This window comes from Bidens hawaiensis, unplaced genomic scaffold (assembly GCF_021521415.1).
Source record: "Bidens hawaiensis isolate Kalapana, Puna unplaced genomic scaffold, B.hawaiensis_p1.1 tig00008041_1, whole genome shotgun sequence".
Lineage (NCBI taxonomy): Eukaryota > Viridiplantae > Streptophyta > Magnoliopsida > Asterales > Asteraceae > Bidens > Bidens hawaiensis.
The window spans coordinates 331,773-473,408 of NW_027491565.1; the positions used below are offsets into that span (position 1 = coordinate 331,773).

The 141,636-nt window shown below is 34.2% G+C and overlaps 15 protein-coding genes across 19 annotated transcripts; 8 read left to right on the plus strand and 7 right to left on the minus strand.

Annotated features, from left to right (window-relative positions):
• The first annotated feature begins 218 nt into the window (after positions 1–218).
• Positions 219–9,027, plus strand: LOC143636737 (pre-mRNA-processing factor 39-2-like). The gene is made up of 12 exons (XM_077104252.1): positions 219–336; positions 1,389–1,486; positions 2,056–2,285; positions 2,400–2,567; positions 2,652–3,009; positions 3,102–3,245; positions 5,053–5,205; positions 5,279–5,395; positions 6,824–6,904; positions 7,238–7,387; positions 7,468–8,532; positions 8,647–9,027. The coding sequence occupies exons 1-12, from the start codon at positions 273–275 to the stop codon at positions 8,794–8,796; spliced, it is 2,778 nt and encodes a 925-aa protein (XP_076960367.1). The 5' UTR covers positions 219–272; the 3' UTR covers positions 8,797–9,027.
• A 7,305-nt stretch (positions 9,028–16,332) lies between these two features.
• On the plus strand, positions 16,333–19,605 carry LOC143636734 (uncharacterized). Its single transcript, XM_077104248.1, has 7 exons — positions 16,333–16,443; positions 17,512–17,757; positions 17,864–17,949; positions 18,036–18,138; positions 18,262–18,744; positions 18,820–19,157; positions 19,243–19,605. Exons 2-7 carry the CDS (start codon positions 17,589–17,591, stop codon positions 19,399–19,401), a joined length of 1,338 nt encoding a protein of 445 aa, XP_076960363.1. The 5' UTR covers positions 16,333–16,443; positions 17,512–17,588; the 3' UTR covers positions 19,402–19,605.
• A 3,981-nt stretch (positions 19,606–23,586) lies between these two features.
• LOC143636735 (phytochrome E-like) lies at positions 23,587–28,261 on the plus strand. The gene is made up of 5 exons (XM_077104249.1): positions 23,587–25,642; positions 26,317–27,091; positions 27,507–27,800; positions 27,865–28,132; positions 28,181–28,261. The coding sequence occupies exons 1-4, from the start codon at positions 23,587–23,589 to the stop codon at positions 28,064–28,066; spliced, it is 3,327 nt and encodes a 1,108-aa protein (XP_076960364.1). The 3' UTR covers positions 28,067–28,132; positions 28,181–28,261.
• A 1,816-nt stretch (positions 28,262–30,077) lies between these two features.
• On the minus strand, positions 30,078–36,120 carry LOC143636736 (protein MEI2-like 5). 2 transcript variants are annotated; one of them, XM_077104251.1, is made up of 13 exons: positions 35,861–36,120; positions 35,124–35,165; positions 34,891–35,037; positions 34,402–34,805; positions 33,628–33,786; positions 33,415–33,531; positions 33,158–33,309; positions 32,644–32,735; positions 31,636–32,539; positions 31,159–31,243; positions 30,995–31,063; positions 30,730–30,909; positions 30,078–30,659 (listed from the first exon to the last, which is right to left on the minus strand). In XM_077104251.1, the coding sequence occupies exons 2-13, from the start codon at positions 35,152–35,154 to the stop codon at positions 30,537–30,539; spliced, it is 2,463 nt and encodes an 820-aa protein (XP_076960366.1). In that variant the 5' UTR covers positions 35,155–35,165; positions 35,861–36,120; the 3' UTR covers positions 30,078–30,536. The 2 variants fall into 2 exon arrangements, with proteins under 2 accessions (XP_076960366.1, XP_076960365.1); XM_077104250.1 differs by having other exon boundaries at positions 35,124–35,168.
• A 5,738-nt stretch (positions 36,121–41,858) lies between these two features.
• On the plus strand, positions 41,859–46,534 carry LOC143636738 (uncharacterized). The gene is made up of 10 exons (XM_077104253.1): positions 41,859–42,053; positions 43,176–43,312; positions 43,656–43,790; positions 43,902–44,012; positions 44,100–44,369; positions 44,586–44,785; positions 44,911–45,148; positions 45,628–45,738; positions 45,892–46,083; positions 46,170–46,534. The coding sequence occupies exons 1-10, from the start codon at positions 41,894–41,896 to the stop codon at positions 46,506–46,508; spliced, it is 1,893 nt and encodes a 630-aa protein (XP_076960368.1). The 5' UTR covers positions 41,859–41,893; the 3' UTR covers positions 46,509–46,534.
• Positions 46,535–46,546: 12 nt separating this feature from the next.
• Positions 46,547–50,272, minus strand: LOC143636739 (putative ADP-ribosylation factor GTPase-activating protein AGD11). 2 transcript variants are annotated; one of them, XM_077104254.1, is made up of 10 exons: positions 50,225–50,254; positions 49,858–49,968; positions 49,490–49,570; positions 49,021–49,105; positions 48,846–48,921; positions 48,523–48,686; positions 48,000–48,216; positions 47,279–47,395; positions 47,103–47,198; positions 46,547–47,032 (listed from the first exon to the last, which is right to left on the minus strand). In XM_077104254.1, the coding sequence occupies exons 2-10, from the start codon at positions 49,898–49,900 to the stop codon at positions 46,745–46,747; spliced, it is 1,167 nt and encodes a 388-aa protein (XP_076960369.1). In that variant the 5' UTR covers positions 49,901–49,968; positions 50,225–50,254; the 3' UTR covers positions 46,547–46,744. The 2 variants fall into 2 exon arrangements, with proteins under 2 accessions (XP_076960369.1, XP_076960370.1); XM_077104255.1 differs by lacking the exon at positions 49,490–49,570 and having other exon boundaries at positions 46,549–47,032; positions 50,225–50,272.
• Positions 50,273–54,470: 4,198 nt separating this feature from the next.
• Positions 54,471–68,461, minus strand: LOC143636741 (protein unc-13 homolog). The gene is made up of 27 exons (XM_077104256.1): positions 68,381–68,461; positions 68,085–68,260; positions 64,383–64,447; positions 63,414–63,753; positions 62,294–62,360; positions 61,903–62,056; positions 61,632–61,799; positions 61,381–61,491; positions 60,662–60,871; positions 60,419–60,520; positions 60,057–60,287; positions 59,728–59,802; positions 59,427–59,501; positions 59,154–59,339; positions 58,921–59,070; positions 58,721–58,813; positions 58,500–58,571; positions 58,232–58,349; positions 57,946–58,124; positions 57,665–57,746; positions 57,074–57,154; positions 56,887–56,993; positions 56,721–56,798; positions 56,549–56,644; positions 55,814–55,909; positions 55,288–55,743; positions 54,471–54,600 (listed from the first exon to the last, which is right to left on the minus strand). The coding sequence occupies exons 1-26, from the start codon at positions 68,386–68,388 to the stop codon at positions 55,582–55,584; spliced, it is 3,282 nt and encodes a 1,093-aa protein (XP_076960371.1). The 5' UTR covers positions 68,389–68,461; the 3' UTR covers positions 54,471–54,600; positions 55,288–55,581.
• Positions 68,462–74,710: 6,249 nt separating this feature from the next.
• On the minus strand, positions 74,711–79,111 carry LOC143636694 (gamma-soluble NSF attachment protein-like). The gene is made up of 9 exons (XM_077104220.1): positions 78,989–79,111; positions 76,687–76,754; positions 76,494–76,579; positions 76,256–76,413; positions 75,859–75,996; positions 75,543–75,621; positions 75,349–75,428; positions 75,009–75,138; positions 74,711–74,915 (listed from the first exon to the last, which is right to left on the minus strand). The coding sequence occupies exons 1-9, from the start codon at positions 79,033–79,035 to the stop codon at positions 74,814–74,816; spliced, it is 888 nt and encodes a 295-aa protein (XP_076960335.1). The 5' UTR covers positions 79,036–79,111; the 3' UTR covers positions 74,711–74,813.
• A 4,670-nt stretch (positions 79,112–83,781) lies between these two features.
• Positions 83,782–89,477, plus strand: LOC143636742 (putative UDP-arabinose 4-epimerase 2). Of its 2 annotated transcripts, none has more exons than XM_077104257.1 (9): positions 83,782–83,855; positions 86,290–86,414; positions 87,288–87,401; positions 87,476–87,583; positions 87,685–87,776; positions 87,860–88,001; positions 88,090–88,184; positions 88,576–88,705; positions 88,820–89,477. In XM_077104257.1, exons 1-9 carry the CDS (start codon positions 83,795–83,797, stop codon positions 89,201–89,203), a joined length of 1,251 nt encoding a protein of 416 aa, XP_076960372.1. In that variant the 5' UTR covers positions 83,782–83,794; the 3' UTR covers positions 89,204–89,477. The 2 variants fall into 2 exon arrangements, with proteins under 2 accessions (XP_076960372.1, XP_076960373.1); XM_077104258.1 differs by having other exon boundaries at positions 83,782–83,849.
• A 447-nt stretch (positions 89,478–89,924) lies between these two features.
• On the minus strand, positions 89,925–92,476 carry LOC143636695 (cysteine proteinase inhibitor 6-like). 2 transcript variants are annotated; one of them, XM_077104221.1, is made up of 4 exons: positions 92,255–92,476; positions 90,543–90,756; positions 90,321–90,466; positions 89,925–90,246 (listed from the first exon to the last, which is right to left on the minus strand). In XM_077104221.1, exons 1-4 carry the CDS (start codon positions 92,456–92,458, stop codon positions 90,109–90,111), a joined length of 702 nt encoding a protein of 233 aa, XP_076960336.1. In that variant the 5' UTR covers positions 92,459–92,476; the 3' UTR covers positions 89,925–90,108. The 2 variants fall into 2 exon arrangements, with proteins under 2 accessions (XP_076960336.1, XP_076960338.1); XM_077104223.1 differs by having other exon boundaries at positions 90,321–90,451; positions 92,255–92,466.
• A 3,127-nt stretch (positions 92,477–95,603) lies between these two features.
• On the plus strand, positions 95,604–100,016 carry LOC143636743 (BTB/POZ domain-containing protein At1g30440-like). The gene is made up of 4 exons (XM_077104260.1): positions 95,604–95,954; positions 97,221–97,290; positions 97,519–98,730; positions 99,284–100,016. Exons 1-4 carry the CDS (start codon positions 95,896–95,898, stop codon positions 99,857–99,859), a joined length of 1,917 nt encoding a protein of 638 aa, XP_076960375.1. The 5' UTR covers positions 95,604–95,895; the 3' UTR covers positions 99,860–100,016.
• A 6,321-nt stretch (positions 100,017–106,337) lies between these two features.
• LOC143636696 (coatomer subunit epsilon-1-like) lies at positions 106,338–109,876 on the plus strand. Its single transcript, XM_077104224.1, has 7 exons — positions 106,338–106,570; positions 106,652–106,741; positions 108,123–108,274; positions 108,398–108,533; positions 108,624–108,779; positions 109,005–109,084; positions 109,579–109,876. The coding sequence occupies exons 1-7, from the start codon at positions 106,403–106,405 to the stop codon at positions 109,670–109,672; spliced, it is 876 nt and encodes a 291-aa protein (XP_076960339.1). The 5' UTR covers positions 106,338–106,402; the 3' UTR covers positions 109,673–109,876.
• A 1,502-nt stretch (positions 109,877–111,378) lies between these two features.
• Positions 111,379–118,764, minus strand: LOC143636697 (putative WRKY transcription factor 14). Its single transcript, XM_077104225.1, has 3 exons — positions 118,189–118,764; positions 115,359–115,499; positions 111,379–112,046 (listed from the first exon to the last, which is right to left on the minus strand). The coding sequence occupies exons 1-3, from the start codon at positions 118,743–118,745 to the stop codon at positions 111,551–111,553; spliced, it is 1,194 nt and encodes a 397-aa protein (XP_076960340.1). The 5' UTR covers positions 118,746–118,764; the 3' UTR covers positions 111,379–111,550.
• A 5,303-nt stretch (positions 118,765–124,067) lies between these two features.
• On the minus strand, positions 124,068–131,302 carry LOC143636744 (uncharacterized). Its single transcript, XM_077104261.1, has 19 exons — positions 131,082–131,302; positions 129,072–129,175; positions 128,801–128,887; positions 128,649–128,724; positions 128,484–128,558; positions 128,268–128,321; positions 128,107–128,166; positions 127,920–128,036; positions 127,581–127,675; positions 127,292–127,494; positions 127,003–127,100; positions 126,404–126,507; positions 126,143–126,308; positions 125,916–126,038; positions 125,752–125,834; positions 125,512–125,653; positions 125,319–125,348; positions 125,157–125,227; positions 124,068–124,939 (listed from the first exon to the last, which is right to left on the minus strand). The coding sequence occupies exons 1-19, from the start codon at positions 131,118–131,120 to the stop codon at positions 124,408–124,410; spliced, it is 2,259 nt and encodes a 752-aa protein (XP_076960376.1). The 5' UTR covers positions 131,121–131,302; the 3' UTR covers positions 124,068–124,407.
• A 2,858-nt stretch (positions 131,303–134,160) lies between these two features.
• LOC143636698 (uncharacterized) lies at positions 134,161–136,446 on the plus strand. The gene is made up of 3 exons (XM_077104226.1): positions 134,161–134,242; positions 135,777–136,152; positions 136,259–136,446. Exons 2-3 carry the CDS (start codon positions 135,796–135,798, stop codon positions 136,286–136,288), a joined length of 387 nt encoding a protein of 128 aa, XP_076960341.1. The 5' UTR covers positions 134,161–134,242; positions 135,777–135,795; the 3' UTR covers positions 136,289–136,446.
• The last annotated feature ends 5,190 nt before the right edge of the window (positions 136,447–141,636 follow it).

A 141,636-nucleotide genomic window follows, 5' to 3' on the forward strand; every position in this document is an offset into this window, starting at 1 on the left:
CTCAAAACAATCAGACTCTATGAATTTGAAATACAAATCGTTTCAAAACGTAACTTTGGATATTACTAATACAAAACTTTCAAAAATATATATATATATATGTATATTATTTTAGATTAGCCCTCTTTTTTGTTTTGTTTTGTTTTGACCTAGGTTTGTAATACAGTAATAGTAGGCTAAAATGGAGTGGTGAGGTTGCTTGCTAATGCTAATGCTAATGCTAATGCTAATGCTAATGCTATTACTATTACATTTACAGAAGAAGCATATTAATGGATCTGCTGATACTGGCCAACGCTGCCGACGATGTTTCCGCCATGGAAACCGTACCGGAAAGTCAGTTCACTCTACTTTACTTCTCTATAATAATAATATTATTATTATTTAGTTACATGCTGCTGTTAGTATCATATTATTCCATAGCGATCGTAGACTACAGTAGCAATGGCCTGTGACAGTACCTTTAGTGCCTTAGGGTTTACACTCGCAGCATACGATTGTTTGGAAGGTGATTATTGCTGAGCTGATTTAAATTGGCAAAAGTTAGGGTTCAGGATCGACATCAGGATCGGTTTCCATCTACGATGTACACTAAACACTGATTTGGAATATTTTATCCTAAATGAGTTTAATTTTAGAATTCGAATCATTTTTATTCAGCGTCATAGAACTCGCTAGGCACTAGTCGGCATTGGCGAAGTTTAATTGAGGCTCGGGGTGGCCCCGGCCCCCTGTTTTTATGCGCAGCAGTGTAAATTTACCCGTTTTGGCCAAAAAATTTTATACGTAGTGTAAGTTTAGCCTTTTTCGGCCGAAAATTCCCCCCCCCCCCCTCGTTTGTGAAATTTTGTATACATTTTGAGCTCGGCCCCCCCGGTGCGTCAGTTCAAGCTTCGCCACTGCTAGTCGGGCGGTGGGGTACCGACTAGCGATAGTCGGATTGGATTATTTATATGGAACTTTTCAAAACTACACACACACAGAGTTTTATATTTAATTTTTTTAAAATGAGTGTAATTTTTCAAGTACTTCAAAGATCTTGACCTTTTTCTACTGGTACTGATTTTAGGGGCTGATTAGGTGAAGTTGGAATATGTGACCCTAGATGATTTGAAAGTTAGAATTAGAATCAGTTTTATCAAACTTCAAGCACTTTGATTGATTTACTGAGACTTTAAAGAATTACAAAGTATAGATTACATTTGATGCACACCAAAACACTGTGGTTCATCATTCATGCAAGGAAAACATGCTGCGAGCATCCTTCTTTGCAATGAATATAAATTTTCTGAATCTCTTTCATCATGAACTATAACTGAATCTACCGTGTTTATGCTTCAACGGCTGCTTTTCATTTATCCAACTCTAATTCTTTAGTTGATTACCAGTTGGTTCTCCTGAAGATGCTTATGAAGTTGTTGCTGGTGACTCCTTGGACTTCGATTCTTGGACTGCACTCATTTCAGAGATTGAGAAAACTTACCCGGTTAGCTCCTTTGCATTATTGCAAACCGATAGATATTTTGTATACACTTTTAAACTTCCTTGGTTGCTGGTTCATATTAAGTGTTGTCTTTTTTATAAAAAAGACAGCTTGTTATGTGATAGAACAATTTGGATATAGAGTCTCATTATCATAAAGTTATTAAAGGCAGTAGAGAGAGCAATGATAATATATGGATTAGCTTACTGAGATAAACATTGGTACGGAAAGTAGGCCAAATCAAGTTATATTTTATTGCTGAAGGGTCAAACTACTGAACTAGCAAGTTATATTATCTAGCTCTGTATATGTGTTAATAGTGGACGTGTAAGTGTTAACAGCCTCTTAAGTTGCCCCAGTAAAATAATTTGGATTTCTCCTGTGATTACAGCTTTGTAATAACGTATAATATATTAAGTACTCCTGAAATTACAAAAAAAAGGTAAGATAAAATAAGCGTCAAGTTTGCTGACGGGTCAACACAACCCGCTATGTTATCAATTCGAACTAACTAGAATACAATAGTTTATCTGGTTGATCTGACAAAATAATATTATGTAAAATTACTGCAGGACAACATAAAAGCAGTATCATCAGTTTACGAGTCGTTTCTTTCCTGGTTTCCATTGTGTCATGGATATTGGAAGAAGTATGCAGATCACATGGCCCGGCTTTGCAATGTGGAGAAGGCTGTTGAAGTATATGAACAGGCAGTGCAATCTGCAACATATTCTGTTGCATTGTGGGTTGACTATTGCAGCTTCAGTATACATGCTTTTGCTGACCCATTTGATGTTCGTCGGTAACTTCTACATTCATTATTTTGTTCATTAATTGATGACGTTTGAGCCATTCTTGTTTTCTCTTGTTGTATGAAGGTAAAGTTGATTTAATTTATTCTTTTTTTTTAATACAGAATATTTGAAAGAGGGCTGTCTTTTGTTGGAAAAGATTTCTTGTGTCATAAATTATGGGATCTGTACATTCGATTTGAGTTATCTCAGCAGCAATGGAGTGTTCTTGCACACTTACTTATCCGTGCCCTAAAGTTTCCAACAAAAAGTTTACACAAGTATTATGACAAGTATGTCTGCCTTACTTTTTATGTACCTTATCACAGCCCTGTCTTTGTTATAGTGTTCATAGTTATTTCATCTTTATATTTCAGTTTTAAAGAGTTGGCTGCTTTTGTGGAAGAGGATATGTCATTTTCAAAAAGTTTCAATCTTGAACCATATGTAGCTGATTCATACATAGAGGCTGCTGCATCTAATGATGAAATCTATAATGCCATTAAGGAACTGCAAGATTCCTCCAGTGTTGACCTGAGGTCAAAAGCTCTAAAGAAGTTAAATGTCATTGCTGAGCTGTATTATTACAAATCATGCCGACTACATGAACAAATAGATTACTTTGAGAACTATATGGAGAGGGACCTTTTCAATGTAAAACCACTTGATGACGAGGATCTACAAAACTGGCATAATTATTTGGATTTCATTGAAAAGCAAGAGGACTTTGTCTGGGTATGCTTGAATATTGTGCAGTGTGCAGATGGATACATGAGTTACTGAATAAGATTAAGTATTATATCCAATATTTACTATTTTACTTACAGGCTGTAAAAGTCTATGAAAGATGCTTAATTCCATGTGCTAATTACCCCGAGTTTTGGATGCGGTATGTGGAGTTTATGGAATCCAATGGGGGGCGAGAACTAGCAAACTTCGCTCTGGAGAGGGCAACACAAGTATTTTTAAAGGTATGCTTTTAACACTGTATGCACCTTTGTGTCATTTTTTTTGAACGACATCTATTGTCATTGTGAGGCTTGAGAAGTGGCGAACAACCTTAGAGACAAAAGGTTTAAAGATTATTTTCTTGATTTTAGTTATGATTTAGATTGTTTTAGATATTTTTTTATTTGTTATAATTCATTTTTTGTTGGCCCCATCAGTCAAATAAAATAGATCGTTCCTTTGGGAAGAATCCATCAAAGAATTTCTTTATATCCCTTCTAAGCGTTCTATTTCGTATGGTATTTTGTAGGACTAAAGGATACATGGAGAGCTTACAAAATATATTTTTTCTTGTCGTTCTTTTTTTCTATAAAAAAAGACTATTAAAACTAATCAAAAAGGCTTCGAATCACTGTGAATATATCAAAATTTCTTAGTAATAGCTAATGTCTGCTCGCGTAGCCGATCTAAGACGGAGTACCTCCACTGTGATTTTGGTGGGATAAACGACAATGAAGACGCACAGATCACAATTGAAGGGCAGGTGGTCCCGCAGGTAATGAAGTTCAAGTATTTAGGATCATTTGTACAGAGCGATGGGGAATTAGACAGTGATGTGACCCACCGAGTTCAGGTAGGATGGTGTAGATGGAAAGCAGCCACAGGTATATTGTGCGACAAGAGTTTCCCGACTAAACTAAAGGGAAAATTCTATAGGGTGGCAGTTAGACCTGCAATGCTATATGGAACAGATTGTTGGGCCATCAAGAAGGCACGAGTGCGGAAGATGGAGGTAGCAGAAATGAGAATGCTACGTTGGATGTGTGGGCACACAAGGCTAGACCGAATAAGAAACGTTGTGTTTCGCGAGAGATTAGGGGTGGCGAACATAGCAGACAAGATAAGAGAGTGGAGATTGAGATGGTTTGGACATGTAAAGAGAAGACAGACGACGAATCCTGTTAGATCCGTAGAAAACATTACTATAGAGGGGAGGAGGGGTAGAGGACGACCGAAATTGACTTGGGATGAGAGGATTAGGCATGATTTGATAGACCTAAACCTCTCCGAGGACATGGTTGAGGATAGGAATTCGTGGAGAAGTAGAATTAAAGTTAAGGATTTTTAGAGAGAATTGAATACCTTAGGGCTTAGACTTAACTTATTTAGGTCACATACCATAATGGTATTTCCCTTACATATATTATTATTATTATTATTATAATTATTATTAGCTTTTATATAGCTGTTAAACTGTGATCTTATTATTAATATTATTATAATTAGTAGTAGTTTTTATATAACTGTTAAACTTTGATTTCCTTTATTTTGCTTCATACACATGTACTTAGAGCCGAGGGTCTCTCTGGAAGCCACCTCTTTATTCCTTTGGATAGAGGTACGGTGTGCCTACATCCCACCCTCCCCAGACCCTACTTATAGCTTTGCTGTCGGTGGGATTTTACTGGGCATGATTGATTGATTGATTGATTGATCTATTGTCATTTCTTTTTAGCTATTTTTACTTGTTAGAGATAATTTATAATCAAAATCAAACCAATCATAAGTAAATGAGTTGAAGATATGAAGCTGCCAGCTCTAGCATGTTCACAAACTTTTCTTTTAGTACACTATTAGAAATCACTTACAATATGAAGAGAATCACTTCATCGTTAACACTGTCAGTAGATAATTTGGAAGGTATTTTTGTAAAAACTTGAAACATTTCAAACATATCATTTATAGTATTGCAATATTGCAAAAGAGTTTCCAAGCTAGCCTGAGAGGTGATAGATCGATCATTTCACGTTTCTTATATATTTTGTGCAGAATGTGTCAGAAGTGCACATTTTCAATGCAAGATTCAGAGAGAAAATAGGAGATATTGAGGGAGCTCGTGCTGCATTTAATCTTTGTGATACCGAGTCTGATTCGTCTTTTGTTGATACTGCAATATATGAGGCTAATATGGAAGCACGTCTGGTATGCAATCGTGAGAATTGTCTGAATTTATAGTTCTTGCTTGTGACTGAAACTGACCGTTGATAATAAACAGGGAAATAAGAATGCGGCTTTGGGAATTTACGATAAAGCACTCAAAATAGCAGCAAAGAAGCAGAAAATTAGCACGATCCCTATCCTGTATATTCACTTTTTCCGCCTTAAATTTCTGGTATTTAAACTTATTATTCTAGCTTTTAAATTTTCTTTAGTTATTTTTTTTTCAATTGATTGTACTTCTTACTACCAATGGATGAAACTGTGGGCCTTAGTAATAACATATATACAATGCAATTCTTAATGTTCAATGTACATGCACATAGTTCTGTTTTGAAATTGTTACTGTTTAAACTCTTCAAGCTTGCATTATTTAATGTTTTGAGGTAAAGGTTAAATCGTTTTGAACATCTGTTGAATCCCACTGTTTAGGTAAAAACATTAGTTTTCATTGATAGTTCTTTAAGTGGTCCATGAAGTATTTAGTTAGTTAAATGGGGAAATGATAGATATTACTAGCAGCACCTATCATGGGTGATGCCAAGAAGGAATAAATTAAAATGAGAGTGTAATTAATGCTGTATATACATTATTGGGGTGTCTGATGCAAAATGTTCAACTGGTCTTTCTTTAAAGTTGGAGATAACGGAGATGAGGATGCTAAGGTGGATGTGTGGGCACACAAGGTTAGATTGAATAAGAAACAGGGTTTTTCAGGAGAGATTAGGGGTGGCTAGTATATCAGATTAGATAAGAGAGGCTGATTGAGATGGTTTGGACATGTGACACGGAGTAAGACAACGGCTCCCGTCAGATCAGTGGAAACTCTCATTATAGAGGGGAGGAGGGGTAGAGTCAGCCCAAAATTGACTTGGGATGAGAGGATTAGACGTGATTTGCTAGACTTGCACCTCTCTGGGGACATGGTTGAAGATAGGACCTGTTGGAGACGTAGAATCAAGGTTAAGGACTTTTAGGAGTAGACTGGATCATTTCTTGTATAACTCTTGTATCTTATTATTATTATTGTTATTATTATTATTATTATTGCTTTGCTGTTTTATATATATATATATATAGGGTTTGGATCAAATACAAATAAAAGTAATGTGCTAAACGTGAGAATCAAGTAGAGTAATTATGTGATTACATGATTACTCTACTTGTATATATAATTACTCTACTTGATTCTCACGTTTAGCACGTTAATTTCATTTGTACGTTAACTTTCCCATATATATATATTGACTTAATTTTACCTTAGTTTTGTTTCATCGATCTATGATAAAATGTTGTTAATGTTACTAGTATTATATTGCTTCTAGTATATTATCTCTACTACTATTCTATTTTTTTTTCTATTTTATAAACTTTTATATATTTTTCATTATTTTTGGACCCGGGGGTCTCACTAACCTCTCTTTCTTTAGGGAGAGGTAAGGTTTGTCTACATTCCACCCTCCCCAAACCCTATTGATAGTTTTGGCTATTTGTGTGATTTACTGGGTATGATTGTTGTTGTACCATTATTGTTACTATTATTGTTGTTGTGCTTTTGGATTGTGAATATTCTTTCTAATTGGGTAGTGCTTTCTGTTTGTAGATCACTGGTAGTGCAGATGATGCTTTTGACTTGCTAATATCCGGTATTCAGCAAGTGCCTTTTTCTAGATTACTTATAGAGGTATATTGTCCTTTTTATTTAAAACAACTATGAATTTATAAATAATTAATGTACTAATACAGCAATAGTTAATATGTTTACTAAAACATTTCAATAATAATTCTTACTATTAAAACCAATTGTAATGGTCATATATTTAAATATGTTTTGGATGCCGTTAAACCCATTTGACCCGCTCGATTGTTTTAAGGTCTTCCTTTTCAGACAAATCTTTTAGCTTAATCCAAACATAATCCAAATTGACCCATTTGTATACAAACGAATTATAATTGCCAACATTAGTTATAGTGAATCAGATAAAGGAGGATGGACTAATTATTCTACTATTTATAGGAATTGATAAATTTTGCAATGCTGCACGAAGGATCAAAACATTTAGATGCTGTTGATCACATTGTTGACACTGCTTTAACTTCTGGATCGGACAGTTCCCAAGGTTTAAGCTCCAAAGATCGTGAGGATTTGTCAAATTTGTATTTGAAGGTTAGATCTTTTAATTTGAAATTTGAATCAATTTATTTATAGTTTGATCGTTAATTATGGTCATCTTAATTTGATTGTAGTTTGTTGACTATTGTGGAACAACCCATGATATAAGAAAGGCATGGAACCATCACATTAAACATTTCCCGCGTCTCATAAGGAGTACCTTTTTACAAAAATACCCTTCTAGTCACCTTTCAAATGACCCCAAAAAACCAAGAAAAAAGACGCCTCGTATTGTCGCTAAGCAGCCATCTAGGGTTCATAGTACCAGGCGTGAAGAACACAAGTCATTGACTTCCAAAAGTCAACCCATTGACCTTAACAAGCCTGCAGCCTACCAGAATAGAGAAATGGATGATATCATTTCCGAGAAGGAAAATACTCACTTTCAACAATCTGACGATAACGCGGCTGGAGAATTAGAAGGATTATCACAAAAGGATGATCAAGACCCCGTTCCAGCCACAGAGAAAGACCAAGAACAAGAAGATACCATGAACCCTACTGCTGCCAATCAAAACCCCGTTCCAGCCACCGAATCTGCTAAGAAACAAAACAAAACCGATGAACATGAACACGACGAACATGAACATGATCGTGAACCTAAAACCGGCCCACAGCAAATTGCTTCACAAAATATAGAAACCAGCATAATTAATCACATGCTCACTACTCCTGAGCATGTGCCAAATGTGCAGCAGCCACAGAACCCTGCTTCTGCATCCCAATTACATATGTTGACTCAAAATAGTCAACCAATGGTTCAGTATCCCGTGCAAAGTAGTGAACAACAACCTGGGGTGATTCAGAACCCACAAACTTACAATCAAATGTGGCAATATCAATACCAGAATCAGCAACAATGGATGCAAATGCAACAGTACATCCAACAACAACGACAACAACAATTTCAAACACAACCTCAAACACAGCATCAGTATCACCAGTTTTATCAACAACAGGAACAGTACCAGCAGTATTGGTTACAGGTGTACCAGCAGCAGCAGCAAATGCAAGAGTATAATATGCAGATGCAACAATACCAGCAGATACAACAATTGCCAAAAGATTTACATCAGAATCATCTACAACAGATTCCCGTGGTGTCAAATCTGATGCGGAATATTAGCCATGATCAACAGGTATAAAAAGGCGACTAACTTAGGAAATTCACGTGTTACCTACCAAAATTTGTATAACTATTTAATGCTTTTTCAACTCTCTAATTTTTCTTTATTTTTTGCTCATGTATGCAGAGTCAAGGGATGATGCCACCAAATACAACAATGCCATACACACAACTAAACCTTTCAAATGCGGCTGTTCAGCCAATGGCTGCATCCACGACCGCACCAACAAACATCGTGACTCCAAGTAATCAACAACCACCTTCAGATTCCATATAGATCGTCCATCTTTTCGTCAAACCCTGAAACTTTGATGACCAGTTGACGTTATTTTAGTTATAAAAGTGTGTGCATATGAGGTTATAATTACTTGTCATGAACCCTTTAAAGTTTAAACATATACATGAATGATGAATCTGCTAACTGAATCAAATTGACTGACCATTATAGGGGTACTTAGCTTTTTAATTTCGAGATGATCCTGCAGTGTTGGAACTCGTTTTCTAATAAAGTGACATGACCGCTTCTGAATTTCTCGTCTTGCATGATAACAAAATGTGCGTATGTACATATGATCTTAATCTTTTAATATTTTCTCATCGAAGAACAGCGGGTATGTTTGATCATCGTCTTTAATCTTTGTAAGATTCAGTTGAAGATATCTTGGAATTTTCACATTGTTTACTACAGGAAAATATAGTTAATATAACATTTGGTTAAATGGATTGACCCGGGCATGGCCTGTTAGTTAAACGAAAGAAACCCGAGCATGATCCGTCTTAATTCAAACACGGTGGATCTTAATAAATAAATGGCTGTCCTCTGTTTTAAATCTAACGGTTTTATAAAACGTTTCTATTTAGATTTACATGAAGTAGAGAGAAACACGTATAAAGTTCGTGAGAGGTAAAGGAGAGAGGGAGGGACGCATTCATGGAACAAACCCGAGATAAATGTAATGTGGTTGTATTCTTGAGACCTCTCATTAGAGAAACTCATAGTCTTCATAACATCAAACGGGAAAAAACATGCCAAAATAGAAAGTGTTGGGTTTATTCCTGGCGAGATTAGCAAGCCTATGAAGGGACTCCTGGGGGGAGTGGTTAGTCGGGATGCAGGGTTTATTCGGTATTTGGCAACTAAAAGAGCTTTGAGGGCGGTTGAACTTATGAAACGTCTGTCGGACCTGAGGGACCCCCAAAGTGAGTTTCTTTTGTTGCGCTCGTGCATGAGGGTTGCTAAGTTAGTGTTTGGGCTTCGGACTTGTCAACCTGAACATGTCAAAGAGGCTGTGTTCATCTTTGATGCGGGTCTGCGGGGGTCAATTGAAGATATTGTTGTGTGTGGATGACCGCATTTTGGGGACCTCCAGTGGAGGTTGGCTTCCTTCCCTATGCGTTGCGGAGGCTTAGGAATTTTCTCGGCTGAGGATGTCTCCGCATATGCCTTTATGGCTTCCAGGTTCCAGTAGTAGAAATTGCTGGACCACATCCTGTGAAACGCTGGTGTTATGGGGGTAGATCCTGACTACTCTTTTGCACTTGGTAATATTGGAACAACTCTCCCGGACATTGATTTAGACGGTTTTACTGATAAGGAGACCGCCCCCAAGAAACCTCAACAAACCTTGGCGAGTGCTCTTTATGGTAAACACGTACATGATTTGGAGGAGTGATTCGATATGACCCTGAGACAAAATGCAGTTTTAGATGTCGGCAGTTGAATACACAACCATACTTAAATACCGGTTTATGATTCCTCTTTTCCTTCCAGATGAATCATGCACCATTTGTAAAAAAAGCTTGTTTAGATAGATTTGGTGAGCATGCCCTCCAATGTAAGAAATTGCCGGGATTCAAGTATCGTCATGACTGGGTTAGAGATGTCTTATGGGATGTGCTTAGGCGTGCCGGGATCTTGACTCATACTCAGTTTTTTATCCGGCTCAGTGAACATACCCCATTGGCAATACTGACAAAATTTCGAACGAGCCACGTGGTGGTGTCAGGTCATAATTATTGATCCGATTCTTTCTTAGGATAATAAAATATTGTATGGAGGTCACCTATACCGAATGTCTGATCCGATTCAGTGGTTTGACCCATACTCAGTTTTTTCTCCGGCGCAGTGACATACCCCTTTGGAAATGCTGGCAAATTTCGAACGGGCCGCGGGGTGGCGTCAGGGCATAATTATTGATCCGATTCTTTCGTAGGGTCATAGAATATTGTATAGAGGTCACCAAAACCGAATCTCTGATCCGATTCAGTGTTCGAACCATACTCAGTTTTTTCTCCGGCTCAGTGAACATACACCTTTGGCAATACTGGCAAAATTTCGAACGGGTCACAAGGTGGCGTCAGCGCATAATTATTGATCCGATTCTTTCGTAGGGTCATAAATTATTGTATGGGGGTCACCAATACTGAATTTCTGATTCGATTCAGTAGGTCGACCCATACTTAGTTTTTTCTCCGGCTCAATGAACATACCCCTTTGGCAATACTGGAAAAATTTCGAACGGGCGCGTTGTGGCGTTAGGGCATATTTATTTATCCGAATCTTTCATAGGATCATAAAATATTGTATGGAGGTCACCAAGACCGAATTTCTTATCCGATTCAGCGGTTCGACCCATAATCAGTTTTTTCTCCGGATCAGTGAACATACCCCTTTGACAATAATGGCAAAATTTCGAACGGGCCGCATGGTGGCGTCAGGGCATAATTATTGATCCGATTATTTCGTAGGGTTATAAAATATTGTATGGAGGTCACCAAAACCGAATTTCTGATCCGATTTAGTGGTTCGACCCGTAATCAGTTTTTTCTCCGGATCAGTGAACATACCCCTTTGGCAATACAGGCAAAATTTGAATGGGCCGCGAGGTGGCGTCAGGTTATAATTATTGATCCAATTCTTTCGTAGGGTCATAAAATATTGAATGGTGGTCACCAAGACTGAATTTCTGATCCGATTCAGTGGTTCGACCCGTACTCAGTTTTTTCTCTGGCACAATGAACATACTCCTCTGGCAATACTAGCAAAATTTCGAACGGGCCGTGAGGTGGCGTCAGGGCGTAATTATTGATCCGATTCTTTTGTAGGGTCATAAAATATTGTATGGAGGTTACCAAGACCGAATTTCTGATCCAATTTAGTGGTTCGACCCGTACTCAGATTTTTCTCCGGCTCAGTGAACATACTCATTTGGCAATACGGCCAAAATTTCGAACGGGCCGCGAGGTGGCGTCAGTGCATATTTATTGGTCCAATTCTTTCGTAGGGTTATAAATTATTGTATAGAGGTCACCATGACCGAATTTCTGATTCTATTCAGTGGTTCGACCCATACTCAGTTTTTTCTCCGGCTCAGTGAGCTTACACCTTTGGCAATACTCGTAAAATTTCGAACGGGCCGCGAGGTTGCGTCAGGGCATATTTTATTATTCGATTCTTTCGTAGGGTCATAAAATATTGTATGGAGGTCACAATGACAGAATTTCTGACCCGATTCAGTGGTTCGACCGATACTCAGTTTTTTCTCCGGCTCAGTGAACATACCCCTTTAGCAATACTGGCAAAATTTCGAACTGGCCGCGAGGTGCCGTCAGGTCATAATTATTGATCCGATTCTTTCCTAGGGTCTTAAAATATTGAATGGAGGTCACCAAGACCGAATTTCTGATTCGATTCAGTGGTTCGACCCGTACTCAGATTTTTCTCCGGCTCAGTAAACATACCCCTTTGGCAATACTAACAAAATTTAGAACGGGCCGCAAGGTGGCGTCAGGTCATAATTATTGATCTGATTCTTTCGTAGGGTCGTAAAATATTGAATGGAGGTCACCAAGACTGAATTTCTGATCCGATTCAGTGGTTCGGCCGATACTCAGTTTTTTCTCCGGCTCAGTGAACATACCCCTTTGACAATACTGGCAAAATTTTGAACTGGCCGCGAGGTGGCGTAAGGGCATAATTAATAATCCGATTCTTTAGTAGGGTCATAAAATATTGAATGGAGGTCACCAAGACCGAATTTCTGATCCGATTCAATGGTTCGACCCTTACTCAAGTTTTTCTCCGGCTCAGTGAACATAACCCTTTAGAAATAATGGCAAAATTTCGAAATGGCCGCGAGGTGGCGTCAGGTCATATTTATTGATCCTTTTTCTTTCGTAGGGTCATAAAATATAGAATTGAGGTCACCAAGACCGAATTTCTGATCCGATTCAGTGGGTCGACCCATACTCAGATTTTTCTCCGACTCAATGAACATATCCCTTTGGCAATACTGGCAAAATTTCGAACTTGTCGCGGGGTGGCGTCAGGGTATACTTATTGATCCGATTCTTTCGTAGGGTCATAAAATATTATATGGATGTCACCAAGACCGAATTTTTGATCCGATTCAGTGGTTCGACCCATACTAGTTTTTTCTCCGGCCCAGTGTACATACCCCTTTGGCAATACTGGCAAAATTTCGAACCGACCGCGAGGTGGCCTCAGGTCATAATTATTGATCCGATTCTTTCGTAGGGTCATAAAACATTGTATGGAGGTTAACAAGACCGAATTTCTGATCCGATTCAGTTGTTCGACCCATACTCAGCTTTTTCTCCGGATTAGTGAACATACCCCTTTGGTAATACTAGCAAAATTTCGAACGGGCCGCGAGGTGGCGTAAGGGCATAATTATTGGTCTGATTCTTTCGTAGGGTCATAAAATATTGTATGGAGGTCACCATCACTGAATTTCTTATTCGATTCAGTGGTTCGACCAACACTCAGATTTTTCTCCGGCTTAGTGAGCATACCCATTTGGCAATACTGGCAAAATTTTTTATAGGGCCGCGAGGTAGCGTCAGGGCATAATTATTGATCCGATTCTTTCGTAGGGTTATAAAATATTGTCTGGGGGTCACCATGACCGAATTTCTGATCTGATTTAGTGGTCGGACCCATACTCAGTTTTTTCTCCGGCTCAGTGAACATACCCTTATGTCAATACTGGCAAAATTTCGAACTGGCCGCGAGGTAGCGTCAGGTCATAATTATTGGTCCGATTCTTTCGTAGGGTTATAAAATATTGAATGGAGGTCACCAAGACCGAATTTCTGATCTGATTTAGTGGTTCGACCCGTACTCAGATTTTTCTCCGGCTTAGTGAACATACCCCTTTGGCAATACTGGCAAAATTTCGAACGGGCCACGGGGTGGCGTCAGGGCATACTTATTGATCCGATTTTTTCGTAGGGTAATAAAATATTGTATGGAGATCACCAAGACCGAATTTCTGATCCGATTCAGTGGTTCGACCCATACTCAGCTTTTTCTCCGGCTTAGTGAACATACCTTTTTGGCAATACTGGCAAAATTTCGAACGGGCCGCGAGGTGGCTTCAGGGCATAATTATTGCTCCGATTCTTTCGTAGAGTCATAAAATATTGTATGGAGGTAACCATGACCGAATTTCTGTTCCGATTCATTGGTTCGATCCATACTCAGTTTTTTCTCCAGCTAAGTGAACATACACCTTTGGTAATACTGGCAAAATTTCGAACCGGCCTCGAGGTAGCGTCAGGTCATAATTGTTGATCTGATTCTTTCGTAGGGTTATAAAATATTGTATGGAGGTCACCAAGACCGAATTTATAAGTGGTTTGACCCATACTCAGTTTTTTCTCCGGTTCAGTGAACATACCCTTTTGGCAATACTGGCAAAATTTCGAATGGGCCGCGAAGTGGCGTTAAGGCATAATTATTGATCCAATTGTTTCGTAGGGTAATAAAATATTGTATGGAGGTCATCAAGACCGAATTTTTGATCTGATTCAGTGGTTCGACCCATACTCAGTTTTTTCTCCGGCTTAGTGAACATACTACTTTGGCAATACTGGCAAAATTTCGAACGGGTTTCGGGGTGGCGTTAGGGCATATTTATTGATCCGATTCTTTCGTAGAGTTATAAAATATTGTATGGAGGTCACGAAAACTGAATTTCTGATCCGATTCTGTGTTCGACACATACTCTGATTTTTTCCGGCTCAGTGAACATACATATACACATAAACCATCAACTAGACTCTAAAAGTATATTCACATTTTCCTTACAACTAAACGAAATCTATTATATACTATACTCAAACGTGCGTGATTCATGTTAGGTTCGTGTTATACCGTAAATATATTTCCTAACATCTGTACACATTTGACAAAATGCTAAAATCATGAGTCTTTATAAATATAAACAAAAGTATTTGTTTTTTATATAACATGTTAACATGTATATATCATCATTTTGTTAATAATAATAATAACATAAATATTAAATTAAATACAAATACTTAGAAGAAGACTTGAGCTGGTGTTTTATTGCTGCCGAATGAGACTCAAGTCAACTATCGGTCAGGGTAGGAGAGTGTAAGCACGCGCTTAAATGTGATGGTTGATAAGCACCACCGTCATGTATACGTGTCATTTTTCTATCGGTTGTTAAGTTAGTAGTGCATTTACATTTGTCAACCCCTTTTAGTTTTTCCAATTGTCATATCAAACCCCTTAACTTTTAAATTGACAATTGTTTCCCACAATTTTTTCTCACCTAGTTATCAATCATTACTCACAAATTATGATGCAATACAATAATAAAAAAATAAGTATTTTATTTTTTTATAAAAATGAATAGTAGATTGTATCAAAAAGTATAGCACTAGGTTGTTTCATTAAAAGATAAAGTATGAAAAAAAGTGACTTCATGATGAAATGGGAAGGTAGCATGGGACTATAACTACACACTACTTCTTCGGGTGTGCTTTCGCTTGTATAGCGTAAGTTATATCTACATGAAACCGAGAGAACTGACGTATGTGTGAACATTTATTATGGTCTTTGAGGTCGATTTTCAATGACGTGTTTGTTTTGGAAACTTAATACATACGTTAAGAATATTCAGCTAACAGTTATTGAGCATTTCATGTGATGTAAAGGAAGTGAGAATGAATATGTAACGATAAAAGCTCACCATGACAGGAAGAATGTTGATTTCTTAAAACGCTAATGTAACGTGATCTATCTTTCATATCGTGCAAAGCGAACGTGATAGATAAGGTGAACTATAAAATGTTATCGGTATGGTATTTGTTAAGAAACACTTTGATATTGAATTACTACGTCTTGAATTTTAAGATATAAAAGACTTTGATAAATGAGATTAATGATACGACTTATATTTTTCTTAAAGAAAAGCAAATCTAAACTACTAAAATATATACCTTATTTTCAATAAGAAAACATAACCATTCAATATTATTGGTTAAAAATAAGTATACAACATATAACCATTTAATAAATAACTTATTTTATTTACCGGTAAATATTATGGTTGTGTGAGACTATTATGTTAAGTCGGATGCAAACGAGCCTAGTTGCTCTCGACCTACTTAAGCTCGAATTGAAAAAAAAAGGTAAAACAAGCCAAACATTTTTTTAGCCCGAGCCTTAAATAAAGCTCATTTAGTTACCGAGTATGAGCTCGGACGTTACATATCTTAAAGTTTTACCTCGTTGGACTTCCATGTAACAATTTTACGCCTCACGACCCAAACTAATAAATAATATACGGCCCAAACCCAAACTCAAACCCGAGCTTGAAAACACAACTCGTATGCCAAACTCAAGCTTTAGAAAAAGAAGAGATTGAAACGAGTCGTAAGTCGTATATAAAGTTGTAACCTCCAGATAATACAAGGGTCTATACATATATTATATATATAGATAGAGAGAAACAGCATATAAGCGCGTCAACTAGAAACTAGAGAGAGAGAGAGAGAAAGAGTTGAGTTCTTGGGGCTGGGGTTTGATATTGATATATTCATATATACATACATATATAGTTATATATATACACACACACAGCAACAGCAGGTAATCAATTCAAACACATAACTGTAGCTAATGAATCATCTATCTGTTTCTGATGATTATTATTATATGATCCTCAGTCATCGTTTCATTATTCAATCATTATCTAATTTTGAATGAAGTTTTTAACTCAATCGCTGACGATTATTCGAATTGATAAAAACTACGTCGTTTTGATTAGGTTTGTTGATTGATTTTGTGGAATTGGTGTTTGAATTATAATGATAAAATTGTTTATCTGTGTGTGTTGACTTTGACTTTGATTGAAGTTTAGTTGAATTTTGGTTAAACTTATTATGATTTTGTGATTGAGTTTGTGAAAATGATGGATTGAGATTGAAATATTTGTTAAGTTTGTTTGATTTGATTTGATTTGATTTGATTCTAAAGTTGTGTTTTATTGAAATTGTTGATGATCAAACCCTAGATTTAATCTATAAATGGTAGGGGTGTGCATCGGTTGGGTCGGTTTGGTTTGGTTCGGTTTTGGGATTTAACCGAACCAAAAACCGAAATTTTGGTTTTTGAGTTGTTAAAAGCCGTTCGGTTTTGGGCTAAAATCGAATCAAAAACCCAAAGTTTGGATTTTTAGTTTTTAAAAGCCGTTTGATTTTGAGCTAAAACCGAACCAAAAACCCAAATTTTGGTTTTTAAGTTTTTAAAAACTGTTTGGTTTCAGTTTTTTCGGTTTTCAGTTGGGTTTGGTTTCGGTTTTGCCATTTGAGCTTGAAAGTTTTGAGCTGAAAAATAAGTTGGCCATAAACAATGAATTTAGGCCTAGGTTTTTTTGGTAGTCACTAATACATTTGATTATTATACATTTGGACTAAAATATTTGGGTTAAAATATATATTAAATTATTATAAATGACTTAAAATTCAAAATAAGAATTGAAATTTTACAAGTTTGCTTCGGTTTTCTCGGTTAATTACTCGCAAAACGGAACCGAAAGTTTGCTTTTTCCAAAAACATATAACCAAACTGTCGGTTTTTGTCTCGGTTTGGTTATTTCGGTTTCAGGCACACCTCTACTAAATGGTCTAATGTATTCGTTCTTTCGGCTATTCGCAGATATTTGGAGGATCTTATTTTGCTACTGATGTTTTTAAGTCAGTATTGTTGTAATACACATTAAAGATACAGAACAAATGCCATCACCAAAGATGAAAACGAAGTCAAGCATGGGCTGCTTGAGAGAAAAGAATGGCCTTCATGTTTGCCAAAAATCAAGCAAGATATTCAAGAATAGTTTGTCACAGTCTAAAAGTTTTCAACAAGAAGCTCAACTCGAGACGCTTATTTCTGATAAAAAGGACGGTAATAACATTAACATAGTATTTCCTGTTTTAAGTTTTTGTTTATTTGAATATTATTATTTACTAACCGCGTCAATCTTTTTTTCGATTTTGTTTTTTTTTTGCAGATTCTGTTTGTAATGAAGTAACTGTGCAGGATCTTAGAACCGAGGAAACTAACCGTTGTGAATTTCTTGATGAAGAAAGTATCCAGGTTCAGAAATTAAACTATTACTTTCAAATTATGTACCCAAAGTTATAAGCTTTATATTAATATATGGAAGTTTTATTTTATTGCAGGATCATACTAAAGTCAACTGCTCTTCAACAGTAGAAACTATTTTTTCACCTGTACCGCAATCTATGGACAATAACAGTGAAGCAACTCTTTCTTGCGATGAAGGTAAAACAATAAAGATTTCCAAAACTGATTCTTGATTTATTTTGACTTGTAATTGTATATTTTTTAGTGTTTCGACAAAGTGATTATGATTACATAAGTTTTTATTTGTTGCCTTTTATTTAGAAAGCGAAAAGGATCTTGAAGTGCCGTCACTGGAAGATAAAGATACCGACACTATAAATAAAACCTCATGTGAATATCAAAGTTGTAACGTGTCAGATTTCTTCATATCAGACATGATTGTTTCCAGCTCACCTACTGAAGAAGCGACGGGCTTACAAGATTATGAATGCGACGAATCAAGCTTATTTTTAGACGATGAATACATGTTACTAACGTTTCTTGAAGATAGCAATGGTTGTGATGACAGAATACAAAACTGTTCAGAACCTGTAATGTCTTCAGAAGAATCAAACTTGTATTTTGCAATACATCAGCTGACATCATGCAATCAGGAGCTCGATGCGAACAGTTATCCCGAATGGGACCCGTCAGAATGTTTGGATCCACAAATGTTTATCAAACATCTGCCCGATCTTTCTGAAGTGGAAACGAATTTATCTTCCTCTAAACGAAAAACTGTCACATTAGTACTCGATTTAGATGGTATGCAACTTTTTTTTTTGTTTATTTTTGAGCTGAAATTTTTTGCTATAATATTGTTGATGTTGGCATATACAGAAACACTTGTCCACTCGACGTTGGAACCCTGTGATGACTCAGACTTCAGTTTTACAGTATTTGTTGATTTCAAAGAGCATGCGGTCCATGTGAAGCGGAGGCCTTATCTTAAAGAGTTCTTGGAAAGAGTTTCGGAAATGTTTGAAGTTATGGTGTTTACAGCGAGTCAAAGCATTTACGCAAATCAACTATTGGATATATTGGATCCAGATGGAAAATTCATCTCTAGCCGAGCTTATAGAGAATCATGCGTTTTTGCAGATGGAACTTATACTAAAGATCTAACTGTTTTAGGTCTTGATCTTGCGAAAGTTGCCATAATTGATAATTGTCCACAGGTAGCTTTAAGGTTACATTTTTCTATACTGGTTTTGTTTTTTTTTGGGATATTTTTCGGGTCTCGTTAACTTTTGGTGGTTTCAGGTTTTTCGGTTTCAAGTAAATAATGGAATTCCAATAAAGAGTTGGTTCAATGATCCGTCAGATTGTGCATTAATTACATTACTACCCTTTTTGGAGACACTAGCGAATGCAGAAGATGTCCGTCCGCTAATTGCCAAAAGATTCGGTAACAAGGAATAAGTGCCCTTGTTTTACATTATTTTACTCCAATCTTAAATGCTTCTCACTCCTTGTGCTTCTAATATAATAATCTATATAAATAAGACATTGTTTTTTTCTGTTCTAGACATCTTACTTGGTTTTCTTTCTGATTTCTGATTTCCGGTGTACAGTTATAGTTTTTTAGAAACTGCAATTTAAGTGTGATTTGATTTTACCTGATGAATATCTTTCTCTTTTGGTGATTTATCTTACTTTTATTATATGCATGACAGCATTAAAGTTTATTATAAGACCTTTGATTAGTTGTCAAAACACTTGAAAGATTAGGTGGATGTTTTGTTAAAAGGGTAAAGGGTTACTAGAACTAGGTTCTAACTGAGCGTATGATTCAACGGGATACATTTTATTTAGCAATGCGAGTTACATTTTTTATGATTTTTATTAGACGCCTGTGTGCATGTGAAATGATTATATTTAATGGATTGATAGCCAAACGCCATTTTAATATGCAAAATTCCTTTGCCTGCAATATATCTATATTTTTTTGGTTTTTGACACACACAGTGGGTAGAGTTTTGTTTACTTTTCATTGATATTGATGCTACTTCTAACAACTTAGCTGACATGTTATGGTTTTCGTAGCGCTAATCTTTTAGGTTAACTACCAACAGTTTTGAGCACCCTTAATTTTTTTAAGGTAGGTTTGTGTCGACTTCGAGCCTGTAAACTTGATGTTTAAAATTTTTTAAGAGCTTGATCTGTGTCTTATTGTATGTTGACTTTTAACAGGTAGATTTGTGTTGACTTCTGATAGATTTCAAAGTCCCTAAACCATTCTGATAATTTTTTATTTTTATTTTTTTTAGATTTTTAATCTTCCTCAAATAGAAGATGTTGCAAGTTTGACTCTTTATTTTCTTTTTAAGAGCTAGATATTTTATTCATTTATATATGTAATTTTTAAGGTAGATTGATTAGGATGTTACTAACATGTGTTATAACTTATGTCATAAGTCTGATTTTGATGTACATTATTTAGGTACAATATATACCAAGACACATTTGTATCAGGAGCCAAAAATTTTCTTGTTTTGTAGAATTTTATTACAATATGCGCTTCGTATGTGCTATATATACGTGTAAACGCATTGTAAGTAAAATTTACATATAAGTTGAGATTTGCATCCGCAATTGTACATAAATTTTAAATGGTTGTTCCTTAAACATCCCGACCAACATTTATTTTTGGCTACATGCATGTGTATCTGACGTTTATACAAATCCCGGTCAATTTTATTGATTGTGTGTAAACATCATAAACTTATAATCATCTCTTCTAAATACAAGCCTTTACATAAGGTCAAGTTTCATTGCAGAAGTTGGGTGTATAAATTAATAACCAAACATGATTTGAGATTTACTTGTTAAAACTAACATATACTTACATCATCCACGCTTGTCTCAACAACAATCATACCAAGTAGAATCCCGACCGTAGCAAAGTTATTGGCAGGGTTTGAGACTCTAGAGAGAGTGAGATGTAGGCAAACTATACATCTATTCCCGAGGATAGAGTGACTACTTTTAGATATAGATTTGTTATAATATCCTTTGTCAAATCACGTCTGATGTGTGGTTCGTTTTATAAACTCTGTGCACTCGCCTTAGGCTTTCTTAACACTCATCGGTACAAGACTACAAGTCAACACCCAACGTTTTTTTTAAATAAAAACACAAAAGTCTAAACCAACGTCGGGTTCGAACTAGCTAGCCTTGTCGGCTTCATAATTACCATGTTGTATTCATGTTCATGGCAACGGTTCGAGACCAATATAGATCACCAAAAGAGAAACAGGGAAGGGAGGCGGGGGCCGTCGGTACGACTGCGATATGGTGTTAGGTTTCTTACATTAATCATATTAAAATAATAGATAGAATACTTATACAAAATTATCTTATATAAGGTATTAATGTCCATAACCTATTAATAACTCTACATCACTACATGAAGCATGCAACCCAACATCAGATCTAGGTGTGCAAGTGAACCGAGCTACTCGAGCTCCAATCGATAAAAAAAACTCGAAACAAGCCCGAGGCTCAAATGTAGCTAGTTTATTATCGAGCCTGAGCTCGAGCCTTGTATGTGAAGCTCGTTTAGGCTCGTCGAGTAAGTTATATCTTATCTGGACTTCACTCGAGCTCGAGCCAAGCATAGGCTCGTTAAGTGTTTTCCCAAATATAAAAAAAATAGTGAAAATTTTTAATAATAAATTATAAACGAGCCGGACCCGAGCTTAAGAAAACACTCACGGGCCGAGCTCAAACTTTTGAATAAGAGCTTGAAACAAGCCGAGCTCAAACTCAAGCTCAAGCCCCATACGTGTAGCTTTTTAGTATAAAGAAATCATATTTATTTATTTATTTATACAAAGAGTAGACTCGTGAGCTGCTGCAGTGCACACCAGGTGTTTGATTATGTGGCTGGCGGCAATTAAATCTGGCATTATCTCCACCACATTCCAAAGTATTGACGTATGGTGGTTCCAAATTACCCATTTCATTTTCCAATGTCTCTTCTAAACCAAGTCTTTCAACTCCCGATCCATAATCAAACACGAAGTAAACGAATACTCTCGTTTATATTAATAAGAAAATCTAACTTTAAAAACTTATCACAATCTCTCAAACCCTAAGTCGGTTACATCTCGTGTGTGTGTTTTTATAATGTCTAACCATGGCGTGGTTTATATAAACTAACGCAACTTACTGGCCAAGACATTATCAGTTATAATTACATTACTATTAGGAAACATAATCAACTATGACCGACTTATCTGTATTGGTCTCTCAAGTTCACTGACTTGTGACTTGGAGTCTGAAATTACGTCCAATAGTCTTTTAGTTTTAATTTTCTTTTCCTCAAGTTCGCCGACATTATCAAGTTTTACCGTGTTGGCCTTTTTATGTTTATTTCTTTTAAAGAGTGGACATTAGTATTTCAATCAGAAGTTGCCGCATAAGCTAAGTAGGCTAAGCCATAGCCAACCCTTTTTGGTACCCTTAGTCGTCTGTCTTATAGGCTAAAATTAGCCTACTTGTGCCTTGTGTCAACTCGTGGTTGCTCTGAATGTGGGACCCATCTTACTTATGATTATTCGTGCCAAAAAGAACCAGTAGATAGCTTGTTTCGCTTGGCAGAATATGATAGTTCTAGAAGATGATATGTTAATTAGAAAGTTGTGGGCTAAAAGTCAATGTCTATTTTGGTATCAAGTATGAAATAATCTTTTTCTTGGTCTACATTGTCTCGAAAAGTTCCAATCTTTAATCACGTTTGCTACAAAATTACACTCTCTTTGTTTATGCTAAGACTGATGTTGTGGAAGCGACAAAAGCCACATCAGCGCCAAACTCCTCGCCAAACCACACCACCACCATTACCCATACATGCTTCATCTCCTTTTAGCCCTCCATCGCCATTTCGTTGACCCCCCCCCCCCCCACTTTTTTTTCTTCTTTCCCATTTGGTTTGGTTGGTGGGGTTCACTTCTCCCCACCAATCATATGCAAACACACACACGCGTCTAATTTTTTTCCTTTTCTTTTTTCATTTGAATATTAGTTAAACACAATGCGCTAGTTAAAACTCTATTGCCTACGTGGCAGTGACTTATTACTTAAACTAGCCGTTGCTAGTTAAACCACACCACACAACCTAACGAAGAAGTCAAGTGAAATAAAAAACTACGCATGAAGTTAGTTGCAAGTAAAGTTAATAATATGTGGGGACATCAAGTTCAAACTCAATCATATATATATATATATATATATTTATATAGAGGAGAGTTATTCTAAAAATAAGTAGTTTCCTAGGAAGACCAGAATAAATCATAGCCATTGGATTATGTTAATCAATGGTTGAGATTTAAAATTACCAATAACCGACATAGTTTCCTAGAATTACTATTTCATCATTATAACCGACATAGTTTCTTAGAATTGTTCTTTCAACATAATTTGTAATGCCAAATGTCAAAAATTTGTTGGTTCTTACCATTCCTAAGAAACTTCTTATTCTTATTTGAACTTTTATATATATATATATACACACACACAACAGTGCTGCTGCAGCTTCTATAAACATTCTTCATATTTTCAAACAAACCATAACAGAATATCCATACAAACTCCTTTCAAGTAATGAAAATGGAGTTAGAACTAACTGCAAAGGAACCAACCATCAACAAGAATAAACATAAAACTGCCACCTCATCATCCTCATCAGGTGGAAGCAACATGAACCCAGCCTATAAAATCCAAACCAAAACCTTAGCTCAATATAGTGCTGATGCTAGACTGTTATCAGAGTTTGAACAGTCAGTTGAATCTGGTAAATCTTTCAACTACACAAATATGCTGACACATGCACCAGAAGATGTAGCTGAACAAGAAGTAACTGCTTATTTATCCAAAATCCAAAGAGGTGGTCTTGTTCAGCCTTTTGGTTGCATGATTGCAGTCGAAGAGCCCGGTTTTAGCATAATAAGTTATAGCGAAAACTGTTGTAATATGTTGGATATTAATATAAACACTCATAACAAAACTCTGCTTGGAGTTGATGCTAGAACACTTTTCACCTCTAGTTCAAGGGCTTCTTTAGAAAGAGCTATAGCTGCTAGAGAGATTAAGCTGTTAAACCCTATTTGGGTTCACTCGAAAACGACTCGTAAACCGTTTTATGCGATTCTTCATAGGATTGATGTTGGAGTTGTGATTGATTTAGAGCCTGCTAGTTCTAGTGATCCCACGGTGTTGTTTTCTAGTGCGGTTCAATCGCAGAAACTTGTCGTTAGAGCGATTTCTAGGCTGCAGAGTCTTCCCGGTGGAGATATCGGTGTTATGTGTGATACCATTGTTGAGGAAATACAAAAGCTTACCGGTTATGATCGGGTTATGGTTTATAAGTTTCATGATGATGAACACGGTGAAGTTGTTTCGGAAGTTAAAAGACATGATTTGGAACCGTATTTAGGATTACACTATCCTGCAACCGATATCCCACAAGCTGCTCGGTTCTTGTTTAAACAAAACCGTGTGAGAATAATCGTTGATTGTCGTGCAAAGTCGGTTCCTGTGATTCAAAGTCAAGAACTAAAGCAACCGGTTTGTTTGGTCAACTCTACGCTCCGGGCCCCACACGGGTGTCACGTGGTTTACATGAATAACATGAATTCGACTGCTTCTTTGGTGATGGCAATTCTTATAAACAACAATGAGTCTTTAAAGTTATGGGGTTTGGTGGCGTGTCATCACACGACGCAGCGTTACATCCCGTTCCCACTTCGTTATGCGTGTGAGTTTTTTATGCAGTCGGTTGGTTTGCAGCTCTACATGGAGATACAATTAGCCGAACAAAAGGCGGAGAAAAATATCCTCCGTATGCAGACCACGTTATGTGACATGCTCCTGCGAGACGATCCGTTCAGGATGATAACCAATTCTCCAATCATCATGGATTTGATCAAATGTGATGGTGCAGCTTTATACTATGATAACAAAGTTTGGTTAACTGGTGTAACTCCAAATGAAACACAAGTTAAAGATATTATTAAATGGTTGTGTGATGAACATAAGGATTCTACAGGTTTTAGTACAGAAAGTTTGTTGCTTTCTGGTTATTCTGGTGCGGTTTTGCTTGGCGATGCGATATGTGGTATGGCTGCTGCAAGAATTAACTCAAAAGATTTCATGTTTTGGTTCAGATCACAAACAGAACGAGAGATTAAATGGGCGGGTGCTAAACATCATCCTGAAGAGAAAGATGATGGTGATAAAATGCATCCAAGATCTTCGTTTAAAGCGTTTCTTGAAGTTGTAAGAAGCAAAAGCTTGCCTTGGGAAGATTCTGAGATCAATGTGATACATTCGTTGCAGTTGATAATGCGAACGTCTGCTCAAGATTTTGTGGATAATAGTACTCAAAGAATGATGAAATATAGTCAACTAAGTGAGAGTGATGGTCAACGGGTGGATGAATTCAGTTCGGTTGCGTGTGAAATGATGAGGTTGATTGAAACAGCTTCTGTTCCTATTTTTGGTGTTGATGTGAACGGTTTGGTTAACGGGTGGAATGGGAAAGTTGCAGAGTTGACTGGAGTCAAAGCTAGTGAAGCTATGGGGAAGTCTTTGATTGGTGAGTTTGTTCATGAAACGTCACGTGGAATTGTTGAAGATCTTCTCCGTATAGCTTTGCACGGTAAATCGTTTATTTTTGGTTTTCAAGTATAACAACAGTTATTAGTTAGAAAGTATCAAAGGTGACAACTTTGACCCGTTTACTTATGGATAGGTCTATTTGCCTATTTGGTTTTGTTTATATCTCAAACGCGTCAACTATAAAGTTACATGCTTAAAGGGAATGGGTTAAACGGGTTTATAGTCGCCAAATGTCTATTGTTAAAGCATACAACTTTCTTAATTGTTTTTAATATATTCATATTTTATTTGGCTTTTTAATGAAACAAAATAGCGTGGGAGGTTTTGTGCGCTAAAAACATATTGGGCAACTTTCGACCGATATGATCGATTTCTTCATAGCTAAAGTTCTTTAATTTACCCTTTAAAAGCAAATCATGAGCATATGGTAAAAGATTGATGATAAATCAACATTTTTTTGTAAAACTTTCATTATTTTTGTAAATTTGCAGAATTTATTTTGTGTGATTTGTGTTTTTCTTTATTTATGTAATTTTGGATTTATTTATTGAGAATAAAAGTGGAACAACAAAAAAGACAGCCTTTTTTTTCAACAGGAACTTTATATATTGTTATAAAAAAATACAACTTTTATTTTACATAAGTTTATTAAGTTGCATATATAATATTATGGGTATTTACTATGATCACTGTCACATGCTTTATTTGATGCAGGTACAGAAGAAAAAAACATTGAACTGAAATTACAGAAAGTTAGCAATGACCAGCAAAACAAACCCATTATATACATTATGGCGAATACATGCATAAGCCGAGACTACATGAACAACATTGTTGGTGTATGTTTTGTCGGTCAAGATATCACAGACAACAAAATTATCATGGACCAGTTTATACGTATGGAAGGAGATTATAACTCTATCATACAAACTCTGAATCCATTAATCCCCCCTTTATTTGCTTCAAATGAAAACGCGTGTTGTTCCGAATGGAATGCAGCCATGGAAGCGCTTACGGGTCGTATGAAACATGAAGTTGTTGGAAAAGTTCTTCCTGGTGAAGTTTTTGGAGGTTTATGTCCACTTAAAGATGAAGACACACTGACCAAGTTCAGGATCTTGTTATATAATTCAATCAACGGTCAAGATTCGTCGGATGCACCGTTCGGGTTTTTTGGGAAAGATGGGAATCTTGTAGAGTGTTATTTGACAACAAACAAGAGAGTTGGTGAAAGTGGAAAAATGGTTGGGTGTTTTTGTTTCTTGAACACTAAAATGTCTTTAAACGAGAGTAAAAATGACCAAGATTTGGCGTATATTAAGCAAGAAGTTAAGAACCCGTTAAACGGGCTTCTTTTTACCCGCAAGCTTCTTGAAAACTCGGGTATTTCAGATCGTCAAAAGCAGTATCTTGAGACAAGTGGCGCTTGTGAAAGACAAATTGCATCGGTTGTTGAGAATATAGACATGTTAAAAAGTATTGAAGAAGGGTAAGTGTTAACTTTAAAGGCGCAAAGTGGGTGGGTCGCGTAACGGGTCAAATGGGTGATTTTATAGTGTAGAGGTACGCTTGGGTTGACCCGAGAACATTTTTTGTCTATAAATGATAAAAGCATTGAATATGATTACAAAAATGATATTTGATTATTTTAGTAGTAATAGTAAAATCTTGACACCATTTCCATTTTAGCTAGAATAAATCATTCACCAATTTGGCCCGTTCGAGATTAAAAATAACCCAAATGAACCCATTCATAACCGAACGGGTCTATATCGTCGTGTTACTGAAAGAATCCATTAAGTTTCACAGAAGCAAACTTGTGTTTTGACCTCAAAAGTCAAACTTTATCTGTTATTATGTGTGGTACTATTTATGAAGTTTTTTTTTTTTTTTTGGTTTTGCAGCAATGTGGAGCTGAAGTCGGACGAATTTGTCATGGAGAATTTGTTAGATGCTGTTGTGAGCCAAGTAATGATGGTTATGAATGAAAAGAATATTCCACTGATTCATGAAATACCAAATCAAGTCAAAACGCTTGGTCTTATCGGTGATCAAATTAGGCTGCAAATAATCTTATCAGATTTCTTGATCAGCATTGTGAACCATGCACCTTCAGTAAATGGTTGGGTGGAAATCAAAGTGTCCCCCGGGCTCAGGATGAAACAAGATGGACACGAGTACATTCATCTACAGTTCAGGTACATATATTCATTTTGATCCGTTATTTCATATTTGGCCCGCATGAACTTGTTGTTCCTGCAGAATAAGTCATCCGGGCCCGGGGCTGCCTGCAAACATTATCAAAGAAATGTATGAAGAAAGAGAGAATGAAGGTAGTCAAGAGGGGCTTGCTCTTAATCTTTCGAGAAAGCTTCTTCGTGTCATGAAAGGCAATGTGCATTATGTTAGAGATGATAGCAGGTGCTGTTTTCTCATTGACATTGAACTTAAAACCAGGATTTGAAAAAAAAAAGAAACAATGTTAATGAGTTCAACTGCTTCATGTGAAATTTTGGGTGTTTGAATGTATGTATATATATATATATATATATATATATATATATATATATGTAGAGAGAGAGAGAGAGAGAGGCTTGTAATTTTTCGTTCCGGTTTCATCATGTTGATAGATCAGTTTGGTTAATCTTGGCATGTAAATTAGCTCATGTTGAATTTAATAATAAAATACATATTTATCTTTAAAACATCTTTTTCTAGTTTACTTTTTGAATTTTTTATGACACTATCTGAATTAGTTAGCAATGCAACCGATTAATAACTTATCCGGTGGGAGGCTGACTCTTCAAAGTCCTTATTGGTCAAATCTGTTAAGATTTAAAGCAGACATGGACGGCTGCTAGTTCTCTTTTATGCCCGCTTTGTGGCGATGATAGAGAAACATCTGCAATTTTGAGACTATGTTAGTGCATGGTGCAAAATCAATCTTTTCTTTGCCTTTTCTTTCGGGATTTGTTTTTATATATACCAGCAGGTAGAGGTGCACAAATCGGGTTCACCTTGAAAACCCGAACCGGTTCGGAACCGGTTTTTTTCACACCGGGTAGAAAATGAAACCGGTTCCAGTCAGGAACCGGTTCGGTTCCCGACCCGAACCGATGCCCAGAAATGCAATCTTTTAGGAACCGGGTAGGTTGGAACCGGAACCGGTTTTTACGTAAAAACCGGTTCCACCGGTTTTTTTTGAAATTTAAACATTATAGCCGTTAGGAACTGGTTCCAACGGCTATATAACCGTTTTAGACCGTTGGAACCGGTTTTTTAACTATAAATAGGTTATCTTCTTTCTATAAATAGCAAGGTTTGTTTGTGTACTTGTTAAACCACTCCCAAAACTATAAAACACACTCCAAACCACAATTAACCTTAAACCGACAACAAATGGCAACCAATGATGACGTTATGGTGATCGAAACAACAAGATGCCCCGATGTTTGGGTTCATTACGATTTGTGTCTCATGACCGACTCACATGAGTTGGCACGTTGCAAATATTGCTCGAAGTTTCTTAAAGCAGCGTCCAACTCGACATTACGAAAACATACGAATAAGTATTGTCGAGAGAAAAGAAGAATGGAAGCTAAAAAAACGGAAGTGGGAGAGTCGTCCGGCTCTACAACCCAAAAATAAGTATTCCCGGGTTAAAACGACGGACTTTGTTTTTTATGTTTTAGTTGTTATGTTTAGTATCGTTTATGTTTTAATAATGTTTGTAATAGTTATTTTTTAGAAACGGGTTTGCTAAAGGAGTAGTATTGTAGTTTGTTTTTGAGTTTGGTGGTGAAACAAGTAATGGAAACAACTTATATATAGGTTTGGCCCAAAAACCGGTTCCAACGGCTATATTACCGTTGGAACCGGTTCCAACGGCTAATTGGTGTCTAAAAAAACCGGTTCCAACGGCTATATTACCGTTGGAACCGGTTCCAACGGCTAGTTTGACTTTTGTTTGACCCTTCAAAAAACCCGTCGGAACCGGTTATTCCGGGTACGAACCAAACCGGTTCCAATTAAGAACCGGGTAGGAACCGGTTTGGGACCGGTACTGACATATAAATATTAGAACCGGGTACGATTTTCGGGTACAAAAATACCAAAACCGGGTATTGTTCCAACCGGGTTGGAACTGGAACCGGTTCCGGTTCGGTTCCACTGGTTAGGTTCCGGAACCGGTTTTTTTGTGCACGTCTACCAGCAGGTCCCGAAAGAAGGTATTTTGATCGTCATGCCGTCACGGTGCATTTGAAAGGCTCGGTAAGCGTTGAAGCAAATCCTTATTATCCAATAAAATTTATCTTCAGAAAAAAAAAAAAAAAAAAAAAAAAAAAAAAAAAAAAAAAAAAAAAAAAACTGATCTGGCTGTATGAAAACATTGCTACTTTCTACAAGAGAATCACAATCACAATCACAATTATTATTATCTAATAAAGTAAAGGACAGTTGGAATTTATAACACATAATTTAATACACCAGGTCATTACATTACAACATGATAATGACATTTGACCTGCAAAGGGCCTTTCTACAACAAACAAAGGCTCCTCTAAAACATGAAAACCTGCTCTCATTACAACTGAAAACATTGGAGCAAAACACAAAACAAAAACTAAACAAATAAATAAAAAAAGTTCCCATCAGTTTTAGTCAACAACTAAAGATTCAAAACACATTCACAGTCAGATCTACCCCCTCTAACAAAGACTATTCGACTTCCGATCATACGATTTCTTTTTTTTTTTCTTTTCTTAACAACTCTTTTATCTTTTCAAAAGTAGAGAAAATTCGCCTACACTCACGCCGCCCTTTTAATGTGATTCTCATAATTCTATACACCATATGTACCGATGAAAGTCAGCAGTCTTGGGTAAATATTATTATTTTGGACAGTTTAGCAAGACTGCTGGCTTCACCTGATGTCAGCTCTGCTCGGTTGCACCAGGACCCGCCCCGTCTTTTGGAGGGCTACCTGACGAATCACCTGAGTCTGAACCATTTGACTTGTGTATTTGAATATTCAACATACTTGATGACAAAGGTTCCTGTAAGACAGTAAGGATAGATAAGTAAATTAACATTTTCATATAACTATTTTAAGATAAACATGTTTACCTGATCAACAACTTCTGAACCCTCTGAATGGAAAAGAATAGGGCGGCAACGTTTATCTTCGTTCATCAAACTTGAGTTCTGGAAATGAGTCACCAGTGCCATCTTTCCTTGGATTCGAGCATAAGCTAAAGATGCAACTTTTTCACTGTTGAACTTCTCCCATTTTTTCCCATTAAATGCCTACAAACAAATGTATAGATCATCAGTTAAGTCCATGTTGAATTTAAAAGATCAAAGATAGTTGACCGTAAGATAGAAATTAAACCTGGTAAAATGGGATTATGTGAGTTGGAGAAAGCATGTTTATAAACGCATAGCCGACATTGCATTTGTTCTGCAGTTAATGGCGAGGAATCAATCATAAATGAAGCAAGATGGAAAAGAGAAGGAAGGGGTTAGATAGCAATAAATATTTAACAAAAATTATACCTTAAAATCGATTGGCAAGTACAGAAAATCATAAGTACCACTATGATTTTCATCAATAGCAGCAAGCAGCATCTTTGAAGTATACCTGGAGTATCAGGTATACAATCAAGTTAAAATCTTTTAGTGATAAAAGTAATCAAGTTGGTTGATATCTTTTCGTGCCAAAACTAATAAAGCTGAAATCTTTTTTGTGCCAAATATAAGAAAGTTGAAATCTTTTTGTGGCAAAAATAATGAAGTTGAAATCTTTGTGTTTTGTGCCAACAATTAAATGTTGAAATCTTTTTGTGCCAAAAATAATCAGGTTGGAATCTTTTTGTGCCAAAAAATAATAAAGTTGTAATCTTTTTGTGCCAAAATAATATAGAAATCTTTTTGTACCGAAAATAATCAAGTTGTAATCTTTTAGCACCAAAAATAATCAAGTTTAAAATCGTTTTGTGCCAAACATAATCAACAATTCAATCTTCAACTTACTTGTTAGGAATGTTTTTGATCATCAAAGTAGTTCGAGTATCTTCTCCGCTTGTGATTTTATCAAGATCAAGCTGAAATTGTTTCTTGCTATCAGTTTGACCACCATTTTGGTCAGCACGGCGGTTCCTGCCTCGCTCACTCATATTTTCAGCCATTGTGGCCCCAAACCCCGCATAAGGCCCACCACCAAGAAACATAGGACTAACCCTAGGAGAAGACATGGTACTAAAGCTTGGAGAACCGTTTCCAACCGACCCACGAGAACCTAAAAAACCTCTATCCATATGACCTAAACCTACACCCCCATAAGCAGGTGAACCCACAAACAACGTTTCAGGAGACTCGCGATAATGACCAAAATGTCCTTCAAACGGTATCCCAGATGGCGCGGATCCAACATGATGATGTTGATGAAGTAAAGATCCATGGCGCCCTGTGATTGGAAACCCGTGGGTAATACCAGGTGGGCCCTTGGATGTGGCAAAGGGATGACCCATGGTTTGTGATCTAAAACCATGGTTAGGTCCTTTGGGCTGATCAGTTAATATGCTAGGACTAGGGTTGGGACTACCCCACAGAAATTGTGGACCAGAAAGTGTTTCGATTCCTGAACCGGTTGAGCTTGAACCACCAAAAGAGGACTTGGGTTCATTAAACTGACTCAATATGGAGTCTGGAAGCGAATGAGATTGTTGAAATGTGTTGTTTTGGTCAAGATGGTTGTGGTTAGACCTTTCATTGTCCTTACCAATTGGTGCAATTCTGGCTGGTTGAGGGTGCAAGATTGAAGCCAGACCAGATAAACCATTGCCAAAATTAGGGCTCACTGACCCGAGGACCGGTGACTTGCTTACACTTTGTAGAGGACTGTGTTCAATTGGGCTGCCAAATTGTGGCCAGACACCTGCTATGTCAATTACATTGAATAATTTGTAGAATAGTCAGATAAAGACAACTCAAAACATATATTTTTTCTCAAGAACACAATGTAACAACAAAAGTTCTTACCTGGAGGAGAGTTGGCAATCGAGGGACCCACTTGAAGTCGAAAACTTCGAGTGTCGTCTTGGTCAAAGTCTTGAGTCAATTGTAACATTAAGCTAAAGAAGGAAAAGAAAACTTTTTGATTAATAATCATCACACACAACAATAATTGCAAGAAACAGACAAATAAGGACACATTATATGCATGATTCAACAATTTGGACTACTTAATCAACAATCAAATCAAAATCGAGATTTCTTTCTTCCAATTTTACAAGAACTTTTATTCCAAGACATGTGATGTGATCTTTGATTTATCTGTTTTAGTGTGAACAACACAAGTCTTTCTTAAAAGAAGGTAGCGCTATTCATAACACAAATGAGCAATTTTGAATCAATTTTTGAAATTTAACAAAAACTAACCAGCAAGATTTTTGTTAGCTAAAAAAGTGCAGAACATGTATAAAAGAAGGTTATAAAACATAATCTATGGCATATCTGTTCTTTTTTTTTTAGCGATAAAAATAAGTATACTTACTTTCGGCGGGCTCCACCAGGGCGACTAGGTTCAAGCTTTATGCGCTTCCCAGCTATGTCACTCCGGTTTAGAGATCTAAGGGCCGCTTCAGCAGCTCTGACATCATAATACTCAATAAACTTATGGTGTCGTTTATGCGGTGTCTCCCTAATCTGTTATTGTGAGAAAAAATTACACAAAGTTAAGTTTCTTTAAATGATAAAGCCAGATGTTTGAAACAAATAATCACCAGTTTTGCAATGGAGAGAAGGAATTACCTCTTTAACCTCACCATATGCCCCAAAGATTTGAAGAAGATCTTCACATGAAACTGAAGGATCCAGATTAAAAACCACCAAAGTTCCCTGATTTATATCTTTGTCTGACGGGTTATCCTAATACACATGAAAAACAGATGAAAAGACGGATTACATTAACTTCAATGATGAAGATAAAGGGCAAAAACAAAAGGAATAAATTCAAATATGAACCTTTGGAATCGAGTAGTGAATGTCTAGCTTCCTCCTTCGCAGTGGCTTATTCTGTAACGAGCGCATAGCAGTCCGCGCAGCACGGATATTATAATAGGATATCATCACAAAGCCCCTATGTTTACATGCTGTGTATAGTGTTCTAATATCACCGTATTGCTACAAGGTAACACAATAATATGTTAGTAACTAATCACAAGAAATGCAAAAACAAAGAAAGAAGATCTTAGAAAACCACTTGGCATTTCAGGAACTGAAAATAGTTCTTAAAATTCTTGGAAAACAGAGAATTTTCACTTTTCAAAAATCCCAATTAGAGTAACCACTTCTATCATTTGGCTTTTCGTTGCAGACAAAATTATAATATTATAAAATGCATAAATGAATGCTATAAATTGAAAGATTGCGCAATGTTTCCACGTTTATTCTATAATCATTCACAAAATAATGTAATAGGCTAGCGGTTGACTTTTCAAACCAACCAGCCCTAGCTTTTTGTCCGCAATCATAAATTTAAGCAAATTTTGGTCTTTGCTAACGTTTTCACAAGAACAATAAATTAGGCCACACAAAAAGCCAAACCCAACAGTCCAAAAATTTAGGGCTTTAATATCTAGGGTATGACAGAATGTGTCAAGATCTACACGGGAGTAACGTGTTTTCTATATTCTTGTCTAATAAGCACAAAAGACAACTTTTTTGCCAATCATTGAACAGCAAAAACTACTATATATAATTATATATTGGCAAATTCAACAGGATGGGTAGAATTACCTCAAACAAAGTTCTGAGTTCTGAATCCTCAACGTTGCTATTAATATTGCGTACAAATAAAGTTCTTGAAGGATGCTCTCCATATGGGTGTTCTCCAGCAACCGTCCCCACACCATTTGCAATACTGTAATGGGACAACCCGTTACCAACCACCTTTGAAATACCCAAATTCAAGTTATCCATATCAGATTCAAGTTCCATACCCCCTCCACTTCCAAAAAGATCATACTCTTCCAACTCATCTGCACGGTTAGTGAAAGCAGTGAGGTCAAAACCATCAATTACACCAGCTAATAGCTCATCTTCATCAGGTAACAAGTTCCCAATTGCATGATCTGCAATATCTTCTAGCAAATCACTCCCATCTAAGGTCTGAAAATTGTTCTCTGCGTTATTCGGTATCACTGCATTTTAAATTTTTTTAAAAAAAATTAAACTTTAGCGACGATTAGGTTAGAAAATTTTCATTAAAAGAGGGTAAAAACATACACTTCTCATGGGGCAAAACTGGTAACGAACTTGAGAAAAGGGCGGTATCACTTGAGGCATCAATATAATTATCAGATCTGGTTAACATGTCCTTTGTCCCACCTTCAACTGCTTTTGAATAATTCATTGGTGTCAATTTTGACGGACCTACCATAAAAAACATATCTTTTTCAATAACTTTCTAGTTACTGCAATGTATGTAAACCAAAAACCAATGGAAAAATCAATCTTACCAAAAGGAAAATGCTGCGAAGAATGTTGCATTGTGAATCACACTTCTGTCATAAAAAAAATCAGGTCAAAAATCAAACGTATCAGTATTTGCCACAAATCAACCTTTGTTATAAGCATAAAAGAATACAGATGATCTAATTATATCGAATTCTGATTTCAATTTTTCTGATTATTTTGTATATGATTGCCTGATTCTGATCAACTATGCAAGCAGCAAAAATCACTTTCGAATAACACACAGAAACATATTTACATCAAATCAAAATTAGTCAACCAGATTGCTTACAAACACAATTACCTACAAAATCAATGCATTAACATAAGAAAATAATAAAAAATAAAAAAAGATAAAAACTTAATCATAAAAAATAAAAAATATAAAAAGATAAAAACTTTATCACAAATTACGATAAACTAGTGCAAAACAATCAAAAAAATCCCAATTAAAACCAACAATCACACAAACTGACAACTAATTGCATGATCCAGTAATCCACACCACCAATTAACCCTAAACCACCAATCCACACACCGATCACAACATGCAAAGCAAGTAAACCTCATAACAATCAATCAATTTCACAATCCCAACTAAACCCTAACTTTCCCCCAAAATCCGAAACCATAGAAACACAGTATCAATTAAACAATAATAATAATAATAATAATAATGACACTATAAACATGTAATTCATGTGTGTGTGTGAGAGAGAGAGAGAAGCGAAATAAAAGGTACCTGAAAAAGGTCAGACTAAAAAGACAAGCGTTGAAGACAGTAACAATATTATTATTATTATTATTAATATTATTATTATTATGAAGAATGGAATGGATTCAAAATCGTGTGTGAATCTGCAAGAGATTCGACGAAGACATGATGATCGGATGAGAGAGAAAGAAGAACAAGTTTAGAGAGAGAAACAGTGGAGACGTGAGAGAAGAGAGAACAACTGTGTGTGTGTTAATTAGAAAAACAAAAGGCGTACGGAATCTATAGATACATGATGCGTGTATGTATATGTATTTGTATTTGTATTATTATATTATTGTGATTGGATGAACAAACACAAGTGAAGAAAAAGAAAAAAGAAGAATGATTGATGAGAGAAGAGAAAGATATAAAAGATAAGATTGTTTTGTTTAAACACTACACTCTCTATTTAAATCTGTGTTTGGTGTCCGTATCTTCACTTTTAACATCACCCAAATGACGCTTTTGCCCTTGAAACAATAATAATAATAATAATAATAAGGGTAGAGATACCATAAACAAATGTCTTAACGTACGAGAGGTACGCGAGACGTTCAAAGGTAAAAACCCAAAACGCTCACAAAAACTTAAACGTTCAGTCAAAAACCTAAAACGCTCAAAAAACGGACTTCATGAAAAAAGTAAAAAATTGTTCGATTAAATATCCAAAACTGTTTTTCGGTTAACCAATGATTAATTGGATATGTATTGACGATTCCAAGATGTTGGGATGTGATTTTATGGATCGATTCGTGAAAAACGGGATTCGCATACGTTAACGTACGTTAAGAATTAATGTATTGGATCTTTTCAATAATAATAATAATAATAATAATAATAATAATAATAATAATTTTTCGGAATTACTAAGGAGGAGATATTAAATTATTGGTAATCTTTTTGATATTAAAAATCGAAGGCATTTAATTTAATGGGAGATGCTCTTTCTTTGTTCCAATAAGGAAGGTTTGATTTTAGTAAATGAATAGTAAAATTTGGATAAAGGCTTTTAAAGAAATGACGGTTTTACCCTTTGTCATGTTATTTTTGGAATTATTAACGAGTGACTAATTTAACGTTGATCTTGATATTAAATGTTAGAGGTAAGGCTTGATTCTAGTAGATAAGTTTGAATTAAAGCTTCTAGAAGAATTAAATAATTAAACATTTTTTTTGTACAAACTCAAAATGTAATTAACTAATTAATTAATTAATGCATAATACATAATTCATATTTGGTTACGGACCGTGTAATTATACTTGTACAATGTATATGGTAGTCTTTACTTGAAGTCAGATAAGATAAGCAGTTTAATCATATTTTATATATATATTATGGTTAAAACCGGGAAAAATTGCTTATACAACAATTTTGTAAGATTGTTATTGGAAAAATTGTTTTTTTTAAGTGACTAAGTTATATACTAAGACAGCTCACAAAAACTATTTATGTTAATTATTGATTTTGTTATATATTTATATTTTGTGTAATCCCATTTAGAACATATCTTACAGTTGGCAACTATAAAATTGTAAGAAAGATAAATACAAATCTGAATATTGTTTATTTGTATTATATATGTTATTATTATATTAACATATATAAAACGCGTGTAACTTGAAATCTTTTTAGTAACTTTAAAATCAAAAGATAATGATGTGATTTAAATATATATATATATATATATATATGTAATCATGAACATATTGTGTATACCCATCTCTTGTATTATGTATGCATTAAAAAACTAACATGTGTTCAAAACTTCAAATCAATATGCCTTTTTATATATATCTGTAAATTAAATTTTACTATTTTTTAAAGTTATATTTATTCTTTTTTACCGATGGAATATTCTTTGTTTAAATGGATGGCAAACGAATTTAAACCTGACATGTGACCTTAAAAACTTTTAGTAGGATATTCGGGTGTTAGATTAGTATTTTAAAAAAATTGTCGATATAGTATCAGGTGATACGCCGCTCGATCACTTGAAACGTACATACCCATTTGGCCAAGCCATACTCGTAAATATTTTTTTTCTCTGTCAAAGTAATTCACTAATATACTGACTTTCTAGTCTTATACGTTTTAGTTTTTTTCTTTTTTCTTTGTGTTAATACATGTTAAAATAGCGAGAAGTGTACTTGTGAATTTTAATATGTAATTTTTTAAAAAATTAATTGGTAGACGTGATACCGATATTGAATAATCAAATACCCACGAATTTGGACGTGAGTGGGGTGTGGTGATCATCCTCATAGACACAACACAAATTCACCCTTCAATCTTTCATCATAGGATGTTGATGAATTAGACTCATGAATAGAATTGTTTGTTTTGACATGTTAATATATAGCAGGATCTTCATCCAAATTAATTAGAGCATGTTTGTCACTCTAAATTGTACACGGCCTCATCAAGTGACTTTATCATCTACATCAATGCTAGTGATCAACTGACTGACACAAGTATGCACACACGAAACATATGTCACTATTGGTTATTGATTATGTTAGGTGAATTCGACACACTTCTCTCATGAAGATATGCTAATGTGTTCAAAACATGCATATATTAGATCTTCTAATAAAGTCAGACATGATAAGCCAATCCATGATACTCACAGGTTTCTCAAAGATTAACAGTAGAAACAAAAATTGTATGAAAAAAGTGCTATAAAACTATTGTATTTATGAATTTATATCAACAAAAACTATATTATTATAAGTGACAATGATGAAAGCTTAATGACCATGTGTACACAAAACTACTATAGTGTATTTATGTTTTTATTTGGTTATAAACACAAACCAAGTATCTATTAATACTCAAAATTGTATCTTCATGTATCATGAATATGTTTAAGTAGCATCTTTTTACGAAAGATCAAATATACTAAACTAAAATCAGAAAACTCCAAGTAAGAAGCGAGAAGCCCAAGTACAAACAAATATGAAATGGGGGCAAAACCGCTAGCATATGTAACGAGTATTGTGAAAAGAAAATATCAACATCTCAATTATACAAGAAGAAAACAATATAGCGTATACGGTTATGACATAAACACGTGAGATCTATTTTTGTCCTTTCGAGCATCTAGTCACTGTGAACGTACAACGTACCCAATTTGTAAGTGTAGATAGTTAATGTTAGTTGAAATAAGCGTTATAATTGTTATCACATGATCTATGCCAAAATCTTTCTAACTCTTTTCACAAGACATTTTGAGCATATTATTGTCCATATATGTATAACGATATAACTCATTCGATAATGGTTGTAGAAGTTTACACTCCTTAATATTTGTAAAAGCTAACTTGTAACACATCAAAATGTATCCAATTTAAAGTGAAAGCTACATCTTTAATCAAGAACGTGAATTGAATGAAAAGGCTAAGCTACCAAATAAAGTGGCTTGCAATCTTCATTGATTAATGACCAAAGCTTTAAGTTCCATATTTAGCAAAACGGTAGAAGAATAAACAAATTTAAACAAGCACTAATATGATTAAAACTGAAAATAATAAAAATAAAAAAAATTGAAGTCAAATTGGATTTTAGTAATCCTAAATAATTATTATTGACCGATAATAATCTTAAATTCGTTTGTTACCACTGAGTGGTCCCAAATTTAAAAAATTGGCTCTCAATGGTCTCCAGTTATAAAAAACTTGACGGCGTTAAGTTTTTTCCGAATTTAAAATTGATTTTTTATGTCTTTTGATTGGAATGAGGATACAAGTCGATTAATGTAAAACGTAGCTTGAAAAGATGCTCCAAACAGCTTTATTTTTTGTTAATTTGAAATTCAAACACCTGATTTGAAGCAATAATTAAGCCGTTTGGAAGATCATTTATAGCTAAGTTTTACACAAATCGTCTCGTATCAATATTTTTATATGATTGATATTGTGTGCTAAGTTCAACATACACAAATAAAAAGTGCAACAAAATTTTATTCATCAAATCTTTTTTAAGAGTAAATATATGTTATAAAAACGTTGATAACCACAATCAATTATGTATGCATTTAAAAAAATGTCTTGTTTTTTATAACGGGGTGTGTATAAGAATGTGTATTGTGGTAGGTTATTGAGGGCCACTAGCTCCATGCTCATTATCACATCACTCGCACACACCACAACACGTTCAAGGTAGCAGGGCACTATCGATGAGGCTTCAGCCAGCTCATAGTCGCTAATGTGCAATTATGGGAATGATGTAAATGCTTTGACTTGTGATATTGGCCCACCCACAACAACAGGGTCAAGTGACTAAGTAGCATCTTTATCTAGTACTTAGTCAACGTCTAGTCAACATCAGGTGATGCAATATAGTAGTTCACCCTTTGTGGTGGCTTTAATCACAAGACACGGCCTATTTTACGACCATTTACATTTTAACATTTACGTATACATACATAACAGTACGTTATTTATAAATCATTAAATTACGGTTCTTAAAAGATTAATAATTTTTCAATCTTATGATTCTATAATGTAGTTTTTTCACGCTTTTAATTGGACCTACAAACAAATGCAAATTAAATTGCATATAAGCATTAAATTTTGATGTATGTTAACCCATACTGTCATACTCGGTATAAGGTAACATGACATGTCAAATTTGTTTACTAACGCATAAAAATTTCAAAGTTTATTTGATGTCATTGTTTACCTTAACCTATTAGGTATTGACAAAGCGTCTGACACATAACTAAATTTTAGTAAGCCTTCGATAATATATAAACACTTGGTCGTAATATATTAAAGATAATCGTACATAATGAGAGAGAGAGAGAGAGAAAATAAGCTTGAACAGTCTTTTTAGAATAGATGCCATTGGTGTAATTAAAAATAGTTTAATCCGACTCTTTAAAACTTGAAACAATTCATATAAACCAAAATCAACCGTTTAACCATTGATAAAACTTTAGCTTTGCAACATTCACTTTCATTAATCTCTTAACACAATAACAATCATACTCTTTAACCATATTTGCCACTTTCAAAATCCAACAAAAATAATCATTATAAAAGAAAAAAAATGCTACTCCGACTAACAAAATCGCAATCAATTTGGTTTGTAATCTATTGGAATCACATGCCAGCAAATTTGAATAACCGGCACCCCTACCTAGCTAGATGATCATGACCAATTTTGCTACATATTCTAATACCTAATTGACATTAGGCAAACGTTTAGTGTTCATAAATAATATCTTTTAAGTAATACATTTGGTTTTCTAGCTTCGGTTGTTGTGAAATTTATGAACAGAGTCTCACGGGTTGCACATGGTAATTCTTTGGCCCCTAAATGCTTTGTGTTTAGTAGTATGGTTTTGCTATCCAGAAGGAGTTGGTACACACTTGTTGCTCGTTTATGTGCCACTAACTGATTTCATTAGCTTTGTAAACGAACCGAAGAACACAAACAAGTGCATGTTCGTGTTAGTTCATTTAGCTTAAAAAACACTTTATTAAACGCATATTTTGTGTTTGTGTTTGTTTATTTAAAAAATGAACATTTTCTTGTTTGTTTGTTTAAACTCTAAACGAACAGTTCACGAACATAAACAAACATAATTGAACAAGATAAACAAATATCAATGAACAAATGTAAATAAACCAAAACAAACATAAATGAACACATATGAACAAAAATAAAACAATTAAGTAGATTGATTTTCATGATAATATTTAATTATATTTTTTTAGCATGTAAATGAACATAAATAAATGAACGTTCACGAATATAAATGAGTGAACGAAACATTTGTTAATATGTCCGTTCGATAATTAAATAAACGAATATAAACAAACTTTCCGTTGAACAGTTAACCGAACGTTCAGTTCGTTTACATGCCTAGATTTTATAATATCGGATTTTCTTTTAATAATAATAATAATAATAATAATATCTTAGGCTAAAGTAACACACACCACACCAAAGTCACTGTGTTGTGGTTATTATCAGTCAGCGAAGACTGAAGAAGCATCTATCGTCCGCCATTAATGGAGGCTTTTAGTCTTCTACGAGCTTCAACCTCATTTCCGTTATTCAATTCACCTCTCAAACTCTTATCTCCGTTCAGAAATTCAAAATGTTTCAATCGGATCACGTTAAGTTCCATGAAGCTTCGTTCAATTCGCATGTCTTCTCTGCACGCTACTGGTAAGTTATATGTTTATGTGATTCTATTGATGTTATGATGTTAAGAGGTTTAATTAGATTGTTTGTTCATGTTATAGTGTGTAATTTGATTGGAATTTGAATGTTTTGGATTAGGTTTAGATATGTAGGGTTGTTATGATGTTAGGAGGTTTAGTTTGATGCTTTGTTCTGTTTTTATGTTTAATTTGATTGGATTTTGAGATGTTTTGGATTAGGTTTAGATATTTAGGGGGTTTGAGTCCCAGGGATGCAAGTAGTATGATTTAAGTATGTTGTTTAGTGATTATAGTAGGTGTAATTTTGGATTGAAGGAATGGATTTAAGTATGTTGCTTAGGAATTAGGATGCACAGTTTGGTTTGGGTCGGTTTTGGGCTAAAATCGAACCAAAAACCGAAATTTAAAACTGTTTGGTTTCAGTTTTTTGGTTTTGCCATTTGAGCTTGAAAATTTTGGGCCAACGACTTTTTTTGGCCAAAATAATGAATTTGGGCCTAAATCATTTTTTTAAATAAAAAACTAATTGATTATTGTACATTTGGGCTAAAATATACGAGTTGCATATTTGTTAAAATCTTATTGATTACAAAGAAATAAAAGTGAAAATCTTTATATTCGGTTGAAAATTTCCGGTTGCTATTACATGCAAAACCATGTTCGGTTTTACAAAAACATAAAACCAAACCGTCGGTTTTTGTTTTACTTTGTTTTTTTCGGTTTCATGCATACCCCTAGATTTTAGTTACTTTTAAGTGTTTTATATCTCCATTGAAAACCTACAGAACTGAATTAGTTGAAATCAAAGGATCATGCTATTGAAAATTAATATCACAAACAGTTCTATGATTATGAACAATAAAAGTTTAAATAAGCTTCTACAAAATGATTAAAAAGAAGATCTATACAGAAGACCTTCAAAATTCAACATTAAAAGATGAGAATGATTTGATAATGTACAAAAGACCAAACAATTATATGATGAACTATTCATTTACTTGTTATATCGAATCCATAGCCAGCAGTTAGAAGTGCTGCAGATCAAGTTATTTTTGCACAATGCTAAATGAATATTAGTTTGAATTTAGAAAGTCTTGAAATGAATACCTGGAATGAATTCTTTCAGCTACTCAAGAGACTGTTGAAGTTAGCGAGATTGACTCCCAATTTGTTGAGATTGGGTACATATCTAGTGTTCATGGACTACAGGGAGAGGTTCGAGTGAAGCCTAGCACGGATTTTCCAGAACTGAGATTTTCAGAGGTACGAGTCTGAAATACTTCTATTTCCACTTTCCAGTGTTCCATAACTAGAATAATTTTTATTATTATTTTTCATAATTTATAGATATTTCAAATTCAGTGTCCATGTTGCAAGTCACTAAGTGTGAATTGTGTATAAACACCATTGCAATTGGCATTTTAGTTTAAAATTACTCATGCTTTTTTTTTCAAAAATGATGAAACTAAATTCCAAGTATAGTGATTCAACATGTTAATTACTCAATATGATACTTGTTTCACACTAAGAAGTTTTAAAAGTGGACTTAAATTTTGGGATAAAGGTGTACTCTTACGTTTCTTAGTAGATTTTATGTTGTATTTAGCCAGGAAGAAGATGGTTGAAGCAACAACTGTTAGGGAGAGAAACAATCAAAGAAGTTGAATTGGTTGAGGGAAGAGGAAACCATGGACAAAAGAGTTGGATAGTTAAATTCAACAATATTGACAAAGTAGAACAGGTATGCTTACTATATTTTAAAGAAAATGTAAAGTTAATATCTTACTAGAGTCATGATAAGTAGTGCTTGATCAAAACCACTATGTATCTTATAAATTCTGCATTTTTGTAGGCTCAACAGCTTGTCGGGTCAACTATACTTGTATTGGATGAAGATAGACCAGAGTTGGAGGAAGGCGATTTCTATGCTCGTGATCTTGTTGGCTTGAGAGTTACACTTAAGGTAGTTATTTTTATGATTCTGTATGTTACTGTAATCCCATTGTTTAATATTCATTTTTGTAGAAGTATCTGATAACTTTCATTTCAGGAAACTGGTGAACCAGTGGGAACCGTTGTGAATGTTTATGATGTTGGAGGACGCGATCTCTTACAAGTTAAGCTTGATTCATCTTTGGAGATGATAGACAAAAATGGGAACTTGAAATCGGAAGCACCCCTTGTGTGGGTCCCATTTGTTGAAGCGATTGTTCCTCATGTAGATTTAAATAAAAGAGACATGATAATTACACCTCCTAAAGGGCTTCTTGAGTTAAATGTACGCTCTGATGAGCGGTCAAAGAAAGAATGCCGACAGCTTGTGAGTTAAACTTATGGCATGCCACTTTTCTATCTTTCTTTTGCTTTTCATGTGTGTATTCGATTTCTGAAAATGTATATAGTATCAACTTAGGGGTTCCTCTTATTAATTGCATATAGTTGCGAGAAACGTGTAAATTTCGTTCACTTGTACGCTTTCAAAGAAACTTTAATTTGGAATTACTGCTTTAAACACATGTAAATGTAATTGTTTCAGGAATGGAAAGAGAGGAAAAAGTTTCAAAAACAGCTTATAGCGGCAAAAAAGAAACTGTCTGAATTGGAGCAAAAGCATGTTTTTAACGGGCTTAGATACGGAGAGAAAGCCCAAAGGAGCCTGCTAGCAGATCAGATTGTAGATGTTAACTCCCAACTGCTTCAAGTAGCATTACAGACTATCGAGACACCTTCTGACAGGTGCTCGTTTCTTCCTTTTCAATTTCAAAGCATTCAATGATTACATGGTAAAAACTAAAAAGTTTTGGGGGAAGTAATTATTTAACACGGTAACTTCTTTAATTTATGTGTCCTTTTGATGCCAGATGGCAGTTGTCCAAGTTCTTAGCAGCTTATGATACAGAAAAAACAAGAGATGTTTTTAAGGTATCAAAAGGGTGTCTTGTTGGTGAAGATGTGGAGCCCACAAGTTCCAAGATAGGAGAGAGGCGCAGTGCTCTGATATCTGGTGGCAAAGTTGCAAATATTTTGGTTGTTGAGGGTACTAATACGCAGAATTCCGACTCTGAAGAAACTGATAGTCTCATCCAAAGATTAGTTGAGGTAATACACAAACGTAGCTATTGTAGTCTGTTACTCTGAATAAAAGGCTTTTAAGCCTATCTTAAGTTGGACTTTGGGAGTTGACTTTTGAAGTCAAACACATTTTTTTCAGCTTGAGAATTGACATCAATTCGTTAAAATATAAGAAGTCGACAAACATACTTGAAGTTATAACAGCTAGCCTAGAAATATTCTGGCTTCATGCTTCTGGGAAAGTTCACATAGTTGACCTTGAAAGTCAAAAGGTCCTTTGTTTTACTTCATTTTGAAACTGCAGATGAAATTGTTTTTATTGCACATATGCTTTGGTTTGTACTTGTGTATAAGAATCCACAAGAAATCATGTACACGGAAACCAACTGTTCGACTTTAAGATGTCCATGTGTATCTGCATTTTCGGAACAAAGGGCAATTACTTTTTACATCTTTTGTAAAAACATACTCCGCAGTATCTAATGACCAAAATTTGGTGTTTGCAGATGGAAAACAGTCAAACCACGCCTTTGATTCTGATTTGTCCTGATAACACCGTAGACACTTTTCAAAGCTTGATGTCGGACAATGACTACTTTGGCTTTGACCCTGAAAAGGTTTCATAATTCTCTATTAATTTTTTTCAACAGTTAATTTGTTGAAACATAGTTGCAAGTCTGTTTAATAATCTTGTTGCAAATTTATCCAACTGACATCAACCTATATGGTACACGTTTTTAAAGAGTAAATTCATTCATCACGTTTTACAGGTTTGGATTTTGGAAGAAGAAAAATTACCAGTTGTAAATTCTTCATCCGGAGAAAATAAAAAACACAAAATCTTGATGAAATCGCCATGGGAAATACTTCAAACACCCGTTGGATCTGGTGGCGTAATCAGCTTACTTTCATCCCACAACATTTTAGAGTCTCTTGCTGCTTTGGGCGTTGAGTATATCGAGGTAACGCACATAAGAACAGTTAACGTAGAATCACATAATCACTTTAAATCACACATCACAACGCTCGAAATTTCATTGTCTTGCAGATATCTAGTGTTGATCAGAGGCATGTAGGCAGGGAGAATCTGCTTGGTTTGGTGGATGCAAGTGAAGCTCACGTCGGAATAAAAACGTTTAATGGCATAGATGGTGTTGATAACGATTTCTGCCTGGTTTTCTCTATATATTTTGCGACACAGCTGACTAAGCAGGTCCTGACGTTTGACGCTGTGTTGAGGTCAAACCAGTACGTGGAGTTGGTCGACAAAGGGTGGGTTGACATAATACCACCGTCTTATAACTCGTATGAGTTCCGGTCTTCTATTTATACTTGTTTAGAAGGTTGTTCTTTTGACAAGGTTTGTGTAATGGAGGTTGTTGATTAAATAAACAGACATCATATAGAACAGTTAGGTTATAAGTGGTCTATACCTCAAATATATGTGTTTCTGAAACCGTTAAGTTCGTGTTTTAAGTCTATATAAGAAAAACAATATATCAGTCGCATTTGATTCACAGTTGACCTTTTCTTAAAACGTCCTACGTACACACGAAGATCACAAACACGAGAACAATAATCACTTAACAGCCACGGTCTTGAATATCATAAACTGCTTTCATGCTATTGGGTTAGAGCCACACATTCAATCTCTATCTGTAGCACACCGCTCTCAACGTTTTGCAGTATTAGAGCAATGGTTTGCTTTGCCTTCCCTTCCGTCACCGTGATCGTGCCATTTTCAACAAGGGTATTTTTGTCTTTTCCTTTGTCCATCTTTTCAACTTGTTTTGATGGCCCGTTGGTATTACCGTTGTCCAAAGCTTTGGCAGCAGAAACCAAGGGTCGGATATCAATCTCAGCCCCACCCATAAAATCATCGGTTGAAAACTTATCCTTGTCAAAAACATTCTGCATAACTTAAATAACTTCTTAACCAGATTATTGTAATATCGGTTTCTGTAATTTTATTTTGACTTACCAATATCAAAGGTGGAATGTCGCTGGGAATCGATAACATTAACTTTTCATTCCAGATGGGATTGAGGTTGCTCTTTATAACTCGTGTCTTCATTGACTGCAGCCAAAAGACAAGATCTTGTAACTTTTACAACACGGTGACGCGCAACAATTAATAAATAATATTTCTAGGCTTACTTGGTTCCCTAATGAGAGCATAACATAAGGATCACTACTCCTCATATCTCTGACAGCAAGGTTGGTGCCGCTGACCACATTGACTTTTATCATACCAACAAATTCCACCATACCTGCCTATAACCAATATATATAGGCATCAGACAAATAAGTTAAAAGATAAAATTTTAATACAGAATGTAATAGTACATAATAAAATTTATTGCGATCAGAATTGTCGATTTCAGGAGCCAAAATGGCAAACTTGACTCTTCGTTCAAGATTTTATTTAGAAATCACAAAGGTTGTTGAATTACTAGAGATGGCGATTTCGACCTATTACTTGTTAATGGGTGTTCAGGTTATGCTTTATCTCTAACGCTCAAACGGGTCAAAGTAAATAAAAACAGCTAAAAGGGAAACAAGCAAAACAAGTGGAAAGTAAAGTTACCTAAAAAGAATACGGGTCAAATAGGTCTGGTCAAACAAAGGGGATTGTCTCACTAAGTGCATATTTAATCCTTATTAATTTATTTTTATTCATAATATCAAATTCTTAATAAAATAATATCAAATTCTTAATAAAATAGTATCAAATTCTTAATTAAATAGTATCATAAAATAACTCGTGTGATTTAAAACACTAACTATTTATAGTAAATTAAAAATTATAGAACAAAGACGTGTCCAGTCAACCAACCAGGTCACTGGCCTCTATAGTTAAGATAATAAAAGTAATTACCGTTGAACTACTTTTCTTTGCAGACTTCTGTTCAGCATCTTTTCTTTTTCTAGTGTTGAGAAATGCTTGACCGAAATTATGTAACCGCATACTGTTTAAATATTTCTTTTCCACTACAGAATTCAACCCGGTTGAACTGCAGTGGATGACTTCTGGAGTGAAGGGGCAAGACAGCTGCTCATCGGTGTTTAAAAATTGTTGCATTACATACTTTCTCCTGAATATTATTAAAAAAAAGCCCAAGAGATGCTACAACTTTTATCATCATAATTGTAGTTAAACGTGACAAATTTGACCCATTTACATGAGCTTTAAATGGGTCAATTTGAGTAATTTTTTGTTGCCTAACGAGTCAAATGGGTTGAAAGTTAAATAAAACATTAATATAGTTTTTCTCACCATATTAAACACATTAATAATATTTTTGAAAAATTGGCAAAAAAGTGACGGAGGTCAACTCGACCTGTACTAAAAAATTAGTCGTTTTGACCCATTATCCAACATGCCCATTTTGCCATCTTACTTGATAAAATCGGTACGGTCTTCTATCGGAGAATCTGGTTGCGGTTTTCTACAGCTGTTTGGAATGCTGTCTTCATATTTCAAATTTACTGAGGTGTTTCCACCAAGTTTTATCAAATTATCAACATCTTCCTCTGTCCATTCGTCTAGATTCACTGATAATATCTGCACCAACAAGGTTAAATATATTAGAGGTACTGACTTCAACACGTTAACTTATGACTTTATGAGTGAGTTATGTTTTATCTAATTGTTGCAGACTTCATCTAATAGTATATATTTATGAATCAATATTGTATATGAGGAAGTTAGTGTTTACTACACCTTTGATATATGGACTCCAAGGCTTCTATGTGCTCCAGAACACTTGATGCAAACACATGCTCCAAGATTTACAGATCTAGTAACACACAGAAGGTAAAAATCTTATTAATTCAAGAAAAATACAAAAATAGATTATGCAGCGCGGTGTGTAATCAGAAAATGTGAATACACTTACACCCATTTTGGATCAGGTGCTCCACAGTCTGCACATAACTCATTACCAGATTCAGATAAAAAACTTGCCAGCTTCCGTTGTGCACCTGATGAGAAAGATGACATTGCAATCAAACTCACTTATACATCCGATAAGTAGCGTTTGACACTTTGTTCTAAAGCAGAAGATGTGCCATTTACGGAAAAAAAGGCATAAATGTCATTTGTATGGACCTAATTAATAAGTTACATAAGTCACATGTTTGAGGGCATGTTGAGTAGCCGCTCAAAACAAGTCTATATTACTAATGTGTTCTGTATAATTACAAAAGCAATATTGTTACAAGGTCAAGAGGTTACAAGCAGTAAACATAGATTTCGTGCATAATCCACCTAACAAATTGTTGCCTGTTACCATCAGGCTTTAATGCAAAGTCAAGTTCTAAGCAGGTCATAACCTAGAGAATATCCAACAGGTGCAGAAAACCTACTTGCAGGAGGTGTCTCTTCATTTAACTCACCACTACAATTATCTTCATCATCTAAACTTAAGAGGTCAAACAGAGAAACTCCTGCAACACGCAGTAAGTGCATTTATAGCCGGGACTGTGGTAAAATTTAGAACTGAACAAAGCTGGATCTGCTTAAAAAATTTGCAAGCAGCATAATCAAAACGACATATACTTTAAATGCTCACTTTTAGTTTGATCAATTGTCAAAACACGGAGTTACATCAAACAGTTTGATCTATTCAACTAATGCATACATGAATTATATTCTCAATAACTTAAAGAACAAACAAACAAGCATTGGTTCATACACAATATAAACTGCAGAGCAGACGAAAACGACTCACTACCTGATGAATGATCGGTATCCGTCCTTTCTTTCCTCGCAGACATTCTATTCGTCCTCAGCAATCGAAACACGGAAACAGACGCGTAAGCATACGATTTCTCCGCATTTCTATCTGCATTATCAATAATAACAAAATTGATAAGACACGAAACGAAATAGGTATCGATATATTTAGAAGAAATATATAACTCAAAAGGCTCTGTTACACATAACGCGACTAAACACTAACTCGGTTCAACTATATATAGGCTAACAAATCTTAGCTAATAATAATAATAAGTAATAAATCCTCCTAATAAACAACAGCACATTATGCATGTAAATTATTGATAAATTAATAATCATATAATTCGTGCAAAAACCTTTACCGTTCCAGATGACTGCACATCAGCAGCAACAACATTAATTAACAGCAATATGATTGAGAAATTGAATTTTGAGGAGATAAAAACGATTCGCGAATTAAATTATCAAACAATTATAGATATTTGGCAGTTGTGAGAAATAATAATAATAATAATAAGTGTCGGTGAATGTTTACAAATTACAAACCCTAAATATTTATATAATTATCGTTAGTTAATGGTTGCACGTCGTTGCAACATTTCGTGGTGATTCAGCCGTTAGGCTGTCTTTATCATGGCAACTTATAAATAATGCTTCGGGTGTGGGTGACGCGGTTCGATACCCTACTTTCGTGTTGGATTTACTCATAAACGCAGTTCTAAATATCAGAGTTAATTAAAACATTCGCGGAATATAAAAGCTTTCATAAAACATTTCATAACAAAACACGTATTGTCTTAAAACATCATTTTGTCTTTCAAAATAAACGAAACATTAAACTTAAACGTCTTGAGTCTTCCGATGCCAGCCTCTTATTCAGTGCCACGTGTCTCCTCAAGCGAGCTGCCTCATCCTACTCACCTGCGTGCATACTAAAAGTCAGCTACGCTGAGTGAGTTTTAGTTAATCATACACTATACAATACACATAAACTTATATTCTTTCATTCATACTTTCATACTTTCATACTTTCTTTTGTATTAACTTACTTTCATATCTTACGTTATAAAGAGCATTACGCCCTACATTCCTCGAGTATTATTAGGGCTCGGTACCCTCATTCCTCGAGTATTATTAGGGCTTGGTACCCTCTTTCCTCGAATATTAGTAGGGTTCGGTTCCCTGGTTCTCGAATATTAGTAGGGTTCGATTCCCTCTTCGTTACCATACAACCATACATCATACCTCGAGTATTATTAGGGCCCGGTACCCTCTTCGTAACCATACAACCATCATTTCCTTCTTTTATTAACTTTATCACATTCATACACATAAGCATACATATCATACTTACCTTATACTTAGCGTTACAACCTGACAGTACGTGCAATATCCGAAGATCGTTCACGTACCGTCAAGCCATCATTCATACATATCACATCATTCACATAAGGCATACACTTATCTCTTAGGATAAGCGTATTAACAAACATATCGAGTATGCACACAGCCCCGAAAACATAACACATAATTGGGGCTATAAACTCACCTGAACACGATTACGTTCACCGTTAATCGTAATCCCTTTCTTCAGTTGTGCACGGCTGACTGTATAACAAGTATACGTATCAATTAACTATCACTACTCATATCATCTTTCTAGTCTTAACTACTACCCACAACGAACGGGGGTCCGGGGGCAGCGCCCCTGGCAGCGGGGTCTAGGGGCGGCAGCCCCTAGCAGGGTCCAAGGGGCAGAGCCCCTGGCTGGGGTCGAGCTGCCAGGTCACATTTTCCATTAGGTTTTTAATTTATTTTCTAAGCGAACTTAACTTTAGGTGAAGTTAAACCTTAAGCGAACTTAGCTTTAGGCGAAGTTATCAGTTAGGCGAACTTGGCCTTAGGCGAAATTATCAGTTAGGCGAACTTGGCCGTAGACGAAGTTATCAGTTAGGCGAACTTGGCCTTAGGCGAAGTTATCAATTAGGCGAATTTGGCCTTAGGCGAAGTTACCAGTTAGGCGAACTTGGCCGTAGGCGAAGTTAAGCTTTGAAGGCGAAGTTATGCTTTGAAGGCGAAGTTAAGCTTTTGCAGGCGAAGTTGTTCAGGTCAGCTATGGGTTTGGTTTTTATCAAGCATTTTGGCGATTTTAATACCCTTGTTATGGTTCGACATCACCCCCTACGTTCCTTAACCGTTTTCGTTCGTATATATATCCCGTATATACTATAAAGCTTGGACCTTTAAGGTAAAAACGTTCAATACTACGTAAACTTTAAAGGTCAAGAACATACCTTTTATACGTTCGGTGTGGTCGCGGTTTGCTTGGTTATCTCGTATATTGAAGATCTAATAATGGTCGGCTTGATTCTTGGTCTCGGATGTCTCTCTCTCTCTCGGCCGAATATGGTGTAGTGTATGTGTGTGTTTTTTAGTGTGTAGAGATTATGATGGGAATGAAATGAGGGTTTAGGGTTTTAGGTTGGTTTAGGGGATATTTATATCCCTTAAAGCCCATGGACCTAAGGCCCATTCTCATTTAACCCATCTTAATTAATCTAAGTCCATGATCCGTTCTTTACTCAACATTAATTAATTAATAACGCGAAATCACTAAACATAACTTTCTTTATTTAACATTATAAATTTTAGGATGTTACAGGTGCGGTTTTTTGGAGTTTTTGAAATCGTTTGGTTTTGGTTTTCATTTGGTTCGGTTTCGGGTTTTTCGGTTTTTGTCATTTGAGCTTGAAAAATTTAGGCCGAAAAAAAGTTGGCAAAAAATAGTGAATTTAGATATAAATGATTTTGTTTATTGTAAAATAAAAGACTAATATACATTTGATCAAAAATATTAAAGTTACATATTTATTAAATTCTAATAAATTAGTTAATACTAAAGGGTGCCCGCGCGATGCAGCGGGGTGCGTGCACAAACACAATCGAACGCGTAACCGGTTGCCTTACGCTCGTTATGTGGCACAATACACGCATTGATCAGTCGTGGCACGTGTAAACAATGTCATCCGCGTAACTAATGTCTGAATGCACGTAACCAGTGCCGAAAATCAAGAAGCAAAACTGAAATATACAAAAATTTCAATTAGATCATTTCTTAAACAAAACTAATTTAAGCTGAATCCCGTTCCGACATGACATTGTTCACACCCGAATTGGTTATGAGTTGACCACTATCAACCTGAAACCTGTACACCGACCTGAACCATATTAACTTTTTTTTGTATCGACTCATTATGACCCTAATCCGGTCTGACACATGATCCGAGCTCACATGACCCGATCTATTGTTGGTCATTACTGATATCACGTAATATGTTAACATTTTTAAATAAAAAAGTACAACAATACCATACTCAAATTAAAGAGAATAAAATGCTCGTTTTTATGGTATATTTTTTTTATAAAAAATATTACTATGTGAAAAAGTTACGGCCGCTAAAAAATCATGGGGGTAGTTGGTTTAGAAGATGGGGTAAATTTGTAACATTACAATAAGTTTACACAAATTGATTAAGGTTAAAGGACTATTATTGTAAGTATCTTTTGAAACTAAATTGTTTAACCGTATCTTATGTTTGTAAAGACTATAATACCCTTATTTAAAGTTGTACTACATGCTTTATGAGTTGTAAAACTCTTAAAATGATACTCTTAATTTTGCCCATGACTCATGCTTTATATATATTTATATATAGTATAGATAAAATATAAAAAAAAAACAAAAACTTAGAAATTCGGTTCGGTTCGTTTTTTTCCGTTTTTACATGCAAAACCAAAACCGAACCGTTAGTGCGGTTTTTACAAATACGTAAAACCAAACCGTCGGTTTTTGTTTCGGGTCGGTTTTTTCGGTTTCTTGCACACCCCTACGCTTCAAGGTTTCACTGTATTCCAAAAGATATCCCTTCATGTTTTATTAAAGGAAATGCCATGATGTATATTTTTATTATATTTACGGCATACAGTCAGCACGTACGTAACGAATAGTGCGGAGTCGGACACAACTATGTCGTCTGGTATGGACCAGTGCTTCCAACCCAACGAACAACTACACAATACATTCAACTCGCAGTCTGACATGGTAATATGGTAAGGCTTATAATGTGGCCTAGAACATTCAACAACCACATTTACATTCATTCACCTCTCATTTATTACTCTTAGCACATGTTACATAAGAGCTTAGTCATAGAATAAACTCTTATCATATGACAAGACCAACGGTGATTTTTTGTCTTAGAAGGTTCAGATCTGAAGGCTCTCCCGTATTGATTCAGTTGTTTTTAGACCCCATTTCAACATGATACGTAGACTTTTTCTCTATTCGCATTTTTAAATATTAACCTTTTCATGATTTAACTCACTTGCAATGATTTTGTTGATGTATTTTATTTTTCTAGTACTCATTTGTCGAATACCTTGAAATATAATATGTTTACATTTTTATCACGTTTGATTCAAGAGTCTCATCATTAACATTTAACCCAATATGAAATTTCCAACCCCACTAACATTAACATGTGCTACCGTATTAAAATAACGTTACTTTGATAACTTTGTTATAATACTTGGATGACTTTAAAAATTATTTAAAAATTAAGGTAACTTTATATAAACATAATTAAACTTTTTTGTCTCCACAACAATTATTTTCAGTTTGCACGCCATAACTTTTATCAACATTAGTTTTAAAACATAGAAAATACTCATAAACGACCTAGGGTTGTCACTTTTACCTGAAACCCGGAACTCAACCCGAAAAACTCGTACCCGAACTAACCCGAACTGAAAAACACGAACCCGGGAAAAGACTAACCCGAGCCCGAACCGAAGTAATTCGGGTTGGTTTTCGGGTTTGAATTATAAGTTCCAGGTCAACTCGAAAAATCCGAATAAACTTTTAGTTTTGAAATTAAATATATTTTTAGGCATAATTGGCTTAGTCTTAGCCACTAAAGTTATTAGTTGCTGACCCTAATCGATTGTTGTCATTCCAACTATTATGGATCGATTGTTTATTTTTAATTCATGTTTTTCGTTTATTACTAATAGCAACCTTAATCGAACAACTAAATTACGTCCGACTGAAGAAGATTATGGTTCGAGTTAGTTACTTAATTTTATTCTTCTTTTGAATTGTTTTATCAAGTTATGTTGGTTAATTATTTGATTATTTGCGTTATGAGCAAAGAATATGTTGTTTTAATTTTAGCATTTAAGTTTTTTAATTTTCTTTTGTTTTTTGTTTTCTTTTCTAAATATTCAAAACCCGATTAACCCAACCCGAAAAAACCCGAACCCAAAAAACCCATGAGAGATTTGGGTTGGGTTTCGGTTTAAGATTGAAAACTTTGAAACCCGAAGAACCGGACCCAAAAAACCCGAAGAACACCCCTAAAGCGACCACATCCTATTCCTGTTACTTTCCAAACACTTTTAGACGCGAACCCAACCCAACTCGACCAACCCAACCAGACATGTACTATACTACTGTACGCTTTGACCCAAACCCGTAGATGCAAATCGCCGATCAACCTTCTAATTTACAAACAAAATATATTTGAAACAGATCCAAAGGCAAGTAGTTTGGTTGTATAATTACTCCATGAGCTATTTGTTTTCCTATAACCAAAATCATATAAAAAAACAACATAATAAACAGACGATGAAAACACTCCACATGTACTGAAAACCCGCCCTAAGCAGCAGATTTCGGGATTTTGTATTGTTTCTTTAGGAACTGAGATGCCTCAGAATCACACCTGTGACATAATATTCTCAAAAGTGTTTTCGAATCAGCACCCAACTTGCTTCGGTCTGTAGCACTTGCAGATTTTAGGTCGTCTATGAGCTCCCGTGTCTGCGTTTGGTTAACCATTCATTAGTGAACAAATGAGTCCGGTTTAAACAAATATTTTAGAAAAGCTAACCTCATAGCCCTGCAGCTTTATAACTTGCCGGACACGTGCGACTTGATTTTCAACAACTCCACGTGGAAGTCCATCTCCACCAGATATGAAAAACTCCTAACAAAATTCAAGCAAAAGAATGTTTATAATCAGGAAAAATATATTTGGGTAAATTCATTCTATTTATTTGGAAAACAATGTAAATATGATATCTATATTGCCATTTAAGTATTTATATTATACAAGTATTTTCACCCGCGCATTGCGGAGGAGCGGGTTAAATGCATTACATGTTCAAAAGCTACCGTGTGTTGCGACATAAATCCGGCGGGAAGTCGGTCATCGGTTCAATTATGTTAAAAGTTTTGTGGCAAAAGTTTCATTACCAAGGTTAAGACGCGAGATAGTAAAGATGTAAGTTGAAAAGGCAAAAATTTCATTACCGAAGTTGAGAGGCCAAAATGTAAATATGTGAAACTTTTGTGGCAAAAGTCTAATTAACCAAAGTTTTTTTGTAAATAAAGTTGAGAGGCCAAAACGGCAAAAAGTAAATTATATATATATAATGTTGCACATGTTCCAATGCAATGATGTTGGTTAGTGGTTTTACAAGATGGGGATCATCATAACTAAGCAAAAACATTAAAAATAACATCTCTCATGAGTTTTTTAAATATATATTTTGCAAAATTTGCAGAACAGCGTATCATAACTCATAAGAAATGATAACTTCTTTAGTTTTTTTTTTTTACATACCTTTAAAATTTCCAAATCTTCTTCCAAGGATTTAGCATCAGAAGGAATGAACACCCGCGATGGACCTCCATCTAATAACACTCTAACTAGCCCGTCCTGCAAAACAGCAATTTTTTTAAGAATTGAAAAAACCGTTAAAAACATTTGAAGAAAGAAGAAATAAGAATCTGACCAGTGATGCCTGAAGGAGACTTGTTACAATTCGATCTCGAAGTGGCTCCACGATGACATCGCATAGTTGATTTAGTTCCTGTGGTGGTTGGTGAGAGTGCAACACAATAATCAAATACTATTTTAATCTTCACATTATTAAAAAAAATAAATTAAACATCGCATACCACATCAAGTGGCTCAATGAGTGTTTCCAATCTGGATTCAGAAACGCTTGGTCTATATAGGTTTTCAATGAACGGTTCTCTTAGATCCCAAAATATTATCTTAGTTCCTGTATAAAATAATGAAAATTAAAATCAGAGCTCGAAATCTTTTTTAATCATTGTGAAGTCAAAAGGTATAATGCCTCACCGGTGAACTCACAAATCCGGTCAATGGCTGCATTGAAGTCTTTCCTACTTCCATCAAAGCTTTCTTTTTTTGAGTCCCCATCTGTAAAATAAATATCTCATTTAAATAAGATAAATTTTGTAATAAATATCGCCCTACTTGCAATGCGCGCACATATAATGTATATGTGTGTGAACCCTCGGGTGGGCAAAAGTGAAATTGCACTAATTTTGACGTTATTTTACTAATCTCGTGAAAATAACGTTAAAAGTGGCAGAAGGTTAATCAGGCATCATGTGGTGGCGTTGATAGCCGAAAGACAAGGGTACATGCACCAATCGGCGGTGTCCCGATGGTTGAGTGTTATGTGCCTTATGTCCAAGGCTTGATGCAAAACTACTATTGAGCCGGGGGTCTCACCGGAAGCAGCCTCTCTATTCCTAAATGGTAGAGGTAAGGCTGTCTACATCTTACCCTCCTCAGACCCTACCATAACTTTGCTATTGGTGGAATATACTGAATACAATGATGATGATGATGATATTTTGTTCAGAATACAACACTATAAATTATAAAAATTTAAGATGATATGTAATGGTCTAGAAGGCATACTACTAGATTTTCCTTGCTTTGTCTTCCTGGTCCAGCGTTCCCATATGCTGTCTTCCAGCTTATTAAGATGACTGATTCCATACTACAGAAATAAGTAAAAAAATTAGTAAAGATAAACAAAATATAATATAAATTTCTTATGGCTACAAAAGAAACGACTTCAAATACAGTCATTACTTCTCTTGTCGTCAGAAGAATATCAAGAAAAAAGCAGTGTGTATTCTCATAGTATCCAGCAATAAAATTGCCAAATTATAAAGGAAAAAAAAATATCCACTCACATAAAGAGTGTTTAACTGCACACATAGCGTTTGTGTTGTCAAAACATTAATGTCTCTTGACTTTCTCATATCAGGCAGTCGTGGGTCACTTAATTCTTTCTTAACAAAAGCTTTGATTCCACTCTCTCTCCTGTATCTTGTTAGAATTGGCACAGGTGGAATGATATCATCCTTGCTAGCTGCATGGTTATTTAAGTTCACTATTATACAAACAAATAATATTTTATGGTGTACATTGTCATATATGTTTTCATCAATATATTTCATAAAAACTTAGTATACATACCCAGGTTGTCAACAACATGCTTTGCATATACTTGAAATGCATTATCAATGCCACGGAATAAGCTATTCATTTCTCCGGACCTCATAGGAATTTTTAGAGCGAAAAACTGATCAATAGTCTGAAATAATATGAAATAACATGTTATTTGTGTATTAAAGTGAATGGAAACAAAGATAAAAGAAATATGAAAAAGAGAAACCAAATTATTTCCAGGAAAACTTTATCTATAAAAAAAAGGTAAAATATATATTATTAAATTACTAGGCACCTCTTCTACAATGCGATAAACCTCAACAATTGAACTCCCGTGCCGTTGCTGCATTGAAACAGGTTCCCATCGCTGAAAATATTTATAAAAAAAATCATTAGCCAAATGTGTGATTTTTGTGACCAAGATAATTGAGATACTCAGATACAAAGAAAGAAAAGTATTTTACTATTTTTGAGTTAAAAAAAAAGGAAAATGCCAGAAATCATTTAATTAGTTACCTCCTGTTGAATGGCTCGTTCAACCCAACCCAAAATTCTGCTTAGTTGAGCATTGACCCAACGCAACACTAATGTTCCAGATATTGTTTCGATCTGTTATAAGAAAATAAACAGTTGTAAATAATCATAATAATAACAAAAATAATGATACTATATTAGTTCTGATACATGCCCACATACATAAATAAAGAAAACCAAACCTTATATGGAGAAAGTTTCTTTAAAGAGACTTCTGACTGTCCACCTGAAGATGCGATAAGGTCCATAACATATTCCTCAAAACTATCAGCAGCAGGAAATACCATAACTACATCCTCTGTAAGTTGCTCAACACCGTTAAGGAAAGGCTTCTGCTTATTTAACAACAATGTGAGATGCTGAAGAAAAAAATAATAATTAAATAAGTCACCAGTTGGGCAGTTGATGAGCTTACTAGCTTGCTTCCATAAAGCTTGTGAAGAAGAGATGCTGAAACAACAATGGCTTGTGAATGCCATTGAGATAATACTGGAATAAATACAGTTGCATCTTTTCTTAAAAGTTTCTTGGTTTCTTCTCCTAGTAGTGCAAGTGGATGTTCATCTGTTGCATTGGACATTGTCTCAACATCCTGCAATGTCTGAAATAAGAAGAGGCAGCAGTTTATTATATTTGACATTTTTTTACAAAATTGATGCATCCAGTCAGCTGAAAAGGCACCACTTACCCTTAAAAATGCACTTTTGACGGATGATGACACATAGGACTCGATCTTATCTCCATCTGTCACATGTTGCATTGCCTGAAAAACAAATGATAACCGAAAGTGAACTTTTTTTAGCATCAGAAAGAATGATGTGCTGTGAAGTAAAATAACTGTAAACTACTGACTACTATTGGCAGCATAATTCTACTTCCACCATATTTAGATGATGCTTTGCAAGTTATTTAAGGAGTTTAAGTTGGCATTTTATGCATCAAATAGCTAATATGAATTAGGGAGTTAAGATGAATGGCCTATAACACACCGATCCAGGTTCCTCCTGAAGAAGTCTCCTTGTTACCAATGAAATCGATACTACAGTCTCCATCATTGCCAATGCCTATAAGATATGGGAGAAAGATCCGAGTCAGCATCAAACTTTAATGCTAAAACAGTCTAAAGCATCAAGTCAGGCTAAAGTTTTGTTTTTTTTTTCAGCATAAATTTCTGAATATGAAAAAATAAAAAATAAAAAGAAATCCAAACAATGGTATCACCTAGACAATATTCTTGGACTTTCCAAATAAAAAACCTAGACATTATTCAGCCTGAATTTCTGAAAACAAAAAAAAATAAAATAAAACATAAACTAACCTCAGAAAAGTTCAAATGGTAATCTGCAAGTTGCTTATCAGCCCATTTCTGAATGGGTATTAAAAAGGACTGTAAAAAGGATAGCTCTTGAGGGCCCTCTTCATTCTCAACTTTGGAATACAAGCTTTTTAAGTGCATTCTCTCCTGCGGGCCCCATTCTTCCTTCAAGGGTACTTTATTTAATTGCTCAATGGCAAGCTTAAGAAGTGCATGCTCCCTGGTCATAACAAACTGCAGAACCAGCTAATTTGTAAGAAGCACTTCATGTAATCCAATAACAAGAAAATAAAAGTGTTATCAAGACTGAAATAAATGCATCACTTCCAGCAAACTTGCCTACAAATTAGAATTATATTTAATACCTGACGGAATAGCACCCATGCATAGCAGGTGTGGTGAATGGTTTCTGTAATTCCCAAAATACGCCATGTTGACTTTAGAAGCTCGAGTATTTCTTCCACTTCCTGTATGCAAAGCATATTTTGAAATTGCATACTTCATAGAATATTATTTGTTCTTAATGGTGGCTTAGACTTCCAAGATGTTTTCATGACACTAATAAAATGTAAAGACAGCACCAAATGTTTAATGTTAAATATGCTAACCTCCGTTAGTTTTCCTTCATCAAGAACATCAAAGACGCTAAGAAGAAGTTTTTCATATAATCTGACATTTAAATGATAGCCATCCGCCCAGTGGCAAACTTCACCAGTTAGGTCACCACGAGCTGGTCTCTCTGCAAGTGGAATGGCAATCTCCCTCAAAGATCTCAAACATTCTATGCGTTGAAGCTCACCCACAGAAGGTGCAAATGACTGAGATAGGACGAATTATGAAATAATCAATAGAATAGTATATACTGGCATGTAAGTCTTAAACATTGACCAAAACGGAACAGATTTTAAACCTAACTACTGAGTATTGGAATAAACATAATAGAACCTCCGCTTAACTTTCAACCAAACAAAATTAAAAAAAAAAGAAAAAAAAGGCTAAAATATCAGCATATGTTCACTTTTATACAGCTTTAGTCATAAAATTTTGGATTTTTTACAATTGGGTGATTGGGTCCTCAAAAGATGGTTTCTTGTTCTGTTTGGTCGATAAAAGATTCTTCTAAAGATGCCCAAACGAGACAAAAACTTTTACAGCAAGTCCAAGTAACGACCCAAACAAGACAAGATACCATTTTTAATGACTAAAAAGGGACGAAAGTGGAAAGTACATTGGTAATTTATGAAAAAAGAAAACAAAAAGATAAGCAACATTATAAATAAGTTCAAAAAGGTTTAAAATTTAAACCATTTAATAGTAAAACACTGACCTCGGATTCTTCAATTCTTGCCAAAAGAACCCGCATTTCACTTGCTTTGCGCCCAGATTCCCCAAATCCCACAACTGGGTGATTCACAAGCCCTTCCTCCAGCATATTCAACTGAACTAACACAATAATGGAAACATGTTACATGAATATCAAATAAGTTCTTAGATTTACTTATACCACTATAAGGTAAAGCAATAAGACGATATGATGCAATTGATGAAAGAGAAATCAAGAAGAAAGAAAGGACTTGCCTGTCTTTTTTGCCACTTAATATAAGCTTTCTTGTCAGAAAATTCAGTTCGAGAAACACAAGATAATAACTCCAAAGGAACTAAAAGAGCATCCATTCTTTTTCCAACTTTGCCCGCCATTGCATTCAGTAGCCCTTGTCTTGTTCTAATGTCCATTGCCTCAGAAATCTGTGTTTACAACAATCATTATTGTTATAGCAAAAGATCTGGCAAACTTTCCTGACTGTTTGTAATCATGACACAGAATAAATTTAATATGTCCACACTGTACCTCCATCTGGACACGCATTGTCTCCAGCAAACCAGTCAAACCAGTTGACTGTTGGGACCGGGCTGTAACCTGTTCACCCTTACTCCGTCCAAGCTTCTTCAACAGTCTAGATTTCTTTTCTTTCTTCTTTTCCTTTGATGGCACTATAAGGCCCCTGTACAAACAACAATCACATTAAAGCCAAAAGATATTGGCAGGACTAGGGTCATCAAAAAAACCAAGCACAGCAAAAAAAGACTGAGAATATAACATTAAAATAGAATATATAGACATACACAAAAACATGCAGATCATACACAAACAGATTTACACATATCTATATATATCTACTTACACATATATGCATATATATAAAGTTCAGGAGAAGAAAGATTAAGGAGAAAAAAAATACCCTGAAGCCCCAGCAGCAACCAACAGAATCTCATAAGCGGTTTCACGGAGGTCATCATCGTTTACACCTGAAGAAAAGATCAAACTCAAATTATACTATGAAACTTCAGATAAAGATTAAACCTTTGCACATAAATTTTTCAGCCACTTATGGTCCTGTTCTAACAATTAAACACACTTGTGAAATGCCATGGTATTCCAGAGCTATATATCATGCCTAACCCAAGCCAATACCTAAAATAAATTATTCGAAGTTTGTTGTTATTGTATTACGCCCTGTTCTTGAGTTTTTTTAAAGAAGGATAAGGAAAGGAAAACTAAGGATAGTTAAAAAATGGGTGTTCTTGAGTTTTTTTTAGGATGGAAAGGAAAAGAGTATGAGGAGTTAGGAGGGATTATATTAATGTATTTTCCCAATAAGTTATCCTTCCAAAAATAGGATGATTACTAAGGATAACTATTTTTTAACATAGTTATCCTTTCCTTTCCTCTAATTTCCTTCCAATTCAAGAACACACCTAATTAAAAAAAAAAAATTTTCCCTTCCCTTTCTTATCCTTCCCTATCCTTCCTTTTTCTTTCCTTGGTTAAAAAACTCAAGAACAAGGCGTTAAAGAGCCCATGATTTATGCTATCCCCATGGTAATTTCTCTAAAAATCCCACAAAATATGTTTCAAGATCTTTAAACTTAACCATTTGTTTTCATAAGAGCTTCAAACATAAATTCAAAGCACATATAACATTTATCTGAATGCGATCTAACTGATAGTTACAATGTAACTGCTTTAGGGCATATACACGTCTAGATAGACATAATTATGAGAAAAAAAAATCCAATATAATTGGACTCTCATTGAACGACAGAGTAATATTTGGAACCCTAAACACATTTCAGTTCCATAAATCTCCTTCAGAGCCAACTTAAAATCATATCCCAAAAGTTTACTTAAAGCAAAATAATTGAAGTTGACATTAACTTTGCATGTTGTCAGGGCAGCTTAACATAATTGACCTAAAAACAAAATAACAATGTTGTGACTCTCTTGAAAACAAAATTTGCATTACCCAAAAGAAAAGGGTTAGTTTTTAACTGAAAAGGCTTCTCCACATCTGTATTTACCTGTTGCAAATGAAGGCAAACCCACGACAAGATCAGCTGTGTCATTCAATGATCTCCTTGAATACCTACGACTAGCAAGTTCCTCTAAATCATCCTCATCCTCAAAATCATCAATGTCGTCAACCGTTAAATCACGACCTTGCGTCGTGTTAATGGATTGTGATTTTGACATCATAGCAGGTTCATCCTCTTCAGTTGCATCAAAGGGCAGTGATGACGATAAATCTGGCATAATGGGTGACGGTACCACAAAAGGGACAGCTGGTGGGGCCCTCCTTGGAGGTGAACCTGATGACTCAGGATTGGTAGCCAGAAAAAACTCACCTTCAGACTCTGCATTCTTCAACGTGCAGAAAAAAAAAGATTCAAAATTTATAAATAAAAAACCAAAATAGAAGATAATGCAAGATTCAGGACTATTAGTAACAAGTGCACCAGTCAAATATCACTTTCAATCCATCAAAATTGTAGCAATTACCAATTTAGAATGTCCTCAACAGATTGCAATCATTGTTCTTGGAAACCTATAAACTAATTACGATATGAATGATGACCCAAGGATTTACTCCGATTACGAAATTAGGAGGTATATGGAACACTTTTATCTCTTTCATCATGAAGTATATCCATCAAAAGATTTTGTAATACAAAGTTGATTTGACATCATATAGTCAATTATTGTTTACAGCCAGGGCACAAAGTATAGATTCTTTTTCCATTATCATTAAAAAACAAATGCAGCAAGGCAAGGTCACGTACATAATGTTTTAATCTAAATAGATACAGTTTCTGTCTTTGTCCATTACTCCGTTCACCAAAAAGAGATGTAACTAATAACTATAAAGTTACATAATATACTCAATTACCACATTTCCATAATCACTCCTTACAACACTACTTTATCATCACATATCAGTATCTCATACCACCTTTGATGTTACATAGAAGTTAGTTGAACTTTCAACTTACCATATGAGGGAATCCGGTACTATCATGATAATCTCTAATAGCTTCTGAAAGCTCAAGCATGTCACCTGCATTACAATTCAACAACAGGAATTAATAACAATGTATATCTTAAAAGCAAGACCTTAAGCACCACATTTGATTCAAAGAGCTGCATTTTGAATTTGTGTTAGACCTAGTTATCTCAAACTTTCATACAATCATACACATAATCACAACAAATTTTGCTGCAAACTAACATTCTATGATCCTAACCTTAGTGCTTAAACTAAACTTCAACATAGTGATAGTCCCCAATTTCCCTCAAAAAATTATAATCCTCAGCAATAAACTCAAAAATAATTACTTAACAAATTCAATGTAAACAGAAAGACACTGAATTGCTTTCTATTATTCACCTTTAACAATAACAAAAGGTTTGGATACAAAGGAGTGAAGGATACTTAGTGTGTTTGGAATTGAGTTTGAAAAATGCTTATTAGCTTATTGGCTTTTTCAAAAAGACAGGATTTGGGGCTTTTGGAAAACTGATTTTTAACCCTTACAAAAAGCAAAAATAAGAAAGATTTTTGTGATTGCCAAACGCATTTTGATTTATTGGCTTTTTGAAAACTCCAATAAGCCAATAAGCATTTTTCAAACTGAATCCCAAACATGCTTAATGTACGAAGTCTTATTTATATGTTGCTTAATATTTTGGAGTTTTTTACCAAAATAGGGGAGGGGGAAAATTAATTACCAAAATAGGGAATTCTATAACTATTTACCAAAATAGGTTTTTCTTTATTTTTTTTATTTTGAGTAACATCTTATAATTAATTTTTCTTTGTTTTTATTCAACACCCATTATTTAAAGTGTACAATATAACTAAAATTAATAAATCGTTATCCTTATTTTATATATATCAAAATAAATATTATATTTACTAGTATAAATATGTTAGTCATCATGTATTAAAGAAGGTTCAATTTCTTTCAGCTAAAAAGTTTAAAAGTGGCGATTTCATTTATTTAAATTAACTAAACAAATTACTTTTTATATGATATCAATCAATCAATCATACCCAGTGAAGTCCCACCAACAGCAAAGTTATAGGTAAGGTCTGGGGAGGGTGGGATGTAGGCACACCGTACCTCTATCCAAAGGGATAAAGATGTGGCTTCCAGAGAGACCCTCAGCTCTAAAATACATATGTATGAAGCAATACAAAGGAAATAAAAGTTCAACAGTATAATAATAATAATAATAATATATATGAAAAGAATATATTAATACTATATATATGGGAAGAAAAATACTACTAATAATAATAGTAATATTAATACTAATACTATATATGTATTAGTATATATGGTGAAGTTACTCTACAAAGAGTAACAAAAATAAGTGTGAGAAGCCATAAATAATTGACATGTGTCAAGTGGGGACAAATAGAAAAAGGGTATAAAGGTAATTGTACACATTTTCTCTCTCCACATGCAATGCACATGTTACTACCCCCATCATTTTAGAACGTTTATAACTTTTTCGTATGACATTTTTTTTTTTAAAAAAAATTCATCATAATAACAAACGTTTTTTATCTTTAATATGAGTATGATTTTTGTTATATAAAATTTAAAACAAAAATCACTTCATTGTGTCTTTTCGCACGCCATTGTGTCTTTTCGCTTATCATTGTGTCTTTTTTCGTCATTGTGTTTTTCGCACACCATTGTGTCTTTTCTCTTATCATTGTGTCTTTTTTCGTCATTGTGTTTTTTCGCACACCATTGTGTCTTTTTTCGTCATTGTGTCTTTTCGCACACCATTGTGTTATTTCGCTTATCATTGTGTCTTTTTTCGTCATTGTGTCTTTTCGCACACCATTGTGTCTTTTCGCTTATCATTGTGTCTTTTTTCGCTATTGTGTCTTTTTCGTCATTGTGTCTTTTCGCACACCATTGTGTCTTTTCGCTTATCATTGTGTTCTTTTTCGTCATTGTGTCTTTTCGCACACCATTGTGTCTTTTCGCTTATCATTGTGTTCTTTTTCGTCATTGTGTCTTTTCGCACATCATTGTGTCTTTTTTCGCCATTGTGTCTTTTTTCGTCATTGTGTTTTTTCGTCATTGTGTCTTTCAACTCATCATTATGTTTATTTAAATATTAATAACACCATTGTGTAATTATAATATGTAAAAATAATGATAAATAACAACAAATTATCTAATACATAAAACAAAATGATTAATACATGTTACACAATAACTTGAAACGTAAAACACAACGGTGAATACGTATAACACAATGACCTAAAACGTAAGACACAATGGTGAATACGTATAACACAATGGCCTAAAACGTAAGACACAATGGTGAATATATATAACACAATGACTTGAAACGTAAAACACAATGGAAACAACATATTACACAATGACACAATGAACAACAAAAAAACACAATTAAAAAACCCATTAATTTTATTTTTATTTTATATAACAATATGATACTCATATTAAAGATAAAAAACGCTTATTATTATGGTGAATTTTTTTAAAAAAATAATGTCGTATGAAAAAGTTATGGACATTTTAAAATGATGGGGGAATTGGCATGTGCATTGCATGTGGAGAGAGAAAGTCAACAAAGGTGGGTTATTACCTTCATGCGTTTTCCATCAATTTTTATTTATTAAATTAATCTCAGTCATTCAAATCTAAGATCAATGGACTTGATTACTTCTCACAATTCTCATTTTTATTGTCCTTTGTATTTTAACTTTACCCTTAGTATATATAGCTTTTTATACTAATACTAATAATACTAATACTTTTTATATTATGTAGCTTCGTAATAAAAAAATTATTCTCTCAACTCAGCATAGTTTTTCTATTAACTTATTATACTTCTTTTTTTATCAGCCTATATTAAATATAGTAAATAAACCATTTAAAATAAACTTTAAAATTGGGAAAAGAAGCATAGAACAAAGCCAAACAAAAATTAAAATTAACGGCCTCAATATCATGTACAAACAAAAATAAAAAAGAGTCGGTTCGCTAGTTCTCTCGATATAATATACAACTCGCTTAACAGCTCATTCTTCTACCACATCATCTATGTCATCTTCATCTTCAACTACATTTTGTTCTAACACGTTTCATTTCTTTTTTAAAGTTTATTTAGATGGTTTCCTTAGTTTATTTAATATAGTTTGGTAAAAATTAAAAAATAAAAGAATTATGTTAGGTTAGTAAAATAAACTATGATGAGATTGATTGAAGAAAAACTAATAAAAGGTGGTTTGAATGAAAACTAAAGAGAAATGAATTATAAATATTGTTCAAAGTAAAGAAAAAAAAGAAAAACTTATTTTAGTAAATAGTTTTAGAATTCCCCATTTTAGTAAATAGTTTTTCCTCTGTCCCCATTTTGGTCAAAAACTCTAATTTTTTGTGTGTAATTAATTAATTATGCGTAATTATTCTACTTCATGCATAATTATGGCGCGGAAAGACTTGGTATGATAAGGAGACTTTGCATTAGATTCTTCCCCTTAACAATACATTTGACCTAATCTATACACGGAACGAATTACAACCGCAATCTAATTCAAACAAACATTCTTCTACAATACATTACACATCCTAATATTCAAGGTCAAAATGCAGGTCCTAATTTAGAACAAAATCAATCAATCAATCAATCACATAACTAACCTTTTTTAACGGAATTGAGAACAAAATCAACACTAACTTGATCCAGATCCACGTCATCCAACGAAACAGCACCAGGTGGCATCACAACCTTCTTAATCAAGCTACCGGATAGCAAGTAATTAAGAAGTATCCGCCTGTCTCGACGGTACCTCTGCAGCAGCTCCACTTCGTTTTCACTATAATAATAATAATAAACACATCCACATATGATTCAATTGTGTAAACATAACATTATTATTACTATTAATATTATTATTACATTATGATTGAAATTATTAGAGATGAAGTAGACATACTCTTCCATTGAGGATGCGAGATCTGCTGCTGCGGCAGGTGAGGTTTCAATGCGAGAAGTGTGAATCTAAATGCGGTGAGATCAACGTTTACTGGATTACTTGCGATTTGCGAAGACTAGAGAGGTGAGATTGGACTGAGCCAACTGTGTATTTGTGTTTGTGTATGTGACAGAGATGGGTATTTGTGAACAGCATGTCCAATTATTACTTTTTTTATAAAAGGAAAATTTATTACTAAATTTTCAACCAACAATAAATTTTTAATACTTTTTTTCTATGGATGTGTACAAAATGAAGCGGTTTGTGTTATGTGACGCTCAGTCAGTGGTTTTTGTGTTAGATATGTTTGTGTTAGTAGACGCTCAGTCACAAAAACTGGTGGCTTGAAGCTGGTAAGTGTAGCTGATAGCTGGTAGCAATAGCTTTTTAGATATATTTTGAAAAATAAACTGGCCGGGGGCAGTGCTCCTTACCCTTGTCGCCCCATGTCGGTTGTTTTTGTGGCCCATTACGGATAGCCTTAATAGCGAATTTGTTTATGTGGAGTTTTTTGTTTTAATTGCGAATTTGTTTACGTGGCGTTTGAACCAGTGTTATAAAAATCGCTAATCGGGATAAATCGAGATTAATCAGATCGAACTTTAATGTATATTTTTCAGTTTTATATATGCACAAACATATTTTGGCCGGAAATTGGTTGGAATATAACTGAACCGCTAGTTTTTACTCGAATCTCGTCGGAAACCACTAATTTTGTTTGGAATCTCGTAGAAAGCCACTGATTTTGGTTAGAATCTCGCCGATTTTAGCTAGATTTGACCGTTGACCGATTAATTAGCCGACTAGGCCAAAATTAATCAGTGAAGTGGAGACTAACGATTAATCGAGGATTAATCGGTGCATAGTCGGAATTTTTGCAACACTGATTTGAACTCAAAATCTTTAAACCCTTTGTGTTTAAAGAATTTTTCTTTGCAATTAATATAAATGTTGTTGTTAGGCCATACGGTGTGAATATTGATTCATTAATTTGTGCGAATGTGGTTTTTCGAAAAATTGGCAAACCAACCCCCCCCCCCCCCCCCCCCCTCTATCGAGGCCAACACCAATGAAAGTTGTGGGGAAATTCCACAGATGACTTCACTGAATAAAATCTCAATCCCTATCAATTTAAGTTACTTTTTCATATATAAGCATTATTATTCTTGTTTGAAAATGAAGGGAAACAATTACGAGAGTATTTCCTTTACGAGAGTATTTCCTTGATATCGGGAAAGAAAGATAATGGAATGTGTCAGAGTTGTGATTTGATGATGACGTGACACGATGTGGAAGTGCGTGAATTGGGAGTACATCCCATATTATGGGCTTTTACAACGGTTGGATTAGTGAAACACTAGTATGTAAAGTAGCAAGTTCAGTTTTCAAAATATTACTCCCTCCGTCCCATTATAAGTGTCATCGTTTCTTTTTTTATTTGTCTCATTACAAGTGTCTAATTTCAAAATTTATCAGTCAATTTCCAAGTTTACTCTTAAACACACACAACTAACATTAATAAACAATATTGATTGACCCATTTTTCAAGAGCATTATTGTCATTTGGTAAGAAATAAAATAATCATTCAATTCACCTTAAATTTATGTTTTCAAACACGGACACTTATAATGGGACGGAATGAGTATTAGTTAAGATTTAACAAATCGTATGAAGTATAAACTAAATAAAATAGGGTTTAATTGTGATATTTTATATTTTTGAATTTTGTTTTTACAATATATCTTATTTGTGAGAATGTAGGACAGGGGTGTTTTGTACACAATAAATTACTTGTGTAATGCAAATAGATTGTGTTCAAATGGGTAGTTTTTATAACTTCTTTTATTTATTTTAACCATTAGATTTTATATTCTTATCATTATAATTATTTGAACCATCTTTAATGGGTGTTACGGACAACCTCTCCCTTCCATGTTGGACGCCTACCCGATCGATCTCTTCTCATTTTTCATGAACGTTAATGGATTCATGGTCCTTTCTTCTCCATGCCCCCCCCCCCCCCTCATACGCCTTGTTTGACATGCTCGACTTCACGAGCTTGCCCATCACGCGTGCGAGGCTTTAATGCGCGCTTGTCCTAACGGGTGGCCCTGTGGCTGCAAATCCCTTTCTTGGAGATGCTATTTATTATATATGTAACGTGTAAGATATACATTACCTTTTTATTAACTATCTACTTTCGTTTAGATTTTGTTGTACATTATGTTTTAATTATAGAACTTATTAATAATTTGTGAATACACATCGTGATTTCTTTATGTTCTTTGTTCTTAGTCTGTGTGCGCATAAACATTTAATTAAACTAACCCGTCATAAAGAAACATGATGATTACTATAAAACAATGAAAACATTATGTCGCTTTGAATACTGGTTTAAATAAATTAATAAGCAACTCCTACCTATTTATAATTGATATTTTTTTAACGATCAACCAAAACTTTAATATAAATAAAACATCGATACAAGCAAGACGCTCGTACCAAAATAAGTACAAAACCAACCAGACTTAAACAACAAAAGCCCACGGCAACAAAACAACACAACCCAACTACCCATTACAACTCGAAGTTAAAATTCCGCCACTTCTCCCATCTAAGACTCGCATTCCTTCCCTGGTTCTTTACCCACAAGAAGCTAAGTACCTTAATCTCACCAACCACATTGATGAGATTAACTGGTTTACCTTAAAAAACAAGGGTGTTATGGGCGCTCCAGATGCACCAAATTGTCGTCAAGCACACCACGTTAAAAGCTTTTGCTTTCCTTTTTGGGAAACGGGTGAACCTATGCAAGTATGCAACTCCAACAAATCTTTAACCGAAAACGCGTATATAGATGGGACATTACACCACGAATAGATGACACTTCATAGAGATTGCGCTAAATTACACGACACCACCAAATGCTCCGCCAATTCCAGGTCGTCCTCACAAACCGGGCACACTGCCATTGTCACCGAAATTCCTCTTTTAACGAGCTCGAACAGGACCGGGATACGACCCGTTTCCACCCTCCAAGCATGGATACCGTTCTTTTTTGGAGCCCGATTATTCCATTCCATCACATAATTTTCAACGGTTGGTGTAATTTCGTCAAGCCCGTCTTTCATGCTCCTCACTGAAAAGTCGCATCCACCCTCACTACCCCAAACCGACCGATCTAGCCCCTCTTCCAATATCACCTGTTGGCAAACCAACAACAAAGCCCTTAACTCTTCCACTTCATTTACCCCTGCATGTTGTTTATGCCACCCCCACCTTCCACAAATCTATACTCTATGATAAAAAGCTACAAATTTTGCCACTTGTCACTTCCACATTAAACCTCACATTTTTTAACAATTTTATAATTGTAAAATAATAGTTACCGTTCTTAAAATTTATGTTTCAAAATTTGTTAATTTTATATGTATGTCCTAATACTTTTTCCAAACATTTGATATTTAATTATGCCTATCTCTTACTTTAAAATTGTTTTAAAGACTATTGTTCAGCGACTGTGTATTAATAGTGTTTAATAGATTTATTGTTTCTTTTATACTGCTTATTTACTAGATATTATATTTTTAAGAACTACCCGTGTAATACACGGGCCTCAAACTAGTATTAGATAAATAGCTCCCTCAAGTGGTCCTATCAAACTAATCTAACAAGTTACAATCAAACTTCCTTTATAAATCAAACAAGTATTTTTGTCCCGGGTTACGACGAAGCAGGTTAAATGCATTACATGTTCAATAACTAATGTGAGTTGCAGCGATACGCATTGGAAAGTCGATCAGAATCAGTTAAATTGTTATACTAAAAGTAGTGTGACAAAAGTTTCATTACCAAAATTGATTAACTAAAAAGTATATATTTAATTTGAAATGGTAAAAGTATTTCCATTATATTAGCTAGTAAGTTATAAATGTGGATAGAACTTATAAATGTGCATCTCTATCACGTTACGTCTTTTGTGTCTAACCCAGTTAATTTTTTTTGTTCAATCTTAGCATATTCAATGCACATGAGGGTAGTCTTGTAATTTTATAACTAATTTAATATTTAAAACTAAAATGTACATTTATAATAACACGAGGCACATGATGGAGGGTCTCTCCCCCCCCTCTCTCTCTCTCTCTCTCTCTCTCTCTCACACACACAACTATCATTATTCACCCAAGCTTATCTTCTTCCTTCATCCTCCCACAAACCACCACCTAACAATAGATACCAAACCACAAGACACCCCATAAACACCTAACCCAGAAGTCCAATCCCAACCCCAATCATGTTGGATTGGAGTTGTGTTAAGAGTTCCAATTAATTCAGTGTAAAAGAACGTACTTCAATAGTGTCACTCGCTTTTGGACTCGGTTAATATCACAAATACAAAAGACAAGTGGGTTTGGTTGGCTGACCTTGACGAGTAGTTTTCGGTCAGATCGACAACACGAATGTTATAAAACCAATCATCAGTAAACGTAAAGATACTACGTTTTCTTTGGGTGATACCAACTAGAGGTGCACAAAAAACCCGAACTCGGAACCAGATCCGAAATAAAAACCTAGAACCGGTTTTTCTAATACCTACGGGTACGGATAAGGTGTGCATTTCGGTACTAAAACCCGAACACGAAACCGAAACCGACCCGATTTGTACCCGGTAATACCCGAAAACCCAAATCGGTTCCATACCCGAAAAATACCTTAAAAATACCCGAAAAATACCCTAAAAAGTGCAAACTTTTGAAAAAACCAATCTATACTCGAAAATACCCGGAAAAAAAGCCCGAAAAAACCAACAAATAGGGTTTTTCCAATACCCGAAAATAGGGTATTCAAATACATGGTTTTATAACCGACCCGAACCTGATGCATAGAGTATGGTTTTTAGAGGCAATATCCGGACCCAAACCCGACCTGGTTTTTACCAATACCCGGTCATACCCGAACCCAAGTATTTAAAAAACCCGATTTATGCACCTCTGATACCAAGATTAAAGAAATTTGGAATAGTTGGTGCAATTTTGATGTTCTAAAATTATACCGTCTTTCAAAACATAAATTTGTGGTAACTCATTTTGACAGTGACTGCAGGGGTGTTCAAAATTTTCCGAATCTGAATCCGTATACGAACTATCCGACATTTTAATTTTAATATTTTTTAATAATTTATTTTATATAACACATATATATAACACAACAACAACATCGCATCGCTACTTCTCTTCTGCGCCACAAACTTGATTAATTTGCAATCACAATGTCTTCTTCTCTGCGCCGCCTCTTCTCCACCGTACGATCATCAACCGTACGATCATCAGTCTCTAGATCGGCTGAAAAGGTTCACGTCAATCAAGACAAAACCCTAACCGAATTAGAGAAGGAGAAGAAGAAGAACCAAAAAGATGAAGATGGCGATGAACTTGATATAAACAAGAAGACCGGCGAGATCGGTGGCCCACACGGTCTCGAGCCTACTCGTTTTGGCGATTGGGAACGTAATGGTCGCTGCTCTGATTTCTGAAATCGGATTGATTGTTATGGTTTGGTTATTTATTATACTGTAATCGGATAGTTATGGTTTGGTTTGGTTATTTATTGTATTATATTGTAATTGGATTGTTATGGTTGATTTGATTTGGATCCATAATTACTAGTGTTTTGAAACCCGGTCCGGTTCATATTATTTAACCCATTTTCAATAAACCCGGGTTTGCGAGTATACAAAGATTTATTAATCTTATTATTATACCCACACCCCGTGTAATACACGGGTTTTTAATCTAGTAATTGATATACCTCAACCTTATTGTGTTTCTCTCGAGTCAAACCAAAAAAAATAGTTAACACGCTAAACATATAAAAACCATTAAATATTATTAATCTTTATATTGAATGAACACATCAAGAAAATCTACTAAATTATAAAAGTGACTTGTTCAAACAAACTCATCTTGCTACTATACATCGCCACTACTTTTTTAAACGACTAACTCAAACACCTTGTAAAACCACTCATGTCTTCACACCCTATCTAACATGCGACTATTACCATCATTTTAAAAGGGACACATTTTCTTGCACCTTAATACCCAAAGCCACAAGCCCTTTGGTATACGTCGCCAATAGGCGTCCGACTTAACCCCAAAAGACCATTTGGGTTCAGTCTCTAATTTTCAAAAGTGAGCAACCAAAAAAAAGGCAAGTGAGCAACCAAGGCAAACAAAGAGTATAATTTTCAAGTCCCTTAATACTTTCAAATTCATATTATAGAGAACAACTTTATAATGCATTATGCAAATAATAATACGCGCCGCATAATCAATCAAATATATAATGTCACCATTTTCACACACAACACACACATATTTCATATGTTTATGACTATGTGAGATCATCTTCATCAAGGGCCTCTCCATTCTCCAGTGAGCCGGATTCCATTGCAACGAGCTCACCAGTAGGCAGCTTCCTTGCAAGTCTGATAATCTGCAACATTGTTATATCAATTAAGTTGATTTTTAATATATCATTTATTTTTGTATATAATACTCAAAATTATTCACAAGGTTAAAGGTTTACCATGTGATTGAGGCCGGATACAGTACCCGATTTAGCTACACGTTTGATTTCTTCAACATCAGCCTCTCTGTATGCAGAAAGAAGCTTACTGGCACAATGACTCTGATCGCTACTCAGAAACGTATCAATCCTGCAAAACAAAAGCCAGAAAATACCTAAATTAAAACTATGTCAGCATCTCTGATTTTCAAATCATACTAGTTTTAGACTTTTAGTCCTACTTTGTAGAACCGTAAATAATCATAATCTGGTATCTCTAAAAAGGAACAAAAACTATTGTTTACCAAGTTACAGAACCAACTAGTAAAAAATGAAAAACAATAAAATAAAATGAACTTACTGACAACAATCATTATAGCACTGTTCTGCTTGCTTGTAATCATGAGCTGATAGGTATACAATAATCGCACTAAGATAAGCCTGCACCCATAAATTGCAAAAATAGACAGTTGCATAAGAAAACAAGTTAACATTAAAAGAGTAGAAAAAAAGAGCCCATAAGTATTAAACTTTAAGAAAGAAAAACTTATGCACCTTGCACTGGCTATGAAGAGCATTGCATTTATTAGCTGCTACAGCCCATCTCAAAAGAAAAGTTGCAGCATCAGTGTACCTTGAAACAAATTAACAAAAATGTTTGATATGAAACACGAAATCTGCAAAGAAAGCTTGGTAACGCAAAGTATAAAATACCACCAGATTAATCAACAATTAGATAATCAAATGCCATATCAACAATTACAGCTGTAAATAGCCATCATAGGATATAAATTACATGCAAAGATAGTAAATTGTCTCAACTATGTGCAAAAATATTTAAAAAGATTTTATCAGAGAAAAAGATCCTTACTTTTCAAGCTTTATGTAAACATTAGTAATGGCACGATATAAATCAAATGCCATATTTTCCTTGCCATCCTCCTCAAGTAGTGTGCAGGCATCAGTATACATTGCAATGGCCTCCTCAGGCTTAGCATCTTCCAGAGCACTGTAAGATAAATTAATATATTATCTTCATGAACTTCTTGACACATAAATAATGATTGCTCTGATTGACTAAACTAAATGATATCCCAACTTATGCTGCAATGATATGTGGTTATCATCATATTCTATATAGATCATGTACAATAATATAGCTTATCGAAATGCTCTATTACTCGATTTTGGTGAAAGAAATTTCTAAATGAATAAAAGTGTAATATAAAACGTGCTATTTACAGCTAGCAAGGAAAAGAAATGCCTACCGGGCACCTTTTGCAAGGGCATCAGAGGCAGGTTGTGCCCTGCCACACTCATTGTACAGATCAGCAGCCCTTCTGTAAAAGTCAGCAACTTCACTCCATATGCCTAATTCAACAGCTAAAGCACCAGCAGACTCCATATGCTTAGCAGCATCCCATGGTTTGACTTTTTGTTAAGGCTAAACGACTATAAGCACAAATGATTCACTAACAGAAAGACATGATTGGTTTAGAAAGGATATGAAGAGAGCATTTCTTGTCCTTTTGAAGCTTTCTCAAATGCTACTTTTGCTTTCTCATGTTTTTTGGCAAGCCTAAAAGCAGTAGCTGCCATAAATAAGACATAACTTCATCCTTGTTAGACTAGGGACTTCTCAAACATGTAATCGCAAAAAATCTATAGCGGCTATTCTTAATCTTACAAAATTATTTACCTGCCTGCTCATAATATTGAGTTGCATTCCTCCAGTCGGCACTCCATCGCGTTAAAGTGAGTTTTGTTCTGTTGCAATATGAGAGCAAGAAATTAACCAAACAATTATTAAACAAGAAAGTAATATAGCTAAGGAGTACCTTTTTCTTATGTAACATTCAGTAGAAAAAAATATAAAAAGCCTATAATGCAATCAAGAATCCCTAACTAAGATATTGACTTCAATAACTTATTACCTGCAGTATTTATCGCATACTATCTACGTCATCCTACAAAACTTCTATTCAGTAACTAATATCAATGTGAGTTCGTGAAGAAACAAGGCAAATGTATGTGTATTCTGCCATGTAACAAACCTCATCATCATATTATCTGGATGACTGGCATATGTATGATTAACCTTGTTTACAAATTGAGCTATGTTTTAGCTAGGCTTTCATCTGTATCTATGGAAGCAGATCATATATCATTTTCTAAAAGCTTGTTCTAATTAAGGTACTCCATATCTCACTAAGACTGCAATCTTTCACTATATATGGAAACCGATGGAACTACTTAACACTCTATGGTTCAAAATTAAAGTGAATCTTTTAATCCAAAACAAATCCACTTTTTTCAGGCAATTTAGTGAAAGCATGATGTCCAGTTCATTATTGTAAATCGTATCTTACGTGATCGGTATATCCAACACTTGACAAAAAGACCACATCAAAATGTCCAGATCAAGCACTGCAACATGTCATTAATTCTCTATCTTACCAAATATCTTTTGAACTCTGACCTATTGAGAATCTCTTATAAATCTCCACTTTGCACGACTGCAAATCGACTGAAAGAATGTGACTGAATAACAATAGGTTTTGACTCCTAACAATGGTGATCTGTAAATTCGAGTACTGGAACTGAATCACTGATGTACAACCACACAGATATTTTGCGAGCTCCATCAGCTTAACCTAATCACAGTCATCGATAGCAACTTAAACACGTCTTACGTCATTAATTTTCGTTCAATTCGAGTTCAATCATCACAGAAAACAAACGAATAAGCAGTAACTGCTGCTTTAAACCTACTGTGATCAACTGAAAGAATGACTCTAAGACAATTTACTGAATTACAATAAGCTTTGACTACTAAAAACGGTGATCTACTGATCTGTAAATTCAAGTACTGGAACTGATCTGCAACTACACGGATATTTTACAAGCTCCATCAGCTTAACCTAATCACGGCCATCGGGAACAATGTAAACACGTCTTGAGTCATTATGTTCAATAAATTCGAGTCCGATCATCACAGAAAACAAATGAATAAGCCTTAACTGCTTGAAATCAAATGTTAATTTTACACCTACCATGTCAACTGAAATAACACCTATAAGACAATTAACCGAGTAACAATAGGTTTTGACAGCTAAAAACCGTGATCTGTAAATTCAAGTGTTGGAACTGACCTACAGCAGTATAGCTTAACCTAATCACAGCTATCACTAGCAACTTAACGTCTGTCATCCTTGTGTTCGTTAAACAAGTCCAGTAACCACCGAAACAAACAGATAAACCCTAACAGCTGAAAATCAAATGTTAATTTCAAGCCTACCGTGATCAACTGTCAAAACATTTATAAAACAATTAACTGAATAATATTGAGTTTTGACTCCTAAAAATAGTAATCTGTAACTCGAGTGTTGAAACTGATCTACATCTTAACCTAATCACAGCTAACGGTAGCAACTTAACGTCTTACTTCATCGTGTTCACTAGATTCGAGTCCAATCACCACCAAAACAAACAAATAAACCCTAACTGCTTGAAATCAAATGTTAATTTTAAACCTACCGTGATCAACTGTAATAACACCTATAAGACAATTAACTGAATAACAACAGATTTTGACTCCTAAAAACCGCGATATGTAAATTCAAGTGCTCGAACTGATCTGCAACCTAACGTCATTAAATTCGAGTCCAATCATCACCGAAACAAACGAATAAGCCCTAACTGCCGGAAATCAAATGTTAATTTTAAACCTACTGTGATTAACTGAAATAACAGCTATTATAAAATAATTATAACCTAATAACGGTGATATGTAAATTCGAGTGGTGGAACTGATCTACAGCGTAACCTAATCACAGTGTTCGAATAAGCCTTAACTGGTGGAAATGAAGTGTTAATTATAAACCTAGTTGAATAATAATAATAATTGCAACGGGTTAAATTACGAAATGAAATCAGAAGATACTGATGATCAATAATAATAATAATAAGATAAGAGAGAGTGTGTAAATAAATAAACTGACAGTTTATCGGCTTTGGCGATGAGCTTTTCAGGATCGGCACTAGCCATGGATCGATCTCCTTAACCGTCTTCTTCTTCTCTAATTCCGGATCTTCTCTCACTGTTCATGATACCCACCGGGTTGTTGGATATTGTTAGCTTATCGGGCTAATTCGAGTTATGGGCCAGGTAGTTGGGCCGGTTCGAGCATATGAATCGAGTCTCAAGTAGAGGTGGGAAAAAAGCTGAAACCGGTTCCTATCCGACATGACCAGAGGGTATGAATCAGGTTTTGGTTCCTTAGAAAAATCGTATCCGGAACCGAATCAGACCTGGCGGAATTGGTTCCACCTTACCCGGTCAAAACCGAATCTAGACCGAAACTTGATAAAACCTGGACAGTACTTGGTCAAATACCTGACCGTACAAGGAATCGGTTACTACTGGACCCGGTTATTGACTTTGTTGGTCATACCCGGTACCAGTTCCTGTATGTTCCGGTTCCTAAAAATACATGATTTGTGTACCTCTAGTATAATTGATTGATTTATTAGATAAAGAATGAGTTGTCTTATAGATTAATCAAATTGGAGAGCTTGTTTTGTGCGTTTAATTCTTGTTTAATATGTTAATTATTATGATCATCAATTCACATTATAACGAGTTTTTGAGTCAGTTTTACCTTGTAGAGTTTTAGTAATAAAGTTTTTATTGATCTTGTGCATTGAGATATATGCTCTTTTAACCCGGTTTTTGGGCATGTGAATCATGGTGATAAATTTTTGGGAGGCTTAAATACTTAGGAAAGTTGTAAAATGATCAAACTATTTTTTTGTCATCAGTCATCACACGAGAAACGAATAAGACATGGACACGGAGGTATCCAATCAAGGGGAGGGTGGCAGTGGTGTAAGTGTGACTCTCCATTTGCTCGAACCAATCATTGGTGAGTTTTTACTAGCTATGTAATTAAAGTGAGAGTTTATGATATAATATCGATACCTATAAAAAGAATGTCCACATGTATTGGTCTCTTGTAGATATATTACCCTATGATAGTATGATGCCTTGGTTGAGCTACATTATAAATTTATAATTCTCTCCATTACTATCCCACTATACTATTAAACACACAATATGATAGTATGATACCAATGTAGCTAAGCTAGTATGTATGTACCAACCACACACATGACACAATCTAAGGGTGTGTTTGGATATGGGGTTGGAGAGTGAGTGAATGAGAACATGAATCATGAGTGTTTGGTTTCTAAATTAGAAATGAAAAAAAAAATCTTTAATTATGAATTTCAACTTTCATGGAAAGATGTCACGTGCATATCATGTGATGGGTTTAAGCATTTTACAAGGTAGGGGTCACGTGCATGCAGCTCTCGTTTATCTTTCATCTTATTTAAGAAAACTTATAAATGCATGGCATGCGTTTTAAGCAAAATTAAAGGTTGCTTGGTCATGGTCCTTACTTTCATCAAGGTTGGACATTGGGTTCCACTATTAACTACTCTATTAAAGTAAAGTTGATTTATTTATGTTTCAACGGAAGGTTTAAAAAGTATTAATTCGGTTTCCGCTCACGACTAATTAAATGAGTTTGTATTGAAAGGAGTCATTACAAGTCAACAAGCATTATGTATACTTGTATCATCTTTCATAAAATGATAATTGAGGACTTGGGCCGGGGAACTTGCCAAGACGACTACGATCATGATACGGGATCGCTAATCACACTACTAAACAACGACGAGAGACTTTGTAACTTGTTGAAATACAATATAAGGAGAAACATTCAATTTTTCAATCGGATTTGATAGAACATTTGTGGTTGAACAAGAATAATGATGAATGTGAAGGAAGATGATTAGAAAAAATGTTAGTTTGTTTGATTTTAATAACTTACAAGAATATTTAGTAGTTTTATATTTTTGTTTGTAGTATTTCATAAATATAAACATTAAAAAATTTGTCTTGAAAAATCGAAACATTTATCCCGTTGTATTATTATTATTTTATTATTATTATTATTATTGTTTTTATTATTACTATTTTTATTAGTATTATTATTATTATTAATACTACTACTACTATTATTAATACTATTTCATTTACTATATATTGCCTAATACATATGTATTACAGAGTTGAGGGTCTTTCTGAAAGCCATCTTTTTAACCCGTTGGATAGAGGTACGGTGTGCCTACATCCCACCCTCCCCAGACCCTACTTATAGCTTTGCTGTTGGTGGGACTAAACTGGGTATGATTGATTGATTGAAAAATCGAAACATGGCATGATAATTAGTAAAACTGGGTTATCCAACAACGCATAAAACATGGGATTGTCTCTATGCCTACATGACAGTGACATGACATGATAATTAGCAAATCTAGGTTATCCCACAACACACAGCCTTAGTAAAAGAAATAATCCAGTTTTGTATACTGCAATGAAAAATTTTAATATATCTTAAAATGGTACTAGATTCACCTCGAAGAACATGTATAAGACAATACAAGAGTTTTTTAATCATACGTTATAATTTATTTTTTTTTATTTAAAGAACAAAACATAAATTAATTAAAATTTACACCGGGACAATTACAGACTAACGGCAGATAGACAGGCAACAAGCTGCGCCGCTACCCTCTTCTGAATAGCAAACCCTACCCTACTAAACATAACGTTCCCTTTAGCATGGGCGGAGTTACTGCTGACCACCTGCTGAACCCGCTTAAGAAACTGAACCGCGTCAGGACCGAGAGCGCTAAAGGTGTCGAAAGCAAACGATATGAACCACGTTATAAATTGGATACATGAAACCTATTTTGTGACATCCAACCACAATTAGTTTTATGTCAACGTGAACGGCAAGCACCTGCCTAGAAAAACGATGTCGTAACGACGTAACTTTTAATCAAATGTTTCCAACAATTGTCTTTACTTATTATTCTTCCTTTTATATTATCATCGTTACAAAAGTAAAAAAACAAATAATACAATTTAACATTTCCTTATTGAATCAATAGTGAAAATTATATGTGGAACATATGTAGTGATGAAAACAAGACGAACCACACGTAATCTACTTGAGAAAACTCGAATCAAGTTGAACTTTAACAAATCGAGTTCAACTTGAAAAGGTATGTGCCTAAACTGAAACTTACCTAATACGTCAAACTCGAGCATGAACTTAAATACCGAGCTATCTACGCATAACAAACTTTTACTTAATATAACAAATATTGCATTACATAATTTTAGCCAATGTTATAAAAGTAGGATTACAAGGCCGAGTACTCGCTACAAGGTATGTCGCCGAGGCGAGTTTATGTAAATCCGTCTAGTTACTAAGAATTGGTCAAATGTGGTCAACCTCAACCAGAACCACATGTTATCGATGAAATTGGACCAATTTTGACTAAAAAATAAAACATAATTCATATTTCAATAATATTAAAGAACAAATATCATTTTTGTAATTAATGATTAGTAATTTTTAGAATATTATATTATTTAAAAATGTATTTCTTTTATTTATATTGATATTCACCTATTTTGTTATAAATATTAGTAAACTTATGATATTTGACATATATATAATATCCAAAAATTAATTTTCTTTATATTTACCATGTCCGAGTCCCCTCCGAGTACTCCTCGAGTTCTCCAAGTACACCCAACTCCCCAGTCGGCCGCATAGGGTCCGCCTAGCGTCTTTTGCATCATTGATTTTAGCATATATATGTACGTGTATTCATACGATACAAATAACTAGATAGCATATATTATGTTATACATGTAATTATTTGTCTATATAAATAACATAATCAACTAAAAATAATAAGAAACAAAAAAATTTGAACCTAAAACACACAAAACCAACGAGTTAAACTCAAATTTCATTAAGTGAAAACAAGTTAAACTCGTGCTTAACCCAGTTAGGGCTCAACTCGACTTGTTATCTGTTAATGCCGCTACGCAAACACAAAGGTTGACTAATTTGTCAAATTAAAGTTTATAGTTTAAAAGCTACAAACAAATTAATACATTTATTAATATAAATATCTTACATATTATTAACTTATATTATTATTATTATTATTATTAAATAAACAACATTTGAAAACAAAGCTAGCAACCTTGACAAATAAACCTGCCCCAGAGCCAACACCCACCGACCCTACCCCACAACATCACCAACATGTTACATATTCATGTATTCCGACATTAACGTACGAGAAACTCGAGCCACATACAAAACAAAACACACAATAATATTATTTTGCTATGTATATTTCCACATTTTCTCTTTACACAATCCAATCGAATTATAACACGTGTACTACTTTCATAGATCTTCTCTTTTCCCACATACATTTAACTACTTTGTACTACATTCATCAATCAGAAAGTTATTGTTCTATACTTCTATACACTAGTCTCTTAAAATTGAAGTTTATGGTTTAAATATTACGATCATGATCGCGATGATTGCCGGTTGTTGCGTTGTCAATTTGAGCCTAGCTTATTTTTAGTTGCATTGTTAAAGGTAATTGATTTTGCACTCAAATCTAATATTTATATTTTCAATCATTAATGTCACCTTTTGCCTTCTTTATAATCTTCTCTGTTAGATCTTACCTTTTGAAGCTACTGCTCCATTTGCTCAATTATTTTATTATTATTAAGTAAGTTAGTATTTTGTTTAACATTATTATTATGATCTATGTTTTTAGTTTAGTTTAACATTATTAACAGATTCATATAACTAATTTATAAATTACAGGCAAGAGGAGGAGTTGATTTGCAAATGCTGAGTTTTACAAGGTCAAGACCTCAAAGGTCTAACAGGCCAAATTCTTCAGGTGGTGGTAAACTCTTACTTATTATTATTATTATTATTATTATTATTATTAATTTTTTTCGCTTCCAAAATCTCATTTACACTTTCAGACTCTATATTGTTTATTCCGATTTCCGAGCTTCATATTTTGTTTAACATTGCGAATCCACACATGTATGGCTATATTCATATTTTGTTTAAATTAGTTTTCGTATATTATTCAGGGTTCCAGCAAAAACCATATTTAACATGAAAACACGTGAAATTCACTTTTAACCGATAATTATTTTATTTCATTTTTCATGATTTTTAAATGTCATTAATCTTTTCCGAAATAAAAAATAAGTAATAAAAATATATATGTAACTTGCGATAGTAAATATGTTTACCTTGCAAAGTTACTCATATGATTCATATGAGGTAAATGCATGTGGATTACGGGCTACAATGCTACATATATGTATTTTCGCAAGCTACGTACTCATATTTACTTTTATTTCTTGTTTGTTTTAACAAAAATTAATAACATATAAAAATAATAATAATAAGATAAAAAAAGTTATTGTTAAAAGTCGTTTCACGAGTTTTCAAGTGTCTTAGAGGTTTTTGTTTGATCATTTATCTATATTCTTTAATTTTTGGATAACGTATAGCGTCATGGTTTTTGAAACCGACGTGTGGACGAAAACAATGTATACATAATACAATTTCATGTTTTAACTTGTAGCATCATTAATTAGTAGGGGTGGCAATAGGAGTGAGTTAGGTTGGATTTGGATAATGGATCAGGATGGATATTGGGTCAATATGGATTTTTAAAATAGAGGGTTAGGATGAGTCAAGATGGATAAAACTAACTCATCTTAACCTAAGTGAAGGTTGACATACAAAAGGTTTTAAAAACCCCTCAAAAAAAATATAAAAAAAACTAATAAAAAAATAATAACTCAAAATGTAAAATAACTAAAATGTTTCTCCCGTCCTTCTCTTTCATAAAAAAAACACTTTTTGTTCCGGTTCAATTTCGAGTTTTTCAGGAGTTTCTTTTCGGTTCGGTTTTTTTTTTCGTTTCGGTCGGTTTCGGTATTTGCTCGGTTTCAATGATTTCGGTTTCGATTTCTCAGTTTTTTCGGTTTCAGTGTTGTTTTGTTTTAGTCAGTTTTTCGGTTTCATTTCGTTTCGATTCATTTGTTTTATTTTGGTCGGCTACGTTTCAGTTTTTTTGTTTCGTTTTGGTAAGCTTTTTGATTGTATTTTGTTTTGTTTCGTTCTGGTCAGTTTTTCGGTTTCATATCGGTTTTTTTGTATCGATTTGGTCGTTTTTCTATTTCGGTTTAGTTTCGTTTCAGTTTTTTTGTTTCGTTTGTCGGTTCGGTGTTTTTGATTCGTTTTGGTCCGGTTTTTAAATTGCATTTTGTTTTTTTTATGTTTCCTTTGGGTCAGCTTTTCAGTTTCAATTCGGTTTTTTTGTTTCGTTTCGGTCGTTTTTCTATTTCGGTTCAGTTTCGTTTCGTTTCGTTTGTTTCGCTTTGGTCGGTTCAGTGTTTTTGTTTTGTTTTGGTCAGGTTTCAGCTGCATTTTGCTTTTTTTTTGTTTCGTTTTGGTCATTTTTCTATTTTGGTCCAGTTCATTTTGGTTTTTTTGTTTTGTTTCGGTCAATTCGGTGTTTTTGTTTTGTTTTGATCGGTTCGGTGTTTCTGTTTTGTTTTGGTCCGGTTTTCAGTTGCATTTCGCTTTTTTTTTGTTTCGTTTTGGTCAAATTTTCGGTTTCATATCGGGTTTTTTGTTTCGTTTTGGTCGGTTTTCTATTTCGATTCAGTTTTGTTTCAGTTTGGTCGATTCGGTGTTTTTGTTTAGTTTTGGTTAGCTTTTCGGTTGCATTTCTCTTTTTTTGTTTCGATTTGGTCAGTTTTTTGGTTTCATTTCGTTTTGGTCGTTTTTCTATTTCGGTTCAGTTTCGTTTTTGTTTTGTTTCGTTTTGATCGTTTTTTGGGTTTCGGATGAGTTTTGTTTCGCAAGTGATAGTTTGGGTATTTTGAAATAGATAAATTTTGGATAACTTGGATATTTTGTTTTGACTCATTTTAACCTATAAATGAAACTCACTTGTATATTTTCAACCCATCCTAACCCACTTGTAGAATTTTTATGATCCATCCTAATCCATTTAACTTTTAAAGTTTATCCATCTTGACCCAAAACAACCCATTTGGGTTGGGTTTGGCACCCTTAGTAAATCTGTAATCTTGTGTTTTAGCTTGTAAGGAATGTTCTTCAATGACTTATTCTTCCTCTTCGCAAGCCATTGACTTGGTATTAAGTATTAACTATGTTTAAATGCATAAAGTCAAAGTTGTAGGCTGGCTTGCCATAATGACAATTATACTTCTCTTATGGCTATAACTACTCTATAACATGAAACTGTAGAGGATTTGAAACAGTTTTCTTTGCTGTGTTTACAGGCATGGATTTTGTCGATCCGGTGAAGAAGAGTGGTTTAGTAAGAAAGCTTATTTTTGTTACGGGTTTTGTCGCGTTATGTGTCGTAATAATCAAAGCATCCACGAATTTCAGCAGACCGTGTCCGGTAAGTAAATAGATTTTTGTTTTCTTTACTTTCAAGTTGATCAATTCTTTTGTTTGATAAACAGATTATGATTACAACTTTTAATCATCGACGGTCAAACTTCCGCTGTATGTTAGACTTAGGAATAGGATAATATTTTGGAAGTCAAATCATAATCTTGACTTTTAATCTATGCCTCAGATGTTGGGAACTCAAGGATACCAAATAATGATAATAAGTTTAACTATCTTTGTTAATGTTTAGAGTAAAGTGCGGTTTTCATCCCTGTGGGTTGTTCAAATTTGCGGTTTTAGTTCAATAGTTTCAAATTTGCATTTTCGTCCCTGTGGTTTCATTTCACCTGCAATTAAACCCGACCCACTAACCCCGTTAAGTCTGGTCGTTAAACCCATCAGCGTGCACCTCACGTGAGGGGCAGTTTTGTCTCTTTTATCCCCAAATAAGCCCCAACCTTATTTCGCAAGCCCTCTAACGTGAGGGGCTGGGTTTATTTGGAGAGAAAAAGGACAAAACCTCCCCTCACGTAAGGTGCACGCTGATGGGTTTAACGATAGATTTAACGGGGTAAGTGGGATCGGGTTTAATTGCAAGTGAAATGAAACCACATGAACAAAAATAGCAAATTTGAAACTATTGGACTAAAACTGCATATTTGAACAAACCACAGGGACGACGAAAAGTGTAGTTTACTCTAATGTTTATCAAAAGAGTTTAAACGGTAACTAGTAATCACGATCCAGTTTACGTTTAATTATGCACATGCTTGTACTTTGTTTAGTTATTATAAATGTATAATGCATAATGTATATTATAAATTTGCATTAGTTTGACTATCCTGCAATTTTTAATACTCTCTTTTTGTTTGTTTTGAAGTTTTCTGTTCATGAAACAGGAGTTACTCATGTCTTAGTAACGGGCGGTGCTGGCTACATCGGTTCTCATGCTTCTCTACGCCTTCTAAAAGACTCTTACCGTGTCACAATTGTGGTAAATTAAATAACTAAATATATTCAAGTAATGATATTATAAGATATGGTGGGTCATTTGTTGTTTTGTGATAGGACAATCTCTCCAGGGGAAATCTGGGAGCAGTTAAAGTTCTCCAAGACCTGTTTCCGGAACCCGGTAGACTTCAATTTATTAAAGCTGACTTGGGTGATCCAAAAGCTGTATCCTTTGATATGTACTACGTAACAAAACATCATTTGTAGCACAAACAACAACCTTACATGGATATGTCTTGTTTTGTTTCCTTGATCAAGCATTTCAGCTAAACAAAATCTTCTCAGAAAATGCATTTGATGCAGTGATGCATTTTGCAGCAGTTGCATACGTTGGCGAAAGTACCCTTGATCCCCTAAAGTAAGAACGATACCTCTCGGATCTGTAACCCGTTTATATGATACTCGAATTTACTTTGATGCCTGAGTGTTGTTATAATGCAGATATTATCACAATATTACATCAAATACCATGCTGGTAATAGAGGCTATGGCAGCACATAATGTGAATACTTTGATATACTCTAGTACTTGTGCTACATATGGGGAACCCGATATAATGCCAATTACCGAAGATACCCCTCAGGTAATATTAAAGATTTTTTGATGTTATATAGTCTGCTTTCTGGTGCGAAATGTGTTTATCTTGCTTGTTTTTCTGTTGAATATTTTAGAACCCGATTAACCCGTATGGAAAAGCCAAGAAGATGGCAGAAGATATTATCCTGGATTTTCATAAAAACTCAAAGATGGCGTTCATGATCTTAAGGTTGTTGCTATGAGCATTTTGATTGTGTTTGTGCACAGTAGAGATGGTTTGATCCGTTTATGTAGAAACGGGTCAATTGGGGTTGTATTTGACTAATAGCGGGTCAAATGTTTTTAAAATTACTCAAAATAGAAGAGGCCGGACGGTTAAAATTGTTCAAAATGATCTCAATCAGTTTATTGAAGAAATTATATTGATGCATCAATTATTTACAAAATTCAAAAAATACCAAAAAGTGTTGGCGGGTCAGTCCAGCCCGGGTCACAAAGCAACCCACTTAGACCCATGCCCTGATCCAAAACATGTTGACGGGTTTTACCGTCAAATACATTCATATTTTGTATTTCAAGATTGGCAAATAAATAGTTTTACCTTGATATTCAACTTGCAGATACTTCAATGTGATTGGCTCGGATCCAGAAGGAAGGTTAGGAGAAGCACCAAGACCAGAATTCCGTGAGCACGGACGGATATCATCTGCGTGTTTTGATGCAGCTCGAGGAATTACAAAAGGGCTTAAGGTTAGCTTAATCTGATCTAATCTCATTAGAAACTTAGCTATACACTCTTAAACATATTGGTTTGACAATTTGTCAAAACACTTTCATCATCTAACAATTAACTAATTATTACAGATTCGAGGAACAGACTATAAAACCGCAGACGGAACATGCGTACGCGACTACATTTATGTAACTGATCTAGTGGATGCTCATGTAAAAGCACTACAGAAAGCACAACCTGGGAAAGTTGGAATATACAACGTTGGAACAGGACGAGGAAGATCAGTTAGGGAATTTGTTGAAGCTTGTAAAAGGGCAACAGGGGTGACCATAGATGTCGAATCTTTGCCTCGTCGTCCTGGTGACTATGCTGAGGTTTACAGTGACCCCACAAAGATACACCGCGAACTCGACTGGTCGGCAAAATACACTGATCTGGAAAAGAGTTTACAGGTGGCCTGGAAATGGCAAAAGTTGCATCATAATGGGTACGGGCCCACCAAGGGTTCTTCCTAGAAGCTTATACCAAATTCATACAAGAAATTTCAGATTTATATACTTCTGCAAAGGAAGAAAACCATGAATACAAATATACTTATAGGGTCTTTTGGACAAATATTGTTGTAATGGGTATTTCCGTATTTGTATTTTACGCATTGAGAATTGGAAGTTTGTAGGTTTCTACTTTTGGGAAAGGGTCTAGAGGGTTGTAGTAGGAGAGCAACCCGTACATCATATGGATTGAGAGTGATCATGGAGAGAGATAAATAATACATTTTGGTTCTTTGTTTTTCAGTATTATCTTGCTATATATATAAACACGAGAATCACGAAAATATACACGACATTTTAGAAGTATGTCATACCTCTATGTTTCTGCTGCTTAGATTCCATGAGAAGCACCCTATGTGTCTAATATACTCCTTATGTTCGGATAGTGTTTTAGTGTTTGGCGTCTCCCAAAAGCAGCATTTTTAGATCAACACACTCAAGACCAAGTCCGTCGAAAGGACCGAGTTTCCTTTTTGGCTACTTATGCTAATTTTGGTCAACCTTTGACCAGTTCCCTTTTTGGTTACTAATGCTAATTTGCCCTTTAAAGACAAAAAAAGAACCCAGATCAACACACTCAAAACCAACTCGGTCAAACCGCCACATCTAATCAAGCATATAATCTAAAACAAATGCATAACTTTCACTACTAAGCAACTTAACATACAATTTCTACAAAAAAGGGCCAACATTCAAGTTTATGGTAGTTACATAACAAACTATTACTCATAAGTCATATCGTATCAAATACCACAAAATAAAGGTATCTATATTATGTAATCAAAGTATTATGATCCAGCACTGAAGGATTATTAGACATAAAACATGCATACAGTTAATACCTGTCAGATTCATGAAGCAAGATCCAATTAAGAATGGTCCTGCACCATGTGGTTAACATGAAACACCCCTTCATTGTCCTTGTGCACATCAGCCTTGAATTTCTCTTCTTTGTCATTCCTTTTTACCTTCAACAGGATATCATATTTTGCCAATCCTTCCGCAGCCTGTCACATAATTTTCAAATTAACGGCTTGATTTACGTTACACTATTATCTTTCAAATGTCAAAAGTTGCATACCTCTGTTTTAGCATGAATTACTTCTAGCAATTCATAAGGATATAACGAATTAGACCTCTGCTGCAGTGTTTTGATGATATGATTTGCAGCATCCTGGACCGCAATATCCTCAACAGGTACTGACTGATAACCTGAGCCACCGCCATCTGGTTTCAAAACATTAAATTTTATGCTGTCAAGAAACTGAATTTGGCTAACAGTTTGACAAGAATTAGTAACTACCTATTTCAACTTCATCATGTTCAGAGTTTTGTTCACTAATATGAATAAATTCTTGCAGTTCCTTAAAGTTCAACCATGGCTTTACCCAAACTTTGGCCTGGTATATTTTCTTGTTTCCCTCATGATCATCAACCTCCAGTGTAAGATGATGCAAAGTGCCTGCAACCACTTGCTCTTGCGTCTTGACCACCCTTGCCAACTTCAGCATTTTATTCTGATGAAAATGAATAACGTTTACTAAAACTAATGTTATCTTGAACACCTTAAGATTAATGTTCTCTTTACATTATTTATAAATCATATCATGAAGTAATAAATAAATAAATAAATAAGAAGTAAAGTGATCAAGAATTTTGCTTAGGTTTTGAAGTTTCACCTAGAACTACCCTATCTAACAACCTTTCTCAAATTCCTAGTTTTACAGTTGAAATTTGTCTTAATTCTAAACATGTTACTTTCAACACCAACACAAATACCTCATAAACATATATTTATGAAACCATATACCTTCGTCAAGCCTCTAAATCGCAATCTAGTTTGTCCTAAATTATCAGTTTTAATTTCAAGAATTTAGGGCCTTTTGCCTGTTTCTTCAAGCAGTGAAGGTTGAATCATCAATGTAACTGCATTTGTGTTCCTTTCATACGCCTCAATGTATGACACTTATCAATTAAAATTCAGCTATCACATCTCAAATACTTGAAAATAAGTGTATTCTGTTTAACCCTCCTAGTAGACCTCAGTTCCACCTAATTAGTCCTAAATCATGCGAAATGCAACCTAGAACATAAAATTAAGACTAACAGACCTATATTCTTACTGATTTAAGTTTAATTTTGCTAGGCGTGTAAACGAGCCGAGCCGAGCCGAGCCCGAGCTATTCTAGTCTCGATCTCGGCCTAAGCAGTTAATGCGGGAAAATATCGCATATCGGTTGAGGACCGATATTTGAGATATTGGTAATTTTTAAATCATGCAGAATTTATATACAGTACTTTACCAGTAACAATTCAGTATACTCTTCTACGTTAACAAATTTTCCCTTTTCAACTTGCAAAGCACTAGCAATTATAGCAAGTAGGAAGCAAGTAGGAACTGATTAAGACTCAAAACAGTAAAGCAACATCAAACACCAAAATTTGAAAACTATGACTTAAAACACTGATATCGGGAATAGAATATCTGTGATATAGCGGTGAAATATCGATCAATATTGGTCAACATTGTCCATTGTTAGTACCGACCGATATTTCACATGAGGACCAATAACCGAGGTACCACCGATATTGACAGCATAGATACAAAATATAACATACATTATCCACTTTTTTTTCTTCATAAATTAATGTATAATATGACAATAACTATCATCAAATTATCTATTTAATATATTAAGTTATATTTATATAAATAACACGCTTGTTTATGCTCGAGCTTGAAAAGTGAAGCTCGCGATGAGGCTAGGGCCCATCTATAACAAGCTATATTTAGGATCGAACACGAACTAAAGCAGCTCGTATAAGCTCGGCTCAATTCAAGCTTTTAATGAGCCGATCAAACACCGGTAACCAAATATTTGAATAATCACAACTCGAACCCCTAATTTAGCGATCTAATTAACCCTAAGTCACCAATCTCCCCATAATAAACAATTGAATCAGCATAAAGACGAAACGGATTAACAAAACATAAAGCAATACATCTCAAACGACCTCTTTTTTGTTATGTTCATCGATGGCGAAACGAGCGAGGCCGTCGATGACGTCAGTGTTGGAAGACGATGAGTTTTGCAAGCTTCCGGCAGGAGTGTGATGATCTGCCATTGAATTCAACAACAACGACGATGATGCTACGACTAGTAGCAGTAGCAGTAGCAGAAGAAGAATTTGATGATTATTGTAGCGTTGGATTTGCATTTTTTGGTTTATTGGTTTTTGATTTGCTGAGATTCGTGATCGTGACGTGAGTTCATATTCATATTCTTTATCTTCATCCGACGGTAAACATGAAGCGTACACGTGTCACAAACAGTAGACGTGTCATAAAACCGAACTCGAAAAAACTAAAAAAGTCGAAACAAAATTCGGTTTTGAAATTTAGAAAAAAATGAAATATTGGTTTTGGTTCGGGTTTGTATTTTGTAAAGAACTGAAAAACCGAACCGAAACAACAAAAACCGAAATAACCATAATATTTTAGCCGTAACCATTAAAACAAAATCTGTCAATAACTATTTGTTTAGTTTTAACACATGGTTAATAACAAATATATTTAGTTCTGCATATGGTTAATAACTAATAATATTGGTATTTTTATTTTTGATTTTGGATTTTGATTTTAAATGTATCTTTTATTAACTTTTAATATTTCAGTTCCATATATTATTAGTTTAAAGAGAAAAAAAAAGAATGTCATGCTCACTATCAATATCTTGAGTCAAGTTTTTTTTTTTTTGCCTAAAAGGTTTGGCTTGGTTAGCAAAACCGAAAAAACAACATCCAAAACCGAACCGAACGGTTACACCCCTACTTTTATTGTTATTTTTTATGTTTTTATATAACTTTACACTTGGTTTCATGTCCCGAAGATGCTAGTTCGGTTATGTGTTTGATTTGTGGGGAAGTTGAGGAGTCGATCGAACATGTGTCTGTCTCTTGTGGCCTTGCTCAAACAGTGTGGCGCTTGATTTCGCAATTTTGTATTCGGGATGTTTTTGCAGTTACGGAAGTTTACCTTGTTTCGTAAGGATAAGGATAATATATTTCAAGCTATTTGTGATTATATTGTGATGCTTGTGGAAGAAGATGAATGGTTTGGTAAATAATGTGACCCCCCATTCAAGCTTCTAGTCTGATGGAGGAAATTAAGGTGTTAGTATTTCTTTGGATAAAAATAGACTGTGAAGGCTCGGTTTGTTTTGGGAGGATTAGCTTCGGTTTCAGGTGTAACACGAGGCTTGTATGGGTAGGCGGAGATCCTTGTCGTTTTGTTAATTTCAATGTTGTTATTTTGTGTATCGAGTGTTATTGTTTTGACGGTTGTCTATCTTTTTGCTAGTTTTTAATAAACTGTTTTGTTGATCGTTCAATCAAAAAAAGTAAGTTGTAAATTTTGTTTTTTTTTATCAGTTTTCTCTGTTTGTTCTCCAGTCTTTATCTTAAGTTCTTAACAAATGTCAACAAAAATAATGTATCTAATGTCTATAAAAGCTTGCAACTTTCGTCTGTTCCACTAAAGAACACCAAATTCAAGTAAGTTTAATCATGTCCTTTCCACCACCGGCCACCGCCACAACCAACCACCGCTTAACAAGCCATCTGTCGACTGTTTCCATAACCAGGCGCCACCATCTCTCTTTCTCACAGCAAAAACATTTACACAAAGCGAACTCAAAATTTTGTAAAAACAAACACATAATCAGTAAGACAACTTTTGACCAAAACTTAAGATGGTTTATGAAAAACTATATTTCATGTTGTTTATTGCATTTAGTTTAGATCTCGATAAATTTTTATCTGGTGACATAAATGACTTATACATAACGCCAATGGTGGAGAAAACCTTTTTTATTGTCTTTAAAAGTCATATCGTAAAAAAACACATTCAAACCTTACATCTAGTAAACAATGAGATTAATCCTCACTCCACCATGCCCCCATAGTTTCTATCAATTACGACAGCATGATGCAAAGTGGTTGTCAATATGGAACGAGTCAATGAGAACAAAAATATGTACCCTTATCTCTTACCAAAAGAACATGTGTTCGTTAACATTTTTTTGTCATATTAGAATAAATTTCAAAATTTATTCATTTGTATATATAAATAAAAGATTAAAGGGTAACCCAAGATATGATAGGTGATGTACAACAAAAAACAGTACAATATAATAACTTCATTAATGTGTAAACAAGCAACCACACATGGCCTATCTGGACCCAAACTCACCATAGTTGTTTACTTTTGTCAATTTTTGAAATGAATTTTGGGTAATGAAAGTTTTATATAACACAACTCCCATTTGTTTAAACATAAACCTTGCTAATGAGTTTGGTATGTGATCCAGGTTTCATTTCTACCTCCACCATTTAGTTTATGTAGCATCGGGTGGTGATGGGGATGGGGGACTACTGGCGAAACATAATTAGCGTCAGGGGTGGCCTCGCCCCCTATGTTTTTTCACTGTAGTGTGTATTTATTCGTTTTCGTTAGAAATTCTTTATACGTTGTGTAAATTTACCTTTATGGCCCGAAAATTTGAGTCTGACCCCCTCCGTTTATAAAAAATTTATACATAATTTCGCCCCCCCCCCCCAAAACAAAGTTTTCGTCTAAGCTTTGCCACTGGAGACTAGGCGAGTAGGTGACGTTCACTATGTTAATCCTAAGACCGGAACACGCTTTATCTCACCACACAGTCGTGCATTCAGACGAGTGTTCACGGGCGTTGACCTCATGTGAATGTTTTATCCGAATAAAAAAACGAGCATATCCCGATATAATAAATTTAGTCAGTAACCCATTTAAACGACTCGTTGACCATTAAAAAAAATTAAAACATAAACTTAGACGTGCACAAATTGGGTTTTTTTAAACTCGGAACTGGGTAGTAACCGGTTCCGGGTATGGTCAACAAAAGTAAAATCAGGTCCGGGTAGGAACCGGTTCCGGGTATAGTCGGGCATTTGTCCAGTTCCTCCGGGTTTTTTTCGGGTTTCGGGTAGGGTAAAAGAGTCGGGCTTTGACCGGGTATTTCCGGTTCCGGTTCCACCGGTTTCGGGTTGGTTCCGATTCTGAGTACTACTCAGAGGAAAAATCCAAAACCTAATCCTACCCGTCGGTTGGACCCGACCTTTTTGTGCACCTCTACATAAGCTTAAAAATATCATAATAATTACTAAACACACCATGCTACCATTATTATTTATAAAAATTCACCCAGTTCAAGAAACTAGTAATGAGTAGGTTACCCATAAACCGACCCCACGTTTCTAGTTATTCACAAAACAGAAATAAAGGTAGTCTTGGGGTTGATTATGATTATTATGTTGTTGTGTAATTTAGCCGCAAACACCCACCACGTGCAAACCTCTTTGACCCCTTGATTCTTGCAGCTATTTTAGGGTTCATTTCTTGGAATCTTGAGGTGGGTACAGCATTAATATTAATAATAGCTGCTGCTAGTGGGTGGTTGACCTAAAGTTTACATTTTTACAACTGGGTTTGGGTTTTCTTGATTTATTGATTGATGCTGCATTTGGGGTTAGGGTAATTTGGTCCAAAATTAGGGTTCTTGGAGGTCAATTTGGTTTTTTTTTTTTTGATAATTGAAGTGGAACATTGAGTAGTGGAAATGGCTTGTATGAAGCTGGGATCTAAAGCAGATGCTTTCCAGAAACAAGGGCAAGCTTGGTATGTTGTTGTTTAATCTTTGTAAATTATGTTATTGTTTCTGATCTGGTGAACGCATATTGATATAACTAATTGTATATGTATGTGTGTGTATATATGCATCTGTAGCCAATATAGTTTTTTTTTTCAAGTTTAGCATCAAATTTGTGTTCCCTTGAAAAGTTTTAAATCATTTTTTTTTTTTTTTGGTAATAATGATTGGAGTTATAGAGGATCTAAATCAATGTTAAGTTTTAGCATAAAATTTGTGTTCTTGAAAGGTTTTAAATCATGTTTTTTTTAATAATGATTAGTGTTATAGAGGGTCTAAATCAATGTTAAGTTTTAGCATCAAATTTGTGTTCTTGAAAGGTTTTAAATCATGTTTTTTTTAATTATTTTTTTAATAATGATTAGTGTTATAGAGGGTCTAAATCAATGTTAAGTTTTAGCATCAAATTTGTGTTCTTGAAAGGTTTTAAATCCTGTTTTTATTATTATTATTGTTATTATTATTTTAATTATGATTAGTGTTATAGAGGGTCTAAATCAATGTTAAGTTTTAGCATCAAGTTTTTGTCCTTGAAAGGTTTTAAATCATGTTTTATTCAAAAGTGTTTTTTTTTAATAATGATTAGAGATATAGAGGGTCTAAATCAATGTTGAGTGAAAAAGCTATGTGTTTGACCTGAAAAGTCAAAGTGAGGTTTTGTTATGTCAAAGAGTTGGTTGAATTGAGGGGGTGTTTTTCTAAAGTTTACATCATATTATTGCAGCTCTATATTGTGCTTTTTAAAATTTAAAGAATTTGCTTTATCAATAGAGTTTAAAAGTAATGATTTGACCTCAAAAGTCAAAAGGGTACGTCTGTTCTTATCTTTTATTGCAACAGAAAGTTAGTTGAATTAAAGTTTTATTTCAAGCTTACACATTTTGCAGTTGTAAGTTTAGTATAGTTATCACCGCGTTCTTCAGTATTATAAGAACCTGTATTGATATTGAATATTAAAAGTCATGGAATTATAAGAAGTCAAATTAATATTGAAGTTAAAGTCAACACTGGACTTCAAAAGTTCAAAATGTATATATGTTTTGATTTTTCATAGACGATGCGTTGCTACTTCATGTTTGTAGTTTTGATTTCTTTTGGCAATCGTTCTGTTTGGTGCATTTGAGTTATTATTTGCTAATCATGACTTTTTCTTCTTGTTGTGGTATTTATATTGTCAAGGCAAATTTGTGATTTTATTTTATCGTTTGGATGTTTGACTATGATTGTTACTGTAGGTTTTGCACAACAGGTCTTCCGAGTGATATTGTCGTTGAAGTGGAGGATATGTCTTTCCATCTCCATAAGGTAAAGTTGACTGTTTCTTATGTTCTCTATTAGTCAACATACTTTGACCTTGACCTTGACTTTGACTTAGGGGAGCAAATTTATATTTCAAAATTAATATCATGAAGTTTATGTTGAAAGTGTGAAATCAATACAAAGAAATTATATTTTTTAGTCAATGAAAATTTGACTTTAAGAAGTTGCAAAACAAGAGTGTTCAAAAACTTAATAATTTTTTTTTTTTTTCAGTTTCCTTTGCTTTCGAGAAGCGGTGTTATGGAAAAACTGATAGCAGATGCATCCGAGAAAGGAGACACAAATTGTGCCATAAACCTCAAAGACATTCCCGGTGGGGCCAAAACATTCGAACTCGTTGCTAAGTTCTGTTACGGTGTAAAACACGAAATCACCGCTTCAAACGTAGTACACCTCCGATGTGCCGCCGAGCGTCTAGAAATGACGGAACAATACGGCGAAGATAACTTAATTTCCCAAACCGAAATCTTTTTCAATCAAGTCGTTCTTAAGAACTGGAAAGATTCTTTAAAATCCCTCCAAACATGTGCCGTTGAAAAGATTATCCTTCACGCCGAAGCTCTCAACATTACGAAACGATGTATAGAGTCGTTAGCGGTCAAGGCGAGCACCGACCCGAATTTGTTCGGTTGGCCCGTGGTTGACCACGGCGGGCCCATGCAGAGCCCGGGAGGTAGTTTGTTGTGGAACGGTATTAGCACCAGGGCCCGACCTTTAAATCTGAGCTCGGATTGGTGGTTTGATGACGTGTCGTCTTTGACTTTACCTCTTTACAAAAGGTTGATTTTGGGAATGGAAGCCCGCGGGATTAAACAAGAAATAATCGCGGGTTCTCTCGAGTATTACGCAAAAAAGTATTTGCCCGGGTTAAGTCGTCGGAAAAGTGCACAGATGGGGCCCGCCATTGACCCGCCACCGGAAGAAGACCAAAAGATTTTACTCGAGGAAATCGACCGTTTACTCCCGATGCAAAAAGGGCTCGTTTCAACTAAGTTTTTATTCGGGCTTTTTCGGACCGCTTTGATTCTTCGGGCCGACCCGTCTTGCGTGTTGAATTTGGAGAAAAGAATCGGGATGCAGCTTGATCAGGCGACCCTTGAAGATTTATTAATGCCGAGTTTTTCTTACTCGATGGAGACTTTGTATAATATCGAGTGTGTGCTGCGGATGGTTGAGCATTTTATGGCTATTGATCAGGCAACGGGTGGCGCGTCTCCATGTTCTATTGAGGATGAACGGTTGTTGGGCTCACCGTCTTTGACACCTGTCACTATGGTGGCTAAGCTAATTGACGGTTTTTTGGCGGAAGTTGCACCTGATGTTAATTTAAAGCTTCCGAAGTTTATGTCTCTTGCTGAGGCTGTTCCCGAGTATGCTAGACCGATGGATGATGGGTTGTATCGTGCAATTGACATTTATTTAAAGGTAACAAACTTATGATTGGAAAACGAGCCAATACGAGTAAATTATTTTATAAAATAGATATGCTTATTGCTTAAAAAATATATTGATCCAATAGTAATGTATATTTTTCAATAAAAGTGATTTAGGAGGGATGTTTCGATATATTTTTTTTTTAAATAGTTAGTGTGTTAATATGATTAGAAAAATATATTGATCCAATAATAATCTATAAATCACATAAAAATTAATTAGGACGGACTTATCGTTACGTCATATGTGTTCAAACGGGTTGGGTTGGCCTGAAACGCATTACATATGAATTGACTGTTTTACCCTTAGATTACTTTTACCTTCCTTTTTGCCACTCAAGGGTAAAATAGTCCATTCACTTGAAATTGTTATCTATAGCAAAAATAACTTTAGTTTAAAAACTTGCCAAAAAAAAATATATTTAACAATTTTCATAGGAGATACATAGTACATTGACTGCATTACTCATCTGTTAACATTACAAGACAGGTATTTCGAAGGGTATAACGGTCCATTTTAACTTTTGTTAATTTCACAAATGCAGTCTCATCCGTGGCTAGCAGAATCGGATAAAGAACAACTCTGCAGGCTCATGGATTGCCAAAAACTGTCATTAGAAGCGTGCACACACGCGGCACAAAACGAACGATTACCATTAAGAATCATAGTCCAAGTTCTTTTCTTTGAGCAGTTGCAGCTCAGGACCTCCATAGCCGGTTGTTTCTTGGTCTCAGACAATCTTGCAGACGGGTCACTACAGTTGAGAAGCGGGCTAGGTGCAGCCTCACAGGACGGTGGTTGGAACACGGCTGTGAGAGAGAATCAAGTGCTGAAAGTCGGTATGGATAGTATGAAGATGAGGGTGTCCGAGCTTGAAAAAGAGTGTTCAGATATGAAACAGGAGATTGAGAAACTGGGTCGGGTTAAGGGCGGAAGCGGTGGTGGTGCGTGGAGTAGCGTGTCGAAGAAGTTTGGGTTTAAACTTAAGTCTCAAATGTGTAGTGCACAAGAGGGAAGTGTTAGTAAGCAAGAGAATAATAATAATAATGCAAGTGGGAAGCTTGTAAAGAGTAGAGGGAAGGAACAAAAGCACAAGAAAGATTTGTCATGGGAAGGGTAAAATTGGAAAATAAAATGTTAGTAGAGTTTGAAAAATATTTGTATGTTTATTAGCCCTTGTTTATTATGTTTTTGACTTTAAATATTGTGTGGTCAAAGTCTGTTCTAGGAAGACCTGAGCTTAGAGGTAAAAGTAAATTTGTTTGGTTTTTGTATTATTTTCAATCTTTCATCTTATTATTTTGGGTAAAATTTCAGTCTCCAAATCCAAAATTTTATTTAAAATCTTATTATATGAACATCCAAAAACTTGTCTTATTAACAATTTAACATCATTCTATATAATATTAGACAAGTCTTGTGTCCAATCCTTCTTATGATAGGATTCATTATATATTGATATTAGCTTACAGATTAAATATAGTGATATTAGCTTTGGCCAAGTGATATTGATGTTTATTAGTTTAAAAACCCGAATAAGAAACGTCGTGTTTCGGGAGAGATTAGGGATAACGAACATAGCAGACAAGATAAGAGAATGGAGATTGAGATGGTTTGGACATGTGAGGAGAAGACAAATGACGAGTCCTGTTAGATCCATAGAAAACATTACTATAGAGGGGAGAAGGGGTAGATGACGACCTAAATTGACTTGGGATGAGAGGATTAAACATGATTTGATAGACCTAAATCTCTCTGAGGACATGGTTGAGGATATGAATTATTGGAGAAGTAGAATTAAAGTTAAGGATTTTTAGGGCTTAGGGCTTTTATTTACCTTATTTTAGTCACACACCATAATAATATTTTCTCTACATAAATAGTATTAATATTATTATTATTATTATTATTATTATTATTACTACTACTACTACTACTACTACTACTACTACTACTGTTGAATTCTGATTTCCTTTGTATTGCTTCATACATATGTACTTTAGAGCTGAGGGTCTCTCTGGAAGCCACCTCTCTATCCATGTGAATAGAGGTACGGTGTGCCTACATCCCACCCTCCCCAGACCCTACTTATAGCTACGCTATTGGTGGGATTTCACTGGGTATGATTGATCGATTGATATAGTTTAAAAACCCTATCTATACATACTATTAAAGCAATGAACAATTTCCACATGTCACAATTCTAGGGTGTCCATATAAGATGCCACCTCATTGCCATGTCACCCCTTACATTTCTTAAGCATTCCAACTCAGCAAGTAACCTATATCTAACTCATTAACCCATTTAAGCTTATTTTCTCGCGGGCCTTGGATATCCATTTAGCTCATTAACCCGTAAATTCAAATACTATATTTAAATCATAACATTTCTTAAATTTTTACCCCTAATCAACTTTTTCTCTCTTTTTATATTTTAGCCGGATCTCCTTTCTCCTATTCATATATTCCGACGAATATGGATGTAGATTTGTATTAATTTTCCGGTAAGTATATATTTTATAATAAACTTCCGATCTTGATCTATCTATTTCCGGCAACATTAAATTTTTTTCCGGTTATTGTTTCCTCTAATCTTTTTATCTTTATTCTCATTGTTAACTGATTTTATTAAAATCAGTTTAGGTTGTAAATCATAAACGGCGATGAAGGTTATATGTGGACGTATTAATTTTTCCGGTAAGATTTTTCGTTGAGTTTTCCGGCTATGTGTTACACCTTTAACAATCATTGTTTTTAATTATTTCAGGTTATCTACCCGATTTATTTGCTCAAGTTTTCTTTTTAGTTTGTTAATCAAAATCTTATATTCAATTTTTTCGTATTTCCGGTAAGTTTTCCCGGTTAGGTTTTCCTGATATTTGTTTTACCTATAACAATGGTTGCATAATATCAACATTAGTATTCTACTTTATAATTTTAGGTGAGTGTCACGGCTTATACAATCTATTTTCTGGTGACACCTTTAATTTTCCTGTTTCCGGTAACGCCTTTAATTTTTTCTGGTTATTAGTTATAATTAAAATAATTCATAATATCAATATTAATATTCGTTTTTATTATTTCAGGTAAATGTTCGACTCATATAATCTAAATCCCGGATTGGTCATGAGTTTATAACATGTATAGATTTTAATTTTAATATTGACTTATATTTCATTTTTGAATATTCATGTATATTCATTTTAAATTTTGTTACATAAAAGATAATATTATTGTATATCGGAGATCCGAGATTAGTTGATCTGTATTTTTTTTTCCGGCGTGTGTTAATCCATTGTCCCAAAATTTATTATTAGTTTGACTTTCCTTATTTTTTTAAATAACCTAATTAACATTAATATTGTAATTTATATACATTAATTATCCCATTAACACATTTGATATACTTTGACTTTCCTTAATTTATAAACAAACAAATTTTAATTTAATTTGAATTATTTCTAAATAATTACTTGATAGTCAAAGTGAATAAGTTTATTTGGTATTCGAAAATATTCAAATTAATATTACACTTAATTTTAATATTTTTTGACCATCAAGTAAATAAGTTAATTTGTTATATTTTTGGTAAAATTGATAAAAAAAAAGGTTAATGTCGTGTTTTGATAAATTTAAACACGATATGTTTTCTATTTATAGTACAATATATTATAATTACAAAATTATTTATCATTTCTAATTATATTAAAGTTTACATAAATAAGTTATTAATTTATACTACATAATCTAAAAATAAGTAAATAAGTAATAAGGAAATAAATAAATAATTAGACGATTTAAGGTAAGTTCTGACACATTTGCATTATTTGAAAAGTAAATAAGAAAATAAGTAATTATTAAAACGAATAAGTCGTTTGAATATTAAAGTATCCATTTATTTTGGTTATATATTGACTAATTTTTGAAACTATTGAAGTTAATATTAAAGTAAATAAGGTAATTGTTTTTATATTAACAATAAATTAATTGTCAAAGTTTAAAATGGAATATTGTTACTTCAAAGATTAAAGTTGATAAGTTAATGTTAAGTAAATAAGGAAATAAGTAAATATTCAAACGAATTAAAGACAAATAATTAGATGTTTTATTGATATTGTTATGTAAAATCAAAAATTTACATAATATGGAGTAAAAAACGACATGATTTCTCGGTAATATTATAACTACTATATGTTTGTTATAGTACAATATATTATAATTACACATTTATTTATCATTTCTAATTATATTAAAGTTTACATATATAAGTTATTAATTTATACTACATAATTTGTAAATAAGTAAATAAGTAATAAAGAAATAAATAAATAATTAGATGATTTAAGGTAACTTCTAACACATTTAAATATATGAAAAGGAAATAAGTAAATAATTAAACGAATAAGTCGTTTTAATATTAAAGTATCCATATATTTTGGTTATATGTTGACTAAATTGATTTTCGAAACTATTGAAGTTAATATTAAAGTAAATAAGTTAATTCTTTTTATATTTACAATAAATTAATTGTCAAAGTTTAAAATTGTATATTGTTGTTAGTTCAAATATTAAAGCTAATATTAAAGCTATTAAAGTAAATAAGTAAATAAATAAACGAATTAAGGTAAGTCGTTTGAATATTAAAGTATCCATATATTTTTGGTATATGTTAACTAAATTAATTTTCGAAACTATTAAAGTTAATATTAAAGTAAATAATGTAATTGTTTTTATATTAAACAATTACCGAATTTTACAGTTAGACTTTGACCATACTTTCAAAAACCGAATTTTAATAGGTTAAGAATTTGAATATTTTTATTAATATTACTTGACTATAATTTTAGTAAATGTGTATGTTATTATAATTTTAATTATAATAATTAATAATAATAACTTAATTTCAAATGATGCACTTACCGTTTAATTAATATTCATGATGTAATACCTTATAATTGGTCTAAAATAATCCGTTCTTATAAATATAACATTTACAACTCATTTAAATTCAAAACATATATGTATATTTTACGTTTTCTATAATTCGCGCTCATGTATTACACGGGTCAGTCACTGGGTTATTTAATTCAAAAGTGGATTTTTTAAGATGGAAATTTACTAACTATATATATATATATATTTTTCCAGTCTGACATTTGTTAGAAATATTTCAAATTTGCAGCAACCAAGCAAGTCCAAGAGACTTACAATACACAGTTGATCATTAATTTCAAATTTCATTGATAGTCATCAACCATATTCAAATACATTATCTACTAATCTGTGTTTTAAATTGTATTTTAATCACCATGTTTATTGTACAAAAGGATAATACTTTTCTTGACCTAATATAAGTTTTGACTTCAAATCAGTTCTTAAGTACAACCATTAATTTACATTAAATATTATATTTTTAAACACATAAAAATAACGCATAAAGTTATTTAAACATAATTGTCAAACAAATAGTGGTTGCTAAAAAATAAAACACATTTTCTCTTTAATTTATACATTTTTCTCCGTAAAATAACTATTAATGAACATGGAATGTTTTCTTAATTTATTCATGTTATTCCCATAAGGAAAAAAAAGTTTTATTGATTATTTATAATTTTGAAGTTTAAACAAAATTAAATTTCTATTTTCGTCACTACTAAATTAGCATGTACGAGATACGAAGAAAAATTTAATCTCCTGAGTAGATGCAATTCTCTAAATGGGTAAAAAAAATATAGCTACAAAGAAAACGGGTTAAATGGGTTCATATTGAAAGAAATATAAAGCTAAAAAGCACAATATATTAAAACAATATAAGATTATTATTATATGTATTCAATGATTATTTAACACAATTTATCTACAAAAGAGTTATAAAAAATTGAATGAGAAAGTTTTTTCATATTTTCTGAATGATATATATTAGGAATCAAATATACGTAACTATACTTGATTAAAACTTAATATGTTATTGAATATTGATTAAGACTTTATTTTAAAGATCAATTAATTATTGTATTATGAAAAACTAAATTTAGATTTTTTAATTGTCATAACAATTTGTTTTGTAACATATTTTTATAATATTACTTATAAAAAGAATTGTCTTAAATATTGTTCATCTTTTAACACATTTTAACATTGATGTGTAATAAATGTTTTAAATTGATGTGTAAATAAACACAAGTAATATTTTAGAGTAATAAGCATTACGGTTATTGGTGTGTAATAAATGTCTTACAGAGAGTTCATCTTTTGAATCAAAATTGCGATAATAGTTTTGTTGAATCGACATTGTAAAATTGTTTTATTGATTTGAAGACTAATTTCCTTTGTTTGCTTATTATTGTACTAATGGTATAAGTTATAAAATAATTTAACTTTTTATTTATTTTTGTTATTCTTTGTATGTTTTTATATATGATTCAATAAGTTATAATATCTTATAATTCATGTAAAATCATCATTTGTTTACAAGTACAACATTTGCATTTCATTAAATTTATATGATGTTATTTCTTTTTTCTATATTGCTTTGTTGGAGGACGGAAATTATGAAGATCATGTTGGTATAAGACTGTTAATATCTAATATTTTCATGACTTTTGTTATAAACTTAAGTTTGTTTAATTAGTAACTTTATATGTAGACAATGTTATTTTCTATATCTTCAGTATAGAGATATATGATATCTTTTTGTTTGTAAATTTTATGATATCTTATGGTTGTTTATATACACATATCAAATTTCAACCCGTATATTATACGGGTTATATCCTAGTGTCCATATAAAGTTGTAAACCGTGAGATGGAGATTTTGTATATAGAAGGATTTCATAATCACAACTTCAAAGTTTCCAAAGATTAAACTATTATAAACATAATCTTTATAAGCTCTACTTGTTTATAACTTATTTAACTTAGTCATCACAACTTGTTTAACCTATAACAAATTGATAGGCACTAGTCGGACGATTGGGTAGGGACTAACGATTATCGGACTACCAAAATTTTAATATATATTTTTTCCAATTTTGATCGACTTTGAACAAATAGCGATTAATCGACGACTAGTCGATGGGATGCTGACCGCCTAAGCGGGATTTTTACAACTTGATTATATCCATTTACATCCGATGTACATAGCTTACTCATTTACGATGCAGGAGCATCCATGGGCTTGCATGTAGACATGTAATACTTTCGTTTAACGGGTATTTGATCCGGATATTAGCCTGACGACATGCACACTTGAGAAGGTAGTTTTGGGTTTCCGCACCAGAAGATTTGTCAATGAAAATTCAAGATAAACAATTGCATAGCTTCAATCTTGCCGACATAATTATTCAACTTAAACGTTCGATAAAAATATTCTATTAATTAAGCCATTTAAACACGCGACAGGCTCCAACATATGTATCAGTTTAGATCATGTGTTAACACGAGCTAGCATACAACTTATACGATTTTAAGTTTATCCGAATTATCTAACACATTTTCCAAGTCATATTTATCGATTCAACTCGTTAAACCGAAAACCGAAAAAAAATAATAATAATATTATTTTAGTGACATGAAATAAATAATAAAATTTTCTTTCACACATCTTTCATCACTGTTAACAACATATATCTCTGATCTCCGATCCAGATCCAATAAACTAACCATGGCGACTACAGCACCAGACGTGTTATTCAATCTACGTAACAACTTCTACTTAGGCGCATACCAAGCCGCCATCAACACCAGTGACATACCTAACCTATCGGAAGATGACGTCATCGAACGCGATTGCCTCGTCTACAGATCCTACATCGCACTCGGAAGCTATCAGGTACCTGATTCCGTTATATTATTATTATTGTTATTATTATTCACTCGTTTACTCAATTGATTTGGTTAAATGATTTGATAGCTTGTGATTAACGAAATCGACTCGTCTGCGGCCACGCCTCTACAAGCTGTGAAACTGCTCGCTCTGTATCTGTTCAGTTCCGATAATAAGGTGAGGTTTGTTATGATTTGTGTTATTATGATTAATATTATTATTTGTCAAAAATGTACAAATAACTAGTGTAATTATTGTTATTATTATATAAGTGTAAAGTAATAATAATAACTCTAGTTATTTGTATCGTTCAATAGGTTAGGTTAATTTCATTTGTACCGGATCTCACTCTAATTAGGTATAGTTAGTTTTTAGGTAGTGTTAGGATCAAATATAGTTTTTTGATACTTAGTTTTTTGTATCTGTCACTACAGTTAGTTTGATACTTAGTTTTTTGATAGTTAATTAGGTAGTGTTAGGATCAAATATAAACACTTCTTAACGTTACGAATAACTAGAGTAATTATTGTTAAATCTACTTCATCGCAGTATAGTTACTCTAGTTCAGAAATGTAAAGTAATAGTTCCGCTAGGTGTTTGTACGCTTAGTAGGTTATTCATTGTACCGGATCTCACCCCTAACTAGGTATATAACATGAATAGAAGGGACAACATCACCTTGAAACAAAAGGATATTGTGAAAATCGGTCTAGGCGGCTGAGTACTCGGTGCTCGGTAGGGTGCCGAGGAAAGTTTCGTCAACTCGACCAACATTACTTGTAATCGGTCAAATTTGGCGCTGGTCGGTCCAATTCGGACTAGTGGGATTTTTGCTGTTTTTTCACCAATTTTTGCTGTTTTTTTCACGTAGTTTTATTGATTTTCACTGTTTTTCATATAATTTACTGATTTTTGCTGTTTATCATCGATTTTCGTTGTTTTTTCTCGGAGATACCCTGGAAGGCGAGAACTAAATGATTATTATGTCTATAATGTTGAAGAATGAGTATCAATTTTTGAAATGCTTTAGTATTTGAGCATGTATTCTTTTGATTTATATTGATATTCAAGCATTTGGTTTTAAGTATTGCTAAACTTATGATATTTGACATATATAATTTTCTTAAAATTATTTTTTTTACAATTTACAATGTTCAAATAGGCCGAGTCGCAACTCCCTAGTCAACCGACCTGGCTACGCTAGCGACTTTTGCAACCATAACAGAACATATAAAATGTGCTTCTTGTCTTCCATGGAAATTGCAATGGTTTTCATTTTTAGATTCCACGAACCTTGCAACTTCTGTTGATAGTTTAATTATGGAGTTAGGGATTGTATAAACAAAAGGAAAATTCATATCTAGAATGTCACTGAAATAATGAAATGTGTAAACCGCATTATTGATGATATATAAAATGACATTGGATATTGAGTTGGTTACATGTGTTATTAATGAAGATGAGCAAATATGCCGTTAGTGTACATGTTCTTCTGTTGTTATTTAACGGATCAAATGGACCAAATGTCGTATTATATCTTGCTTTCTAAATTTGACAGGAAAGCACAATTTCAAGTTTAAAAGAGTATTTGGGTGATGCCGCCATTGGGAACAATCCAATACTAAGGCTTATTGCAGGGACCATATTCATGCATGAGCAAGACTACAATGAAGCTCTTAAACACACAAATGCTGGAGGGACTATGGAACTGTTGAGTCTTACTTTGCCTTTTACTAAAATTATCTATCATCATTTATTTGTTTAAACGCCTCCTCATAAATGATACATTTTATATGCAAGAACCGTAGACTTAATACATTATGTGCTTTCCAGATATGCCTTGAATGTCCACATTTTCCTGAAGATGAACCGATCAGATTATGCTGAGAAGCAGTTGAGGGTTATGCAACAGATTGACGAAGATCACACGCTGACTCAGCTTGCAACCGCATGGCTTAATTTGGCAGTGGTGCATATTCTTCTCTTTAGGTCATCTTATACAACAATATCTAGTATTTATTTATCCTATTATTAATTCTCAAATTGTTTGGTGAATTAGGGTGGTTCAAAGATACAGGAAGCATATCTTATCTTCCAGGATTTCTCTGAGAAGTACCAGATGACCAGTTTAATACTTAATGGGAAAGCTGTATGCTGCATGCATATGGGAAATTTTGATGAAGCTGAATCATTTTTACTAGAAGCACTAAACAAGGTAAATTTCCAAAGTCATGTAAATGCGTACAACCTCTTTTAAGTCATCTAGTTCAACATTTGGATTATTTATTATTGTTTTTTTGTAAATTGACGATGCGCTTTGCGGGTCAACCCGGCTGGACACTTCCCTTTTCAATCTGTATTAAAAATGACCTTGTCTCAACGAGAACTTGTTTTGATTTGTTAGCTAACCCTGATGTAATCTTTTGATGCACAAATATAGGATGCAAAGGACCGTGAAACACTGGCTAATTTGGTTGTATGCAGTCTTCATCTTGGGAAACCTTCTGCACGGTTTTTGAGGTATGAAAATTGCACATTCTTAAATGATATCAGTTTTATGACCAGATTGTTTCTCTGACATCAATTCATGATATTCAGACCAGAAATGATGATAGTGGATACATGGATTATATAATAATTTAAAAAAGTAGGCTAAATTCTCTTGACTTGTCATTCTGATTAGCTTTCTAATCAACAAAACTATGATACACAACAAAATCTTGTTATTTGAAATTTAGGTGCCAATTTCATCCTTTTTAGATACAAATGGTTGAATGGGTTTATTTGTTTTTTTTTTCAAATTTTTAACGGGTCAATTGGGTTGAATGGTTGAACTGAAAAGAAAACGGATTGGACGGGTTAAATGGGCTGAAAGTCATCGTAATAATATAGATTGTAATAAGATTGTAATACACGACGTATTAAGTTTATAAATTCTTCAAAGTTTGACTGGACCCGACCCGTAAAAGATATCTGTTTAGTTCCTAACGTATTAAAACCCGTTTGTTTTGCAGTCAGTTGAAACTGTCCGATCCAGAACACCTGTTGGTCAAACGAGGATTAACCGCAGAAGAAAATTTTGATAGAGCCCTGCAAACAGTTGGCTGATCAATGCAAGTGACTAGCAATACTGTTCTTTCCAACTTTTCAAGTCTTGTTGATCATTTTTAGTGTTAACGGTATTAAATCCGACAAACTTTTTCTGAAAGACTTCTGTTTAGCAGATTATGTGCTCAATATATATTGTATTATGTTTTCGACACAGAGTTTTATTCAAATTTTATAATGAGAAAACAGTTAAAAAGACTATAAATATATAATAAATATTTTAGAGTTTTGTGAATGTCACACCAGCTATATGCCTATATGTGTTAAAATTATATGATTTTTTCACTGTAATAAATATTTTAAAATTATGTGTTAATTTTTTTTAAAAGATATTGGGCCCGGTTGGGGTTATCAAGCCCAAATCAGAAAACCTTAAGTTGACTGAAGCATGGCTTATGCTAAGATCTTAACGGGCCCTGGCCCAACCGAGTTCCTGTTCACGTCTTGACCCAGATTATATCAGTCAAGCACTAGTTCAAATCATAAAAAGTGGACAGTGCTAGTGTTCAACTTTCTTTTGGTTGTAGGATTGTAAACAAGTTGTGCCAAGTTCTAACTCAACCTCACTTGACTTTCTTTAGACTTAGCTCGTTAGCTCGAGCCTGGCTCAGTAGCTCAACAAGAACTTGTGAAGTAGTCGGGGGCTCGGATAGAAAAGCTCGAATATCCCTTAATTCAAATATGTATTAATGTGGTTATAACAAAAACTATTTCAAATATGTTAATGATCGCAACAAAATCCTAGCTTAAGTCAAGTACGTTATTGATTTTCTTTTATGACTGGTGAGCATGCGTACACACTTTCAACTTTACACTTTAATAAAATCATCACAACTGCACTTCGCAGGATTTGAACCTTCACCCACTTGGTTGAGGAATAAACCATTTTACCCCTAAAATGTCCATTTGGGAACAAATACGTTATAGATAAGTCTATACAATGGTTTAAGGCTATAATCATGGGCTTTTATATAAGTTGGAGTTTAGTTTTTTCAAGTAAAACACAGTCTAAGTCGATCTTGTAAACTTGTTTTTTAGTCTAAGCAATCATTGGTGCTATCACCACTGAGAATTTTTTATAAGTTCGAGTTTGGCTCATTTCAAGATAAAACATGACCCATAACAATCTTGTCAATAATTTTGTAAGTTCGAGTTTGGCTCATTAATTCAAGATAAAGACACAACCCGCACAATCTCGTCAACAAATGGTATGAGTGATTTATACAAGTGAATTGCATCTTACACCGAACTTTTTGATGAGCTTTTGCATCAACTGTTCCTCAAAAACTTTCGGTCTCATCAACACTCCAATTATGTTATTCCCATCAAACCAATGTGTGGGAGTGTGTCTTTTCACTGTTTTTATGCCCCAAAAACACACACATAAAATGTTATTGATTTTTGTATTTATTTAAACTAAATGTTGTTGCTTATATACTTATATAATCCAAGGTAACAATTTAATCAATAGCACTTATGACTTTCACTTTCGTTTTAAAGATAATCTCACTTTATTGGAATAGTAACTTCTTATATAATGGACTTTCGCTTTTCAAAAAAAATGTTATGAACTTTCATTTATGTTGTTTGAAAATAATCAACAAAATTATGATTGTGATAAATGTATTTAAGTTGTTGCTTTTGGGCAAATATCGATAAACTACTGGTCTAAATAATATCGATAAATAACTCATAGTTTGAGCTATTAAAATCCAATATACTATCACACACTAACTAATATAAATTACGATTAACAAATCAATTTAATAAAATAAAAAATATATATTTTACTCGTGATATTACAAACACCAAGCAATTAGCGAATAAATATATTTCTTTAGACAAATGAATTCATCCAAATTGGAAAATTAATTAGTTTCAACCAAAAGGATCCAAATCCTTGTTATAATTTTCTGCTTCTTCATCACCACCCAAGAAACCATGGTTCAACATCATGCTTATAGGATCAACTTCTATCTCTCCTAAACCCGAAAAAAAATCATCCCGTTGACCGCCAATGCCACCATGATCGGGCAACTCTGGCCGGTAATCTTGAGGAAAACTTTCTTCCAATACTTGTAATTCATCTTTCACTTGTATTCCACTTCCTAGTAGAGTTGGTCCTTCCTCTTCTATGCTTTTCTTTTGCGGCTGTTGTTGTTGTTGCTGCTGCTGTTGTTGTTCTGAGGGTTCACTGGCTGTCTTTGGTGGATGTGGGGTCCTAGTGGAACCGGCTAGCGCATTTCTTTGTGTCGGCCATGGATGATTGTGTTCGGAAGTGTAGGTAATGACCAACATGTTGGGGTCAGTTCGGCTTCTTTCGACTTGTTTTCTTGCTGAGCAACCCTTTGAACTGCTACATCTATAGTACCCTCTGAAAATTGTCACAAAAATATTTATTTCACCATATAAAAATTAAAAGGTGGAACTTGATTACTTGAAATATATAAAAAAAATCCCTATAATTTATATTTTTCTTTCGTATGAATGTATATATATCTTTAATAGGCAAATTGGATTTTAAGAATCCCAACTTAATGCATTTGGCCGATAATAATCTCAATTTTGAAAATAGCTGTCATTGGTCCCAACTTTCATACTATTTGTTTTCATTGGACCTTCGTTAATAAAAACTTAATGACGTTAAGTTTTTTCCAAATTTTAAACTGATATTTTAGGGCTTTTGATCAGAATGAGGATACATGTCGATTGATGTAAAGCTTACATCCAAACGGTGGTCCAAACGACTAAATGATGCTTCAATTCCGGTGTTTAAACTTTTATTTAATAATAAACAAGCTGTTTGAAACGCCGTTTCGAGTTAAGTTTTATATCAATCGATTTGTATTCTCATTCCGATCAAAAGCCCTAAACCATCAATTTGAAATTTTAAAAAACTTAACGTCGTTAATTTTTTTAACGGATATCCAATGAAAACATATAGTGTGAAAGTTGGGACCAGTGACATCTATTTTCAAAGTTGCGATTATTAACGACCAACTTCATTAAGTTATTATTAAAAATCCAATTTTCCTTTTTAATATTTTAACACATGACTTGAATATTATATGTTTCATCCATTTTTTCCGTTGATATGTTTCATGTGTCTTTTAAGTCTTTGTAACCAAATATTTTTCTAAGGCATGCAAGTCATTTTCCATGCCAACCCTCCACCCAACTAGATAAAGACATTAATTATAGGTGATTTTAATTTTTAAATGTGTTATAATAATATTATTAGTTTACTAAAAAAAAATACGTTTGTATATTGTGAAAGTTGTTTGATGAAAATGCTCCAATGGAAAAAAATAAAGGCATAAATCCTCACTTAATATAACCTACATTGTGTAAAGATTAGTGGTTTGCTATGGAAATGCAAAATATGTTAACTTAAAAAAAATCTATGCATCATGCATGAAATGAATATCAGCCAAAAGTTGACCAGCAGCAAGGGGGTGCGGAGTTCCGTGGCCTAGATGGCACGGACATGGCCGAAAGTGTACATGAAGGCTTTTAAGAGAGACCGGGTGTTCTATATGTGGATACAGACACGATCCACATCCCTTTGTGAACATTTACAAAAATGTGAAAGATACGAAATGAAAAGAGGAATTGAAAAGAGAAAGACGGAGACATCCTAGAGGTAGAGACAACAGACGCTCGATCTTTCACTAACAAATATTCTTGAAATATTGCGCACTTGTTTATTATAACAACTAACAAGTGAAACAATATTTTGTTTAAAGTTTTAACTTATTATTGTTTTTTTTTTTTCTTTTTCAATAGAAAACGTTATTTATTTCTCATGTTACTAATAAAAAAACTTTGTAAGGTATTAAAAATATGGACATGAAACTGACTCTTAATTCTTAAAGTACTATTATAAAATTTTAAATTTTTAGTAACTTTAATTTTTGTACCACCTCTATTATATTGTACTTGTAACAAGTGGCTATTTCTTCAATATTCCTCTATATTACGTTTGTTGGGTAACCAACGAATAAAAATCCATTTCCCTTCAAAGAAATATCTAAATAAGTACATTGTACAAAAAAAAAGTAGTAACATCAGACATTATTTCACACATCATGCATATACGTACATCGATTTATTTATTTTTACCTATATATTATACACATAGTATGTCATGTAGTTATACACTTATACAAATCAAAGTGTTTTTTATATATATATATAACTATTATGAAACTATATGTAGGACAATGTATGCAAATACTACATAGTATTCACTATATTACTTTGTTTATATTAAGGTAATAAGGTTGAATGTGTGATATAAATATTATATATGTATGCATCTTACACTCTTAAGAATTTAACTTTCATTGAAACAAGTTAGCTATACAGATAGTCTATACCCCCAATATATGTATGCATGTGTGTGTGTATATCCAACCTCTCAGGAAGCAATGGAATAAAGGTGTGATTTGCTGAGTACGGTTGTTATTGTTGTTATATTGTATGTACAAGTGTGTGAGTGTTTGTGTGTGTATATATGTGTATAATATTTGTCGGTAATTCCCTAGTACGTAATCAGCGACATATAGGTCAAATCAGGTAACTCGTCCATGATATTGTCACAACTATTTGACCTTGTCTGGTGTCATCAATTCGTAGGTTACTCATCGATAAACCATGTTGGTGATCCTCAATGAATTCTTTTGCATGTACCTTATCTAAGAGACCACCATCGACTTTTTCGTCGATAAAGGTCCTCCCTCTGATTTATAGTGCAAAACATGTCAAATGACAATGATTTTACAACTTAATATGATTAAGAGTTAGCTATATTATATGTTAACTAGCTAGATAATTTTAAAAAAAATCTAATTAGATAGTTTTAACTCTAGGTTTGATACGATTGTCTAGGTTTAACTCTTCATACACTATAATAACCAGGGATGAAAATCGTGTCGGGTTGATGGGTATTGGGTTGACGGGTTAATGTGTTGAAATTCTTTAACCCTAACCCAACTCATATTTTAATTCGTGTTGTGTCGTGTTGACCCATTTAAATCCGTATCGTGTTCAGATTGTGTTTCGGGTTAACCCATTTTACGTTCATATACGAATATAAGTAATACCTATTGACTTGAAAATAAATTAAACAATTAATTACTTTTATTCATATAAAACTTGTTAATAAATTATGATAAATCTAATTGTTTTTGCGTAATCTCTCATTACCAATTAACAAACTTAGGTTCACATATTTAGCTCAAGATAATAACAAACAAATTAAATTCATTAACCAAAGAATAGATAGTTAAACTAATAAAATGAAAATGCTATACGCAAAAAGTAGATAATAGTAGTGTAAAAATAAATTAATTTTAATTTTAAAAGTTAACTGTTATATAAAAAATAAAAATCTAAGTATTTCTAATTAAAATTTAAAACGACTTCTCTAAAATCAATATATTAACTACCCTAAAATTATTAAATGAGTAACATGTCAACCCACTTTTTAACGGGTCAGGGTCAGGTTGACATGTTTAAGAAAAAACGGATCGTATCAACCGACCTAAAATCTATATTTTTTCGTGTCGAATTTCAGGTCGTGTTAGAATTGACTCCCCTAATAAAAACTTCAATCAAAATTTTATTTGTTGTGCAATAAGATAAATAGAAGGGTGCATTAAGTAGAGAATGTACATGTACGTACCTTGGATAAGGAGAACCTTTAATAGGCTTTTGACCATATTTTCTCCATGCCCAAAGATCCGATGGAACCACTTCACCTGTTGGTCTACTATTTACAGGTGTGGGTGCCGGTATGCACACCACTTTCTTTGCCTGGCTCTTCCTGCTCAGTAATATGAACCATGGTAAGTTTTAGTAATTAACAAACCCTAAAACCAACAACCAAATGATAATTGCATGTCCGAAACAACACGTTTTAGAACAACAAATATATAAAAATATCACTTATTGTCTAATGCGCTTTAAACCATACTGATTCGAATTGTATATTTATCGTTAACAAATTTGACTCTTAATAATGTAATTCTATGTAAGCTATCGTATACTCGTATGGTCATTATATTGTTAACAAGTTAAACTCAACAATGAAACGACGATATCCTATATTATTTAAGTGTAATGAGCACATCTAAGACCACACGTAGTGGTGGGAGGAAACGCGGCAAAATGAGCTTTGTAAAACAACGAACCCTAGAAAAACGAGGGACTGGGGCGATGTTTGGCTCGTTTTGGGCTTGTTGTGGAGTCCTAAACGAACCCTCTATGTGTGGTCTAAGCTAGAACCAATACCTTGATGAATTGAACACTACTTTATGTCAACTCAAATGTCTAATCATATATTTATATAGTTAAGATATTATATAAAAGAACCCTAAAAGTAGCTCAAGATTGAAAATATAATGATAACAAAAATATAAAATAAAAGGACAATTAATCTGTAAATTCCATTTCATGTGGGGGTCCTGTTTGGAGACAGTTATTTCATGTTCAATCATGATATGACATATTAACAACAACTATTCAACTTCAAATCCCACAATCAAATTGTTTTAAATAATCATTTTTATAGAAATAAAACGTTTATAAAACATGATCAAATTGTTTAATCACGAAGACACTAACACACATCCAATCCAGGACCCGTATATGAATTTAAAATAAAAAATCAACACACACGAACAAACAACTTAAACGATATCGATACTCGAGCATGAGGAAAAGACATAGGAGCATACAGATAAACACGCACAGAAAAACATGTAGGCATGAAAGCAGACACATTTTGAAATCAAACCAAGTTAATCCAAGAGGGTTTTCATATCATGGGGTGAATGAGGTGTTGTACGTGTGGATCTACAAAATCGAGACGATGGATGCGAAAGAGGTGGTTTGTACGTACTTTGTAACTACGTTGGATATATAAATTAAAGCTGACTCAACCATTTTAAGAGGTCTAATGTGAAACAAAAATTTAAAGACTCCTAAAAAAATGGTTCGTAGATGCTTTGTAAATTCTGTTTGTTAGAGTTAGAGAACTACATGTTCATGTAATTTACTCTCCAAATTATTTTAAAAGATACAACTAAGTCTATGATATAGATTATAGAGTAGATGTTTACCCTAACAAATATGTAGATCCACATGATCTGTCTTTTGTGCATCAATAACTCGAGTCTAAGCAAATCATACAAATTAAAATAATGACACTTGGAATTAAAATTTGCTTATAAAAAGTATCATCCCCATGATCTATTTTTGAATCATTAATTATGAGTAAGACAAAGTTATATAAACAATTTAATGAAATTAAGAAAATAAAAAAAATAAGTAGAAATTAAAATCAATGGAATAATATCAAATAAATATGATACATATTGCTGTAAAATAATACATGTACTGCACAGAATCTTTTGAGTTTTAAAAACATATAATTAAAAGAAACATTTATATATACAAGATAGCTAGGGATTCAATGAATATTTATTTTTAACTTACAAATCACAAAAACTTCTACCAACCATTATTATTACTTCCTCCGTCCCATTATAAGTGTCCTAGTTTGATTTTTCAAGTCTTTCTTGTTTAACTTTGACCGACAATATTTTTGTTTGTGTTATATAGTACTTGATGTAAAATATATGAATGGATTAGGTTTTTAATGTATTTTAAACTGATATAATTTTCATCAAGTATTATATGACACGAACAAAAATATTTACGGTCAAGGTTGTAAAACAAAGATTTGAAAAGTCAAACTATGACACTTATAATGGGACGGAGGGAGTATTATTTTTAATCTTTCCAATTAGAAGGTTAATATTGTAAAAAAGAGAAAAAAAATACAAGTTATTAGCTCGTGAAATTACATATATGTATCTAAAAGTTTGGAAAAGATTAGTTTTAATATAAAAAAAATAAAAAGTAAAAATTTATTTTTTAAGAGTGGTTTTCACAAACTTTTTAACAATTTTATTGGTGGTTATTTAATCTGTATATTAACATGTCCAGATACAAACCTCAAAATGATATCAAAAAAATGATTATATACGGTATTAAAAGCTCAAATTAATATCAAATAAATATGATTATTCTCAAAATGCTATCAAACAAATGTGATTATGCTCAAATTAATATCAGCTAAATATGATTATATATATATTCTCAAAAACTCCATAAACACTTCTATAACACGTTTAATTTGTTCGATCTTAAGTTTAAATCGAGTGCGCGTGAGATCAACTTGTATGTATACAAGAGACGCGTTCGATAATATGATTAAAAAATATCATAGAAGTTGTAAAAACGAGGTAAATATATATATATATATATATATATATAGGAGTAATGATCAGTAATGAAGCAATATGTTATATGCATGTATATTATATCATAGCTAGTATATATTTATAAATTAATTCATTGAAGCAGTTTCCAATAAGAAAGAATAAATTAATTAATATATGCAATAAGGTTGATATAGATATATAGATATATAAATATATATAATTTACCTTCTCTTGATGGCCGGATTTCGCGGTGATGAGATCTGTAACGAGGTGGTGGAAGCTTCCAGCAAGCTTCTTTTAGATGAAGTAGAACAATTAGAATTAGAATTAGATGTCATGATCTCACTCTTGGCACCATTTGATGATGATGAAATCTGTAGCATCTTTGAGAATATATTATTATTATTATTATTATTATTATTATTATTATTATTATGAATATTATTATTATTATTATCATCAAACCCTAATGGTTTATGATTATTATTTTCATTCAAACTTGTAGTAGTTGTTGTTCCAAAGAAGCATGGAGTTGATGATGTAATATTAATCCCTTCATTAATAATAAATGGATCTGCTAGAAGACTTGTAAAGGGTTGACCAAAACCCTGATGATCATGAATAATATCACGGTTTGTTGTTGACTTTTGGATCATCTGTGTCGCTTCTTGTGTTTCTTGATCATCAAAGTAAGTCCAATGATCCGACACTCCCGGAGGATGATCATTCACACTTCCTGGCCAGAATATATCCGCTAAATCACCTTGAAAATTGCTCTCCATTATTACTATTATTAATAATATTATTGAACGACGTATACAACCAGAGTGACAACTGACAAAACTTCAAGAATATTATTCAAGAAAGTGTTTCTTGATGAGATAAATAAATCTATGTGATTTCTCAACCAAAGAAGACGAGATTTGAATATGATAATGGGTTTTAATCTTTATGGTGAATGAGTGAAAATGATATTAATAATAATAATAATGTTTAGGGTTTGAATGAGAGAGATGAAAGTGGAAATGGAAATGGAAATGGAAAGAGAGAAAGACGCTGACTTTTCATAATATGACAAGAGAGTTCTATTCCATACGCAAAGAGAAGGAAGAAAAAGGTTTGTATATTATTATAGATTGATGATGATGATTAGTTAACGGGAATATTAAAATGGCCATTATCTGACTGAGATATGTGATGTTATTATTATATAGTTTTGTAATATACATCCAAGATTATATTCTATTTGTTTATTAGTTTGTTTCTTCATCTTTCCGTGTTAATAAAGAGTTTAAAAGATTAATTAAATATTGCGTTGGTAACTATAAATTGACTATTTACACTAGTTTCATTTTCAATTAAATCTTTGATTGATTTTATGTGTTTAATATTTTTGGAAGTCACTTGGCCAACACTCAACATAAGATGCATTTCACTTCTGATATTAGAACTATTAATATTAAGGAAAATTCATAAAATAAGCGTTTATAAAAACGTTTTTCAGGTTTTAGGTGTCATTTGCAAGAAATTCCTAAAATATGTATTATAAACTAGTCGTGACGAGTGGTTATGATTACACACGAGTAGTTTGTAGAACCAGTTAAAACTTGTCATGTGCCCTTAAACTAACCGTAACGTGCAGGTTCACTAATCATTTACTCGTCACGACTAAATAAGTTTCATGCCTTGTAATCAACACCCACGAGTAATTCATAAGTCATTTAGTCGCGACGACTAGTTTACCTGGTTTACATTCCCTACACGAGTAGTTTATTAGTAGTTAACTCGCCGCATCTAGTTTAACCTTACAATCTACTCGTCGCGACTAAAGAAACTTATGAATTACTCGTGGGCGTTGATTACAAGACATATAATTTATTTAGTCGTGACGAGTAAATGGTTAGTAAATTTGTTAGTTTAAAGACACATGTCAAGTTTTAATTGGTTATACAAACTACTCGTCACAACTAGATTATAATACATATTTTGAGAATTTATTGCAAATGGCACCTAAAACCTGAAAAACGTTTTCATAAACGCTTATTTTGGGAATTTTCCCTTAATATTAACCTATGAAATTAACCGAACCATTTAAACCGAAGAAATCAACCTGTTTCGCTTATTTGAAGTACATACAGTCTAGTTAACGGTTTGAATTTTAGAATCGGCCATGTAAAATGAATTGGTCCTTAAACATTAAATATTTTGTTTAATTTTTATTAGTTTAGGAATATAAAGTTGCGTGTATCATGTGTATGTCTGTGTATGCGTGTATATATGTATATTATGTCAATGAACAATCTTATTATTATCTAAAAATTTAATATGGAATTACAGTTTACTTATTTATTTTGTCTCAACTACTAAATCATTAAAACTGAACCCTAAAACCAGGAAATTGGTTGGTTCGACCGAACCAACCTAGCCTGTTTGATTTATCTTTTCTTAAAACTGTAGTTAGCAATTTGGTTCGTGATGTTTCAAATAATGAGATTTCACGGTTAGCAAAACTATTTTTTTTTTCTCAAAGTGGTCTAGGTATACTAGAAAAGATAAAAAAGATATAATCATGATTCATGAATAAACGATATTTACCGGTATATATGGAATGGATAAGTGTTGCACCTAATTTTAATCATCGACAAATAATAGTGGTATATATGGAATGGATAAGTGTTGCACCTAATTTTAATCATCGACAAATAATAATTCACTAGCATGCATGAATAACTATCAAATCTAACAATGTATGTCTAAACCTCTATTTTGGCATTAGCATATTGATGAGACAAAATGAAAAACAAAAACCTAAAAATATAATTATGGTTGGTAATGAGTTACGTGTTTATGCCACGATGGGACAATCAACATACACCGACGAGGGACTCACCTAATTAATCACCATGTTAATCGTTGCTAGCCCCGTTCAGTGAAAATAAAAGCAACATGATTCAACGAACAAATAGAAACCTTTACGAACAAATAAAAACTGGGATGAGCGAGTTACCTTAATCATCTCATGAGTCACTGCTAGTAACAACACACTTGAATGAACAAATAGAAACCTTAACGAACAAATAAATACTAGAACGAGGGATTCACCTTAAACATCCCACGAATTGCTGCTAATCTCATTCGGTAAAAACAAAATCAACACACTTCAACGAACAAATAGAAACCTTTACAAACAAATAAAATCTAGGATGATGGACTCACCTTAATCATGAGTCGCTGCTAGTTTAGTAAAAACAAAAGCAACACACTTCAACGAACAAATGAATACTAGAGCGAGGGATTCGCCTTAATCATCCCACAAAATCACTGCTAACCTCATTCAGTAAAAACATAACCAACACACTTCAACGAACAAATAGAAACCTAACGAACAAACGGAAACTACGATGAGGGACTCACCTTAATCGATTCGTTGCTAGCCTCGTTCAGTGAAAACAAAAGCAACATACACGAGGCAAAGGGCTGTTGTGGCCCCTACATATTCGGGGACCCCCACCATATACCTGAAATGAGAGGCTTCCCCCAGTTTATGGGCCAGATGGATTTCCTTATGACGAAGCTTAGCCCGATGTGTTTCATGTCACTGATCTCATGAACATGAGCCCACGTGATTCGATCGGTCCATTTAGGCCTAGATTTTCAGGTGATGTTAAACGCCCTCCTTTTCTTATGATGTTTACTCAAAAACACTTCAATTGTATATATAAGTAGTTTTTTACTCGGCGCGTTGCGCCAAGCAAATACCCAAGCATTACCGGTCCTAAGTGTTGATGTGGTAAGTCGACACTTCTGGTCGGTTTTTGTTACGCGTGTTATTGTGCGGGAATTAAAACAAAAAAGTTATAAAACTTAAGATGGACCAGTGGGGTGGCGTCAGTCGGTGAAACCCGAGTTTTGTTGATCCTGACGTTGAGACGGGAAGTCTATGCAAATTCGGTAATTTTTTCACGTTCGTTACGGAATCAGAATTAAAAAAAATTGTTATTCGGTCGATTTTTGTTACGGTACTAGAACTTAAACAAAATGCCGTAAGTATACGCAAATTAGGTAAGTTTCTGTCACGTCCGTTACGTATCGATACTAAAATAAAACATAACAAAAATAATTAAAATATAATTATCAAACTTAAAAAACAAAACCAAAAAAAAAACAAAAACATATATAAAAAAACTTGGCCCATTGACACACCACCAAATAGACCAATATCTTTCAGCGTCACCATAGGTCACCATAGTTCTCTTTTATATATATTAGTAATAGTAATTTCAAAATATTATATATTTAATACAATATATTTTTGCATGCCACTATTCACACACCATTGACAAGTTTTATGAGCCATATAACATTTTCAATATATCGTACGAACTGTATAACCCTATATGACTCGTATGATATGGTGAAAACATATATATACGAGTCTATGAAAACAAAAACATGTTATCGAGTTGTTAGACATGCTTATATATCTTTAGTGGGAATGACTAACATGACTGTATTGTATTTTATACGAGTATATGGCAAACTTAAGGCGTATCTATAGCTGAATCCTACAATTTTCTACGCTAAATTCGCGAATTTCATACACCGATGGATCTAGAGATGTTCAACGAAACCGGTTCCTGGAACCGAACCGGTGGACCCGAACCGGACCCGAACCGGTTCCTACCCGTTTTTTGTAGGAACCGGACTCTATCTGATTCAACCCGATGATCCGTGACCGGTTCTTGCATTTCTGAGTGGGGGCGGGTAGGAACCGGAACCGGAACCGAACCATCCGGAACCGGTTCCTAACCGGTTCTAGCCGTTGGATCGAATATAGCCGTTGGAAATCGTTTTTTTGGCCGTTTTTTGACCGTTGGGGTCAAAAATAGCCGTTTTTTGGCTCCCCCAAGCACCCCACTACTAGTATAAATAGGTATTTGGTGTCATGGGTTCATCACAATACTCAAAACGCAAACCCGAACGCAAAAAAATACAAAAAAAACGCTATTACAACGTTTTGAGTTCTCTAATCTCTTGTTTTCTCTTCTTCTATATTCATATTTGTTGTTATGGCTGCCTCACAATCATCGGTTGGTCAAGGTTCCAACGCCGAACCAAGTTTCGTTCGTATTGTACCTCATAATCGTAATCAAGAGATTTTGTGCAATTGGGATTTGGTTGAATTGAGTGACCATTCATTGAAGGCTCGGTGCAAGTTTTGTGGGATTTATTTAAACCCACTTTCGAATTCAAATTTGAAGAAACACATCGAAAAACCGTATTGCAAGGCGTTGAAAAAGAACGTCGATTCGCAACAAACGCAAATGGATAGTGAAGGCGGAATATTTACATACCAAATTGATCGAGTTCAAGATCGTATGGCGAAGTTTGTGATTCAAGAAGCTTTGCCGTTTAGCCACTTCGACAACCCTCGCTTAACCGCCATGATTCGAGATACGCTTCAACCACAATACACTCACGTAAGTCGTCATACTCTTAAACGTTATTGTTTAAAATTGTGGAAGAAGGCCAAAGAGATACTAATTGCATATTTTGAAAATATAAATACGGGAATAAACTTAACTAGTGATGTTTGGTCGGCTCCACATGGTCTACCCGAATCTTATCTTTGTGTCACCGCTCATTGGGTAGACCCGTCATCGTGGGAAATGATGAAACGCACCATTGCTTTCGAACTCTTTGAGTATCCACATACGGGAGATAATTTGTTTGAAATTTTAGATTATGTTATAAAAACTTATAACATAAGTTTAGAATCGTAGTTTAGAATCCAAATCGCAAACGAAAAACGAATAAAAAATTTTTTTTTTTACACTGTAACCGGTTGGAACCGGTTACGGTACAGGAACCGGGTTAGGAACCGGTTAGATAGGTTAGGGGTCCGAGGGTGGGAGAACCGGTTCGGTTCCCTAACCGGTTCGAGCCTGGAACCGGTTTAAAAGGGGGTTTTGAATATAGGAACCGGTTAGGAACCGGTTCCGGTTCCTAGTCCCAAACCGTTTTGAACATGCCTAGATGGATCTAGGATAATTAAATAAAAGCAGTCACCAAATATGTCAAAAAATATTAAAAGGTAAATGCTAAACTCAAGAATTTGCATTCATCTAATCAACAAAGATGTATCTTATTTTTATCATTCAAAATGAAATTTAGACTTTTAAGGAGCATAGAACTTTTTAACATACAACCATTTAGTAAGAGAATCTTCAAATAAGAACCCAACCCATCATCAGAAAACCATTTACCCGTCACCGGAGCTGGTAAACCGACGTCAGGGAGAAAGAATCATTATCCCTATTTCCGACTGAATGCTCCGTCACTAATGTACATAATTAGTCTGAATTACACAAGCATTTTTTCCGTACTACAAGAACAACAATGCTGTCGAGCTTTGATTATACCACACCCGATAGATTTGCATTATCACTCTGCTGGGTTTCCTCCGGCATCAGTTTTGTCGACATTGTCGGCCGCCTCCTCCGACTTGTCGATGGCGGCAGCTGGAGCGACCTCCACTTTCGCAGAACCATCATCAGCTTCATCAGCCGTTGAAGTAACTTCAACATCACCATTCGAGAGGCTATCGGTTGCAGCCGGAGCTGTTTCAGCTGACTCGGTGGTCTTAACCGATGGTTCTAACTGGGCTGATTCTCTCCACTCGATCCATTCAGCTGGCTTATCACTCTCACTTGGTGTTGACTCGTCAACCGGTTTCCTAATAGCAGTATCATCTGGGCCCGGTTTTGACTCAGGGGTCTCGGTTGTTGCAGAATCAACCAACTCTTTGTCATTTTCGTTGGAAGTAACCTCATCACCACCACCAGCACCATCATCATTGCCGACAGTAGTACTGTCGATGTCTGGTGGCTGAGAAGCTACTGCACTGGTTGATTGTTCATGAGCCGCCCTCTCCTCCTCAAAAGCAAACCTGTTTGAATTTGTGAAAAGCAACCCGCTGAAATAAACATTCAGATGGTTAAAAAGGCCAGTTTCTGTTATTCAGACGTCTATTCAACAATATGCATGCAATATAATATGTTTCTATATCATGAAATGTTTCACCAAAATTATAGATGTTTTTATACTAGCTAATAATAGTTTTCAACTTTGTGTATCGAACCATGCAAGTGTTTTTTTTGTATAAATATCATACGATTATAAATTTAACACACCTTTCTTGGTCATCTCCCAGTCGAAGCGAAGATATAACCACTTCAGCAGATTCATCATCAAAGTAGACATCCTGCAAGTAATAGAAAGTGAATCATGTAAGAAATCAACTCAACTAGGGACTGAGTCACAATACAAGACTTAAAACTTTACGATACACATACCTCATCATCTCTATCCAGTGAGCCATGGGCCTGAACACAGAGCAAAATTTAAAAAAAATGTTCTATTAATTCATCATTAGCGGCCTCATGTTTGAATTAAAGATTTTAAGCAAATTTGTTACAGGTTTAGAATATAACCAGGGTCTAAAATCAAAAATATAAAATGCATAAAAACAACTAATTAGTTGTATACCTCATCGTTATCATCGTTTTCATAGATACCATATCGGAAAGCTTGGCTTAGATTATTGGCTAAAGCTGCCACGTCATAGTCTTTATCTTGGTAATCATCGTCATCACTATCTCTACCACGATCATGAAGTGTAGTAGGTCTCCTGTTAAATTAGTTGGACAGAGAAACAATTATCAATCAATAAGCAATTTAGCAACACAGCAAAGTAATATATAAAATGAATGTTCTTAAGATACCCACCCGCACGCCCACTGGTACACATTTTCAAGTGTGTTGCGTTTAGTAAGTACATCTGTATGCCACTCTACCCATTCACTGTCACCCTGTTGAAAAATCATTTTACTTTTGAACAAACCGCTAGGAAAGATACTTTAATATATGATGATTAATAAATAAACGTGAACCTGCAAATATGACTCTATGTAAGCGTTATTAGCCCCTTGTTCAATCAGTTTGTTGGCTATACGTGTCATGTGTCCAACATTTCCTATCCTAGGTGGTGTTCTTCCTTCTGCAGGGAGTGTCGGCTGCAACATTCACTGAATTTGATTAGTGGACTAACCTTTCCTTCAAGCATAATGAACATTTATTATAACAAAAATCATGACAGTTTTAGTAATATGCACATTACATTCTTCGGATCAGCATTCAGTACACAATTCTTCTCAGCATCAAGAATTTTCCTAACAAGATGACAATCTTCAAGAATATGTTGAATGAGTGAATCCTTATTGCTCTCAAGGCAAGAATCTATGATTTGTTCAATGTGGTGGTGAATGAAATTATTGTATGGATACCTAAAGTAAACAGGAAAAATTTGGATTAAGATAAATCAATACTTTTTACAAAGAATAACGTGAGAGATTATGAAAACACGTGGAGATGAACTTACTCAAAAAATAATTCTAGAATACGTATTAAGGCACCGAGGCGAATTAACTCCTTTTCAGCAGCTTCGCTACTAACAGTCATAAGGACTGAGATGAACTCGATAATCTGAAATTGTCCATTGTTGTGTACCAATAGAATAGTTTAAGCGACATCACTTTAATTGTTTATTTTGCCTCGCAGTTTTGGGGCAAACGTCAAAATAAACCTATGGAATACAGCTAAATCTACATAAATCCCTCAACTTTATTTTTTTTATGAATGATTATAATTGATGCACTTGGTAAAATGATCCTTTTAATAAAGTTTAGGGACAGAATCGGGCAAAAGAGAACCTAATCTGTGAGATATTACAAGTACAGAGACAATCATGCTAAATAAACAAACTTAGTAACGACAAAGTCCATCGGCCTTTTCGATGGGTTTTTGTTAAGTTACAATATATAATCGTGCAAAAACAAAAGGCCAAGGACTTTGCAAAATCACAAAAATCCAAGGAGATTTCTGACATTTACCCTAACTTTAACACAATGTATACACAAGCAATCACAAAGTGACCAACACTGTAACTAGTGGCACCTAAAGCTAAAGTACAAAGATAACCTTAAGGCGATTTTTCCCAAGAGGTGGCTGCAGCTTTCCATATGTTGTAAACAAAACACTTTCTTCTGCTGAAACATCCAAGAGCTTTAACAAACTTCCTGTACATTTTTAAGCCAAACTTCTTAATATTGTTGTTCCAGCATCACAAGGAACTAGCTTAAACTTGAACACAATGTAACAAAAATGCACATGTAACCATGTGGCAAAATTTTACTAAATCTGCTTATACAGTGTTATAAAAAAAATGAAACTTATTGTAGTTTCAAAAGGTGACTCAGCAAGACAATACCTAGGCTCTCCAACATGCCTTCAACAGTCTCAGGTTTTACTGTTATTGCAGATCCAGGTGTCGACTGCCTATTGTAAATGTAATATGTCCCTGAGGTCTGTCTCTTAGGATCCAATAAAGATATACACACAGACAATGAATGGACTAGAACTGATTTCGGCCGTGACTCCTCCAAAGCATGACGAAACAATCTTGTAATAAAACTGTGAGATCAAACATGAAAACGGCACATTAATTAATTTTACACTGCAACATGTCATTCTTCAAAATTAGCAATTTAGATGCTAACCTTGGGCTCGATATTTTGGTAACTAGTCCTGGGGGAGCATATCTAGTTATAGCACAAAGTGCTTCTGCTGCATTCGCATGCACTTCAGGACAATCCTTCAACATTTGAGTTATAAAATTTAGTTGTTGGTCCATAAAAATTTAGTTATTGGTTCATAAAACTAAATTCCCTATAAAACTTTTGAGTTACAGACAGTGAGGAATACATGGTTTTAGCATGATTTGTAATTTGCAAAGTTTCCTACGGTAAGAGTACATAATATTAGACCTTTTGTTTTAAACTTTGAAGTCACAAAATTCGACTTACGTGACCCATTTATTCACTAAAAATTATACTAACCGTAGAACTGAACTTGTCAACAATCATCTCCAACACATCTGTATCTTCTAGCCACTGCATTGAATCTACATAGCTCGTGTAAAGATGTTCATCAGCACCAATCAGTCGAATAAGAACCTGTACAACATATAAGAATCAGCGGGCCGCAAATACATTGGTAAATATATAGTAACTTTAGAAAATTCACCTCCATGATGGATGTAATGCCTATCAGGTCAACCAGCTTTTTGATAATATCCTGATGAGCCTGGCCACAAAATCATAAACAACTTATATATGTGGGCGAAATGAAAGTATTATACAAAAAATGTTACACATATATAGAGTTTGAAATGATTGGCAACTTACTTGGATATAATTCATTAAGGAAACTGTTTTTCGTAACAGCAGGCATACAACAACCTGTAGTATAAAAACAAAACATCAGTTATCAGAATAAGCAAAATTTAAAATAAAATTAAATAATGCTTATATGAAAAGGGAGCATTAAAAGTAACGATTTCCCCCAAAATAACAGATTAATATGCTATAGAGAAGCTACGTATGACAACCAGGTGAACCTACTTTACTGAAATAGCCAGCCAGTAGAGTACTATGAGGGTGTTCTGGTTCAAGGAAGGAGAATAGCTTGTTCATCAACTGCAACAATACAATAACAGCTTAATTCACACTTCAGAATTCTGATTTTCAATTAAATAACTTTATAAAAAAGGATAAATTCTTATGTACCGCCTCATCCTCCACCAAGGCTTTGAGAATGATATCAACTTCACATGTAAAGATCTCACAAGCAATAAAAGGGAACCTAAAAGAACATAATACTTATTATATAATTGTTGATTCTTGTAACTTATTTCACATTATGACCCACAAAAACGTACTTAAAAGTTCGCCCCTTTTCAGCATCTTCCGGAGGTTCTTCCACTATGTAACGAACAAGTTGTTCAACCTGAGTCCTTTCCCTCAAACTGCAATTGACAGTTAAGTACATTCTACACATTAGAAACTCATAACATAACATGGTTGTTAACTGGCTATAACAAATACAGATTGAACTAAAAATCAAGTTTTTGAATACCACATAAATACTACTAGAGAGAACTGGATAATAAATTATAAAAGATTCCATTTAGCTCAATTAAAGATGCTTACAAATTGATAAGCCGATTATTAAGAGCTTTGCATTCTTGGATTACTTCATCCTCGTCTAGAAGCTCCTCCAGAGTAAAATTTTCCTTGTCCAAAATTGTGTCCACCTGAAATGATAAAAAAAAATTCAGTATGATCTATTGATCCTGAGATTATTCAAAGAAAAAGTGAATGACATCAAAATATTATCGTTGATTAATGATTCGAATCATAAGTAAGGAACATAATATGACAATCACATCCAAGTTTACCTATTTGTATAAGCAACTAAACCGTATCACGTTCTTTCAAATTTTCAATATCTTTGGTAGTAACATAACAAAAAGAACATATATGCACACACATACATACACGCATAACCACAGAATTCACTACATTACAATGTAGATTAGTCAATGAGATTCAAATATCCAACAAGGATTGTGTAGAGACAAACCAAATTTATGGCCTAGGCATAAAGCATGTAATGTGCCATCTTAACTATAAATTCACAAATGGCGGCACAGTTTACTCCAAAACCTACAAACTGGTTGTCCAATGCGTCTAACATAAACCTTAAATGGGACTTCATTTGAAAACAAGATCCAACAGATCCGTTCTTTGTTTGGTAACTTTCCACCTCACCTAGTTGGTTATTAAGTTTGTCTGTTACATTATACCACATTTTACGAAAATTAATTAAAAATTCCTTTGTACACCCATTAATAAAAGTCAAGTCACTATGTCTTTCATGTTTACTGATATAAATTCAGTAGGGCATGTAGATAATGAAAGATAAATGGTATTGATAAGTAAATAAATTTATAACAAAAACATAATAATGTGACCAGGAGGAAGAACACAGGTAATACAATTTATCCTAAGATCTAGCTGTAAATTACAAAAAATTTTGTAAACTTCACCAAAAAGAGAAAAAGGGAATTCATGTGACAGAAGAGAACGTGAAGTCGTTTACAACTGACTTAGAAAAAAGTTTTGTGGGTTGTGTGTTTCAAGGACGTGAAGAGCATCTGTTGAAAAATAAGCCGAAATAACATCCTGAGAAGCAAGGCCCAGTATGAGATTTGGAAAAAAAAGGGTAAGAAAAATAGATAAAGAAAAGCACAAAACAAAAAAACTAGCATGAAGCAGGACACATGCAATTTTCTCATCACCTATGAGATGAACTGAATCAGACTGTTTTACTGAAGATAATGCAAAAAACAAATGAACTAGTTTGAAATATAATTGCCTATAAAGTTTGCTACCTAAAAAATGTGAGAGTAAGATAGATACACAGGCGTGCTTCTAGCCTTCTACTGCTTATGATACAATACGTGCCTATAACTGTTGCTGTAAAACATCTTCGAATTGTGCTAAAGCCTAAAAGGAGTGTCTCAAAGCTACAGAGTGATGCCTGATGCTGCTATTTGTGTAGTGAATTAGTGGTATATGCAGGTTGATAGGTGATTCACCTAAGGACAATATAGTAATATACAATTGCTACTTCCGGCTAGAATGAAATTGTAAAACATAAACCTACATAAGTTTATAAAACATCCTAATCATATATTCATATTTTGATCTAACTATGGTTTAGGCTATACGGTATATGTGATACTTATACCATAGTAGTCAAACGCGCACCAAGAAACAACCGAGGCATGTGCGCCTAGCGCCTTCGACTACCTAGGCTTATGTGATATATAATTCTCCATCATTTTAAAAAATACATTCAAATTGAAAACACTATATCCACATTAATATAAATCCACAACAGATCCAAAACTTGTTACGTGTTAATACGACCGCGTTTTACACAAGTCAGACAGACAAAACGGTGCCCTAAGTGAGCAATTACACATTTACACCATATGTCACACAGTTTTCTGTCTATAATCACGATTCAATTACAATCAATAATCAGACTCACGAATAGCTCACTTAGCAACTAATCAAAACCAGGATCTATCAATATCCACAAGCATCGACCTAATTTTATTAAACAGAACGAATACAAATCCAGAATGTTACCGGAGACGTAGTGGACAGTCCGGTCATACGCCAAAACATCTTGAGATTCAACCGGAACCGTTAGGATTCAGATCTGAGATGCTGCCGGACACGTAGCTTGTAGATCACCTGAAACAGGTACAAAATCTGTGAAATGAAACCCTAGGTTTCGAAATTATACGAAATTGAAGATATGAGAATGTTATTAGTGTGGATTTGAAGTAGAATTAGTTAATTGATTGAAGATTAAGAGAGAGATTGGAACGAAGATGAAACCTGGTGAGTTAGGGTTGGTATCTCTGACTGTTGCAACTATCTGACCATTGATCTATTTTCAAATAAATCTGTGCTAAATTATTTTATTTCGTTGTGCACGTAAAATAAACGACCATAACTGAGCATATGAACATAATGAACCCACTTAAATGAACGAAACATGAATTCATGTCCGTTCTTTTAATTAAATGAGCATAAATATTTTGCTCAGGTTCATTCGTTTATTAAATGAATGGACATAAATGAGTTTGAAGTGTGAAAATATTACAATGCGGGAGAAAAAGGGACTGGTGTGCATGATTAAGTATTTTGTATTACAAATAAAGGAATAAGAATAAATACCGAATACATTTGTAGTTCTTACTTGTCTACTTATTTTATTTTTAGTTTTGAACGCCTTGTCTACTTAAATTTTGGTTATGTATTAAAATGTTTTGTAGATTGCAATGAATGAGAAACCATAAAAATATATTTCAATTATTTGGATATGAATTTTATTTATTGAATTTGTTTTTTTAATTTAAACATTTTTTGTTTTAAACTAAGTGACTCTTAACCGGAAAACATACGGAATCCCGCCACTTTCTTGCAAACCAACGAGGTTAGATAAACCATGACTTGTGTTAATCATATGACCTTTAGATGGTTATGTTTTTGTATGGAAGTTTTAGATTTCAACCTTGAGATCGAGTTGGTTTAGAAAAAAATAGCATAGCTTAAAAGTAGTATAGCTTGCTGAAAAAAATAAAATTGTATAATGGTAAGTGGTAGACGGGTAAGAATATGTGTTGTGGAGGGGCTTTAACGCCCCTTCACGTGGAAAACGGGGTTTTATGGCTCTTTTTTATAAAGTTTCGTTATTGTTTAAAGTACCACTTTGTGTGTGTGTGCACGCGTGTATGACAAAGAGAATGTGTGAAAACAACATATGACCCACCACTTTCTTCTTATACCGCCCAGTAACCAAATGCACCCCCCCCCCACACCTTTCTCCTCATACAACCCCCATTATGCAGTCCCAGCACGTTGTGCAGGGACGTTAAAGCCCCCAATACCGTCTCTATACAGCTCACACCACAAAAATCAAATTAATGGTAAATCAAATCACACACACATATATATATCCAATAAATGATGGTCACCTAACTTTGGTAATTTAAGGTTTAGTTGGAAACCAAATGTTTATTTGGGCAACGTTTTAATTGTGGCCTTGTGGCTTGTGGGTATAGTTGGCAATTCGTTTCTTAACGAGTTTAACAGGTTAGAAATGATGCGATTAACACGTATATCAAACATGAATACTGCACGTTTAACTACTATATATGTCATGACTATAAGACAGTTTTAAGTTTCATGTACCAATAAGGAAAAATGATGGAGTCTAAGTGTCTAACATACTAATTTCAATTATTTAAGAAAATAAAAAACAAATCAAATACCACACTTTTTTTTCTTATTAATATGTCTTATCGTGTCTTAAACGGACACCCAATTGCCAGCCCTAGTTGTGACTTCTTTTAGCCCAACTTGAAACACAAATTGTAACCCCCTTAAATAATATTACTAAACCATTATTTACAAAAAGGAAGTTGTATTTAATAATATCACCATTCCCCCTAGCAATCTCATCTTTTAACATATTTGCCCCCTAGCAACCCACGACTAATCATCTGAAATAATCTAAAATATGGACTACTGAAATGGTGTATAGGTAAACATCACACTTCACTTCGTGATAGGTCTTAGGTCCAGATCTTAGCTCCACTAGTCTCATATTCTTTCCTATAGCAGTTTTCATGTTGAATCAGTTCCCTTCGTATACTTTCTATCATAACCATTTGAAAACCACATGGTCTCATTGGTTATAGAGTATTGACGAGTCTCGTATACTTTCCTATTTCCTATAGTAGTTCTCATGTTAACATCAAAATGTTACCGAAATATAACAATGAGCGTACAAGAATGTAGTATAAAACATGGTTCAAAAGTTACACAAAAATCCTTCTTACGATTTAGCACATTGAGATGAATGTTAAACTAACATGTACCAAAACAATCTATTTAACATTACGTAACACTATTATGTAAACACTTTGTATAATAATACGCACTTCCTTTGAAGAGATAACCATTTAAGTCCCGATATCTACGTCATGGGGGTGGGGGTTATCCGATTGTTGTGGTTTTCTTTGGTGTGTCTGCGGTTCAGTTCGGTGCAGTTTTGGGCTAAAACAGAACCGAAAATCAAAGTTCTGGGGTTTCTTTTTAGATCAGTTTGGCCTTAGGTTTTTTTGGTTTCAGGTTTTCGGGTTCACTTCATTTTGCTAATATGGCTTGTAATTTCGGGCCAAAAAAATTTAGCCTAAGATATTTTGAAACTAAGCCTAATATTTTATTAAAAAAATTAATAATTATTAGAATAGAATATTATACATTCTGTCATAAAATATTAAGAGTTAATAAAAGATTCATACATTTAAAATGATTTAATCTCATATTAATTAACAAAACATAATTGACTAGACTAACGTAAAAAATAAAAAAAATATCCAAGTTTATAAAACACAAACGATTCAACAAATCGGTTTTTTGGATTTGTTTTTTCATAAAACACAAAACCAAACCAAAACCGATACTTCATTTTTACTAAATATCAAAACCGAACCGTTCTCGGTTTGGTTTTTCGTTTTTTTTTGTTTCTCCCGGTTTATGCACACCCTTACTCACTAGACCTACCAATGATTTTTGAGTCGGACATAGAAACGTAATCGTAAATAGTTAAAAAATATAAAAATTACACATTTCGTCGAGTTAAAATTAAATCTTAAAAGCCCCTCCCAAATTAATAAACCCTAGCTCTTCTTCTTCCCATCGAGCATCGTCTTCACTATCTGCTGCGTTCAATTGTAAGCTTCCATTCTTTAATTAACCTAAGATGCGATGTTATTGCCTCCATTTCATTCATCTTCACTGTTATTTTAACATCAATTGGTGAAAAATGGATATTAGGTGTTACATTTCATATTATGTTATCATTTCAATAGTTAGTTTTGATTTACGTCTGTATAGTTTACCTGTTTAGGCACTACCTTTGTCTCGAAGCTACAAGCATAAGAAAGTTGTTCGCCGATATATGATATATCGGTTATCAGTCCCTTGGTAAAGTATCGGTACCGATATTTATGATATCAGTTGTTTAAGTCTTAATTATCAATTTTTAGTGTTCAATGTTAGTGTTTTAGTGTTAAATTGCTATATATATATGAATTTTACAAGATAATTAAAATTACCGATATTCCACCATGATAATCAATATCTCAAATATCGGTTCTTGATCGATATATGATATTTTTCCGCATTAACTGCTTAGCTCAGCAGATTCTAATGACACACTTTTGTAAGCTCTTTTTTTTTTTTTTTTTTTGTGATCCAGTGTAAATAATCACATCCTTTATAATTGCCACTAGTGAGTTTTTATCATGTCGTTTTTGGTTCTAGCGTTATATAATCTATGTTCTTTTTTTCCTGGTTTGCGATTCGTTGGATCGGATGAACAAATCAAGGTACATGATGAGACAAACAATAAGCTATGTATTGATAAATTCTGGAAAAATACTTTCATAAGGAGACTTGGCCAATAGTATCAACTTTCTTATGCATGTAGGTAGGTTAGAGATAACGATTTTTTCATTCTAGAGTAACACATGTTCATCCAAACAAAAGATGCTGAATCAAAACAATTGTTGTAAGGCTCTAAATGATCGACAAAATGTAGAGCATAAATCCAGAAATAATCGACACGACAAAAGGATAGACCCTAAATTTGACTGATAGGATCTAGGAATTGGAAACAAAGTTGAAACTTGATTACTGAATTAAATGATCCAATTCGAGATGGGGAGTCTTCGATTACAAGGGAAAACTCTAATCTGATAATAATATTATTGACAAAACAAACAAATAATTCTCTAGAATACTGTGAATGATGCAGAAACACTTCTCCAAATGGTTTTGCGGTCTATTGCATAAATGATCTTTGCATCTAGAGAAACAGAAAATTGGAATACAAAATTGGGCATTCGACCTTTTATGTTCGTTTTCAATTTCATAATTCATTAAAACGTGCATATGCATTTAAAAAATGAGCATTTTTCTTTGTTGTCAACACATTGATTCATATTATTGTAAAAAATAAGTCCTTTATGACTAATAGGTAGTAATAATCTGTCAACATGTTGGAAAATTGATTCTATGTTTGTATGACTTGTTAGGGAATTTAAGTCAAGATCTGAACCTTAGAAAAAACATAACCAAAGAAGGTGCAAATGAAGCGGTCCAGTTACCACATAAACCACTGCAATTTATGTGTCTTAATAAAATATGTTTCAATGTTTGTTGACATAGTTAACAGTGCATAAACTCTGTTTTGTCATTGAGCAGTTGTTGAATCATTTACGCAATGTTGAAGTTCTTGTCAAAAGTGAAGATCGAATTCAACGCCCTTGACCCACGCACGGTGGCATGTATGGAGTTTTTGGCTCAGTGCAATGCTCGAACCGCCAAGGAGTCGAACCCTTCGTGTCAACTGTTGGTCAAACGCCGCACTGATGGCTTCCCGCCCCAGATCTCAGTGACATTTGTGAATGGGACAGAGGAGGTTTTTGATGCCACCTCAACACCCGCACAAACCATCCGGAAGATGATTCTGGATAAAGGTCAACAGCTCGAGACAGAACAAATGTTTCGTGAAGCCGGTGAGAAGTGGCCCGTTATTATTCCAGCTGAAGAGCTCCATCAGTCATTCCCTGGGACCAAGGTTAGAAAAATTTAACTGATTTTTTTAATTATTTTTTACTACTCTGCGTTTACTTGATTTAAACATATATTTTGTGTTCATCCCATTTTTTTTTAATTCTCTTCAGCCAAGGAAAGCAGAAGATAAGAAGCAATAGCTGCCAACAACATTCTTATGCTCATGTTACGCAGTTGATGCTTACTACATGTTTGCAGGTTAGTTAAGTTCAAAAACGCTTTGTATTGGAATTGACACAAATGCCCTTCAACTTATAACTTGCATTTCTTGACTTTAATAATTAATAAACTTATTAAATCTTGTTTGCTGTGATTCACTTTATGCTTGAGGAACTGTTAACAGTTTCATATTATTTAATTATGCTGTGTGTATGTGCACAACTGCACATGCAATGAGTGTGATATTGTTCTATTTTGAATTTTATTAATCAGTTAGTTTTTAAGATTTAAATAACATACTGAATATGATAAAAGTTGCTTTAAGATTCAAATAACAGACTGATGATAAAAGTAGAAGCAACTTTGTTACTTACATATCAAATAACATTTCCCATGATAGTGTGATATAATGCTTCTATATAACTGACATGCTTGTTAATGAAAAAGGAGCTATTTGTGTTTGATTAAAGTAAACCATTACAAAACTAACGTTCCCGATTATTTGGGATTTAGAGAGTTAGAGAATAGGAATAAGCGAATCTGTAACCCTTTTGATAGTGTGACTAATCCAATAACACGTAACAAAAATCACATTATAAGGTGATTAACATTCACGATTTGTTTAACTTGGTTTAAATTGAAAAACAGAATGCCAAATTAGCATGCCTAATTGCCTTGGGCCTAAAGGAAGCTTCGCCCATGAATTCTAGTACAAGGAATTTGAAGTGTGTGAGTGACTTAAGATCATTTTAAAACTCGACATTTGTAACTTGCACAAACATACTGCGCCGATCGACACATTAGATTAATTTTAAACATCTATAGACACTCATTTCTCCTCCAACATCATATATTATAAAACATTTTTTCTTATTTACAAACCATCATGACATCACCTACTTTTACATATTTTTTAGATTATTTTTTTTTGTAACAAGCAGTTTTTATATTTTGCATTATTTAACATAATAGAATATATTATTAAAAATTTATAAATTTATATATAGATTAAGAAAAATATAAAAAAAAACAAATACGTCGGCCCGTGGTACCCGTTTCTCGTTTGCTTCGTTTAAATTTTTAGAAATGGCCAAACATGACGAGGAGGCTCCAGGTTATGACCCTTTTTATGTAATCATTATTGTTATCATAAGGAAACATCGTAGATAAGGCTATTTGTAATGGACTCACGCTTATCATTCATGGCAATGGGCATGGTATGGTAGTTGATGGCGGAGTAGGGGTGTTAATTTGGTCAACCCGATCGGGTTCTTTAAAAAAAAAACTAACCCGAAACCTGACCCTATTAAGGTTTGGGATTGTCGAGATTCTGGTTATTCGGGTCGGATTACTCTATATTTTAAGGGCAAGTAACATGATAAACTAAACACATAGATTCAAATATTCAATAATGACATGATAGACTAAACACAAAGATTCATCATGATAGACTAACACATAGATTCAACAATAGCATGATAGAATATAGTACGAATAAACGAGTTATATGATCAACATTAAACTATAAAAGTGTCATTGGACTTAGGAGCCACATAGGTAGATGGGTGATCACGTTAGCTATCACTTTTAGGGTGTTATAGTTAGTGAAAGGTAGACGTGCACAAAAAAACCGGTTCCGGAACCTAACTGGTGGAACCGAACCGGAACCGGTTCCAGTTCCAACCCGGTTGGAACAATACCCGGTTTGGGTATTTTTGTACCCGAAAATCGTACCCGGTTCTCCTATTTGTATGTCAATACCAGTTCCAACCCGGTTCCTACCCGGTTCTTAATTGGAACCGGTTTGGTTCGTACCCGGAATAACCGGTTCCGACGGGTTTTTTTGAAGGGTCAAACAAAAGTCAAACTAGCCGTTGGAACCGGTTCCAACGGTAATATAGCCGTTGGAACCGGTTTTTTTAGACACCAATTAGCCGTTGGAACCGGTTCCAACGGTAATATAGCCGTTGGAACCGGTTTTTGAGACAATAGATCCGTTGGAACCGGTTCCAACGGTAATATAGCCGTTGGAACCGGTTTTTGGGCCAAACCTATATATAACTTGTTTCCATTACTTGTTTCACCACCAAACTCAAAAACAAACTACAATACTACTCCTTTAGCAAACCCGTTCCTTTACCCGACCATCCAACTAAATATTATTATGGCACCCATCAAAAAAACTAACAACAAGGCTAAGAAGAGTGTTTTTGTTGCCCCCGTTCCTGTTACGGAGGACCCAAGGGTTGTTACGGTAGTCAACCATAACCGCAACCAAGACATATGGAAGAATTGGGATTTGATTGTGGATGACGAAGGTTATTAAAAGGCTCGTTGCAAACTATGTGGTTCAATATTAAAGCACGATTCCAACTCTACTTTGAGAAAGCACATCGAGAAGCCATATTGCAAGGCGTTGAAAGGGATTGGCGCGACCGATCAAATTGACTTGGGTAAAGATGGTACACTATTTCGTTACAACACGACTCAAGTTCAAGATAGAATGGCAAAGTTCGTTATTCAACGAGGTTTGCCGTTTAACCACTTTGATGACCCGGAGTTGACGTCGTTGATTCGCGAAACTCTACAACCGAGATACACACATGTAAGTCGTACTACCTTAAGACGTCATTGTATCAGGTTGTGGGAGTGTGCTAAAAAAGAGTTAATCGAGTCTTTTCATTCTTTAGAAGCCATGGTTAGTTTAACTACCGATGTTTGGTCGGCACCACACGGGTTGCCCGAATCATACATATGTGTCACCGCTCATTGGGTTGATCCGGTGACATGGCAATTGATGAAACGCACCATCGCTTTTGAAAACTTCCCGTTCCCACATACCGCCGAAAAATTGTTTGAATTACTTGATGAAGTTATAACGACTTACAACTTGAGAAATAAAATATTTTCGATTTCGTTTGACAACGCTTCAAACAATACTAAGGCGGCTGAAAAATTTATCATTAAATATTCACCACCTTGTTTCGGGGATTTTTTTCATGTCCGATGTGTTGCACATATCATCAACTTGGTTGTTCAAATAGGTCTTGACAATGAACACATTTGTGATGATTTAAAATACTTTAGACTTATGTTACAAGATGTCTTCAAAAGTGGTAAAAGAAGACATCTTGAATATAAGAACTATTGCAAGTCGGTTGAAAGAAAGTATTTGGGGCCGAATTGGGACGTTCCAACCCGTTGGAACTCAACTTGTCATATGTTAAAGTGTGCTTTTGCCCAACGCCAAACTTTACAAGCTTTTCATAACAATCTTGTTGAAGAACGCGAGGCCGATATGTTTCCGGAAAGTGTTTGGGTCCAAGTCGGTTATTTGTTGGAGTATCTTGATGTGTTCAAAAAGTCAACAACAAAATTATCGGGAGTCTATTACCCTACTAGTTGTTGGGTTTTGCAAGAATTGTACTATATGTCTTGTGTTTTTAAAAGCTTTGCGGAGAAGAACAAACTCTTCGAAAATATTGTTGCGGTGATGAAAGAAAAGTTCATAAAATATTTTGAAATCATACCGCCGGTCTTTACTTGTGCCACCGCATTAAACCCCTATTGGAATGTTAATGGGGTTGAAACAACGATTGAGGAAATATTCGACAACTTAGGTATGCACGAGATTGACCCGAAGTTGTCGACGGAAGCGAAGGAGAAGTTCAACAAAAACCTTCAAGACCTTTATGACAATTATTTTCAAATGTATGGTCCAAGCACGAGATCGTCTTTTGTGAAAAAAACAACTGGTAGGCCGTGCAATGACCCACTTATAAACTTGATGAATGGGATTCGTGAATCGGCATCTAAGAGGCAAAGAGGAAACACACCAAGTAGCGAACTTGGTCGATATAGTGGAGCAAACTATGTTGAGGGCGCAACGGTCGACGAAATTCGCAATATTGATTTGTTGGCTTGGTGGAAAGGTAAACAAAACGAATTTCCCATTCTATCCGCCATGGCTCGTGATTTGCTTGTCGTACAAGCCTCAACGGTTGCTTCCGAATCGGTTTTTTCTCTTAGTGGGAGGGTGTTATCTATGCGAAGAACAAAACTAACTCCCGAGTCTCTAGAGGTTTGCATTTGCCTAAAGGACCATTTGGATGCGGTGGATCGTGTACAACACAAGGCGAACTTTGAAGACGAAATACCAATAGAGCGTCATATTCATGATGAGGAGGCGGAGGACGGGGTTTCTTCCGATAACGAAGACGAGGGTGAAGACGAGAATGAAGACGAAGAAGAGTTGTAATTATTTGTTTTGGTAAAATTATTTGTAACTTGTTCAACTAATATTTAGTTTTGATTTGTTTTATTATAATTACTTTTGTTACTCATGATTAATTGTTTGTTACTTTTTTAATAACGACGAACATTTTATTCATCTAAAAAATAACTATTACAAACATTATTAAAACATAAACGATACTAAACATAACAACTAAAACATAAAAAACAAAGTCCGTCGTTTTAATCCGGGAATACTTATTTTTGGGTTGTAGAGCCGGACGACTCTCCCACTTCCGTTTTTTTAGCTTTCAATCTTCTTTTCTCTCGACAATACTTATTCGTATGTTTTCGTAATGTCGAGTTGGACGCTGCTTTAAGAAACTTCGAGCAATACTTGCAACGTGCCAACTCATGTGAGTCGGTCATGAGACACAAATCGTAATGAACCCAAACATCGGGGCATCTTGTTGTTTCGATCACCATAACAACGTCATCATTGGTTGCCATTTGTTGTCGGTTTAAGGTTAATTGTGGTTTGGAGTGTGTTTTATAGTTTTGGGAGTGGTTTAACAAGTACACAAACAAACCTTGTTATTTATAGAAAGAAGATAACCTATTTATAGTTAAAAAACCGGTTCCAACGGCTATATAGCCGTTGGAACCGGTTCCTAACGGCTATAATGTTTAAATTTCAAAAAAAACTGGTGGAACCGGTTTTTACGTAAAAACCGGTTCCGATTCCACCCTACCCGGTTCCTAAAAGTTTGCATTTCTGGGCATCGGTTCGGGTCGGGAACCGAACCGGTTCTTGACTGGAACCGGTGTTATTTTGTACCCGGGGTGAAAAAAACCGGTTCCGAACCGGTTCGGGTTTTCAAGGTGAACCCGAATTGTGCACGTCTAGTGAAAGGTGAGGCGTTGCTCAGTGATTGGATCCACCATATAAGAAGTTGAACATATCGGTGTCAAGGAGCAATGAGATGACATACTGGCGAAAACTCTTGCAAGGATCAAGTTCAAAAAGATGCCGCATTTGCTCGAAGAAGGACCTCCCTAAATCGGTTCAGAAATTCAAGGATGATTGTTGGAGTGA

What these genes read in the sequence shown, in the direction of transcription:
- LOC143636737 (XM_077104252.1), top strand. Translation starts at nt 273, where the DNA reads ATGGATCTGCTGATACTGGCCAACGCTGCCGACGATGTTTCCGCCATG. An exon ending in AGATTGAGAAAACTTACCCG is followed by an intron (nt 1,487 to 2,055) that starts GTTAGCTCCTTT and finishes AAATTACTGCAG; the next exon opens with GACAACATAAAAGCAGTATC. An exon ending in AGCAAGAGGACTTTGTCTGG is followed by an intron (nt 3,010 to 3,101) that starts GTATGCTTGAAT and finishes TTTTACTTACAG; the next exon opens with GCTGTAAAAGTCTATGAAAG.
- LOC143636734 (XM_077104248.1), top strand. Translation starts at nt 17,589, where the DNA reads ATGCCATCACCAAAGATGAAAACGAAGTCAAGCATGGGCTGCTTGAGA. An exon ending in TTGATGAAGAAAGTATCCAG is followed by an intron (nt 17,950 to 18,035) that starts GTTCAGAAATTA and finishes ATTTTATTGCAG; the next exon opens with GATCATACTAAAGTCAACTG. An exon ending in AACTCTTTCTTGCGATGAAG is followed by an intron (nt 18,139 to 18,261) that starts GTAAAACAATAA and finishes CCTTTTATTTAG; the next exon opens with AAAGCGAAAAGGATCTTGAA.
- LOC143636735 (XM_077104249.1), top strand. Translation starts at nt 23,587, where the DNA reads ATGAAAATGGAGTTAGAACTAACTGCAAAGGAACCAACCATCAACAAG. An exon ending in TTAAAAAGTATTGAAGAAGG is followed by an intron (nt 27,092 to 27,506) that starts GTAAGTGTTAAC and finishes TTGGTTTTGCAG; the next exon opens with CAATGTGGAGCTGAAGTCGG. An exon ending in TACATTCATCTACAGTTCAG is followed by an intron (nt 27,801 to 27,864) that starts GTACATATATTC and finishes TTGTTCCTGCAG; the next exon opens with AATAAGTCATCCGGGCCCGG.
- LOC143636736 (XM_077104251.1), bottom strand. Translation starts at nt 35,154, where the DNA reads ATGCAACATTCTTCGCAGCATTTTCCTTTTG. An exon ending in AACTCAGAACTTTGTTTGAG is followed by an intron (nt 33,787 to 34,401) that starts GTAATTCTACCC and finishes GTTACCTTGTAG; the next exon opens with CAATACGGTGATATTAGAAC. An exon ending in ATCAAAAACATTCCTAACAA is followed by an intron (nt 31,244 to 31,635) that starts GTAAGTTGAAGA and finishes CTGATACTCCAG; the next exon opens with GTATACTTCAAAGATGCTGC.
- LOC143636738 (XM_077104253.1), top strand. Translation starts at nt 41,894, where the DNA reads ATGGAGGCTTTTAGTCTTCTACGAGCTTCAACCTCATTTCCGTTATTC. An exon ending in GTCTTCTCTGCACGCTACTG is followed by an intron (nt 42,054 to 43,175) that starts GTAAGTTATATG and finishes GAATTCTTTCAG; the next exon opens with CTACTCAAGAGACTGTTGAA. An exon ending in ATATTGACAAAGTAGAACAG is followed by an intron (nt 43,791 to 43,901) that starts GTATGCTTACTA and finishes GCATTTTTGTAG; the next exon opens with GCTCAACAGCTTGTCGGGTC.
- LOC143636739 (XM_077104254.1), bottom strand. Translation starts at nt 49,900, where the DNA reads ATGTCTGCGAGGAAAGAAAGGACGGATACCGATCATTCATCAG. An exon ending in TGCTCTCATTAGGGAACCAA is followed by an intron (nt 47,199 to 47,278) that starts GTAAGCCTAGAA and finishes TTTTGGCTGCAG; the next exon opens with TCAATGAAGACACGAGTTAT. An exon ending in ACATTCCACCTTTGATATTG is followed by an intron (nt 47,033 to 47,102) that starts GTAAGTCAAAAT and finishes TAAGTTATGCAG; the next exon opens with AATGTTTTTGACAAGGATAA.
- LOC143636741 (XM_077104256.1), bottom strand. An exon ending in GTACCGGATTCCCTCATATG is followed by an intron (nt 63,754 to 64,382) that starts GTAAGTTGAAAG and finishes TGCACGTTGAAG; the next exon opens with AATGCAGAGTCTGAAGGTGA. An exon ending in TAAAGCTGCAGGGCTATGAG is followed by an intron (nt 55,744 to 55,813) that starts GTTAGCTTTTCT and finishes AACCAAACGCAG; the next exon opens with ACACGGGAGCTCATAGACGA.
- LOC143636694 (XM_077104220.1), bottom strand. Translation starts at nt 79,035, where the DNA reads ATGGCTAGTGCCGATCCTGAAAAGCTCATCGCCAAAGCCGATAAACT. An exon ending in GTTTACATAAAGCTTGAAAA is followed by an intron (nt 75,622 to 75,858) that starts GTAAGGATCTTT and finishes ATTTGTTTCAAG; the next exon opens with GTACACTGATGCTGCAACTT. An exon ending in TGCTATAATGATTGTTGTCA is followed by an intron (nt 75,139 to 75,348) that starts GTAAGTTCATTT and finishes TTTGTTTTGCAG; the next exon opens with GATTGATACGTTTCTGAGTA.
- LOC143636742 (XM_077104257.1), top strand. Translation starts at nt 83,795, where the DNA reads ATGCTGAGTTTTACAAGGTCAAGACCTCAAAGGTCTAACAGGCCAAAT. An exon ending in ATTTCAGCAGACCGTGTCCG is followed by an intron (nt 86,415 to 87,287) that starts GTAAGTAAATAG and finishes TTTGTTTTGAAG; the next exon opens with TTTTCTGTTCATGAAACAGG. An exon ending in GAATTACAAAAGGGCTTAAG is followed by an intron (nt 88,706 to 88,819) that starts GTTAGCTTAATC and finishes TAATTATTACAG; the next exon opens with ATTCGAGGAACAGACTATAA.
- LOC143636695 (XM_077104221.1), bottom strand. Translation starts at nt 92,458, where the DNA reads ATGCAAATCCAACGCTACAATAATCATCAAATTCTTCTTCTGCTACTG. An exon ending in ATGAACATAACAAAAAAGAG is followed by an intron (nt 90,757 to 92,254) that starts GTCGTTTGAGAT and finishes CATTTTCATCAG; the next exon opens with AATAAAATGCTGAAGTTGGC. An exon ending in ACATGATGAAGTTGAAATAG is followed by an intron (nt 90,467 to 90,542) that starts GTAGTTACTAAT and finishes TTTTGAAACCAG; the next exon opens with ATGGCGGTGGCTCAGGTTAT.
- LOC143636743 (XM_077104260.1), top strand. Translation starts at nt 95,896, where the DNA reads ATGGCTTGTATGAAGCTGGGATCTAAAGCAGATGCTTTCCAGAAACAA. An exon ending in TGTCTTTCCATCTCCATAAG is followed by an intron (nt 97,291 to 97,518) that starts GTAAAGTTGACT and finishes TTTTTTTTTCAG; the next exon opens with TTTCCTTTGCTTTCGAGAAG. An exon ending in CAATTGACATTTATTTAAAG is followed by an intron (nt 98,731 to 99,283) that starts GTAACAAACTTA and finishes TCACAAATGCAG; the next exon opens with TCTCATCCGTGGCTAGCAGA.
- LOC143636696 (XM_077104224.1), top strand. Translation starts at nt 106,403, where the DNA reads ATGGCGACTACAGCACCAGACGTGTTATTCAATCTACGTAACAACTTC. An exon ending in TCGCACTCGGAAGCTATCAG is followed by an intron (nt 106,571 to 106,651) that starts GTACCTGATTCC and finishes ATGATTTGATAG; the next exon opens with CTTGTGATTAACGAAATCGA. An exon ending in GCTGGAGGGACTATGGAACT is followed by an intron (nt 108,275 to 108,397) that starts GTTGAGTCTTAC and finishes TGTGCTTTCCAG; the next exon opens with ATATGCCTTGAATGTCCACA.
- LOC143636697 (XM_077104225.1), bottom strand. Translation starts at nt 118,745, where the DNA reads ATGGAGAGCAATTTTCAAGGTGATTTAGCGGATATATTCTGGCCAGGA. An exon ending in AATCCGGCCATCAAGAGAAG is followed by an intron (nt 115,500 to 118,188) that starts GTAAATTATATA and finishes ATTACTGAGCAG; the next exon opens with GAAGAGCCAGGCAAAGAAAG. An exon ending in AAAGGTTCTCCTTATCCAAG is followed by an intron (nt 112,047 to 115,358) that starts GTACGTACATGT and finishes GACAATTTTCAG; the next exon opens with AGGGTACTATAGATGTAGCA.
- LOC143636744 (XM_077104261.1), bottom strand. Translation starts at nt 131,120, where the DNA reads ATGTTTTGGCGTATGACCGGACTGTCCACTACGTCTCCG. An exon ending in AATAATCGGCTTATCAATTT is followed by an intron (nt 128,888 to 129,071) that starts GTAAGCATCTTT and finishes TGTCAATTGCAG; the next exon opens with TTTGAGGGAAAGGACTCAGG. An exon ending in CCTTGGTGGAGGATGAGGCG is followed by an intron (nt 128,559 to 128,648) that starts GTACATAAGAAT and finishes GTATTGTTGCAG; the next exon opens with TTGATGAACAAGCTATTCTC.
- LOC143636698 (XM_077104226.1), top strand. Translation starts at nt 135,796, where the DNA reads ATGTTGAAGTTCTTGTCAAAAGTGAAGATCGAATTCAACGCCCTTGAC. An exon ending in AGTCATTCCCTGGGACCAAG is followed by an intron (nt 136,153 to 136,258) that starts GTTAGAAAAATT and finishes AATTCTCTTCAG; the next exon opens with CCAAGGAAAGCAGAAGATAA.